Source organism: Sceloporus occidentalis, unplaced genomic scaffold, assembly GCF_023333645.1.
Source record: "Sceloporus occidentalis isolate IW3139 unplaced genomic scaffold, rSceOcc1.0.p SCAF_95, whole genome shotgun sequence".
NCBI lineage: Eukaryota > Metazoa > Chordata > Lepidosauria > Squamata > Phrynosomatidae > Sceloporus > Sceloporus occidentalis.
Genome location: NW_028317075.1, coordinates 1,690,770 through 1,834,948, shown reverse-complemented (window position 1 = coordinate 1,834,948; position 144,179 = coordinate 1,690,770). Strand labels below are relative to the sequence as shown.

The window sequence follows — 144,179 nt, the reverse complement described above, 5'->3', positions numbered from 1 at the left end:
CCAATAGAAAAGGAAAAAATCTGCCTGATGACAGTGATTGTAAAATGGCTCCTAGTGTTTGAAAGATACATTGCATCACCCATAGATCTTTGTAACAAAATCTCAATATACCTTATTAAATTGATCATGGCTTACTTGTAACTTATGGAATAGTTTTTCCTTAACATTGGTAGAATATATATTTCTATGAATAGCTATTTTATTATTCTTATTTTTATTAGACCTTTGTTTTATCTCTTGTAACATAGGGATCTACTAATCAAGGCACTGAAAATCCCTAAAGGGTTAAAGTTTAATGGAGACTTTTTTGCCCAAACAGCAGTGAATCTACCCTTCTAGTTAAAGGTGCAGTTTGACAAGAATTAATGCCTGTCGTCTGAAAGCATCCCTTAGGCAATAACAATTCCCATCATTTATCGCTCTAACTTAGTACAAGAATACCCGAAGGCTCATTGTCTACATAAATGGTATAAAGTGCTTTGTGTTATTCTGGTGACATTCCCTCTATAATATTGACGGCATAAATTTATGATGTTCCACAGGTTTTAAAATGACTTTTTCCCTTGACTATATAGCAGGCTGCATAATATTACTAATAATACATTTCTATTATAGTTAAGAGATAATATCAATATAAAATCATCAAAAATAATGTAATACAGTCATGTCTGGCTCCTTCTGGCCCAGGGGGCAAGTAAAGCCAAGTGGCACACATATGTACACACATTTACACAAACTTACACACTCATACGTACACTCATTCACAAAAGTGGTTACTAAAAGCAAAAAAAATCTAAAAATGTAAAAAACAATAAATACACATTCCTATTTACCCCCCCTACTTCTAAGCAGAATTAGGTTCATCCAAGCACCCCTTGGGTGCCACAAAGGTGGAAAGTAAATATTGCTGCCCACCCCTTGGCAAAGGTTAAAAACTTATAGGAAAAAATCTGTACCCATCCAGGGAGGTAAGAAAGCAATGGAGAATTATATTAATGCAACAAAGACATGTGAGGAAGTGTCTGTGGGTAGGCTCTCATTTTAACTCACACAAGTCATATATTGATGAACATATGAGCTGCTTTTGGAGTTAAAGTATTTGAGTGCAAGTCAAGTCAAGTCACATCGGTGACATAGCAATTAGCTTGGCTATCAACTTAACGTTTTAGTGACTACACCAAATTTTATTTTAATGGGGCCTTGGGCGAGACCACCACCTCAATCTCCATCATGCCCTGCACACCACCACAACCATTGTAGCCTTAGTTTATCCCAAAGAACAGCTGATCCCTTAAGGTGTGCCTCCTGCCTCTTTTGACATTGGCTAAATGTGTTTTAAACAAAAGTGTTTAACAGGGTTATGGTTCCGTGCAGGCCACTAAAGTTCCTCCACACCAAGCTCATCAAACCATGTCTATATGGGCTTTGCTTTGTGCCCATGGGCACACTCATGCTGGAACGGGAAACTGCCTTCTCCGAACTGGTGCCATACCAATTGTCTAAAATGTATTTGTATGCTGTAGCATTAACATTACCCTTCACTGGAACTATGGAGCCTATTCCAAATCCTGAAAAACAGCCCCAGACCATTATCCCTCATACACCAAGAAATTTCACCAACTGACTTGTTGCAAAGGTGGCATCCTATGACAAGTCATGTAAAGTCACTGAGCTCCTCAGTATGACCCATTCTACTGCCAATGTTTGTCTATCGAGATGGAATTTGCTTGATTTTATTTACCTGTTAGCAGTGGGTGTGGTTGGAATACCTTAACTCAATAATTAGGATTGGTGTCCACATACGTTGGTCATACAATGTTGGTATGTGTCTAATTTGCAGTACACAGAAGACTCTGAATCATGATCAATGTATGTAGTGCATACTAGTCTGTTCAGAAGTGGTGATTTATAATTGATTTCTGCACTACCTTTGCATGTTCTTTTGGCTGTTTTTTGTGATACTGATTACTATAGATTAGATACTGTTTACTGCCACAGCTGCTCACAATAGTAACAGCAAAATATTACTTGCAGGATGGGTTTGGTTTTTAAGGCTAAAATAATGTAAAGCAACCCTTTGCATTATCATATTGACTTGCCATAAGCATATTAATGATTTCTGTATTTTCTTGGTTAATTAAGTTTTGCTTGCCTCACCTAATAAATCACACTCCATCATAACTCAATGAGTAATCTTGTGAATGTACCACAAGAAACCAGTAAGAGATATCCATGTTCTGACAATATGACATATACTGTATGAAATCATTGCCAGAGTGAGCATGTTTTTTTTTTATTTGAAATACCCATATACAATCCCGTACACATCTCATCTGCCCATCCTCATACATTGCCAACAGCTGTAACGGAGCCTACAACCTACAACTGGGAAGTGTCACGAGCGAAAATTAGTGATTTCATTTGTGGGTTGAAAGCCTAAGGGTTTTTTTTGTCTCAAGTACTTGTTCAAGCAGTGTTAGAGCCATGCCCTTCATTTCAATGTTAAGGTTGTTGGTACAATTTCAATTGTCCTTTCATGCCATACTTCATATGTCCCTTTACAGTTTTCTAAAGGACATGATTATTCACCTTATGGTTAACCTGAGGTTTTTTAGAACTAGATCTGCTCTTTATGTGCTTTCTGGGTAGTATTGGTTTAAAAAAAGTTGGGTAAACGTGGAATTCCAGTCAAATCTATACAAAAAGCACAATGGCATGTGAAATATAAAGCATTTATTGAATTCAAAGGTTTTAAATCATTGATAAAAAGTGCATGAATATTCTCTAATGTTTCACGTTGTAAAAATGACCTACATTTGTAATTATATCGCACCTCTTTTTAAAAGACTGAGTTCCAAATTTACAGTGAGGGCTTTGCCTGAGGCAGATCTGTTAGTGGCAGTTCCATCTCTTACCACCTGCAGGACCACCACATGGAGCCAGTCGCTATTATTTAACTCTAAAATCATGCAGTTTTTTTGCGTGATTGGGTGGTGTGGTATCATAGATGTAGTCCTGAGCCTGGATATACATTTTTAGGAAAGAGTATCAGTTAGGATTGAATAATTGAATAATATTTCCATTAGTTTTGGTAGTGTGATTGCACAATACAAGCATACTAAATAGCTGATAATCTAGTAACAACTAGTACCATGGCTGTTCATATGCAGTAGCAAAAGGGGATAGAGCCCTGCGCAGGACTGCTTTTTTAATCCCGCTCCCGTCCGCCCCCTCACTCTGATTTTTTGCCCACTCCCGCAACATGTGTGCCCAATCCCGCCCGCTCCCGCCACATTTGTGGTCAATCCTGCCCGCTCCCGCCACAAGTCACGCCCACTTCCTTACCTGAACTGCAGATTTTTCCCGCGCAGTCCCGCAAGGCTGCCTTCACAGCGTCTCTTCTCTTGCTCCGCCCAGGAACACAGCGGAATCACGAGAAGTGACATCACATCACGTGACTCCGCTTTGTTCCTGAGCGGAGCAAGAGCAGATACACTGTAAGGGAGCAGCGTGAAGGCAGCCTTGCGGGACTGCGCAGGATTACCGGGACCCACAGGTACAGTGTTTGACCGCCCGCTCCCGCCCGCAACACCAGGAAGACCGCCCGCAAGTTTTTTGGCGGGACCTGCCTCCCAATGCAGTCCTCTAATAGGAGAGACCTGGCATCCTCTAGAACTTTGCCCACAATTGTGAACATTTTCATTTAATATTTTGGAGAAAGAATCAGGGTAAACTTAGATAGGGAAGCTGAACAAATGATGTGTTCAATAGGGATAGTGAACACATGTGTAATTAAATAAGAGAAAGACTTATTAACTAATTATTTCCTCCCTTCTAAAAGCATAACAATTATATAGCTGTACTCACAAAGGAGTCCTATTTTTGTGCCTAAAGTTTTGAAAAGCAACGTGCCAAAAAAGTAATTATTGTTAATTCAAAAGAACAAAAGGATATAGTAATAATCCAGCCCCTACACTTCACACCAACAGCACTGAATATCTGTGCGTTTTCCTCTTCTACACAAAAAACAACTGTGCAAAATATAAATAGTGTAACACTTAAAAAACACTAACCCCCCCCATTTTAGTGCTTCAAACCTGTATGGTATGAAATGTCATATATATTTTTAACTACTGATTTTCTTTTAAACTGGCTGATCGTTACATGCATCTGGACCATATTAGAGCCCACTTAATCACTTTGTGTATCGAGTCGTTATTATTAGATTTCTTTTGTTGAGCCATTCCCACATCTCCTTCTAAAGAATACACATAAACACAATTGTGTCCACTAAACACTGTCATATCAGTTGTATGGGATGTTCCCATACAAATCCCTCTGTCACATATGCATGATGAGTCTTTTGCAAACCAGATTGGGCAGTGGGTACACAGTGTGCACCCTGTTCTGGGGGGGGCTAGCCTCCAGGGTAGGGCTAACCACATATATGAATGGGCTGCCCCAAGATGCCTTACGTGCCCACTGTAGAGTACGTGGATATGGACAAAAGCCATGCCCCTGCACAGACACAGAGGAAAGTGACTCAGAGACCTGGGAAATAATTTATTCACCCAGAGACTCCGGGTCAAACTGATTTTAATTCACAAAAATTGTGGTAAACATTCCCCACAACACAGATTTATCACATTCAAATTTAATTTGAAGATAATTATTGAAAACCATTAATATGCCACTAAAAGAATATGCAGTTGCTGACTACTATAAAATAAAAAGTAACAAAAAAGATTTCTCATTAACCCTGCCACCCATGTAGTGTGAAAAACTCATTGCCCTTTGCAAGATCTACGGTCATGGTGTGTTTCTTCTCCTACATTTCTAAAATGAACAAAAATAACTCCAGCCTCCAAAATGAAATGTCCCAGACCCTGCTGGTTATGTCAGAGCAATCATGATGTGAAGAAACAAACATTTGCACTGTCGCCCAGGTCAGGGAAAATCTATTTGCATTTCAATCTTGTATAGTATAAAAAAAGATAGATGGCTATTATTTTGATATTCCGGTTTGTGGCACATTGGATTCACGTAAGCATATGGGGTCAGACAGCGTCTAATTGTGCGGTAGGTGAATTCTGCAAAGGTTCCATTATTTTAATATCGAGAAATGCCTCAGGGACCACTGGTTAATAGAGGCCACTTCCCTACTGGTATGTAACATTTCATTTTTATTTTTTTTTATTCACCATATGCAGACTGAGATTAAATGGTCACATTACATGTAACACTGTTGGAAATAAAATTGATTTTTTTATTTCAAATTATATTTCCTCAGTACAATTTTAATGTCCCTCCTAAGTGATGTTTTGAATGTCACCTGAGATTTGAAATGCCTACAAGCTTTTGACAGTTGACGGCTTGGAATTATCTTAAAGAACTCATATATTTTGATGGTGGATGAATATCGTTGTTAATAGCTATTAACCCCTTAACGACCTTTGCCGGTTCAGGACCGTCATGGAAAAACGGTCGCTTAACGACCTTTGACGGTCCTGAACCGTCAAAAAATTAAATAAGCTTAGAAAGTGATCAACGATCCCTTTCTTCGCTTAAACGGCGTTACTGTAATGCCTCAATGTCGAGGCATTCAGCAAGGCAGAGATCGGCATCGGGGGCCATGTCTGGCCCCTCCCCGGGGCGTCAACAGCCGCCATACATTGTATGGCGGCGGACGCCCGTTTTAAAAGCGTTTAGGAGGCGATCAACGATCGCCTCCTAAGCTTAAATGGTGTCGCTGGAATGCCTCGATCAGGAGGCATCCAGCGACACCAAACACTTACCTCTGGATGGGCTGTGACCGCTCCGGAGAGCGGTCACAGCCGCAGCTGCCGGTGATCTTCGCCATCAGCAAGATGGCCGTGGCCCGGGAAAAAAAACAATAAAGATGAAAGAGTTCGCTAGACGGTCTCCAGACCTTCTAGAGAACTCTGGCTCCACTTGCAGGTTGAATACAGGTACTGCACTCAACCATGCAAGTCAATGGAGCCTAGCTTTCTAATCACAATGTGATTAGTAAAATATTAAAAAAATAATTAAAAAAAAACAAAAAATGGGAAAAAAAAAATGTGCTAACTTTTAAAAATAATTATGCAGTGATGTCACTAGATGAACCATCCAGTACCAGCAAAATGTGTAAAAAAAATATAAAAAAAAGTATTAAAAAAATAAAATAAAATAAAAAAATAAAGTTTATTATTTTGAGCAAGTGCTAAGATTTCTCACAAATATCAACAAAGAGTTAAAATAAATGCACTTCAAATACCCAAGGGGTGTCTAATATAAAAAAAAATGGCTGATGGGGTAAATTGGAGTGGCCGAGCTCAAAGATAGGGCATAGGTACATAAAAACATTGGGTATTTCTAAACTCAGGACAAGTAGTAGAATCTATTTAGCTAGTTTTGTTACTTGCTTTTTTAGGTGAGTAAAAGATTTTTCAAATAAAAGTCATAAAATGTGTTTTTTTTTCAATTTTTCACCATGTTTTTTTTATTTTTTTTTATAGTAAATAAGATGATACGATCAAAATAATGGTATCTGAAGAAAGCCCATCTTGTCCTGAAAAAAACAATATATAACTTATGTGGGTACACTAAATGGGTGAGGAGAAAATTACAGCTGAACACAAGCACCACAAAAGTGTCAAAACAGCCTCGGTCCCACAGGGTACAAAAAGAAAAAACGAGCCCGGTCCTTAAGGGGTTAAAGACCCTTTTAGTGAATCTTTGACGGGCCTGATGAACTTAATTTGTTTGTGAGTTATATTCACATTACAAACCACTGAGTATCATTTAACAATATTGCGCTATTATTGTTTATTTTTTTCTCCCCCATGCACATGCTCCCCATCGATTGTTCACTGGCTTTTCCATACATCCTAAGGGGTGTTTTTTGGGCAGCCGCAGTGCCTCCGGGTGAAGTATTTTTGAATCATTTATTACACCTTTTCACATGAAAATTGGGTTTTCTTTCACCGTATATTCATATTTTAAATGAAATCCACTAAGATTACAATAATTTTAATACTAGTACCCTATAGTTACAGTTAAGCAATGAATACACATTATAAACTGTATAATAATGATTACTGGTAAAATAGCATATTTTAGAGAATGAGGTCTGTCAGCAATGGAATTTTTTATTCTAGTTTATGGTATAAAGAAACTTATTTTGTGTCAGGTGAATTTTTATTTTTTTGTCTCAAAATTAAGGTTGCTTATGAATACAAAGGAAAGCATGATGACCATATGAGAGGATGGAAAGAACAATATCCTCCCCTAGTGGCCAAGATGGTATGCTATTAGTATACCTAAATACCGGTAAAATATATTTTAAAAAGCTGGTATGCAACCACGCACATAATACATAGCCAAGTTAGACAAAACAGTGATACAAAATAGTGAACACAATATAATTCCAAGCACAAACTGCATCAGCTGTCATTATGCAAACAAATTATTTGTGAACAATTCATTTAAAATAAATATAATACTTCAATTGATTTGGGTGGTTTTTGCCATTGTTTGATGCAATTCGACTGCCTTGGGGCATATGAAAGCAAGGCATTGCGAGGAGGTTGCATGGATATTTTTGTGCCAGTTATCTTACTTTTAAACTGGGTTATTTCTCAAGATCATTTAATTATTACATTCTTTTATTTGCCTGCATGTTTTCTTTTACAACCAGGGGCAATTTCCTACAGTGACCTGCTTGAGGACAAGTTTCCAAATGACAAAACTATTTTTAAGAATAATGAATCATGTGAAAATATACAGCTGTGGCCAAAAGTTCTGAGAATGACACAGATCTTAATTTTCACAAAGTCTGCTGCCTCAGTTTAGATGATGGCAATTGCAAAGTCCCCATTTGCCATGAAAATTAGCTTAATCCCCCAAAACATCTCCACTGCATTTCAGCCCTGCCCCAAACGGACCAGCTGACACGATGTCAGTGGTTCTCTCGTTAACATGGACAAGGCTGGAGATCACTCTGTTATGCTGATTGAGTTAGAATAACCGACTAGAAACTTTAAAAGGAGGGGTGGTGCTTGAAATCATGATTAACAGAAGGACAACAATGGTTACCTGCGAGAAACACGTGCTCTCATCATTGCTTTTTACACAAAAAGGGCTTCACAGGCAAGGATATTGCTGCTAGTAAGATTGCACCAAAATCAACAGTTCATCGGATCATCAAGAACTTCAAGGAGAGAGGTTCATTTGTTGTGAAGAATGCGTCAGGGCGCCCAGGAAAGTCCAGCAAGCACCAGGACACTGCAAATATTGACTCTTTGCATAAACTTGGTCATGACTGTACAGTTAACAATAGGTAAAATATCAAAAAGTAACATATCACGTGTCCTTATTTGTATGCCCCTGCCTAAGATGCGTAAAGAGAGACTTAACACGTTTTGTATCCTATACCGGTGCTTAGTCATAAATATGATAAAACACCGGTGTAGGCGCAAAATGCGTTAAGTCTCTGAGCCATCTGTTCCTGTAAGCACATATTCTTTTAATTTAACACTGAGAAAAATAAGTGCAGAGTCTTTGGATTATTTATTTATTGTCTAACCCTTAACTCAACTGACTACGTCTTAGTAAATAGACCAAATTCTCTACTGCTGCTTCTTGTTTCTTATACATTACCTCTAGACTGAGTATAATGATTATGTGCATGCTCAAACAAATATACTAGGTACCTGAAGGTTTTGCTTTTACCTGAAGTATAACTTTCATACAACTACAGATAGAAAATTTCTTTCCATTAAACTACTTCCTCATTTCTCTTTTTCTAGTCCTCTCTTGAGTCTTGGGTCTTGATTGAACTTAACCTACCAGCAATGTTCCATCTAATTTTTCTTAGTTGGCGTGCGCAGAAAATATATCTTGTGCAAAAATTTTCACAGAGCAAAAATGTTACGCGCACAATATCCGCGCCGCATAAAGTTTAAAAAACAAATATATTATTTTTTTCTTTTTTGGGGAAAAATTGTTGTGCTGTAACGTACCTGGCTGCCGGTTCCTCCGGGTCCGCGGATCTTCAGCCGCCACGGAGAAGGGGGAGACCGCCGGCTTCACCACAGCGGCATCAGCCGCCACGGAGGAGAGGGAGACCCCCCCACCTTGCCGCAGCAGCCTCTACCGCCGCGGAGAAGGGGGAGACCCTGCGCCTTGCCACTACAGCCGCAGCCGCCGAGGAGAAGGGGGAGACCCCCCGCCCTGCCACAGCAGCTTCAACCGCTGCGGAGGAGAGGAAGACCCCCCTCCTCCGCGAGACAGCCTCTGCCGCCGCGAGGATGGGGAAGACCCCGCAACTCTACACTGCAGCCGCCGCCTACTGGAACCTGGTCCGGTCCTGCCGCGTGTACACGTTCCTGCCGGTACTACCGGTTCTTTTATGAATCTGAGATCTCGCCAATCCCAAGATCGGACCGGAAGTGATGTAACGGCAGTTTGGAAATTTTGGCGGGAAAATGCTGATTGATGTCTGCACTTCCTCTTCCTATTTAAGAGCCTCAGAAACCTTCCAGCTTTGCCTTCTGATGGTTGTACCTATCTTGCATAGTGTCTTCTCAGTACGCGTTCCTGTTGATTTCCCGTTACCGACCCGGCTTGTTCTTGTTACCGATTTCCTGGCGTTTGACTCTGGTTTTCCTCACGATGATTCTGACTTCCGGCTTCCTGACCTCAGCTTACCCTGCAACGATCCTGATTTCTGGCTTCCTGACCTTGGCTTGCTCATCGGCTATTCTGTACTGGACTCTGGTGTTCTGTCTATTGGACTTGCACACGCTGTTCTACCTGATTACAGGTTCTACCATACGCTGTGCGTGACATGTGCGCACAATTTTTGGATGTGTGTGCTCTATTAAAAAGCTATGTGCGCGCGCACAAGCGCACAGCTTAGAGGGTACACTGCCTACCAGGTATGCAATCCATACAGAATCAAGCCAAAACACATGAATGTAGTTAAGGGTACCTGGCTTATGCCTTTCTCTGAGAATATTCTTAAAGTGTTCTGGTTGAGCTCAGCAGTTTAATAGACATGTTCTGTTTTATACAAGTTCAATTAGCTGGGCCATATACTGTAAAATACACAATAATAGTTTATATTGACATACTATTTTATGAGCTATCTGTACCAAATGAGGATGTGACCCTTAAATGTAATCTTTGCAGCATTGACTTTACTTTTTTATGTGAACCTGCACTCCATCTGTGCCCTTAGTTGTATTTGCAGTATCATTAAGGCATAATGTTAGTAATGCATATAGATGAGATTGCTAATTGCAGTTCTTCAGCTTAAAATAGAGCATCCCCAGCTGTGCTGTAAATATTAATAAGCGCAAAGAATCTGCAGTAGCTTCCTCTGTATACATTAGTTTAATTCTTCATCTTTCCATAACACCAGCATCTAGTATGTTATCCACTCTTGCACAGAGGAGAGTCATCAGGACCCGCTCTATTGCTTTTTTAGCACTGTCATATTTCAGTTTTAATGTCTGCTGGAGCTGACAACAATCAGAGCAGTAGTGATATAAAGCTGCACACAGGTAAATAGGTGTCAGTAGTGACTGTGGTTCTCAATTTCCCTTCAGGCTAATGCAGCCAAGTGAACTAGTTGAAGAAGCTCTGCTTTACTTTATTTCCTCGAAACAATCTATAAAACACACCGCCTTTTTAATCTAACCCACAAAACATATGAATCTGCTATGGATATGCATACTGCATGCTGGAGTTCATGCTATAATTCTAATATGCTGCTTTTTGTCCAGTTGCTAAGGAGGGCAGGGCACGATGGGCACTGAAGCAAAGGTAAGCTAGGGCAGGTGCCCAGCAGGGTCACACAATGTGTATTACATGACCTTGTGGTAGTAGGGTAGCAGATCACATGAAGAATGCAAGCTGCAATGAGGCAGGGCTGAGTGCAAGGTAAGAGAGGCAGGTTGGAGAGCTGTGTGAGCTGCATTGGTGATGGGAAAGTGAGTATGTGTGTGTCTTAATTACCAAATTCAGGTGTTTCAATTAGACCCATTCCCACAGGTGTTTAAGATCAAGCACATAGTCATGCAGCCGGCATTTACAAACATTGGGTCATGCTGAAGGGCTCAGGGAATTCAAGCATGGTACTCTGATAGAATGTCACCTTTGCAATGTCAGTCCGGGAAAATGATTTAACCCCCCCCCTGCTGATTTTGTACATTTGCCTACTGACAAAGACTAAAGGTTTACTTGAACAGTGAGAGACAGAATAACAACAAAAAATCCAGAATAACGCATTTCAAATAAGTTATAAATTGGTTTGCATTTTACTCAGTGAAATAAGTATTTGACCCTTTTCAAAACATGACTTAGTACTTTGGTGGCAAAACCCTTGTTGGCAATCACAGAGGTCAGACGTTTCTTGTAGTTGGCCACCAGGTTTGCACACATCTCAGAAGGGATTTTGTCCCACTTCTCCTTGCAGATCCTCTCCAAGTGATGAAGGTTTCGAGGCTGACTTTCGAGGCACTTCGAACCGTCAGCTCCATCCACAGATTTTCTACTCCAGGACCTTAATGTGCTTCTTCTTGAGCCACTCCTTTGTTGCCTTGGTGGTGTGCTTTGGGTCATTGTCATGCTGGAATACCCATCCACAACCCATTTTCAATGCCCTGGCTGAAGGAAGGAGGTTCTCACCTATGGTACGTTGCCCCATCCATCGTTCCTTTTGATGCAGTGAAGTTGTCCTGTCCCCGTAGCAGAAAAAACACTCCCAAAGCATAATGTTTCCACCTCCATGTTTGACGGAGGGGATGGTGTTCTTGGGGTAATAGGCAGCAGGGGGACCTTGCGGGCGCTGCAGGTTTTCAGTCCTTCACGGCCTCCCGTGTAGTTCTGGGCTGATTCCTCACCGTTCTCATGATCATTGAAACTCTGCAAGGTGAGATCTTGCATGGAGCCCCAGATCGAGGGAGATTGACAGACATTCTATGTTTCTTCCATTTGCGAATAATCGCACCAACTGTTGTCACCTTCTAACCAAGCTGCTTGGCGATGGTCTTGCAGCCCATTCCAGCCTTGTGTAGGTCTACAATCTTGTCCATGACATCATTGGACAGCTTTTTTGCTCTTGGCCAAGGTGGAGAGTTTGTAATCTGATTGATTGCTTCTGTGGACAGGTGTCTTTTATCAAGGTAACAAACTGAGATTAGGAGCACTCCCTTTAAGAGAATACTCCTAATCTCAGCTCGTTACCTGTATAAAAGACACCTGGGAGCCAGACATCTTGCTGATTGATAGGGGATCAACTACTTATTTCAAATTAATTTATAATTTATTTAAATTGCGTTATGGTTTTTTTGGTTGTTATTCTGTCTCTCACTGTTCAAATAAACCTTCCACTAAAATTATAGACTGATCATGTTTTTGTCCATGGGCATATATACAAAATCAGCAGGGGATCAAAAAATGTTTTCCTTCACTGTACTTGTATGGTGTTAAAGTATATCTGTGTATGTGTAAGTGTGCGTGTCTATGTACTGTAGATCCCCTGCAAATCCCCTGTCCATCTGCAAATCCCAAGCGACTCAATAGCAGTTGAATTTGTTTCAGCTGAAGTTTCTTTGAACCCTTAACTCTAGCAAGAGGCAAAAAGCTGTCTCAATGTTCAATGAACACACCCCTGTTCAGTCATCCAAACCAGCTCAGTCAAAAGAGGTAACAAACCCTACTCTCCTCCTTATCAATAACAACCTACTCGGTAACACAGATAAGAAATAATCTATAATTTCCTGGAATTCTTTTTTGGAAGTAGCCCTGCATTGAGATCCTCTGGTTTTAAAGAGGTGAGGAATCAAATTGGCCAACTGTGGGGCAGCACACCACCTCCTACTTCAGCTAAGCCATGATTACCTCATAATTAGGGACACCAATTTCAAATTGTCTGTTCATCAGAATAAACAAATGAAATCCATAACCCTCTCCTGACCGGGTCCCATTATAATAAGTAAGTTAATGATGTCCATCCTTCCTGCCTGCCTAAGCTCCAGATGGTTTGTGCTTCTTGAAACACCTCTTCTAAACACTTTTCGTAAGACCTTAAAAAGGCTACTTGCACCAAATAGTATCCACCAAAGAGGGGGATACACAAAAGTAGAATATTAACTTCTTAGGAACAATAATCACCTATAACCTGTGAACATTATTTCCTCTATTATTAAGAAGCTCATATAAACTGTTACCTGGTACTTTGGAAATGTAGTCCATTATTAATGTTATCAGCAAACATATGAGACTACCCATGAAGAGGGAAAGACCACTAACTATTTATTATTTTGGTGTCAGGCCTAAAAATGTATAATCTTTTGCTGGAAATAAAAAAACATTAGTTTTTTTCTAATTGTAGTCTTTGTTTTTGTGGATTTACAATATATAGCAAATATGCATATGTACTTACAAATGCTAAGCAGAAAAAAACTATTACATCTGTATGCTGAAAATGTTAGTTGCCTGTTATACTTATCACATGCCAGTAGATGGCAACACCTCATAACACTAAGTTAGCTTTTCCCCTTTCCATCTATTTTGTTTTAATTCTGCAAAAAAAGCTGACAGGTGCTTTAAGATCTTATGTCCTCATTGTGTAGTTATTCATATGTCTTCTGTCACTCAAAGATAAATATTAAAAATGCCATTTTATGTTACAAACTCTTTTCAATTATTTTCATGTCCAAAGCATGAAATGATACAGTGAAAGGGCATGTTGTTTTTTATTTTAAAAAGAAAGCAGAGATAAAAATGCATAAATATTAACCCCTTAATGACAAAGCCCGTACATGTACGGGCACAAAATGCATTGTGTTCAATGGGTTTTGGGACCACCCATTGCCCTTAAGGGGTTAAAACAATGTAAACATTAGATAATACTATCTGAGAAATACAAATGTAATTAGCAAAACTATAGTATAATAAATACTCATCTATGTAAAAAAATAGTAATGAAAAGGAGAAAAATGGATATACTAGTGTTATCTTACTGATGATGCCCATTGATGCTGAAGCATTTTGGGTTATGGGTTCTCTTTTGAACAGTAAACTTGTATTGCATTTCAGGTCTTGTCTATACTTATGGGAAGTATTAGTCAGATATTATCATGAGGATGTTTTCCACTAAAATAGCATAATTAAACTAAAGAGTCAAGAGACATAGCTCTACAACTCTAGGTTAATCCCTTCCAGTAAAAAATGGAAAAATCCTCATTGATAATCGTAAAGATACGCGCACCCCTTTTTATTTTCTCAACATATCAGAGTGTTGGGTAAATAAAGCGACAACACCAACTAGCATAAGTAATTCAAATCATGACTGGTAAACATCCTATTACCCATCTGTAGATTATTTCCTCTAAACAGCATTTTTCATTGTTCTAATACAATGTTTTCTTCACCAGAAATCATTCCCTGCTTGAAATGAGTCATCCACAACCTATATAAAGAAAGTTGATCGCTGACAGATTGTATGCAGGATAATCTCAGATCAGATGCTACTCCTTTAGGTCACCAGGAAAGATATTCATATGATTCACTTAGGGACAAGAAAGAGGCTATTTAAGGTGATTCTAAGAATAGACACTGATTTGGACAGTTTGATGACCAAAAGTGTTGTATTTTCCCCGTCATTTTAGTTACAAATAACATTAAGTAAAGTTTTCCTTTTAGCGTTTTATGTATGTGCTCCTCTAAAATAGATTGAAGTTTAAATCTGATAGAAAAGACTGCTGATCCAAATCCCTTGTATTAAATGTGATGGGATAAAATACAGATTGAATTCCTAAAAACTGTAGATTTTCCAGTGATGTTAACTTCATTCATCGAACATTTCAAAATTTATAACAAGTTAAATAAAGAATATGAGTTGAAAAAGATAAGCATCTTTTTGCTGCATTCACATCAACATAGCTGTTTACTTCTAATTCCAATAGACAAGTGCAGTAGAGATTCACATTCATATTGTTTCATTAAAGATATATTGTTTAAGGTAGCCCATCTTGTGAAGTTTCTATGTATGTAAATTACATTGATTTGCTCCCTATGATTCTATTCACAAATCTAAATTTATATGGATACCTGATTTAATACAGTTAGAAACTAAGATACATATTTTCCAGTACAGTGCAATAAAAAATTCTAATCTCATTAATTAAAATTCACCCTTAATCTGCAACAAACCAAAACAATATTGGAGCTAACGGTACGCTTACATGGACACTTATTATTTCAATATTTTGTTGTACACTAGATCTCATGTACTAGTTGTTCATGTACCTTGATGGTAATGTGACTTGGGTGTAACATTTACAAAATCTTTTTGTAAGTCTCACTTCGGAATATATCAAAAAGTGTAATGTAATACTGTATAATACTTGTAGCAAAACTCTGTCAGTCAGCAGACTTATTAGTCAAGGGCTTTAAAGACGATCTGCTGAAAATGATACCCTTGTCCATGGCACAATATTACAGAATGGTGGGTGTTAGTTTAAGCACAATAAACCATGTCATCTTCAACCAAATCCCACTCTTGATTTATATAGTGCAGGTGTCTCAAAGTCTGACAAGTGCCTTTAGAGGAGATGGTTCACACACTTTTTCATCTTACAACTATAACATTTATTGTTGTATACTATGGCTGGGTAAAACGGAAGATCCTGGTTTTATCAAGTTTTTAGATATATTTTAGTCTTTATTCAATATAAGCATAGGTAATGTTTTTACATCATTATTAAAGGCATATTCCGGCCATTATATGCTCTTTAATGCAAATGTATACTGTAATTTTGATTAGGTCCTGACTGCAAATGCACGGCGCTCCAGTGCTGGCTCACGCAAGACTTTCGTGGAGTTTAACGAGACTTCAATAGAAGCACTTTTATGCTACTGATTGGCTGCTTCAAACAGCCAATGGTGACATGAAGAACAGGACCAAAGAGGGGGCAGTATACTGAAGATTTGTAGCTGCAGCCTGTGCTAAAGGTTGAATAGCATAAGTGCTGACAAAGTATCATTTATATCATAGTATAATCTTGCATGAATATACTATGACTGCAAGGTGAATCGCTATGACGCAGGCTTGGAACCAAAACCACTATATGCTGCATTCAAAGCAATGATACAATTCAGATGGTTTTGGTGACACAATACTTGGGCATTCCATCAATATTAATTTTCCAAAAAGTATTGGGATTATATTAAGACAATGTCAAGATGAAAAGAGATAATAAAGTTCTTTGTAAGGCATATGACAGCTGAGAGGTCCCTTTAAAAGATCTCCCTTTTTGCAAACTGACATGAACTTGTTGCATGCGAGCTGTCATAAGTTTTGTCTGTGAATTTGACAATTTGTTCATTGTACAACCTTTCTTGTAGCCTGCAAATATGGCCTCATAAATTCACCTTGGCCACCATACGCCACTGGCTTCCAGTCTTCTTGCTAGTAGGATCACCAGATCTGTTTACATACTTCACTGGGCTGCAATGACTCAATTCTTTAGCCAAAACGAAAAAATTTCTTAAAAAATAAAATTACATAATTTTTCATTTAAATAATAATTGTGTTGAATTAAAATTTGGGATTGACAATCCCTGCCAGTGCAGGTGATCTGGACCGAATGTACCAGCATTTCTTTATTTTTCTCCCCCTCTTTCTCTTTCTCTTTCTCTGTCTCTAATTCAACCAAAATATTGTTGCTTTCTTCAGTCTAGGTTGAACAAATTAGTTCATTTCATAAAATATAGTTTTCTTTATTGTTTTTTGTTCTATTTATCAAACTGATTTGATTTTTTTTGTCAAGTCACAATAGTCTTATGCTTATAATATATATATATATATATATATATATATATATATATATATATATATACACAAATAAAATAAATAACTCTATGAGAGAAAGTGCCTTGAAACCAACAAAAAACAGGATGCAGCCCAAAATGTTTGCACATATTTTTATTGTATCCGAAAGGTCGACCTCCAAGCTTCCTTCCTTACCCATAAAATTTCCTTTGCGTGTATTTTTTTCAATGGGAAATTGGATGTAAACTTCTAAAGATTAATTTATTAGTGAACATTTCCTTTTGTACAAATAAAGTAATGTGCTGTATGAGTAGAAGGACCAGAAAGCTTTGCCTTAAATGGTCATGGTGTTTGTACTGATTATGATCCACAACACATGTCTACGCAATTGATTTTTATCTGTCCCTGATTCAGGAAATCTAACATAATTTACTTTAGAAAACATAGAAATAAACATATTTTTTTCTAAGTTTAATGGATAGGGATTTTGATTTTGGCATGTGCAATATAATTGATATATATATATATATTTAGGTAAAGTCAATCTTCTACTGATGCTACATTTTAAATCAAACATACTATATTACTCAAATTTAAAAAAATGTTATAGATGAAAAATAAACACCCTTTGTGTAGTAGAAATCTATGTTGTGTGTATCTCACTGGGGGTTTGGATGATTTTCCCTTTTTACTTTTGTAAACCTGTTTTTAAGCACCATAGGTACACATAGGTACACTAGAGTACTAAGCATAATATAGTGACTGAAAAACACGCACTGGGCGGAAAATGAATACACAATGAATTACAGCAAATGACATTATGGAATTAAAGGGACACTCAAGTGTCCCTATGCAGCTGGGAGGTTGGGAAAGTGTGCAAATACATAAAGTGGGAATACGCTAAAACAAATATGAATAGTGTTGTAATACAAAATTGTTTTGCTGACTTTTAAGATATAATAAATGGAGCACTGCAATGAACCTTGCAATCATCAAAAGTTCTGTGTGGCATGAGCATTGCCTTGTCTATTCATCTCAGGCTAGTGGTAGTGCTGCCATTCTAAGGATAAATCTGACCTCTGGCATCCGTCTTCCTTGTTCCCCTTGGTTCTTATGGCTTTGTACCCAATGACCTGCTTCTAAAAAAGAAGGTAAGTATTGTCTTTTCCTATAACACTGAATAATGTGATAACATACCACATATAAAAAGTACATGCCACAAAAGGAAAGGCCCTTTTGCTATCAAATCTTGTCAATATTCACACATATGGTTTTCTTTATTTACTAAAACAAAATTGTATTTAATGGATTCGCTTTTATTTCTTTTTTACTATGTGCTAGAATTAATAAACACCATTAACAATCTCATCTTCCAAGACCAAAGTTGAAATCAATCCTCGGTATAATAAATTGTTGACAAACCCCCACATGTCGTGGAACTGAGCTCTGAGATATATCATTTCAGGGTAGACACTCCAGACACATTCCAGAACACCACACACATTGATCAAGAATTTGAAAGGTAAACTAATCCTCTCATCATTTTTAAATTTACAAGCGTGTCAGTCTGCATTTGTCTTTGAAGCAAGCTGTCTTGATATACTAACTTTTCCATGTACACTCATGACTAGAAGAATAAAAATAATGTCCTTAACTGTGGCTAACTAGTGCTCTAAACGAAGGACATAGGATTAAGGAGCAATGAACAACAAAAACATACATCTGTGTGTGAAATTATGACACACCTTACCTCTACTAAAATAATTTGACCATTACAGTAAAAATATAGAAATTTATCCATAAGCTGTAAGCTGCTGTTCCATCAAATGGGACCGTGAATTAGATGTAGACAGCCACAAAAACGTTGAACATATTTTAATTCAGTAAAGTACAATAAGCTAACTTTCTGAATGTTATTACTAACCCAATATATAATATGTAATAAGTATCTCCTCAAACGTTTCATGTGTGAAAAGGTAATGGCTCTCAAACCTATGTTACCATTTTGACCTACAGATGCATTGCATGTAATGTGTCTGGTAATTTATTTTACACTGTTTCCTTTGGTTCTTCATGAAAACCAATCGTGAAGGGCCTGAGGTAGGTAACTCAATTCTTCTCCCACACAAGCCCTGCTTTCAAAACTGTGTATTTATGCAAAAATTCTCTTAGAGAGCATAGACTGGACAAAAATGTTTTTGTTGAATGGAGCATATCAAACTATATATGTAGAGCTTATTTATCCTTCAAATATAAGCAGACTATGTTATAAGGGGGTTTGGGTACTACATTCTACCTTACTGGCCATCACGATTTGACCAACCTCCAAATCTGCACATTATGACCATAGCCTATGTTTGTGGTACGGTATAAAGAAAATATTATTGTCAGCTCTTATTGCAGTTCAAGTATATTAGTATATAAATAATTGCTGTTATTAGATACACTGTGATTTAACATTACACCCTGTATTTGTGCATCTAAGGTCCATTCATATTTTTGTTATGAGCATGTTTTAGCATGTAATCTTCATTTTCAGCAATTGTCTATATTTGTGAAATGTCATTAAATCAAGGTCCCTGTTTCCCCCTTGTAATCTCTATCATAATGTATATTTACAGCAAAATTATGAGTTAATTTACCATTTATTTTGGACCCTCTATACCACCCTATTGCTTACCACCACCCCAAACTTTACAATTTCTGGCCACTTGTTTTGCACACAAATGATCACATGATCTATAAATAAACCATCACAAAAATTCAAAATGCATACTTAAACATTTCCCATGATTGCAACAAATTTTACTGTCATCAAAAACAATTATGGTCCCAAAAGTCCATAAAATAATTTTGCCTTCTAATTGTAAAGCTCTGCAGAAAATGATGGAGCTTTGTAAATGAATACAAAAATAATTTATGTTGATGTCAAAGTCATTAAAATATCAAGAGGAATGTGTGTGTTTTATACAAAATATAGAATTTTAAACATTGTTGTTTTATATATGTCAGTTTCCAGACTCAAAGATGACAATACCATAATTCTTGATGGTAACCATTAGCATTTACTGAATAAACAATGATAATTTATTTAAATGGGTGGAAGTTAGCATCAAAGGTAAGTGTAGACATATATTATCTGGCTCAACATATTTTAATGCCCTACAATCTAAAAACATTTGCAATGAAGACATGGGGTAATTAACTACCCATCCTCTCATCTGTATTTATACATACATTGGGAAATTATTAGAATAGTGGTAGAGAACTTATTACTTTTTTAAATGCTTATTTATGTAAGGGGCAGTCTAATGTTAGTGGGTTCCTGGAGTGGGCTTTGCTTGCACTCCACTACCAGTTACCCCTTCATCCCAGACATCTACTGTCTATCAGCACTCCAAACCCCACCATTTCTGGCATGCTTCCCTTTGACCCTTCCACATTGTCTCCTCAATTCTTTGACATATATGGTTCTTCCTACATGGCAGAAAGCAGTGCTTCTGTCCCACATAACTGGAATTATAGATCCAGCTATTCTAATTATCAGTTGCATTGTTTTATTTCAAGAGGATACCACGCATGGCTGAGCATTAACATAAATATGGATAACGTATTACAAAAGGTAAAGTTTGCCTTTTTGCATATGATACAAAGGTCTGCATCAGTGTAGACACTTTCTGAAAAAAATGTTAAGCACAGAAAAAATCCATCTTAATATGCATAATTTGGATCGGAGAGAGGTGATGTAATAGAAACATTTAAACATGTAAGTGGAACAGTCGCCCTGCAGAAGTGGTAAAGGTTAATACAGTATGGGAATTTAGGGATTCATGTGCTAGGCATATGTTTGTTGTGATTATAAGACAAGACTAAGGAATGATTAATGCTTGAGTCTTTGGAGCAGAATAGAGAGACTTCTATGTGTTTCTGGGAGGATTTTACCAAAATATATCTCTCTTGTATCAAATGACATAAGACAGTTGAACAATTGGTTGTTCTGGTAAAAAGCACATGTCTGCAATTCAATTAAACATATTTCAATTGCAGCATCTGTTCACTTTCTATCATCAAAACAGACAAAAATCATATTTGTTTTGGGTATATCGGATATCAAAGTAACACAGACAATAATTTCCTTTGAAACTCATCAGCTGTGGTTCTCAAATCCAGGAAGAAAAAATACCCAAGAAAAAATGGCGTGAGAAAAAATTGTCCCACCCTGAAATGAGTGGTAGAAAGTGCTACTTTGACTATCACAGGAAGTCCCACCACAAGTTCTTGCTACAGTATACAGTACATAACAATAGTTTGGTTTTGGCACTGGAGTTCAATATCAAGGGGCAAAACAGTCAAGCAAGAGTTCAGGACGATTTTAAGTTCCAAGGAAATCAGTCAGTTCAGCAAGCAAGGAATGTTAAGTTTAACAGTGTAAGACTGACAACTAAGCAAAGAGGAAGGGTGGATTTTATAGGGAGAGGTCCTGTCAGCATTCATTACATTACATTTATTTATATAGCTCCAGCAGATTCCGTAGCACTGCTACAATCAGGGGAATAATTAAAAATCATACACAATAACAAACTGGTACAAAAGAGGAAAAATGGCCCTGCTCTTGCAATCTTACAATCTAGTCGGTGGTTGAGGGGGGAGGAAACAATAGATGAGGACCTCCTGGATGGGGAGGGGTTGATAGGGTCTGGTTGATCTGTAAAGGTTGTTGGTCATTCAGATGGCTTGATTAGGATGAAAGCAGAGAGTGTTAAGGAAAAATGGAACAGCCATAGTTGAAGCCTAGGGGAATTGAACTCAGAACCTCAAGTCACCAAGGCCAACACTTAAGCCATTAGGCTACAGAGACTAAACGTAAAGCCCATAATCAAACACAGGGGCAGAACATGCTAACACCTAACCCAATATGCTACAGAGAGAAGTGATTTCCAGTATCTCTGACTTGGAGTTGTGGTTAAGGTGTTGGACTTCTACCCCAAAACTCGGTAAGTTCAAATCCGGCTACTGCCGGCTTGTTCCCACCCCAGTAAGCTCAGGTGTGGCAAATGTGGTGGTAATTGTTAACAATGTTGTAATTACATTGTTGCCCGTAAATTCAAGTGGCAAAAAAACAGCCAATGTCATTATTAATGATTCATTTAACAAATTAATAATTAATAATAAAACCCACCAATCAGGAGGCTAGGGCTGAGGGGCAGCCCCCTGATTGGCTGAGCCTAGTCAGCTGACTCCAGCAACCAATCAGCAGCCTGCCCAGTTTCCCCTCTCTTTGATTGGTCAGCCCTGATCAGGTGACATCACCCACTAATCAGGAGGCTAGGGCTGAGGGGCACTCCCTGATTGGCCGAGCCTAGTCAGCTGACTCCAGCAACCAATCAGCAGCCTGCCCAGTTTCCCCTCTCTCTGATTGGTCAGCCCTGGTCAGGTGACACCACCCACCAATCAGGAGGCTAGGATTGAGGGGCAGTCCCTGATTGGCCGAGCCTAGTCAGCTGACTCCAGCAACCAATCAGCAGCCTGCCCAGTTTCCCCTCTCTCTGATTGGTCAGCCCTGATCAGGTGACATCACCCACCAATCAGGAGGCTAGGGCTGAGGGGCAGCCCCTGATTGGCCGAGCCTAGTCAGCTGACTCCAGCAACCAATCAGCAGCCTGCCCAGTTGCCCCTCTCTCTGATTGGTCAGCCCTGGTCAGGTGACACTACCCTAAGTGGCTTGCAGCTATCATACATATATACACACAAACTTAATCAAGCACATATTAATTACAAATATACATATGTGGTTTTTACCCCAACACTTCCCCACTTAAATAAGATCCATATAGGAACTTATTCATAAAGACACATAAGACCCAAAAACCCCAAAAATTTATGTGTACCAACTCAAACCCAAAACAGTATTACAAGAACTGACACACTGGCATTTTATATCCCTACAATTGATGACAGCTCTAATCGTTCCTGTTTGGTGTGTGTTTTTTTTCAGTTCTTTCCTCCAGAAGCAATATAGGATGAATAAGGAGCAAATTACTACAAATTGCAGGAACACAAATATTACAGAAGCAGGTCTTAATCCTGTGTGTGTGTATACATTATAGGGGATGCTCCACCAGGGCTCTTGAAAGCTGTGTGTAATTTCTAGACTTGGGCACCAGGGGGCTCTTCGTGTTTGTCTTCGTGCTCGTCTTCGGCAAAAAAAAAAATCTTCATATTCCACGAATATTCGCCCGTTCCTGTCTTCTCTTTGGGCGAATATTCGTGGACATTCTTCGTGTTCTTTTTTTCTTTGTTTTCTCCCGGTTGCCTAGCAGGGGTTAATACGGGGTTAAGAACACATCGGAGCAGCAGCAGATGCTTTGGCGCCATGAAGGGATGTGTGTGCGACTCTATTGGTTGCCGGCAGGGGGCTCGGCTGGCATCAACGAATGAACTGCAGAACTGCCGAATGCACTTCATTCGTTGATGGCAGGCGAACCCGCTGCCAAAACAACCAATACAGTAGCACACACGTACCTTCATGGTGCAATCCGAGGTGTACAATACATACATACACAGACATTGTCCTAAACTGAGGGCCAAGTTGCTCCGAGCAGTTGTCTTGTCTGAGACTTAGACAAACGCTCTGAGGAACTTGGCCTGGGAGAAACGGGGATTATTTATTTATTTATCATACACACACATCCATAAAAGAATAGGGATTTTACATTTTTTATTCGATTTTAGACAACGTTTAAATACATGCCTAACATTTGCTACCTATTTACAATGGCATACTTTCCAACAACCCAACTTTTACGTGACAGGACTGGGAAAAAGCAGGACTGTCCCTAAAAAAGTTGGGTCTGTTGGCAGGTATGCGGATGGAAAAATGTGGGACAAGAACTAAAAATAGCTTAGGGTTAATGTACAGTTATGTTTAAGAGTAGTAGCAGTGCACTGGTTTGGTTAAAGATGTATTATGTCTTAATAATAATTTAATTTTAATTTTAATAGGGGTTTAATTAATTTTATAATATTTTATTTTAAAGTTATATTTATTATTTACTTTAGTGCTACCAACCTAGCTATACCTACCTGCATTTACATACCTAGTTTAGCTAAATTTGATGGGACAGGACTGGAAAAAAGCAGGACTGTCCCTGAAAAAGTTGGGTCTGTTGGCAGGTATGTGAATGGAAAAATGTTATAGGGTGAAGTGTGAGTTATAGCGTTAATGCTAGTGAGTGTAGAAGTGAAGGCCAGGGCAAATAACAGGAGGAAAGGTCCTTGTGATTTGTGAATTGTACGTGTGTGTGTGTTATGTTTGGTTGGTTGTGTATCAGACGGAAAAAAATGAAATGAAAGATTTGCTGAGATAAAGTAGATGATTGAAAAATGGAAAAGGTGAATGAGTGGGCAATTGTCGACCCACTCACCTGTTTCACCCCAGGGCAAAGCATCCAAACACTGTCAGTCCTAGACATTTGGCTCTGGACTTCCAGAGCTCAGACACCAGGCCCTAGCGTAAGCTGCCTACTCCGGCGGAGGTAGCAGGCGTTGCCACACCGCAAACAGAGGCAGCCAGGGGGGAGAAACTACCCTTACCATTAGGGACATTTTGGGCATGACTCTAGCCTTGAAGCGAACTGGCAGAGAAGAGACGCTGGCACCACCACCGGCAGCAGCATTGGAAATGGAAAAGGCGAAAGAGTGGGCAATTGACGACCCACTAACCTGTTTCACCCCAGGGCAAAGCATCCAAGTACTGTCAGTCCTAGACGTTTGGCAGCAGACTTCCAGAGCTCAGAAACTAGGCCCTAGAGTAAGCTGGCTACTCCGGCGGAGGTAGCAGGCGTTGCCATACTGCAATCAGAGGCTGCCAGGGGGGAGAAACTGTCAGAGTCCAGGCTGCAGAGCTGCATATCTCTGTTTTTCCCTGCCTTGCCTCAGTTCCCATGTTTTGCTGTGGTCCATTCCTGGATTTCCGTATGCTCTGTCCTGAACCTCTGATTCCTTGATTCCAGTCTGCTCTTTGCTTCAGCGTCTGTTTCCTTTATAAGGTGTGTCCCACCCGGTTGTTCTGTTTGTCTCAGTCTTCAGTCTAAAGGTATGTCTTTCTCGGTTCTGTGGTTGGATTCAATGTTTAGTTTATCAGTACTTTTATAGGCAGGCTTTAGCGTTAGGACCCACTGTAATTGGAGTACTTTGGCGTAGTGGTGGGCTAAGCATACTATGGCCATATGATGTGACCAATCTCCAATTGTTATCACATAGTCCTAGGCTAGTTCCTGTATTCATGTTTGTCTGTCTCTTATGTACCTTTGCCCTTCTTCCCTGAATCATCTGAGGATTCCGGCTCCTCACTCCTTCCCCTGTGTTCCTTGCCTTGTTCCCCATCCTTTGTTGTGCCCTATATCATGCATGTCTTGTCTGGTTATGTTCCTTGCTCGGTCTCCCTGTTCCTTGCATTTTGAATGTTGTGTTTGTGTAGTGTAGTGTTTAAAACTAGGGGGACAGGGAAAATACATTTATTAAGAAAAATACGATTTAAAAAAAAAAGGAAAAAAAATGTAAAAAATGAAAGACAAAAAAATTAGAAGTTTCTCTTCAGTGCCACTGCTGAAAAAGTAAATCTATGCACAACTGCACTGCACTGTACTGTTGTGTGCAATCTGCCAAAGTGCTCAAGTTATTTAATTAACTCATGATTAACTATTAACTAGCAGTATTGAATTTTTATTTTAAATTGACACGGCCTAAGAGCCTACTACTATGCTAAAGCTATATTTCCTTACTATTCTAAGGATAAATCTGTAGGCAAACGCAGATGCTCTCAAGTAGAGCCCTGCGCGGGAATGCTTTTTTAATCCCGCTCCCGCTGTTTTTAATACCGCTCCCGCAATGTGGGTGTTCCGCTCCCGCCCGCTCCCGCCCGCTCCCGCCACATTTGTGGCCAATCCCGCCCGCTCCCGCCACATTTGTGGCCAATCCCGCCCGCTCCCGCCACATTTGTGGCCAATCACGCCCGCCTCCTTACCTGATTTCCCGCGCAGTCCCGCAAGTTGTTCCCTCACAGCGTCTCTTCTCGTGCTCCGCCCAGGAACAAGGCGGAGTCACAAGAAGTGACGTCACATCACGTGACTCCGCCTTGTTCCTGGGCGGAGCAAGATAGGAGACACTGTTATGGAGCAGCGAGAAGCCAGCCTTGCGGGACTGCGCGGGATTACCGGGACCCGTAGGTACAGTGCCTGACCGCCCGCAGCCCCAGCAAGACCGCCCGCGCCCGCAAGTTTTTTGACTTCCCAATGCAGTCCTCTACTCTCAAGTCCACTAAGCTAAAGTGAGTTTAGATTAGTATATGATTTATTAATTAATATTAAATTATATAATATTAATAGATTATAAATTAGAATTAATTATATTATAGATTCTAGATTCTAGATTATGAATTACAATTACTTATTATATTATATTATAGATTATAAATTAGAATTACTTATTAAATTATATTATGGGGCTAAACAACTTTTAGTTTAAATCAGATACAGAAGCAGACAGATATAGTTGTCCTACTTCTGTTTACTCTACAAAAATGTGCTAAATTATTTTGTTTTTTAATAGTACTACAGCTAGTACCTTGAAGCTTTGCTTAGTACAGTTGTCGTCACACAGTCAATCTTTCTTGAAAAGAAATTAGAAAATAAAATGTAACAGTTAGCTGCACTGCTTGCTGAACAAAAAAGAATACAGCACTTATGCGGCTGCACTCACTAGCCCAACAAGTTCACTTCACTGATGGACTGAGGTGAGCAAAACAAATGAAATGAAATTAAATATTAATGTCACGTACAAGTAGTAGGAGACACCGTAGTCAGGTAGGACTCCAGGACAGAACAAGTTCAGACAAGCTGAGGTCAGGATTCCGGAGAGCAGGATAACCGATAAACGTAGCCGAGGTCAGGATTCCGGAGATCAGGATAAACAGTAAACGAGCCGAGGTCAGGATTCAGGATAACAACGTAGTCAGGCAAGCCGAGGTCAAACACAGGAATCAGGAAGGTAAACGCTATCTGGGCACTAGCACAAGGCATAGACGACCATCAGAAGGCAAGGTGTAGCTGGTCTGAGAGGTTTAAATGGGGAACCGCGGAAGAAGTCCGAATCTCCCATCAACCCATCATGACATCACTTCCTGTGTCCGGGAATCGCGACCATTTTGATTGTGGTGTAATCTCCCTTCAAAAACACCTGCAGTTAGGGAGTTCGCCACTAGAGGGGAAGCAGAGCAGGACGCCGCTGAAGCAGGGCGCCATGTACCAGGAGGTCTGCCTCTCCTGCGCGGCACTTCAGAGGATGTTTCTTCTGAACGAACAAAAAACCATATTCTTCATGTTTGTTTTCATGTTCGCCCGAAGACGAATGCACAAGTCTAATAATTAGTAATCATAAAACACACAATATGGGAATTTTTCTAGTCAAGCCAAATGGTTATAAGGGTTCATGAACACTGTTCCCTCTAAGCTGTGCGTTTGTGCGCGCGCACATAAGTTTTGATCAGAGCGCACACGAAGAAAAATTGTGCGCACAACGCTTTTTACCCTGACAAAAAAAAAAAAATTAAATCCTTTACCGTTATTCGTACAGGCAGTCATCCATCCAACCGCAATCAGTGAGACAGACACGCGACGTCGTGACGTCACACGTCTGTCTTCTTAAAAGCTCGGGGGCAGTCCGTTGCAGAGGCAGAGGTGTGGAGAGAGCTGAAGGACGCAGACGCCGAGTGTTGCAGAGGGGCAGGCGATCCCGCGCTTTTTCCCGTCACAGTGCGCCTTCCTGCACCGCTTTCCTCGTGCACCTGGTGAATTTCTGTTTTGCAGGTAAATTCTTGGTGAGTATTCTATAGCTCTATTGTGCTCCTCTGGTCTCTTATCCGGGTGATTCCTCTCCCGCGCTCTGCATCACACACCGTTTTTTTTTTTTATTGTTTTTTTTTACTTACCGTGTAAGTGTATTCATGAAATAGTTCTCACCAAGAAACGGGACTTTGAGGGTGCTAATCTATTCAGCCCTTGCTTTTCCTTTCAAACTTCAATTTTGTATGCAGGCATGCTTTATAATAGTTTCGGGAAATATTTATATGTATCCCAGTTTTAGTAGTTGTACTTGGTTGAGATAAATTGTAAGTGCGTATGCTGACCGCCCCCCCCCCAAGTGCGTATACTGACCGCCCCCCCCAAGTGCGTATGCTGATCGTTTGGCGGGAATTCAGGGCGTTCTAGCTCAGGCCTCCTTTATTAACACCTCAATCCTCCCCCAGCACTCTAGCAGGTTTATAGGCGTCCATTTGCCTATAAAAATAATCATTAAGATGCCATAATTGTCATTACTTTTGTAGCCACTGTTCCAGACTTTCAGCCACAGAACAGAAGCCAGTGCCACCAGCATCTAAAGGAAATGTGTTTTCATGGGTGAGTCTAGTACTACTATTGGATAATTATATTTGTCTGCAGTGCTGAATTTTACTGTTTGTGCCTCCTGTGTAAAATAAATAAATAAAAAATAAAAAATATAAATCCCATTAGTAAGCTTTACTTTTAATGTTTGGAAACACTGCTTATTTATATATCACATTATTGGGTAAACTGCTGCACTATCGTTTGCTTTTGCCTCCATTGGACAGTTTGCAGATTTTCCATCATAATTTTTTTAATGTTTAAGGCTGTTTGCCTGATCTACTGCAACTCTGCACGGTAAGTAGTAAAGTCACCCAAGAGAACCTGTACACTTTTTTTCTTTATTTTCCTCCTATAGAAATCATTTTCTTTTTTTAATATATAAAAATACTGTCCTGCAGCCTGCCATGTGATGGGAAATGAAATAGCCCTCAATTGCCTGACCAAGAGACCAACCTGAACATTCAAGCCACACTGTCCAATGCTTCATTTGGCTGTCTGCCTGATCTACTGCAACTCTGCACGGTAAGTAGTAAAGTCACCCAAGAGACCCTGTACACTTTTTTTCCCCCTTTTTTTTCCTTTATTTCCTCCTATAGAAATCATTTTCCTTTTTTAATATATAAAAATACTGTCCTGCAGCCTGCCATGTGATGGGAAATGAAATAGCCCTTAATTGCCTGACCAAGAGACCAACCTGAACATTCAAGCCACCCTGTCTAGTGCATCATTTGCCTGTCTGCCTGATCTACTGCAACTTGGACAACTACAGGTTTTTCAGTATCTCCTAAATTGTCATAGGCTGGGTTTTGATATTAGCCTTGCATTGTTCATTCACTATTTCAGTTTACTTTGTCTAGTTCAAAATCTTTTTTTTTCATACATTAAAGTGACTCAGTCATGTCAAAGCGCAAAAGAACAGCAAGTTCTTTTAAAGTAGAATGGCTAAATGAAATTGTAGAAACAGCTACCCCAAAAGCCCATGAGGCTATGAACATACCGCTGCGAGAAGTTTTTTGTATGATTTAGAAAATGGACTTCGATGTCTGTATTGTCATGATGCAAAAGTTTCTGGTGATTTTGCTACTGGTAAGAAATGGGATGATAGTTGGAAGCTTGACTTTTTGAAACGTCATTTAGCAAGTAAATCACATATGGAGGGTGTATTGAAGCTTCGACAACAAAACCCGTCACTACCCGCTACAGGCGTGCTACGCATGCTACGTGAAAGTGCGGAAGACAAAGAGCGAAAACGAATAAACCCAGATAAAATCAAAGTTCTTATAGACAACGTGTTGTTGGCTGTTAAAATGAATAGCTCGTTAAATTCAGTTCAAAACATTAATGAACATATGGTAAAGTATGTGCAAATGACAGATAGCTGGCGAAGTAAAAACTATGCGTTTGAATTTCTTGAATCTATCAACTATGTTGTTCAGAAAGACATGTTAGAAGAAGTAGCATCAGCAGCTTTTCACACGTTAACAGTTGATGAAACCACTGACATATCTGTCACCAAATGTCTTATTCTTTATTTCAAATTCCGATCTAAACATTGTAATGTGTATAAAACTGTATTTGGTGGAATTATTCATTTGCATGCATGCGATGCTCCTTCTATTGTTTTGGCAATTAAGAAGTTTTATAAAGAAAAGAAACTTGACCTTCATAAAATGGTGATGTTTACATCCGATGGTGCCTCAGTAATGTTGGGAAAAGTTAATGGTGTAGCGGCGCGACTAAAAGAGAGCATTCCACACTTAGTTCAGTAACACTGTGTTGCTCATCGTGAAGATCTGGGCATTTGTGATGCATGGAAACAAGTACAATTAATAAGAGATGTTGATACTTTAATGAGAACGATTTATATAGTGTTTTCAAGATCATCTGTTAAAAGATGCAAATTTAAGCAAATCGCAGAGGCCACTGAAAATACTGCTGTTGCTTTCAAACCACTCAATGAAGTCAGATGGTTATCTAGACACTTTGCATTGCTGGCAATAATAAACAATTATGATGGACTTATCAAATACTTTTCAGAAGATAAGTCAAATGACCCGGTCACAAAATACTGTTACAAGAAACTGACAAACATGACATAAAATAGCTTTACATGTTTTAAGTGATGTCTTTGAAGAACTGGCTGCCCTGTGTAAAATTCTGCAAAAGACCAACCTGACACCAATTGACGCCCTTCATTTTGCACGCGGCAAAATAAACAAGATCAGAAAGCAGTATTTGGGAGATAATGTTTTATGGAGTGAAAAAGTTCAGTTTTTCTTAAGCCAAGTAGAAGAAAAAGTAGATACACGTCCCCTGACGAATTTTATAAATTCTCTTTGTGTTCATTTGGAAGAAAGGTTTCCTGAAGATGAGGTGCAAGAATGGTCAGTTTTTGAGACATCCTTAATTGCAAATTGTGACTTCATGTTTGGGAATGCAGAAGTTAGTGTCCTATGTAAAAAATACCATTCTTTTCTAACAGCTGATAATAAGGTAATAGTTCAACATTTCACTGATTTCAAGTTTTCCTTGCAAGAGAAAATATAATCCAAACAGATAACAAATTTCATTCAGATGGTGGACTTTTCACTAAAAAATGACCAGTTTTGTGACCTTGCAATATTGATGGACATTGGGGGAACCTTTCTTGCATCTAGTGCAGACTGTGAGAGAGGTTTTAGTTTAATGAATCGACTTAAAAATAAGATAAGAAATCGTTTAGGTGAATGCCATTTGGATATGCTAATGAGAATCAAAACCTACCAGTTGGATGGAAATTCTATCAGTCTAGATAGAGTGTACAAAGAATGGGTCAATGCCAAAGACAGGAGAGTGAAAAAATAATTCTGTGATTTATACAAGTAGCATTTTATTTTTATTTTATTTTTTACTTTTACTCATCAACATATAAGTAAAGGATTCTGTCAGACTAGCTTCCTAGTCAAAGACTGGGACTTAACTGCTTCACTTTGACTTCCTTTACTGGGACTGTGCCCTCATTGCTTCAATTTGGCTTCCTTTACAGGGATTGTGCCCTTACTGCTTCAATGTGGCTTCCTTTACAGGGACTGTGCCCTTACTGCTTCAATGTGGCTTCCTTTACAGGGACTGTGCCCTTACTGCTCAATTAGCTCAGCAATATAAGTTACCATCAACAGAAATATTCCCCTATTCAAGAATTTTTTAAAATCTTCACTTCTCAGAGACAACCCGGCTACCCAAATAAAATTGAGTTGCATATTGAATGGAAAAGAAATTAAGAAAATACTGACTAAAATATATGAAATATTAAAAAAGAAAGATGAAGTGGATCCTATTAATATTATCTCAAGATGGTCCAAAGCAATCCGAATACCGATCACAAAAAAGAAATGGCAAAATGCTATTTCCATAACCTATAGTATTATACATTCAATCTCTTTAAGAGAGAACTTTTTTAAAGTGATAAACTATTGGTATTTAACTCCTGCGAGATTATGTTCTATGTACCCAGGAGCTTCTGATAATTGCTGGAGATGTAATAGAGAAAAGGGCAATTACATACATATTTGGTGGTCATGCAGTAAGATTAGCCAGATATGGGATACGGTATTTGACTCATTTATCAAAATCTCCAAATGTAAGATAGATAAATCCCCAGAAATTGCCCTCTTACACTTACTTCCATCTAACCTCTCCAAAGATAATGAAATATTAATAATTCATTTGGTAACAGCCGCAAAAATTTTGATTGCTAGGCACCGGAGACAAGATTATATTTTTTCCTGGATACAATTTAAAAACCAACTATTATATCAATTACACATGGAAAAAGGTTTAGGATGGATTAACCAGACTCTCCATAAAAGAATATTAATTTATGAGGACTGGATCCTAAAATTAAATAACAGTTACTACACATCTTAAATATTAAAATACCCTCGACTCCAATATTTTTTTTTTCTTCTTCTTCTCTTTCTCTTGTAAATTGCAGAAAACATATGAAATTTAAATGAAAAATAAGTTAAATATACCCAATGAAATTCTTGCGTGTCTATGCAATTTATTGATACTGTTTTACTTTCTTCGTTATGTATATCTGACTATTGTTGAATGTATTGTATTTTTTGAGTTCTCTTTTGTCTTATATAAAATCAAATAAATAAAATTTTAAAATAAAAAAAAAAAAAAAAAAAACGTCCAATGAATGGTCTGCTTTTAGTTTTTTTTCACATTGCATTACATAAAAGTAACAAACTGTCACGAGCTGAGAACACAGGTTGATAAGGAGCCCAGGTGCAGGGGATACGAGGGGCTCTGTCTGTACCCCACGATGCATGATGGCCTGGGGGTTGTTACAGACAGGCGTAGGAATAATCCACAGATAGAAGATCAGGATTTAAGAGTTGTATTGTAATATGGTGATACAACAATATTTACAAAGAAAGTCACTCGACAGGAAGCCCACTTGCAGGGCACACGGCTGGAAGCCCACTTGCGGGGCACACGGCTGGAAGCCCACTTGCGGGGCACACGGCTGGAAGCCCACTTGCGGGGCACACGGCAGGAAGCCCACTTGCGGGGCACACGGCAGATTCTGGAACAAGGCAGGTTCTGGAACAAGGCAGGAACCAAACAGGTAGTCCTCAAACATTAATGTCAAGGCCCAGACTGCAGGGCTGGCCAGGTTTATAAAGCCTGACTTGATCAGGTAAGCCACTGCAGCTGGACCTGATAGTCTGAGAGGTCCTGAAATGTCAAGGGCGGCCACTAGTGGCAGGAAACGTGAAATGAATAAGGCAAAGTATAAACAAGTCCAGCCAGCGCATGGTGAAGCGTTACATACCCCCACCGCAAGGAGCAGCCTCCGGATGCTTACGGTACCATGGAACGGTGGTCTCACCGTCTGCGGTGAGACTTCTTTTTCTTCTTCTTCTTCTTCTTCTCCTCCTCCTCCTCCTCCTCTCTAGCACGTAGTGCTTTCTCATACGCTTCCTGATCTACACGACATATTACATTGCCGTTGGATGTCACTACACGATCTGATGGCAGAGGTTCTGTTATGCTGAGTTGGGCTGGAGAGGCCTCAGCTACTGGATACACAGATGTGATAGTCCCGGCATGTGCTTGTCTTGTCCTACTTCTACTCCTGTGAGTGGTAGGAGTGGTGCTTCTGACTGCACAAACAGCCGGGGGGTTGATCTCCATGGATGTGTCCATGACCTCTGCATCAGATGACGCACTGTCCATATAGGACCACTCGGGGGTGTCAGACAAGGCCTGGAGGTCTTCTGGCTTTGTGATGGAGGGCGTAGGAGTCACAGGTACCGAGGACTGGTTAACCCCTGCATCACCTGTCTGTGGATTAGACAGGGTATGCTCCTGCTTTGTGACGTTGCTGGCGTCATGTGCAGGTTCCGGGGCATGGGGTTTCTCCAGGTGGGTTGCAGACGGTTTGACTGGTTTGTGCGGACAATACGTTATCCTGTGGCCAGTCTCTCCGCAGTAAAAACATAAGTCGTCCTCTTGTCTTCGTTGTTTTTCTTTTTTGGTGAGCGGCTCTCGCTTACGGCTCTTTGTAGCAGTCTTCTTACTTATGGTCTGGGTCTTGGTCTTTATGTCCACGCAATCAGCTTCCAACACAGTCCTTACTGACTTGCATAGGTGGAGTACACATTCTGCCAACAATTCCAGTACTGCAGGTATCCCCGCGAACTCCTTGTATGGGCCTTGACATTCTGTCACGAGCTGAGAACACAGGTTGATAAGGAGCCCAGGTGCAGGGGATACGAGGGGCTCTGTCTGTACCCCACGATGCATGATGGCCTGGGGGTTGTTACAGACAGGCGTAGGAATAATCCACAGACAGAAGATCAGGATTTAAGAGTTGTATTGTAATATGGTGATACAACAATATTTACAAAGAAAGTCACTCGACAGGAAGCCCACTTGCGGGGCACACGGCTGGAAGCCCACTTGCGGGGCACACGGCTGGAAGCCCACTTGCGGGGCACACGGCTGGAAGCCCACTTGCGGGGCACACGGCTGGAAGCCCACTTGCGGGGCACACGGCTGGAAGCCCACTTGCGGGGCACACGGCAGGAAGCCCACTTGCGGGGCACACGGCAGGAAGCCCACTTGCGGGGCACACGGCAGGAAGCCCACTTGCGGGGCACACGGCAGGTACTGGAACAAGGCAGGTACTGGAACAAGGCAGGTACTGGAACAAGGCAGGTACTGGAACAAGGCAGGTACTGGAACAAGGCAGGTACTGGAACAAGGCAGGTACTGGAACAAGGCAGGTACTGGAACAAGGCAGGTACTGGAACAAGGCAGGAACCAAACAGGTAGTCCTCAAACATTAATGTCAAGGCCCAGACTGCAGGGCTGGCCAGGTTTATAAAGCCTGACTTGATCAGGTAAGCCACTGCAGCTGGACCTGATAATTAGTCTGAGAGGTCCTGAAATGTCAAGGGCGGCCACTAGTGGCAGGAAACGTGAAATGAATAAGGCAAAGTATAAACAAGTCCAGCCAGCGCATGGTGAAGCGTTACACAAATACACATTCATGTGTGACTTAATGGAACAACAGATTGAACAAAGTACATATGCATAGTTGGTGTATTTACTTATCAATGATACTTTGGCCATAATGATGGCAATTGAACAATTTGACATGACGTACAGTGAGAATTTCACCTTTAAAATAGACCATGGAAGTGGAGTCAAAAGGGGTGGAAATATATTGCTCCATCCCCTTGCAATGTGAATTTTTTCAGCTCCACCAACTTAGCTTTATATGGACTGTGACAGAGCAAAATGGACATTAGGAGAGAGGCTTGTCTGTCAGACAGGATGACATTACAGTAAGTAATACTGTTGTGTAACTTATACTATATTATCACACTATAATGTAGTGTTATTAACCATGAGCGAGCTGTACCAAAAATATAGAATAACAATTTAAATTTAACATTTGCAGAAGCATATTGTGCGCACAAAATTTTGGCTCCGGGAAAATTTTTGCACAAGAGAAATTTTGTGCGCACACCACCTAAGAAAAATTAGAGGGAACATAGTTCATGAATAATGGTCTTCTAGTCTATAATACCATATGAATGTAAGCCCATGTAAGTATCACAATAAAATACTGGTGCACTTCATCATTAAGTCAGAGCTGATGACAAGCTGTTTTGAATCAATCACAGAGGCAGTAAACAACTAAGAGTTGGTAAGGGTGAACGCCTTGCATTGCTAATGGGTTGATTTGTCTTCTTTACAGCTTTGCCATCACCTTTGACACAAGATCTGGTGACATCAAAGTAGTGTTTGGAATAATGAATTGCAGCTGGCCTCTTGGCTGTCTGTAGTACCCCTGATGAAGGGCACATTTCTGATATTTAACTTTTAAGTTCTACTGAGGTGGAGAAATTGATTCTCTAATTACCATGAAGATTAATGGAAAGACACAACAATAATGCACTGGGTTGTAATGTCCCTGGTTGCTGGGACTGTCATTCTCTTGGATAGGCAGAAGGCATGTGAAAACATGGACATCTCAAATAACTGATTACTTATTCTTATGGTAACTGACCTATTGCCAGTGGCGTCGCTACAGGGGGGCAAGGGGGGGAAATTGCCCCCCCTGTTGCCCCCCCCACCGAATTTGGAGCCACCCAGGATAGTCCCGCAATGGGACTTTAAACCCTTGACTGCTAATGACGGCTAATTACCTTGATGGAGGTCTGTGGACCTCCATCACCACCTACCCCGCCGATCTGCCCCTCAAACTGAAGGGCATCACCGGGGCCACCCGATCAGGGGTGTGCAACCTGTGATCTATGCCTGTAATTTAGGGGGTTTTAAATATACTTTTAATGCTGTGTTTTTATGTGAATTCCAATTGATCTACACCTGCAAAGCTGGGTTTGTGTGTTATTCTGTAGATCCATATCTGGTATGCTATGTTTCCATACATTATTTATGTATACCTGCAAATACAGGGTTTGTATGTCTTGTTCAGTTGATTAATACCTGCAATGCTGCTTCCATGTATTTATTTGATCTATACCTGCGATACTACGTTTCATATATTATTATTATTGTATACCTGCAAATACAGGATTTGTATGTCTGATTCTGTTTATTTGATATACACCTTCAGTGCTGAGATCACAAGTGAATTTCAATTGATCTATACATGCAAAGCTGGGTTTGTGTGTTAATGTGTTGATCTATACCTGCTATCGGCAGCAGGGTCTAATATTTATGTATATATTTATATATATAGTCAGCAGGGACTAATATTAATATATATATCAGCAACTGGGGCTAATATTAATATATATGGGCAGCAGGGGCTAATATATATATATATATATATATATATATATATATATGTTTTTTCAGTAGTATGATTAAATGGTGGAAATTATTAATGCCCCCCCAGTTTGACTGTGGTATCTTGTGTGCCCCCCCTATATATTGTTTCTAGAGTCGCCACTGCCTATTGCCCATACTAAAACTGTTAATTAATCCCCACAGAGAATGTAATAGTGTACATGTGCAAAAGTTACACTGAAAATGTGTGACTAAAAAGGGCCCTTGAGCCCTGGGTGGTGTAAAGTATTTGTAAGGTATGTAGCATGCTTTTTGTACAATTAGAATCCCTAGGCCAAAAAAGGTGGGATGCGGCAACTCCATGGCATACAAGTAAGGGAGATGTGAAATGAGTTAAGTGTGTGCTTTTATGTTTCCCATACTTTTTTGTGTTGGCAGGAACCCCCCTTGCATGCGTGCAACAACCTAAAATTGAGTAGGTGAAGACTTTGGGAATGTCTGCACGATCAAATATCAGTAACTTGCTGTTTTTTTCTAGCAATGCAAGATTTCTGAATCTACTCAGTGGAGCAAAATGGGATGTAGATAGGGTCCTGTTTCTTCCTTTCAATTCTTTTTAATCCCTGGGTTATCCTTTAATATTAGACTTCCTAAATGGCTTGAAACTATACTCCATTTTTATTCTTATGCGGAGTCATCAACAACTAATTATTTAAACAATCATGGGGGTACAATTACGTTTTGGTCTTGCTGTCTTTATAAGTTCATCCTGCACTTTTTTTCTTCCTGTGAAACAAAATGAAATTAACAGCTATACCACATGTGCTGTTAAAGTCTCATAAGCATTCAAGATATTCCTGCTATTCCAAATGTTAGTCAACTGAGCTTGGTTAGTATAACTGCCATGTAAATCAATACTATTGAATTTTGGAATGTTGTTATAATAATAATGTACATAACTGAGACGACATAGCACATAGACTATACAATATATATATAGAGTAGAGGTTGTAGCCGTATTATGAACACCCAGGACTACATAAAAGAGGGAGACAGACAATTGTCAGATGGCATATATTACAAAAAATTGTGCGCTGACCCCACCAAAGAATACACCTTGCAACTCAAGGAGCTCATCAAATCCTTCCCTAAGGGGCTACAGCCAGAACTGGAGTTACTTATACCAACCAATCCCTGCATGGGTACATTCTACATGCTTCCCAAAATCCACAAAGCAGGTAATCCAGGCAGACCTATAATTACAGGTATGGGCACACTCACAGAACAGCTCTCGGGACTGGTCGAAAACACGCTAAAACCGTTTGTCATTAACACAAACAGCTTCATAAAAGACACCACTGACTTCCTCAACAAACTCAACCAAATCGCCAACCTCCCTGCTAACACCATCCTAGTAACCATGGACGTGGAATCCCTGTACAGCAACATTCCACATACAGATGGCATTAACGCCTGTTCACATTTTCTCTCAGGCACTGACAACCAAAAATACAACCCCCGAATCATCACAGAACTGGTAAAATTCATCCTCACACACAACTATTTTGCTTTCAACAATGAGATCTACCTACAAATCATGGGGACGGCTATGGGGACGAAGATGGCACCTCAATATGCCAACCTTTTCATGGCTGACTTAGAACAGAGATTCCTTGAAACACAAGACACCAAACCACACAAATATTACAGGTACATCGATGACATCTTCATCATTTGGACGGAAAGCGAGGAAAAACTGAAACAATTCCATGCCTCTTTCAACTCATTCCACCCGTCAATTAAACTAAAAATGGAGTACTCCACAAAATCCGTAAACTTTCTGGACACTACAGTAAGATGTACCAATGGTACAACCCACACCTCTCTTTACAGAAAACCCACAGACAGATGCAGCTATCTCCACAAATCCAGCTTTCACCCCTCCCATACTAAGCGGGGCATCATCTACAGCCAAGCAACCAGGTACCATCGAATATGCTCTGACCCCAACGACCGCAACCTGCATCTAAACGACCTCTCCAAATCTATGAAACAGAAAGGCTACCAATCAAAAACTATCAACCAACAAATCAACTCTGCTCTCAAAGTTCCACGCACACACCTGCTACAATATAGAGAAAAAAGAATCTCTACACGTGTACCACTTGTAGTCACCTATAACCCAGCGCTTGAAGAAATCCGGAAAGTCATCAAAGACCTACAGCCTATGCTAGCAGAAGATGAGACACTAAAAAACATCTTCCCTGAAACCCCCATTTTGGCCTTCAGACAAACCCCAAACCTGCAACAAAAATTAATTAACCGGAAACTACCCACTGACAGAATGAATAAAGAAAAAGGGACCACACCGTGCAAAAGGCCCCCCTGCAAACTGTGCCAACATATATGCACAGACAACATAGCCACCCACAACAGCAAGACCTACAGTATTAAAGGATCATATACCTGCACATCCAGCAATGTAGTGTATATGATACAATGCACGAAATGTGACCTAGGATGCTACATTGGAGAAACCAGCCAGCAACTAAATGGCAGAATGAACATGCACAGACATTCCATTAAACATCACAAGGAAAATTCCTACTGCACCCCTGTGGGACACCACTTCACCCAAAATGACCATTCTATCAAGTACCTAAAAATCAAAGTACTGAAAGGGGACTTCAGTAATACCAAAGAAAGACAAACATTTGAAGTCAGAATGATTCAACTATTCAACAGCAAGAATAGAGGACTCAATGTCGATTTGGGTCTCCTATCCCACTACACAGGTTTTACATAACCCCCCACCTGCTATATGTACTGTACTTTTAGTGCACCATGTTCATCTATATGTACCTGTATATATGACAACATGTGTAGACATATACATTCCCATCCCTATATTCATCACTGCACTCCTATTCCCTGTATGTGAGCACTAGCATCTTATGGTATTTTTTTTTTTTGGTCAATTTATCTTCAGCAGTGCTTAACCCCCCCTTCAAAATTCCCCACTCAGAACATTTATGACCCTCTGGAGGGACACATACTTTTACAACATCTCACCCTCTCTTACCAGATCTGGGTAGTAAGCCCCCCTCCCCTGCCACACAACATTGAATTCTATGTGTCGTTTTGCTCAGAAATGTTTTAGACTTGAGAAAGGGAGAAGAGCTCCCGAAAGCTTGTCATTCCAAAATTCTGTTAGTCCAAATAAAAAAGGTATTATCACAAGATACTTATTCCATCTGTTTTTTGATATCAATATATATATATATATATATATATATATATATATATATATATATATAGTATAGTCTATGTGCTATGTCGTCTCAGTTATGTACATTGTTACGGCCTTCACCATTTCCATTTTGGATGTACCTCGTGTGTGTGTGTATATATATATATATATATATATATATATATATATATATATATATTAGTCCAAAGTACACAATTGCACACCAACCGTGATTACTCTGCCGGTGCCTGGTAACTGAAGCAGTAATGCATATAGATTCCAAAAATAGTTACCGGCACTCCTGGGACTTGGTTTCAATAAATCTCTCAAAGCTCTGTGTTACAAGTCAACGTTTCAGTCTTTTATTTTCAGACTTTCATCAGGACATTACAGAGACATAGCGTGTCTAACACTTATACTATGTATAATTACAATAATTAGGAACAGAACTTACCGCACCTGAAGTGTTCACAATCACCAAGCTCGGCGTGTATCTCAACAATGTGTGCATGCGCGTGACGTCATGGCAACGTTTACTAGGATTAACTAGATAATTAGTCTAATATAAATCTGTGCCGATAGGGAGATCTAAGTGAGATGCCCGTGTATTATTAGTGTCTAGTGATATGATGCCTTATCAAAAAAACTAGGCTCATATATATATATTAGGTACTGTGAAGTTTTAACCTCGGGGCAAAACATAAAATTAATTGATAATATTGAATATATTAAAATACGTAGCTACTCCACATAGAGGTAGATATAACCTGTATAATATCAAATCATGGTAGTATTGTATATTTGCATTGAGAAATATCCACTTCGTAACTATTTGCTGCATGAACATTCCTGTGGACCCTGTGTAACTAATTGAGAGAGATGGAAGATTTTATGCAACAGGCTGGTGCGCTTGCCACACAAGCTGATACACTGTGTTTCACAGAAGATGAAGCACAAGAAATATTATGGGATATTACGAGTTTGGAACTACCGATTGACACCAGTAGTAAAGGTGTGGGGACACAACTATTACGGCTAAAGAACAAAGAAATAGACTTGGATTTACATGGACTGTTCCTTTCAGATTACTATAAATCTAAACAAATCCCCAGAGGATTTCGAATAAGTAATATACCCACTATTGGGAGAATGAAAGCCCAAGTAGGTAACGATTGGACTGCTGTACTTAACAAGTGTTCCCTGGAAACATCCGTTGTCTTCTCTTTGCTTCATAGCGATTGACCATGTCCCCGAGTCCCGAAGAGGGGGTGACAGAGGTAAAACCTTATTACAGCGAGAGACATCTTGTATTGTACAATCGAAAACTATGGCCCCAGCAGGGCTGAATGACAAATTGACATTTTCCTCATTTATTTGATATGTGATTTTTAAATACATGTAAAGTGAAACTACAGTTCAGTCAAGTGTGTGAAGTGAATAACTACTTGAATACTTTGAGAAGTGGTATTGATAGCTAGAATGCTAAGATATCAGATTGGCTTAAGGCTATGGTAAATAGGAGGGTCCCAGATAAGACTACTGCCCCTTTAAAGGGGTTAGTGATTTACTGTTTACATCCCTTTATGATCCACAAAGAGTATATGTTTGGTGGATATAATTAGGCTCACCCGCCACTTCAAGGCACACTCTCAATCGGGTGAGAACCTCTCATTTATATTATGTTTATATATTTGTTACCAACTTTATTAGGGTAAGAAGCGCAGACAGTTTTTGTTTTTTGTATACACTGTACAGGCAATGCACTGTATTTGCTGCATGCTTACAACTGTTTGGTAGGCCTCGTATTACACATTTGTATTATTTGAGCCTGAGACTAGCTTAGCACACGGACATTTTTTCTTTTCCCTGTTTGCACATATTTGAGGTTGTTGGCTCCTCATCAGTCTGGTTGCAGCTTGCTGTCCAGGGGTTAATGGGGAGGAGGTTTAATTGCCCCTCCCCCAACACATTAATAAGGTTTGTGTAGTGGTATAAACTGCTTTGTGTGTCCACTATGTAGGAGGTGAGAGTAGGTTCTCACCCTATTGAGAGTGTGCCTTGACGTGGCGGGTGAGCCTAATTATGCTTTGGCCAATTCATATAACCAAAACCTCTCATTTATATTATGTTTATATATTTGTTGCCAACTTTATTAGGGTAAGAAGCGCAGACTGTTTTTGTTTTTTGTATACATTGTACAGCCAATACACTGTATTTGCAGCATGCTTACACCTGTTTGGTAGGCCTTGTATTACACATTTGTATTATTTGAGCCTGAGACTAGCTTAGTGCACCGACATTTTTTCTTTTCCCTTGGTGGATATAATCACTGCAACTATACACTATGCCAGTGAGTGCATAATTTTAATTGGGGATGGTTATTGGGTATATTATTAAAACGTGAATGTCTATAGACATAAGCTAGTAGAATTTATGTTTGCTCAGGTTTGCACATTTTTTTCACATCATTATAAATTATAGATTCATAGAATCACTTTTTATGTTATTATTATTATTTGTTCTTACACCATTTATACAAGAAAAGAAAACACACACCACTAGTGTAAATGAATAAGTAATACTTTCCCTAATTAGGCAGCAGCACCCAAATAAGCGTTCCTCCAACACTTAATGATCTATACAATTCTTCCAAACGCGTTTCACCGGACAACCGGCTTCCTCAAATCCAGAGTGGTTCCACTCTGGATTTGTTGAGTTATAAGGAAGGTGGTCTATGTTTGATTTTCGGGCAAGCTGCAAAGGAAAATCCTGATGGAAGCCGGTTGTCCGGTGAAACGCGTTGAGAGAGAGAGGGATATATTGTGAAAGTTCTTGCTGCTGGACGGTGGACTTTCCTGTGCCTGGTTTAAAAGCTGATTACCTTGTGCATGCTTTTGTACATTTCGTCTGTTCCACAAAGAACTAAAGAATATTTTATGATGAGCGCATTTATGTCCTTGGAAATGTGAGTGCACTACTTACTTGCAGTATTGCTAAGCCTTATTTGCATACAGAGTCAGACTATATTTTTTTCAAAAATCTTTTTTCCCCTATGTGGATGTACACCCCATTTGGAAGAATTGCTTACACCATTTATACCTACCTGTTACTACCATGGTTTGATATTATTCAGGTTATATCTACCCCTATGTGGAGTAGCTACGTATTTTAATATATTCAATATTGTCAATTAATTTTATGTTTTGCCCCGAGGTTAAAACTTCACAGTACCTAATATATATATATATGAGCCTAGTTTTTTTGATAAGGCATCATATCACTAGACACTAATAATACACGGGCATCTCACTTAGATCTCCTTATCGGCACAGATTTATATTAGACTAATTATCTAGTTAATCCTAGTAAACGTTACCATGACTTCACACGCATGCACACATTGTTGAGATACACGCCGAGCTTGGTGATTGTGAACACTTCAGGTGCGGTAAGTTCTGTTCCTAATTATTGTAATTACACATAGTATAAATGTTAGACACGCTATGTCTCTGTTATGGCCTGATGAAAGTCTGAAAATAAAAGACTGAAACATTGACTTGTAACACAGAGCTTTGAGAGATTTATTGAAACCAAGTCCCAGGAGTGCCGGTAACTATTTTTGGAATATATTTATATATAATATATAAAATCCAAAGTACACAATTGCACACCAACCTTAATTATTCTGCCCGGTGCCTGGTAACTGAAGCAGTAATGCATATAGATTCCAAAAATAGTTGCCGGCGCACATGGGACTTGGTTTCAATAAATCTGTCAAAGCTCTGTGTAACATGAGATATATATATATATATATATATATATATATATATATATATATATATACCGTATTGGCTCGAATATAGGCCGCACTTTTTCCCCCCACTTTAAGTCTTTAAAGTGGGGGTGCGGCCTATATTCGGGGTCTAGCGCCCGACGCCCGGGACATGCAGTCCCGGGCGCCGGGCAGGGTTAGGATACAGATCCAGGGGACCTGCATCCTACTCCCCGATACGCTTAGACAGCCTCCCCTGCCAGCACTTTCCACGGGGGGGTGCCGGCACGGGAGGTTGTCTAAGCGCATTGTGCGGATGGTCACCGGCTGCGGAGGTTGTTTACCCGCATCACCGCAGCCGGTGACCGTCCGCACGAAGCGTTTTACCTCTGCCCCCAAGACTTAGCAGAGGAGACTCCCGGGTGTCTTGCGGGGCCGGCGGGGGACATCTACGCAATGCGCGTATACAACTTCCAGTGCCGGCACATCAGCTGAGTGCCGGCAACGGAAGTTGTATACGAGTATTGCGTAGATGTCCCCCGCAAGACACCTGGGAGTCTCCTCTGGTAAGTCGGGGGGGGCAGAGTGGCAGCATATCTCGGGGGGGGGGGGGGGACAGTGGCAGCATATCTCGGGGGGAGAGACAGAGTGGCAGCATATCTCGGAGGGGGGGAGACAGAGTGGCAGCATGTTTTTTTGGTGCTTTTTTATATACGGGGGCGGCCTATATCCAAGCCAATACGGTATATATATATATATATATATATATATATATATATATATATATATATATATATATATATACGAGGGACATTCAAAATGGAAACGGTGAAGGCGGGAGGAGTTGTAATTGGTCGTTTATTAGCATGTCATGTGACTAGTTCTGTCTGTCAAGCTGGCTGCCCTTGCAGTTTAGTATAAGTGTTTTCACCCGAAAAGCAACAGCATTCTGTCATACGCTTTTTGTGGGCAGAAGGTGTGCCGGGAGCCAGTGGCGGAACTACCGGGGTCGCAGGGGTCACAACTGTGACTGGGCCCTGGAGTTCTGCCAGTTAGGGGGGCCCAAGGGGTGCCGAGCGGTCATTTTCAGCAACCGCCTGCCTGCCTCAGCGCTGCCCCGAGTGCAGTGGTGGGTGCGTGAGTCCTCTGTCTCGGGTGCCGGCATATGACAGAGGCCTCGCGCTCCCACCACAGGACTGCACGGTAAGTGACCTACAAAGGGGGGGAGGGAGAGGGTAGATAGTGAGAAGGGGGGTATGGAGAGGGAAGGTAGTGAGAAGGGGGTAGGGAGAGGGTAGATAGTGAGAAGGGGGTATGGAGAGGGAAGGTAGTAAGAAGGGGGTAAGGAGAGGGTAGATAGTGAGAATGGGGGGGTAGGGAGAGGGTAAATAGTGAGAATGGGGGGTAGGGAGAGGGGGGAGATATCCTGAGAAGGGGGGAAAGGGGTAGATAGTGTGAGAAGGGGGGAAAGGGGTAGATAGTGTGAGAAGGGGGGCCTTAACAGATTCTCGCACCGGGGCCCTGAGGCTTCTAGTTACGCCGGGAGCACTAATTCATCTTCGCATTTGTGCTCAGTATGGAGATAAAGTTCTCTCTCGTAGAGTCGTCTGAGTGGATTGAAAAGTTTGAAAATGGCCGTGCTAGTGTGACGGATGCAGAGCACTCCAGACGTCCAGCTAAAGCCACAACCACGAGGAATGAAGATAGAACCCTGTAACTGATTCGCATAGACGTTTCTTCCCGACACATGGCCCGGTATTGTGAAAAAGGTAATGATCAGTGGTCACAGGAAAGATGATGTTGACCGTCTTCAGGGGAAAAGTCGGTACGACGTAGGGATAATTGCACCGCAAAGAAAGATGTATATGTCGAAAAGTGATGTAATTTGTTTTTTATGTTATTTGTTTTCAAATAAATACAGTTAAAAAACTTTTCGAACACCCCCCATGTATTTATATATCAGCAACAATCTCTAAAAAAACACTTTCTGTCTCCATCATTCCTGTGTCAGTATTGTCTTTTCCATATCAAATCATAGTCTTTTATGTACTGAATCTCCCACACACCATTACAGCATATTTAGATTTTTTCATGTGGCTAAGAAAATAATACGCATTCCATCTGATTACATAATATGTAATGCAAATTCTAGAAAGGCAATTAAATATTTGTACCCCATGTATGATATTGCCTTTTTAAAATTTGCATTACAGCCATGCTTGAGGTATGATGTTACAGTATTGCTGAATGTTAGGAAGCACGGCTTCCCTGACACCAGTTTATATTACGCTGTAGTTTCACAACTGGAAGAGACTGCAATCATACCAAATGCTTTAACTAAATGGAGATGACAACAAAGGGTTTCCAAGGAGGAAACTTGGCCAAAAGGCCCGATGCGTCATCCAATAAATACATTTGTCCAGACAGACTTATTATAACAATCAAATGACACCTGCCATCTCTATCCCATATGAAAGGATTTATCGAACAACATTGTTGGCATGCCAGTTTATTTTATGTGCCTGGAATTGACTATAAACTATAATGTAGCTCACATTTTAGGGAACCTATATGCCAATGCACATGAAGTCAACCACACCTAACACAATTTGAATTCTGGTGAGCATTCAAACTGACCTGTTGTGTCAAGTTAGCCATTTAACTTGGTAATGGAATGACCCTGAAAACAAATCTACATGAAACAAAATACAATGCACTATTAATTAGAACTAAAGTAACATATACATTCGCTTAAAAGAGGGTTTCTTAATAAAACCTCAATGTGATTAACACAAATTTCTACCATCTTTGCATTTTAACACAAAACATGGAAATAAAGTGTTTATGGTATGCTATATCTAATCTCTTAGGTGTAGGAAAACCTTTTATTCTGTCTACTCTGCTGAATTGAACACTAAATGTAGTAATCTTTAATGATGTAAAATGTTGCCCCATTCCTACTTTTAGGAATGCTTAATTGTCATGTAGTATGAAAATTGAAATGCCTTCTTGTGAAAGTTGTACTTTTTTTTTTTTTTTTTTTAAAGAAATTAAACCATCAAGTGTTAAGAAATGGATCTTTAAGGTTTTTTTTTTTACTTAACATGCTAGAAACCTCAAGTAATGTTTTTTCTTAGTGGAAAAGCAGCACCTAAAAAAAATAAAGTTGAAGTAATCCACAGCTAACCATTTTATGCTGATAATCTAATTCTGCACTAGTACAGAATGCATATGCAAAGTATCATTTAGGTATTCAGCCAAACACTTCAACTGAACTGTGCCAGCAAAATCAGATCGGATACATTTACTTTAAGCATTTAAATGGAATTCCTCACATGCAGATCCAGACTGGCCATCTGACACACTGGGCAAATGCCGACAGTGCCCTAGACTCACGTGATCTGCCACATGAGCATAAAAACATAATGCATGGCCGAGCATATTCAGCTGTCGGCCACATTAACATCATCATATGGCTGCTGGCCTTTAAGTGCCAGGGACACTTCGTTATCACCAGTCTGGCACTGCTCACATATATGTATTAGTGAGTACAACATTTCACCAGTATTCTAGTATAGCCCTTATGTTATTAGACCATAATGGTTGTTTGCAAGCACATTATTGTTAAACAATGAATGTTATGTACCTGAAGGTAAATATTCATAATTAATTTTTTTCAACTAAAAATATAATCAGATTAATTTGCAATTGAAAACATATTTGCAAGATGCTCTATGGAGTCTGAGAAAGCAGTCTGCATTGATAATGTAACATAAAACTTGGAAGAGTTGATTCCTCTCCACACGCATAAGAAGGATCTAAATCCTTTCTATTAATGAAGGCTATTTATGATTAATGAACAGTTTTGGGCTACACTGAAATTATTACAAACAGAATAGGGATATAGGTTACACATTTTATTCATGTATTTTATATATATGCAAATTATTAATTATTTTGTATCTGTATCTTCATTCCCAAATGTGGGCAGAATAGCTTTAGTAACCCAGTGAAACCATAAAGCTGCTGTACCTATAACACCAAAGCTAACTGTTGGGAACCCAACATAAAGTTCTAATTCAAATATGGATGCAAAAACAGAATTTGTGTCCAGTGTGCTGGCAATTAAATACTTTCCTTCACATTTGTTATTCTGTTTATTGGTCTTTGTTGACACGCTTCCTTTGAAGTTAAGTATTTGAATAACTTAGTTGCATCCTGAATTACCAATCCCTATATTAGCATTTGCTATGGTAATTAAATGGTACTTTACTCCAATTATCTTGTTAAGCACAGCTGGATATTGGAATAACTATTGATTGGTATTGCTGTGTTGTAGACTGGCTTCGGTTATGTTTTTTTAACCTAATTCAAGATTTACATGTCATAAATACTTGAAGAATGCTGATTTATAAAATAAAAAGATTTTCACATTATTTTACGTCGTCTGCATTTTCTATAACAACATTTAGCATATTTTCTGTGTTGACCTCTGTCAGCTCTAACAAGGAGAATCTTATTGTAGAATGCATGAGGGATATTAATTAAAAGCCACCACTTAGGGCAATGGTTTTAAGCCTGTCCATTCTTATACTATATCTTCTATACAAGTTTCAGTTCAGATCTGGTCGCCCTGCATGGGAATGGACCAAACAACAGAACATGATGCAAAGAGATGGAGGTTCCAAGTGGCGTACAATGCTGGTGCTAACAAATTCCAAAGCAGAACATATACGATACGCATGTTTTTATTTATATTTACTTATTTGGTTTGCTTTTGTTATAGATTGTAAGTAGTCAGTACTTCTACTTTAATCTTCTTTAGTTGACTTTTATGCTGCTTTTCCAGTACTATTTACAAATATGAATATTAAACCAAAATTAGCATCTGACCTGATAGCTAATTAGATATGTACCTTCAATGTTGACATTCCATTGACTAATTATCAGCGAGTGAGTTCACAGCCAAGCTTTGTTGACACAGTTCCTTTGAAGTAAAATGTTTGATTGAATAACATAATTACATTTAGTATAACTCAAATCGTCTGTAATACGCACAAGATCAAAATTGCGTTGACAGCGCTGATCCAGGGTGTTAAAATATTGTTCACAGTTAAATCATTGACAATTAAAAACAAACTTTGTAGGAGGAATGTCTCAAAATAAATTTAAAGAACACCATAGTCGTTTGTTATATGAATTTTGCACTTAAGTGAATTTTTTGCAAGCAAATTGGTGCAGCCATTCTTTATCATTCTGTCTTTACTGATGTATTGCTAGCGTACATGCTTATTGTGCTGCAGAGCATGTACAGGAAATATGGTTCTTACTTACACTTCCTGGTCTCAGTATAGCCAGTATTAGAGACATAAGTCTCATTTCCTCCACACCTTTTTGGCTGCTGCCTTTACCACTGATTTCTGTGGGGGTTCATATCCCATTGACATCAAGGGGAATGCTGCAGAACATGTGCCTAAAGTATGCTTCCTCTTTACACGGTTTTAGTAGTGGCAGCACTATAAGCACCTATAAATATCTGAAGACTATCGCCTCAACCAGGACCAATCGTGATTGAGGAATAACACGGATGCATGGCCTTATAGCACATATCTGAATGTGCTCAGCATCTCGTAAGTGCAATTTATTACCATCTCTATACATTTGGGCAACTTACTGCGCAATTGTTTTTTTTTTTATCTTCATATATCATTCTAGATATAAAGAGATTGAGAAAAGCCTGAATATCAGAAGAATATCGTAAGTACAAGCAAAATTGATTATTAAGAATAGTTGTGAACATAGAGACACTCTGCTCCAATAGTCTTTTGAATCAGCTGGTCCTTTAAATAACAGTAATCATAAGGCTGCGCATTCGTTTTCGGACGAATGTGTTTTCGTGCCGAATGTTACCGTCCGTTCATCCAAAAAACGTACAAGCAAATGCAACATCAGATGAAAGAAATGAAAAACGAATGTGCGCAATATGAAAATCTTCATTCATTCATTCTGTTGCTGCAGCCGCCATTTTTGCCTGAACTAAGAAGAGGGACATGGAGTGAGTTGATCTTCATTTGTCAAATCAGCTCACTCCAGTCACATCATGCTGAGGGCTTGTCCAATGGCTGTGCTGCATCTTTCAAAGAAAGAATAAAGCAGACTAATAATGAAGAGAGCCTTTATAAGAGCAGGCAGAGAAATATGTTTAAAGTCTAACAATTTGATTTAATTAAATTAATTATTGACTAACTTAATCATTGACTAATTTCATTAATATAATTTAATTAAGTTAATTTAACCACTCCGCTACTATGCTTAACTTTAACCCTACAACTTTTGACCCTCATTCTTCAATCCATTGGTCTCATATTCCCTTTTGAACTTTTTCTACGTTTTTTTTTTTTCTTGTTTCCATGGCAACTGGCCGAAGGAATGGGATTTCCGAAAACAAAAATGTTGGAGACATTTTCGTGAAATACGAAGACAGACGAATTGTGTTGAATACGAGGAAAATTTTCCCCCCAGAAAACGAACATGAACTTTCCGCCAGAGCCCAAGTTTAATAATCATTTCAAAAAGTTGTATAACTTGCAAACTAGAAAAAGCTAATTTTAGAAGGTGTAAAGACTGAAATGCAGAGAGCTAAGACTCATATACAGTAAATAAGGAGGACAATAAAGCTTATTATTCTTTAAACATTAATTATAGTATCTACTAGAAAATAGAATATGGAGAATAGTAGTATTAGGGAATAGCGTACAAATTAACATGTATACACAAGCATAAATACATAAAGTATTACTTGAATTTCTTCTATTTATATATCTATTGTCACTAGGAAACTAGCTGTTTGAGAATTTGTCTTCCATATTTGTGATAAAAGACCGTTTGTTTAAGATGCCAGGAGTTTTAGTTTAAGAAACAGACTGAACTGCTGAGAATTAAGTTATTTCATGCACTGTTCCACATCATCTGTATATACAATATACAGGACAACTAAGACATCATCATTTCATTCAAGGTATTCTGACATTTTAAAAAAATAATGATATGATGTAACAGTTTATCTCAGTTGTACTTTTAGGTAAAAAATATTAGTCCAGTAGAACAGGACTGAAAGAATATAACATGTCTACTTTGCAAAGACTTAAAAAACAGTCTATACTATACCTCCCACATTTTTAAATTGCCAAAGAGGGACCATTTTATTTTAGGTGTTGAAGTAAGATTTGGATAGAGGAAGGACGTTATAGAGCATTTTTATGTGACTAGTGTTCTGTTTAAGCAATTGAGCAATGTATTTGGAATGTATTTTATTACACAGCTTTTCCAAAATTAATTCATACATTCATTTCCCACTGTTTTCACACACATTATTGTGACTTCTAGGACTGGAGAGAACTATAATACACTCATGTCAAATGTTCTCAGCTTCTATGATAAGGGGCCATCACAGGAGGAGCTCCCAAGTTCCCCTCTTTAAAAAGTTTGGACTAGGGATAACGAGGTGGCCCAGGTACTTTTAGGCCGGCACATGCCAAATGACTTGGGTGTTATGCTGAACATAGCACATGGCAAGGCGTATCCAGATGTTGGTCGCTCACTTCAGCACCAGATCTGCTGCAATCAGGTCCGTATGGATCAATGTCGGCCAGCGGCCCAAACAGCCAGTCCAGCCCTGCTTGGACGGTATGCTGTACAAGATAATTGTATAAATATACAGTGTATATAAAAAATAAATCGAAGTACATTTATTTTACTACTGTAGTGCTTACTTGCCTTACATCAGTGAGAGCACAGGAACAATAAATTGTTCCTCAAATTTCAAAGTCACAAATTAAACAAAGATATATACGTAGCACAATGTGGCAGTGTATAAAATTCCTTGCCCAGCTGCACCATTTATATAATATAAAGCAAAGAAAAAAACATCCACAGTAACTTATTAGAGTTGGTAAGGAAGGGTGTAATTTAATTATACCATACAGATTTGCACTGTTTACAGTAACATTAAAAAGGTTGCATTATTTTCACAACCAAATAATACAATGGGATGTTTATCATTTTAATAATATAAATGTAATAACAAGTAACAGTGTATATTGATGTTGGCCAAACGTCTGTGTCTTTATAGTGAATGCCAATGTTATTTTTATATTAAATATTACAAAATTGGCTTTCATCCAACAACAGAGTGTGTTTTTTTGGTATTATAAAGAACTGGGTACATCACAGCTTTATACAGATTTTTCACTTTTCCCAAATCCTATATTTAGCAGTACCGTGCTCTATATAAAGCTATTTAATATGTCTACACATTAAAATGAGCAATATATGTGCATTGGAAAATCATATTATGTGTATTTAGTAATCTTAACCTCCATTTTGCCCCACCCTGGATCAAATAAGGAGGGAGAGAGCGCTGACCCCCTCCCATTCCCGCTGAGTGACGCTGCCAACGGAGGCAGTGGACGGCCGTGCTGCGACTCCACCCCTGGAGTGTGTACTCGTTGAGGTAAGCGTCACAGAGTGTGAGTGAAAGGGCCCAATGATTTAGGACAAAAATTTTGAGCTTTTTACTTCGTTTTCATCCACTTCATAAGAATCACCGAATTTACTAAATATCGATAAGCTTGAAATTCAGACAAATCCAAATGCACAAGTCTATCAGAAATTACATACTGAGACAATGAAGGTAATTTTGAAACATACCTCAAGTGTATGATAGGAGTAACATGTAAAATAACATTGGTGTCCTAATAATACATGAAATATACACATAACAAAAGTTATGGTGGGTAAAGGTGATGGAAAACCCTTCCACTTAAAATTAAGACGATAGCAGAAGCATTATTAAACACTAATCTACACACACCAGACAAGCCAGTGGTGCCGCCACAATCACAAAGGTTTAATAATACATATAAATGGATATAACTTTATATGTCTGATGCAAATGCTGTACCATCCCATCAGATGTGGGGATGTCTTTTGCAACAAATATTGATTTACTTATCAGGATATTTAGTTGTTGGTGTTATTACATTCAGTAAAGCATTGTCATAAAGCCTATAATACACAAAAATTGTTGCAATTATTATGTTATTGGCATACCATATATAAAATTGGATTCATGCTGGATACATATTAGTTTTTAAATCTAATAGTTTTGACAACTACCCAGAGTAGCGTGCCTTGCACATTTCTAAAATACATGCACACCTCCAAAGCCAGTAAAAAGTTAACATTTAGCATAATAATAATAATAAAAATCAAATTGTACAGATTAATGGAATTAACTTTAACAATGACAAAGCTATACACATGTATTTGACTAAAGTAGATATCATATTACATAAGTTTGCTTTGTACAAAGAATAAAACAATATGCTTGTTCTTTTATCCCAATGCCAAAGGCAATGTCTTCGAAGTCTGACATTTGAAAGGCTAATTTGAGTGTCCCTCAGGCAACAGAGGAATGATAACCTTTTTCTCTAAGAGTTGTCACAGTATCACAGGTCTCTTTGTTCTTTAATTTCAAATCCATTTAATATAACATTTACTACAGATGCAATAGATAGCTTTATAATTACCGATTGCTTAAATTGGTTATTGTTGCTGTCCTTCAAAATAGTCTTTTAATAGCCATGCTAATTTTAAGCCTAGGTTCACTCTTGCACAATGATGCTACCATGACCGCCAGATATTTTCATTATTAAACTTTGGAAGATTGTGTTTTACTTTACATGATAAAAGATAAAAATTAAAGGTTTAGAGGACTTTGTCATCTTTGACCCGTTTCTTTCATTAAATATATTTTCTGGAAATTACTATATTCTGTGTCTATATTCTATTTTAAACAAGTATTATTTTTTTGAAAATAGGGTTACTTGTTAAGAAAGGCTGTAAGAAATATTAGAATAGTGCACTTAGAGGAGTTACTGCAAAAAAACAGGCTTTTTCATGCTTCTGTGGTATCCCTACCAAAAGCATTGATGAGCAAGAAAGAGCTAGAAAATGAGTGGGAATAGTGAAAATCCACCAACATCACGTTGTACTTGACATTTCTAAAATGCACATTGCGACGATGTGAGCAGTTATGCTGCAAACCAGGTTTTTGCCCCAACATCTTTCCCAGGGCAGAGTTTTTCGTTTTTTCATCCAGCTTCAGAAAGTCTCCCAGTTACACAGTGAAAATGTATTAATTGGTTACCATGATTGTAGAGTATGAGGTAATCGCACATTTAAAAGCACTGCCCAACAGAAGCATGAACAGGCTCAGGGGTTTATTCACTAAAGGAAGATCTGGCTGAAGAGTTGTGCTTTTTACTCTCTCACCTAGTCTCTGTGAGTTCTGCTTGGCTTTTGCAGTTGCATTTAGCTTGGACACACAAGCGAATCCTGAGCTGGGGCGAATCTCCTAAGTGACATCTCTAAGTGAGGAGTTACAAGCAAAGAAGGAGTTAAAAAGCAAGAAGGAGGGTAAAGTATAAATCCTTGTGATTCCATATATTTATATATTTATATATATATATATATATATATATATATATTGCACCTTACTGTCTGTTTTTGCCAGTTATTTGAGCTATCCCCATTGCCAAGATGTCCTCCATGTTTGACAATGCGGTCAGGTGTACATCTTGCTCAATGTATGCAATCCTTGATCAGTGCTTCGAGGGTGCATATTGCTGTGCGAGATGTGTGCAGGTTGCTCATTTGGAAGCACAAATCCTGAGTCTAGAGGAGCAACTGGCAACACTGAGATCTATTGACAACTTGGAGAGGAGTCTGCTGCTCACTGAGCAAGCTCTCTCGGGGGTAGAGGTGGGGGAGGATAGCGGGATGGAGGTACAGGACAGTCAGGCAGCTAGCTGGGTTACAGTTAGAAGGCGGGGTAGGGGGAAAAGCGCCAGGGAGGCTAGTCCTGATCTAGCACACCCCAACAAGTTTGCCCGGTTGGCAGATGAGGGGGATGTTAGTTCAGAGTTAGCAGTACTGCAGCAAGTCACTGCCTCTGACCACCAGAGGGGTGTCTGCTCCAGTAAGGAGGGAAGGAGGAGCGCAGGGCAGGCCAGACAGGTGCTGGTTGTGGGGGACTCAATTATTAGGGGGACAGACAGGGCGATCTGTCACAAAGACCGGGATCGCCGAACAGTGTGTTGTCTGCCTGGCGCTCGCGTTCGGCACATCGCGGATCGGGTTGACAGATTACTGGGGGGGGCTGGAGAAGACCCAGCAGTCATGGTGCACATTGGCACCAATGACAAAGTCAGGGACTTAGGTAGCAAGCTTAAGGCAAGGACCTCCAAGGTAGTATTTTCTGAAATATTACCTGTACCACGTGCCACACCAGAGAGGCAGCGGGAGATTAGGGAGCTAAACAAGTGGCTCAGAAGCTGGTGTAGGAAGGAGGGGTTTGGGTTCATGGAGAACTGGGCCGACTTCTCTGTCGGATACAGGCTCTACGGTAGGGACGGGCTGCACCTCAATGGGGAGGGTGCAGCTGTGCTCGGGGAGAAGATGGCCAGAAGGGTGGAGGAGTGTTTAAACTAGGTAAAGGGGGGGAGGGAAACTACAATATAGAAGGGGAAGATGGTGTAGATAGAAAGCTGGGGCTTATAAATGTACCTGGGGGTGGAGCGGAGGGAGGGGTTAGAATAGTCAATAGGGATAGGCTTCATAGGGAAAAAAACCATACACCTCTAAATTGTATGCTTACTAATGCCAGAAGTCTGACCAATAAAACTGACGAACTGGAGTTAATAATGTCTGAAGAAAACTATGACATAGTGGGTATAACAGAGACATGGTTGGATGATAGCTATGACTGGGCGGTTAACATACAGGGTTATAGTCTATTCAGGAAGGATCGAAAAAAACGAAAAGGGGGAGGAGTTTGCCTTTATGTAAAGTCCAGCCTAAAGGCCACACTGCGGGAGAATATATGTGAGGGAAATGATAATGTGGAGTCATTATGGGTAGAAATATATGGAAAGAAAAATAATAAAATACTGATCGGGGTTTGCTATAAGCCACCAAATATAATGGAAGCAGCAGAAGATCAATTATTAAAGCAAATAAACAAGGCAGCAAATCACAATGAGGTGGTTATTATGGGGGACTTTAACTATCCCGACATAAACTGGGAAACAGAGACCTGTGAATCTCATAAAGGAAACCGGTTTCTGACTATAAGTAAGGATAATTATCTGTCCCAAATGGTACAGGACCCGACCAGAGGGGGCGCCCTACTGGACTTAATATTGACCAACAGACCTGACAGAGTAACTAATGTGCAGGTCAGGGGGCATCTAGGAAATAGTGATCACAATATGATACATTATAACTTGTCCTTCAATATGGGAACTCTTAGAGGAGCCACAAGAACCATGAACCTTAGGAAGGCAAAGTTTGATCAACTAAGAGAAGCCCTTAACACTGTAAATTGGGAAAATGGTCCTCAAAAACAAGAGTACAGACACTCAATGGGAGATTTTTAAGGATATCTTAAATTCTCAATGTGAAAGGTACATACCGTATGGGAATAAAAGAGTCAGGAACAAGAGAAAACCAATGTGGATAAATAAAAATGTAAAGGGGGTAATAAATGGCAAAAAAAGGCATTTAAGCTACTAAAACAGGAAGGCAGTGAGGAAGCACTAAAAAGCTATCGGGAAAAAAATAAAATATGTAAAAATCAGATAAAAGCAGCAAAAGTGGAGACAGAAAGACTCATTGCCAAAGAGAGTAAGACAAACCCCAAAATGTTCTTTAACTATATAAATAGTAAAAAGGTTAAAAATGAAAGCGTTGGCCCCTTAAAAAGTAATGAGGGAGAAGTTATAGACGGGGATCAGGAAAAAGCTAATCTATTAAATATATTCTTCTCTGCTGTATTCACAGAGGAAAATGAAATGCCAGGTAATATACAGCAGGATGAGATAACTGCCCCAGTACATGTCGCCTGTCTAACCCAGGAAGAAGTGCAGTGCCGCCTAAAAAAAATCAAAATAGACAAATCACCAGGTCCAGATGGCATTCACCCCCGCGTTCTAAGGGAGTTAAGTAATGTAATAGACAGACCCCTATTTCTAATATTCAAGGACTCTATAGTGACAGGGTCTGTTCCCCAGGACTGGCGCATAGCAAATGTTGTGCCAATATTCAAAAAGGGGACAAAAAGTGACCCGGGGAATTATAGGCCTGTTAGTTTAACTTCTGTTGTGTGTAAACTGTTTGAGGGGTTCCTAAGAGATGCTATTTTGGAGTATCTCAATGAAAATAAGTGTATGACTCCATATCAGCATGGGTTTACAAGGGATCGGTCCTGTCAAACTAACCTGATCAGCTTTTATGAGGAGGTGAGCTCAAGACTGGATCGGGGTGAATCGCTGGATGTCGTATATCTTGATTTTTCCAAAGCATTTGATACGGTGCCACATAAAAGGCTGGTACATAAAATGAGAATGCTTGGGCTGGGGGAGAATGTGTGTATGTGGGTAAGTAACTGGCTCAGTGATAGGAAACAGAGGGTGGTTATTAATGGTACATACTCTGAGTGGGTTACTGTTGCTAGTGGGGTACCACAGGGGTCAGTTTTGGGTCCTATTCTTTTTAATATATTTATTAATGACCTTGTAGAGGGATTGTATAGTAAAGTATCAATCTTTGCAGACGATACTAAGCTCTGTAACGTGGTTAACACAATAGAGGACAGTGCACGATTACAAATGGATCTGCATAGGTTGGAGGCTTGGGCTGGGATGTGGCAGATGAGGTTCAACACAGATAAATGTAAGGTTATGCACATAGGGGAAGAAAAATCCAGGCTGGGAATATGTATTAAATGGGAAAACACTGGGGACGACTGACATGGAAAAGGACTTAGGAGTTTTAGTTAACAGTAAATTTACCTGTAGCGACCAGTGTCAGGCAGCTGCTGCTAAGGCAAATAAAATCATGGGGTGCATCAAAAGGGGCATAGATGCCCACGACAAGGAAATAATTCTACCACTGTACAAGTCACTAGTCAGACCACACATGGAATACTGTGTACAGTACTGGGCACCAGTGTACAAGAAAGATATAGTGGAGCTGGAGAGGGTTCAAAGACGGGCAACCAGAGTAATAAGGGGAATGGGAGGACTACAGTACCCAGAAAGATTATCAGAATTAGGGTTATTTAGTTTGGGAAAAAAGACAGTTTAGGGGGGGCTTAATAACTATGTATAAATATATAAGGGGGCAGTACAGAGATCACTCCCAGGACCTATTTATACCCAGGACTGTATCTATAACAAGGGGACATCCTCTACGGCTATACACCAGCACAGACGGGGGTTCTTTACAGTAAGAGCGGTGAGATTATGGAACTCTCTGCCAGAGGAAGTGGTGATGGTAAACTCAATAAAAGAGTTCAAAAGGAGCCTGGACGTGTTTCTTGAAAGCAATAATATTACAAGTTATGGATATTAGATTAATAGGGACAGAACGTTGATCCAGGGATTTATTCTGATTGCCATATTTGGAGTCGGGAAGGAATTTTCCCCCTGGTATGGGGCAATTGGCATCTGCTTCATAAGGGTTTTTTGCCTTCCTCTGGATCAACACAGTAGGGACACAATATGTATATAGGTTGAACTTGATGGACTTTGGTCTTTTTTCAACCTTATGAACTATGTTACTATGTTACTATGTTACCTCACTATTTATCATGAAGGCACAGAACCAATATAGGCCGAGTAGGCATTGCGTAATAATTCAATGGGTAAGATAACTTGAAGAGATCTCACTGGAATTTTACAGGACCAGCAAGCCCTTTCTGCAGCAGAAGCTCACTGTGCTCTTCAAAATGTATATTCAGGTAATGAAGTTTAAACAAATCTGGTGAATAAACCCCTCTGTTTTGTATACGCACAGTGTTTTTCGTTTTTGAAACAAAAAGGCATTCACCTGATGTGTCTTGCACATTTAGCCATTATCAAAGGTAATAGACATCTCCAGGGCTGGCTAGTGCACAAAGTCAACCTAGATAACAGTCTAGTATAAAAATATCCATGGCGCAATAAATGTTATAAGTAGTTTCCAGGAGAGGAACTTAAAGCGCAACACTAAGCCTCAACTGAAGTTACAAGATGCAGATATAGCTTTACAAGGATACATGCTGTCAGCACAGCCATTTTATAGTTGTGTTAATAATGAATACAAATTCAACTTAACTACATTACCTTGTGGACTATGTTCATATAGAATAACTATATAGAAAACATAGGCCCCCCCTTAGATCCACCTTGATTCTCTAACAAATGCTTTTCTACACATATATAATAATACCCTATTTACATTCAAGTCGCTTTTAAGGGGTTTTATTCCTTGAATCACAACTTTGTCTTCGTGGCAGCTGCTTGTACAAAGAAAGGATTTTCATTCACACTCTTGTTTATCGCATTCTTCAAACCTAGCACTTCAGCTGTGCGATGAAGCAAAGTAGTCTGTTTTCTTGTTTTGATTTAAGAATTCTGTTATTGCCGCTGTTTACTGGCACAATTAAATGGTAAGGCAGCAAACATTTAATTCAGCACCATTTTGTCTTGTCTTCTTTAACTCATTCTTTACCCTTTTTTCAGTGTATGTGGGGTATTCCAATATATCGGCTGAGAGAACACATTAAGTACCAGGCATTCTTGAACCATAACCCGGGCTTTATTGAACAATGTAATGCAGTGCCCCTGTCTTCACAAATGCTCTATTGGCTCAATAGGCACAAATCTCTTCACACATTCTTCAAAACTTGTGCAAAGCCATCCCAGAAGAGTGGAGCATGTTATGGGGCAGATGGGGTCCCAACTCCATATTAAAATCCATGGTTTTGGAATGGGATGTCCAACAAGCTCATATAGGTGTGATGGGCAGGTGTCTACAAATCTTTGGTCAAATAGTGTACATTTAAAACCCAAGTAAGTGACAAATCCTATAAAGTACCAGAAATAAACAGCAAAGTGCATGCTCTCCTTAAATCAGCACGGTTGTATATATACATGTAAGTGACAATCCATAAAATATCTCAGGGTACAATAAATAAAATGTTGTTAGATCCCATAATTATACTAAATAAACCAAAGTCTTGCTTGTAAGTTTAACCTTTTCAGTGTCAACATACCAAGGCTCTGTAAAATGGCCCAGGATGCCAACCACAAACCACTTGCATAGCGGCACTTAGATGATTCTTTTTAGTGCAGTGGTGGTAGTGCAGTGCAGTGCTGGCAGCAATCTTCCCCTCTCCCAGCTGAACTCTCTTGTTTAACCGTACCAAGACTTCCATTAGGTGCTGTTCCACCTAGGAAGCCTCAAAAATAATTACGTAGAGAGAAGGAAGGTAAGCAGAAATGGCATTTCATTTTTCTGTCCACTATCCCTCTCCCAGAAAAACAGCATTGGAAACCATGCACAAGCACACTTCTGTGATGTCAGAAATGGGCAGACTATGTCCCCATATGAAATTTTTGCACAGCAAATTACAGAAAAACATGAGCATCAAGAGTAGGTGGGACAGCACCTTTAAAGAAGAACAGCATTTGTTCATCTTACAAACACGCAAGATCCTTCCTAAACTAAAGGGTAGGCTGCTAATTGTCACAGGCTCAACAATAAATAACAAAGTAAAAATAAAAGCCTTCAGTGAGAAAATGATTCATGGAGCAGAAAGCCAAATAAAATGAGAGCCTGCTAAAAGCTAACCATTTGGGAGATGAGCTGACTAACATTCTGGAAAAAGCATGATTATAGAATTTAACCACTCCTTATATGTGCCCACCTTCCAATATTTTGTGTACTGTCCCCTTTGTAGGCTTCATGTAAAACGTACATGTATGTACAACTTACACTTAAATGTAGTTTTTACGTTTTCTGTTTAGTTTTGCAAGACACAAAGTGCAGGAATATGATATCAGATCCAGACACTCTGTGTCTTAAATGCATCCTTTAAGGCAGTGCAGACTCCAACGAGGAGGGCTCGGCTTGGGGCACTGCGATAGGTCAGGCCTAGTCAATGCAGAAGGTATATGCATCGCTGGTTCAATAAGAAGCTGATCTAAGTATGACACTGATATATCACATGTATAATTAACTACAATAAACTTTTTGGTCTGCTTATTAATAAATCATAAGCATTTGATTAGAATTCCTCAAATAATTTCCTTTTTTGCTTCATTTTACTTTTTGTGTTGCAAGGTCACTTTCTGTCCACCATATTTTTCACTTAATACCCCATTCTGTGTCCTCTCTTTATACCCTCGGGCTAGAACATCTATCTAACAATACCCTTTATGAACTGAGAACCATCTGTTTTGGATTCATCTGATACACCTTACATTGATTTTATAAGTTATTTTCTTCTTTTTGTGTTGAATTGATTTATATTTTACTCCTAACATTTTCAAGAAACTATTGTTGAAATCCAGCTACCAGATAAATAAGTATACATATCTATTAACAGACAGGGATGTGTCACAATTCCATCCTTTTACTGTCTGACTTTCATAGTAGTTAATTACTAAGGGGGCAAAAGTCAGAAAGTAAAGCTCCTATGTTATTTTGTGCAGATTCAAGATGAATAATTGGTTCCGCAGATGTGAGGTTCAATTAGAGGTTTTCACCAACTTTTCCTCTTTTGGAATCTCAGCCCTTTGTATTTGATTACAAAATATCCCAAGTAAAAAGTTACTTGTCAGAGAAAAGGAAGCTTATCCAAAAAAACATTATGCTTATCGGGAACAGATTATACTAAAATGGACTATATCTCCATCTCTGCCACTTCAATTAGACACGGAGCAGTCATTTATAGGCTGTGTATACTTCAAAGGGGTTAATTCATCTGGAGTTTGTACAGTCTCTGCTAATCTTAGGCACTATGAAATAACAAAGGGGTCTATTCAAGAATTCTTGCTTTTCTTTCTTTTTTAATTTCCATGCCATTGGCAAACTTCCCTATACTATGTATCAGTGGAAGATTAAAACTGCTTTGAGTTAGATGTATTGTTAGCATTGTGTCCTTTTGGTTTGGCAATAATCCTTCCATACATTTCCTATAGGGCTAGTTGAATAATGTACTTGTATTATATATCGGGATATCTAACATCACAGTTAAAGTTCATACAGAATTTTAAGTTACTAATAATTATATCTGTTATTTAGTAAGATGGGGGAAACAGAGAGTCAGAGTTTGTCCTTAGCCTAACACCACTGCTGTTCCCCTAGAAAAAAACTCTAGAAAAAATAGGTAGAACTGACAAAAGTCCTTGTAACTCAATTTTGAATTCTGGCATAAGCTGACTAGGCCTAGGTCCGGAGGGTCACCACACAACCCCCACAAAACAGGGGCAGGTCACCCTTTTGAGTGATCAGTTGGAATGGATTCAGACAGTTGCAAAAAGGTGAAAGGCCGCAAAGCAAACTTCCATTGGTCATAGAAACAAAATGAAGGCCAAGTCCAAAGGTGACAAATCAGAAAAAGCACCACAAATTTAAGACCAGATGGTTCAGGGTCAGGTTAGGCAACAAAGATTCATAAAGCAGTTAGAGAAGCTGAGTCACAAAGCTGAGGGTATACATCGGAGCGGGGTCAATCTGAGAATAACTTTTAAAGTAAGTAAGTAAGCACAGGCTACAATGCTGAGCACAGCTGGTATCTATCGCCTTCAAGTTATATCACTTTCATGTGTCAAAGTCACAGCTTGCGTGCCTTGCATGTAGACAAATTATGTCTTAACGTGGGCCTGGCCACAGAATGCAGGGTTCATAATGACATGGTGCGTCTTCTTCCCTGGACTCGAAAAAGATGGTTTGGGGTTTACGTTATCCTGACATCAGGCTCTGATCTGCCCAACCAGCCCATCTATACTTTATGGGATTGTGCCTAGCGGATACAGCCACCATAGCCCACGTTACCCAGTACCGCACATTCGTCTGAGGATAAGCAACAAGTTATGATGACATATCCCGGTGTTCAGCAGGTAGGACAACAGTCACAGAGGTGAGTAAGTTAAATACATTACTGTTTCCATTGGCACTTTGCCTATCCCTTGTGCACAGTTATAATTGCGTACAATACTATGCTTTTAAGGTCATGAATAATCCAGTGGCTTCAATTAAATGAAATGCTAAATTCTTTCTCAATATATAAAATATTAATGGTGTAGAGCTACAGACACCATAAAGCTCAGTGAAGCATTTGCATGCTTCTTACCATTTAGGAAATGGGGAAATGCTTCCTGTTAGCTACCACTGATGTTATTGTTACCCAGCCAGTCTATCATCAATGTAATCAAATGCATTCTTTGCATACATGGTATATTTAAAAGTCAGTATTATCTGATAATACACAGTCTATTAACAGACTCCTATTCTTTATCATAACGACCGGCAAGGAATCAATAATTGGTGGTACGTGTTTTTCAGCTAGTGATAGTGATCATCACTAATCTAGCAAAACCAGTTTAAAATCAGTAATGGAGCTGAGGTCTTGAGAGTGAAAATTGCCCTCAAGCTGTCTCTGCCCTCTAAGACACCCTCATTAAATTAATATGAGCAGGTGCAACCAAAGATCTTTTTAATGTGACCTGCTCAAATAACACAGAGGAGTCCTGTGTGGTTAATTAATAATGTCTTAAGTGTGCCCTGTCCAAGACTGGTGTTGAGTGTATAACGTACTTGTTTATTTTAATTTTATGTGAGGGCATTCAAACACCTTGCAATCACTATAAGAATATGTGGCATACATTTTTACTGGTTGTGTGTTAATAATTTACTTATTTTATGAACCAGCTCTGACAGTAAAAGTAAAGTTTATGATGAAGCCCCTATAACAGAGTTTTGTTTTTATTAATTGCCTTTAAATGGCTCAAGTCAAAAAACCAGCATATAGAATCAAAAAAATATTGTGTGAGTTTTTGATGCAGTCTTTTTTTGGCACAATATATAAAAAAGATGCAAAAGTGCAGCAGATTCTAGGTCACCTCATTTATGAAACTGCAATTATTGTATTATTACTATTGTGTTATTTGGAAATTACCTAATGCCTCCCAAGTGTCCCTTTTTAGGATGTATAGTCCATTTTAAGATGTCACCAAAACCTCAAATGTCCCTCACCAAGGACACAGGACATATTCCATAAGGGTCCCACAGCTGCATGCTCTACCTATCTTAACCTTACATCCCAGTTACCTAATGTATAGGTAATGGGATTACATATATTACAGTTATAGCAATACTCCCCAATGCTTGGTGGCAGCGGTCTACTTATTTGTATCACTAAACCCATGCAACAGACAGTGGCATATGCCATCTGCTGTGATATGGCCAGTCTAAAATACTTTCTTTTTTAGTAAACACACGTTATTATACTAATCAATATCTTTGGTTGCCTTTTATTTTCTGGCGGCTACTACTAGGGGTAACAAAACAAATATTTATACTAACTAATACAGATAATGGCTAATGGCGTCTGCAGTGGTACTTTAAAGACTAATTCTGGTTGGGAATTTTAGAAGCACATGACCATGCATTTGTTTTCTTTGCATGCATTTTAAACCTGCACACTCGCAACTCTTCCATTTAAAGTTTGATCAATTTCACTGTAAGAAAAAGCATGAAGTCTTGTCCACTATCTTCCTAACGCAATAAATACAGAGTTGGTGAGGACGGGGCCCTCTTCTTCATAACAAGTTGTCAACAGGTAAAACTGTATGTTGGTTATTTTCTTTCAGTTGAGTTTTTGTCCTCAGGAACACTTGCTTATCAGACACATTTAAAACAATACACTTTGAAAGGGAAGGGGTGAGTCTATGAGTAAATTGACATGAACCCTTTGACAAAGGACAGAGTAACATAAACACACAAGATGCACCAGGAAGTACCATATGGCCAGTGGAAGGTCTACTCGCCATTTAAAGCGATGAAATGTGCATTTGTTGAGCGCTTTATTGATTTATGTGCTCGGAGGCTTACTGTAAGAGCATTTTAATCACAATCTGTTAACATATTATATAACATTATCTTGAATTATTAAGGAAACTAGTGGTTTGGTTACTATAAATGCCTTTTAATGCAACGTTTAAAGAAAAAAGTAGGGGAAGAGTAAAGTGCATTGGATACCATGCAAAATGGACTTCAATATGCACTTAACATTAAAGCAGGGCTGTAGTGCTTCTTTCATTTCACATACCAGCACTATGCAATCACTATGTGTATGTGACCAACATATTTTGATTGTCATAGCAATCCTAACACCATGTCAATGTAAAGTTGTTATGCTTATAGCATGTAAAGGGGTTAACACACTAAAACCTACACTGCCCGCCATATAAGCATCACCTGGTTTTGAGACCAGCATAAATAACATAATGAACCAAATGAAAAGGCAGGACCATTAATCGCATCATAAAAGACTTTCAATCAGCTGCAGGCTTTCTCCACTTATAATACAAATCCATCTGCTTGTTACAATGGGTTTTAATATAAAAGTTTAACACACACATAGCAGGTGCGTTATACAGCTCCCAAGTAGCGGATTAAGTAACAGGAGCTGTGTTTGGAATGCATGTTACTCAGGCATTGGATTACATCAAAGAAAGGGGTTCTTTAGATGTAAAAGTGAAATGTGTAGTGAACAAGTTGCTGGTCAATGTATATATTCAAATCTCATTGCATAATTGTAATCAGCCTTTTTTTCAAATCAAGTAAATGTGGCTCTTAACTCCCCAAAAGATCCCCATTATATAATAACCTTTGTGTTAAATCTACTTTAGGATGCAGGATTAAACCTGATTGGAAACGGAGATAACAGAGGGTGTACAAGAATTAGGTGGGACATGAGAAGTGTTTTTTTTAGGGTAAAGGGGTTAGTGTGCTGTTTGGTGCGACAAGGATACAATAGCACATCCAAAGCAAAAAAAAAAACCTGTAAAATGGCAAGGGGTGTCAGATTTATTAGATTACATTTTCCCCCCTTGAGTTTATAGGGGGCTCTTTTTATTTTCATTTAAACATTTTGTATTAACCTGTGTGTAGGGGTATATAAATATGAGAGAGCGACTTACATGAACACATTTTGAATCTGCTTGCACTTTATTTACTTGCATATTAATGAATCTATCAGTGTGTGTGCGTATGAGACATACATCAAGTAATATGACTTTTTAGGGAAATAACCCCATGTTGGCATATCTTTGTATTTTATTTTTTGACAATCATATAACTTTTAGGTCCATAATTCATTAAAATTAGTGGTACATACAGACTTCGCTAAACCAAATCATTTCATTTTTATAGAACTGTTGCTGCACTACAAGGTCATTTAAATTCCATTTAAATGGTGTCTGAGTTCAATATTATGTTTAAATACGCATATAAAGAGTAATCACCCTCTACATATTTATAATTTATGCGCATATTAAATTCAAAGGCAATTACTCATTTTACTAACTTACACATGGAATCATTTAAACTTGGGGTTTTACCATTTTTCCTCTCATAAAAAGGGATTTTGTTTTAAATGCATAATCTTAGAGGAAAAAAAGAAAACATTAATTTTGAACAGTCATCAATCAAGCATAGCCAGAACCAATATCCCTTTTTAAAAATCCCATTTGGTGATCACATTTTTCACAAGTAAAGCCATTCTGAATCACTTATATAGGTGTCTAGTACAGGAGTTTTCATTAGAAACAAAAGTCTTCTTGGAAAATGCTTCTTTATATTTCAGTCATTGCATTATGATCATAGTAATAGCTGGGATGAAACATGTTCCTCTGCAGAAGGGATTACAAGGATTTTTGGGATTGACTCACAAAGCACTACAAAAATGTACATTAAATGCAACTCCCGGGTGCAGGGTCGCCATGGCGACTAGAAATCATTTTCTGGTGCCTGGTAGGTTTGCCTGTCTGCGGCTCAGCTCCTCCAGCTCTCGAGCTCCCTGGCTGCTCTCAGTGTGACTCGGCCTCCCAGTTAGACTGAGACATACTGTACAATAAAGAACGTTTCAAATGCAATGCTCTACTTTGAAAAATGCAAAGTTGTACTTTAGCGCATGAACACAGAACTAGAACATATCAGCAGATGCAACAAAAACATAGAGAATATTACTGCATACATTAACCCCCCTCTCCCTCTTACTTCCTCAGACCTGTCTGTACTGCGTGCAAACTGTTCACCACTGCCTCTCGGGCCAGGTAATGTGGGCGTCTGAGTGCCGTGCTCCAGCAACACCTGCTTGCTCAGGCAAGACAACTTGAGTAAACACAAAATGCATTCTTTAAATGATAATTTCATTATTGAAGGTTAATCAAAACCTATATCACCCCAGACCATCACACTACTACCACCATATTTGACTGTTGCTATGATGTTCTTATTGTGGAATACTGTGTTTACACCAGATTGAACAGTACCCATGTGTTCCAAAAAGTTCAATTTATGACTTATGATGATGGTCATCAAGATGCTTTTTGGCAAATGTGAGACAAGCCTTTGTCGGTTTTTTTGGTCAGCAGTGGTGTTCCCCTTGAACTCTCCCATGCATGGCCAGCCCAAGACACTGTGCTGCCTGGGTCCAAGAATGAAACGCTGCCCCCTACCCATAAAAGCCATACCCACATTAATGCACACAGAAACACAACCAGACACATGCTCACAAACACACATTCCCACCCAGACATTTGCACAATTACAACCAGACAAATTAACACTAACACAACTAAACACACTTACATACACTAAGACAGTCACCCACACTAACAAACACACAGACACACACATACTCACCACACTAACATACCCAGACACACACACACAGGGTCACCACATTAACATACCCAGATCCACACACAGTCACCACACTAACATCCCCAGACACACACACAATCAACACACCAATGTCCCCAGACACATACAGTCACCTTACTAAAGGCCCCAGACACACACAGTCACTACACTAACATCCCCAGACACACACACAGTCACCACCAGGCCCGGACTGGGACAAAAAATAGGCCCGGGCATTTAAGCCCGAGCAGCCCATATTTATTTATTTATTTATTGTTAAAGCCCACCCTTCATGTACCATCTTTGCATTTACTAATTCACACAAATCATTAACACATTCATTAATGCAGTCTCACAAATCATTCAAGCAATTCATCCACGCATGAATTCATTGTCATACGCATTCACACAATTCATCCACACATTTATTTATTCATTCTCATACGCATTCACACTACCCCCTCTCCCCATCTTATCTGCCCCTTCTCACTATGTTCCCCCTTTTCACTATGTACCCCCTGTCACTATCTATCCCCTCTCCCCATTTCTCACTATCTAACCCCCCTCTGCACCTTCTCACTGCACCCCCCTCCCTCACCCTACTTAACTTGTTGCCGGAGCAAGCAGCAACTGCGGCCGGGCCCGCGGCAGGACCGGACTGACTGGGCCTATGCGGCCTCTACGGCCGCATTAACGCAGAGCATAAGGGGCACCTGCCCCTTAAGCCCGCCGCAACTGCGACCGGGTCCGCCACTCTAAGGGGCCGGGAAGCCCCCACCAGGGGTCTCCGGCCGCACAGGGCTTACATTAAAACATTGGGGGTTTTTTTTTACTTTATTTAACATCCTCCATGTTAAATAACGTTAACAAAAACTTTATTTAACATGGAGGATGTTAAATAAAGTAAAAAAAAACAAACCCCGATGTTTAAATTTAAACCCTGTGAGGCCACACACCCATAAGGCCGGCCCTGGTGGGGGCTTCCCGACCCCTTAGAGTGGCGGACCTGGTCGCAGTTGCGGCAGGCTTAAGGGGCAGGTGCCCTTATGCCCTGCGTTAATGCGGCCGCATAGGCCCAGTCAGTTCGGTCCTGACTGGGCCTTTTTTAAGGTAGGGGCCTGGAGCTGCAGCTCCATCAGCCCCTAAGTCAATCCAGCCCGGCCAGGTTTGCCCGATGGCCAGTCCGGGCCTGGTCACCACACTAACATCCCCAGACACACACACAATCACCACCCTAACATCCTCAGACACACACATTCACTACACTAACATCCCCAGACACACACACACAGTGACCACACTAACATCCCCAGACACACACAGTCACCACACTAACATCCCCAGACACACACAGTCATCACACTTACATCTCACATTGTGAATGAATGCACCAATCAATTATATTTTTGGGTGGAAGAGCGAGACATGGAAAACTTTTGTCATTTTGTTTCTAAGTTACAGTGTTGAACGTCTATTTTGACCATACAATGTGTTCATCCTTCCGAAAAGTCTGATTAGCACATTTTATCCTCTAGATCCTTGTGGCTCACACAGCTTCTTTGTTCTGTTGCTAAGTGCTATTCTCATTTAAACTGCAGCTAATTTTCATCCTTACATACAGTATTTGTTTTCAGAGATAGTTTGCCCCAGTCAAAAATTCCTACAGACCATTGGTACAACAGACAGTCTGTTTGGTAACCCCATCCTTCCGAACAGATGCAGGATGTCCTAATGGCTTGTCATTATAAACCAGTAAGCAATAAATAATGAATTATAATCTAGAATATTATAAAGGGGGATACATACCTGAAATAATATACCATACTTAAAATAGTAAAAATATCAACACATCAAAAAAACAAAATCAGAAATATATTAACATATTTGTAATCCTTAAAGGAACAGTTTAATGTCCTTGACACTCCCTCAAAAGAATAATACATATCAAAGTACTCTGTGAGTACGTTAGTATGTATTCTTCAAAATGAAAGCTGCAGCTACCCTCTTCCGCTGTGGCCTGACATTTGTTGCCACTGATTGGCTGCTTGAAGCCACTGAAATCATTGGGAGCGCTTTCTTTGCCAGCACTGGAGCTGACAAGAGGTAAGTAAACATCCGCCAAACACATCTTCTGCACGTCAGCTAGCAAGAAGGGTGTGAAAAGGGCTAAATGTATACGAGGGATTTGGTAGAATCCTCCAATGCATTTCAAAAAGGACAACACAAACATATAAAGGGACCACAGAGCTATCACATCCATTGACGTGCATATGATGGCTGGAGTGTCCCTTTAACTGCGTGACACTGTAGATACAAAAGACCCCAGCAAATTTTATTAAAGAAAAGCAGCTGAATGCAAGCTGGTCATTTATACTGTATAGTTAATGCTGCAATATGAAATCATTTTGTGATCTGTTCCTTTAAATGTATCATAGTGTCACTGTTAAAGGGATAGTCTGTTGACCCAAAGAGTATCAATGAACAGCAATTTTTAGGATAGGACCCCATGAAACCTAACACGTTACACTGTAACCCTATTTCTCTTTTCTAAATTGTGGGATCAGTCATTTGCAGCTTGGTTACATGTTGCTACTACAGCTATGTCAGCAAATTTCCATTCAAAACTCAAAATACAAATCACAATTTCAGATGGAAATATAAATTAAAAATGTTTTTTCTTGTAATCACAAAAAAATAACACAGGACAGCTTTTCTACTATCCGTCTCATGTGTTTATTGAAAATACGTATCTGACAAGTATTCATTATAGGTCTCGATGAAAAATAACAAAGTAGTGGTGTGCAATCTACAACCAGATAAGATAAATGTCTATATGCCAATTACTCCAAGAGAAGATTGAGTCTTTAGTTTAAGTTGATGATCTTCTTTATTGGGCCAACATAGAAAAGATGGAATCACATCTGAAGGAATATGAACAACACTGTATATAACAAAGTTAATGCATGCCCAAGGTCAATGTAGATTGAACATAGACATGTAAATTTCCCTCTTGCTGTTCTTTCAGGCATCGTTTTCTGAGAAGATGTCATCACTTCCATCAACAGTCACTAGGTCTATATCACAGACTAAAACATCTGTCTGCTGTCAACTGTAAGATTAAAGCATATGTGATATGTTATAGACAGACACCAAATTAGAGCTTTGAAAAACAAGTGACAAAAATTATTTTGAAGTCTGATAAGAAAGTTATATTACCTTATCTGCAATTTAACATTTTACATATATAGATGCTCTTGTCACTGCTCAGAAACCAAAAATAGGGATCCTGAGCTGTTATTCTCTCACTGTTCATTGAGTAAACTATGTCCATATTATTTTTTTTTGCCTTTTTGCAGGTTTGTTTTTTTACATTTTCTTCTCAATATAAAGTCATCATTTGAACAACATTAACATGCCATTGCCCTGTAAAACAAATCAGACACATTAGGTATAAGCCAGCAGAATTCAGTGATTCAGAAAAGGATAAATATAACAGCAAAAAAATAGTTTGGGAAATCGGAAACATGCCTAGATAGTTTGTACAAGTATTGAAACACTTTTTACATGTCTAGAAAAATCCACCGTAAACACTGAAATAACATAGCTGATAATGAATAGAAAAATTAAAATAATGGTAACAGTTTCTCTAAAAATATACTGCTTTTTACCACAGATCACATGCAGGTCTGAAATGAGGATTTAAATTAACTTTTAAATAACTGCATGTTATGCGTTTGCAGTTGCGCAGCATGCGGCCACATGTATCCAGCTGGTCGCCACAAATTTAAGGACCAAAATTGCGACATGAGCAGCAGTAAAGTGAGTAGCTCTATGTACACTGAAAGGGGTTGTAACTATTAACCAAGTCTAGAGAAGGCTAGGGTAATAAAACCCACATAAGTCCTGAAAATTAAGGAAGAAGCCTATCCAATGGTATGAATTAAAATGTAGCCTTTACTACATTTGCATTAAAAACACATCAGGAGGGATTTTAAAACTAAACAACAATAGATAGCAATCATAGATCAGACTTTGTTGAAGGCAAGTGTAATGTTTTCAGGGAATTACAGTTTTGAAATTGCGTGGAGATTTGGAAGATTTATGAAAGACTTGTAGGTGAGAGTAACCTAACTTCAATATCTGTAAAGATTTGGAGGTATTAATTAGTAGTAACATATTCCAAGAGAAGGCTATGGAGGAGAGATTTGAGGATTTGTCAAAGATAACAAATTATTATTTGCATGTAGCTCAATTTTAGTGGAAGTTACTCCCACTGAAAAACCATATTTGGTTAGGACCAGAAATATTTGTACACTGACACAATTTTTGTTATTTCGGCTGCTTACCAAAATAAATTCAAGATACAGTTAAAAAATGATTATGTGCTTAAAGTGCAGTCTCTCAGCTTTAATTTAAGTGTATTTTGGACAACTGACTCAAAAGCTGTTTCATGGACAGATGTATGCTATTCCTTCATTATTTCTTCATCAATTAAGCAGAAAAAAAGGTCTGGAGTTTATTCGAGGTGTAACAATTGCATTCGGAAGCTGTTGCTATGAACCCGCAACATGCGGTAAAAGGAGTTCTCAATGCAAATGAAACAGACCATCCTTAGGCAGCAAAAAACGGGTGGATGCAGAGCCGTAGCTAGCTCCTTTTGTCCCCCAGCTATTTTTTTTTACAGAGGTTGTTTTATTTACACTGCTCTTACATACTGCCTTTACACACACCTTTCCATTAACACACAAACACACATACACTGCCCTTACACACAACTGCCCTTACACACACACACCTGCCCATTAATACGAATACACTGCCCTTAGACATGACTGTATTTACACACATTTACACACACCAGCTTACAAACATACAAATACCTACACTGCCCTTACACACACACACACTGCCCATATACACACCAACTTACAAACACACACATATATAAACATACACTGCCCTTTTACACAACTGTCCTTACACATAAGACATATTTGTCCCATAAACACCCTGCCTGTGCCATCTTTGTGCCATGAACACCCTGCCCGTGTCATCTTGATTCCCAAACCTCAAACACCATGCTTGTCCATCTTTGCCTTTCCCCAAATCACTTATACATCTATGATACACACAATACACTCATTTACACAATTCCTTCACATAATTATTAATTCTCTCACTCATTCACACAAATCATTTACACATATTCATTAATGCATTCTCACAATTCATTCACGCATTAATTCATTAATTGTCTAATTTATTCACACAATTCATCCACACATTAATTCATTAATTCTCTAACGCATTCATACAATATATCCACACATTAATTTATACTCACTCATTCACACAGTTCATCCACACATCAGTTCATTCATTATCTCACTCATTATTATGTTAATCCACACATTTATTATCTCATTCATTCACAAAATTAATCCACACATTTATTCATTCATTCTCTCATGCATTCACATAATTCATCCACACATTAACCCATTTACACAATTCACATTACTTTATTCAATATCTTACTCATTCTCACTCTTTATTTTTTTCAAGATTCTTACTACCCCCCTTTCTCATGATCTCTTTCCCCTTCCCACTATCTCCCCCTTTTTACTATCAACTCTCTCTATCTACCCCCTCTCCTCCCCCTACTCACTATCTACCCCCCCATTCTTACTATCTATCCCCCCTTTGCAGTTCACTTACCCTGGTGACGTCGTGTGGAGGGAGCGCAAGGCTTCAGTTTCGATGTCCTGCCGCGGCGTGCACAGCTTTACTGCTGAGTGTTGGGATATGATGTCATATTCTGACACTCATCATGAAGCGCCACACCATGAACAAGGCCTCGCGCTCCTGCCACCGCAGTCAGGGCAGTGGTAGAGAGCAGAGGAGACACAGGGGGCCGAGCAGTTGCTGAAAACTTTTTCATATGCGACCACTCGGCGCCCCTCTCTCTCCACCTCTCCCTGCTGCCTGGGGGCTGTGTACCCCGTTCACCCGGCTCGACGTGGCCCTGGCCTTGGTGATGGGACGGCCACACACCCTATGTGGTCACACAGCTTGAACACCCCAAAGGCCAGCCCTGGCTGGGCTGCAGTAACAATACACTAACTCTAAGTGGTGGTGAAATAAATAATGAGAACATAACTCGCGGATATACCTCTTCTTGGACGGATCAACAGCGGGGCCCAAGGGCAATATTGATCCAAGAGCTCCTCTCCAATTTAGTATGTACAGTCATGTGAAAAAGAAAGTACACCCTCTTTGAATTCTATGGTTTTACATATCAGGACATAACATAACAGTCATCTGTTCCTTATCAGGTCTAAATATTAGGTAAATACACCCTCAGATGAACAACACATGACACATGCCTTGATTTATTCAACAAAAAATAGTGAAGCCATATGTGAAAAACTAAGTACACCTTATGATTCAATAGGCTAGGAACTAAGGAAAGTATTAAAGGCTGGGCAGACTGGATGGGCCAAATGGTTCTTATCTGCCGTCACTTTCTCTGTTTCTATGTAACAGCAAGTAAGCAGCAAAGTGCCATAATAATTAAAAATATCAGAGATTTGGAGGATTTTTCTTGCAGTGATAAATATAAGCAAAGTGATATAACTAAAAAAACTAAAGTCGTTTTGTATGAACGATCACACAGTATATCAGCTCTGCTTTGTGACTCATGTAGCTCCTACAGGTCATGGTTTCACTTTCCCACGGTAAACAAAACACTGTCTAAGGGAATTTGCTGGCTACTTGGCTGCATTGAGATGGTATATTTATCATAATTATCTTTAGAAAGAGATAGCTTTCTTCTAATTAATGTAATAACTAACTTTTAGATTGATTTTACCCTCATTGAATTACATATTTGTAAGTCATTACCATCCTATGATGGCTAGTTCACTTGATGCATTGTCAAAGTAGAATGTTAGTACATTAATCTTGTTTTGTTGCTTAAATGATCATGCTGGTAACACTGTAGGATATAATCTGTAGTTAAAAAATAGTGAAGCTACAATTTATTAAGACATGCTTTTGTGACTATAATATTATATTTATGCCACATGTGACACTGACCCAGATTCAGACACAGCTGATAACACACATGGCAAAACATGGTACTCTTTTGCTTGTGTTCATCAGTAAGGATGGCAGCCATGGAGGGAGGAAGCTGGGGGAGCTGGCCTAGGTCAGACTTAGGGCGAGGTTGAAGCATGAAAACATGTCGCTGTTAGGCACCTTGGTGAATATATTTAAAATTGCATGTAGAATATAAATGAAGCCCAAAAATGTTAAATCAGAGAAGCACAAGGGACAGTTGCCCCCTGTAACCCCTTACCAGCCATCCATTGATTAGACTGCAAACCATGCATTACTACATGATGTTAATAAACAACGACATACTTTTATGAATATTTGACATTTCCATTTTTTATTATTAGAAATGTGAACCCTTTGCAAGCACGGTGATGTAAGGTCATGGTTTTCATATATATACCAATCAGCCATAACATTTTGACTACTCACAGGTGAAGGGAATAACACTGATAATATTGTTATCATGGCACCCATGTCAGTGGGTGGCACATAGGCAGCAAGTGAACATTTCATCAAATTCAAAGTTGATGTGTTAGAATCAGGAGAAATGGGCAAGCGTAAGGATCTGAGCGACTTTGACAATGGCCAAATTGTGGTGGCTAGACCACTGGGTCAGAGCATCTCCAAAATTGCAGCTCTTGTGGAGTGTTCCCGGTCTGCAAAGGTCAGTACATATGAAAACTGGTCCAAGGAAGGAAAAGCAGTGAACTGGTGACAGGGTCATGAGCAGCGTGATGGAGGTGTCGGGGGGGGGCTCCATTATTATATCAATCTGGGCAAAGCTGACCAACTATAGCCATGGAACATAGCCAGCGACTGGTAACCCACATCCAAAGGGATTGATGAGTCCTAGCAGAGTTCACCTTTACAGGAGAGTGAATTCACTGCTTTTTTGTCTTCTCAAATAGAAATGTTTTACCAAATATGAATTCACAAACTATTTTAAACATGAATGTTTACCTTAAAACCTACCGAAGAAGAACAGTACATTGGCTTGGCCAATGTTTTGGCCTACAACTTACAGAAGCAGCAAAGACTTTGCTATGACTGTTGGAACTTGCACTACTTAGCAGGTAGTTTTTAACTGACCTTATCCACCATTATTTATTATCTTACTGATGAGCATGTGAAAATTACATAGAGAGAATATGCATACCATAACAGTTCACATTTTTTCAATCAGATTGTGAAATCCGATATTTGTACAAACCTGTTTTCATTTAGATTTTTTCCTTACTATTCATGATCTGTAAAAATATTGCAGTGTAAGCTTCCTACGATGTCTGAAGTTGATAAAAGACACACAAAGCATTCTTGTCAAGTTTTAACCTGCATGTTCCGATTTACTTCTGTGGTTGTGGGTGTAACTTTGAAAAAAAATACTAGCAATCAATCACTGAAAGAATAATCATATTTAAGGCATAAATGATATCATGCTAACGGGAACAAGATATTTCACACAAAAACCATATAATCAGCAATGAAACATTTAAAGAATTAATTTATGCTACCCTAACCTTCACCTCTCACATCCAATAACCCACCAAATCCCACCACTTTCACCTGCAAATTATCTCTTATAGTTCTCATTTCCTCACACAAGACAAAACTAAAATACTAATTAATTTCCTTGTGATATGCCACCTTGAGTATTGCAACTTCACAAACTTTCCCCCTCCCACTCCAATCTATTCTGAAGACCTGCTGTCTCACTATGTTAGTCCCTTGGCTGGTCCCCCTCCAGGGAAAAAATGTAAACTCCTGACCCTTGCTTAGTGAGGCTTTAAAAACACTGACCTCCTACCCATGTTTCTGCACTTATCTCCAAATACTTCACTAACTGGCCCCTTCAGTCTGCTTCTCACCACAACATTTATCACTTCTTCCGATTCATTAGAAGTTCACCTGCTCTGCACCTGTCTCTGGAACTTCTTACCACATTCTGGCAGACTCTCCCCTACTTATTCTGACTTAACACATATTAAAAAAACTGCAGAGATGCAATACCCCCAACCTGTATTCTAAAAAGACCTCCAAGGTCCCCAAAACATTTGCAACTTTTCTCTCTGTTGATCCAGTAAAAGGTATTAGCTCCATGTTCTCTTGAGCTCATACGTCTATATCAGGCCCGGACTGGGACAAAAAATAGGCCCGGGCATTTAAGCCTGAGCAGCCCATATTTATTTATTTATTTATTGTTAAAGCCCACCCTTCATGTACCATCTTTGCATTTAATCATTCACACAAATCATTAACACATTCATTAATGCAGTCTCACAAATCATTCAAGCAATTCATCCACACATGAATTCATTAATTGTCATACGCATTCACACAATTCATCCACACATTTATTCATTCATTCTCATACGCATTCACACTACCCCCTCTCATCATCTTATCTGCCCCTTCTCACTATGTTCCCCCTTTTCACTATGTAACCCCCTTCCCCACTTCTCAATATGTACCGCCTCTATCTATCCCCTCTCCCCCTTTCTCACTACCTAACCCCCCTCTGCCCCTTCTCACTGCAGCCCCTTCCCTCACCCTATTTACCTTGTTGCCAGAGCAAGCAGCAACTGCGACCGCGCCTGTGGCAGGTCAGGATTGACTTAGGGGCTGATGGAGCTGCAGCTCCAGGCTCCTACCTTAAAATAGGCCCAGTCAGGACCGGACTGACTGGGCCTATATGGCCGCATTAAGGCAGAGCCCCTTAAGCCCGCCGCAACTGCAACCGGGTCCGCCACTCTAAGGCAGAGCCGGCCTTAGGTGTTCTGGCGCCCTGTGTGGACTACTCCTCTGGTGCCCCCCCATCCCAAAAAAAGAAAGGAATAAAAACTTGTAACAAAACTCCCCTTTCTCACTATCTATCCCCCTGTATCACTATCTACCACCTCTGCCTCTTCTCACTGTTATCATTATATACTGAGGCAGACATTGACGGTGGTACAGCATAATACTTATCACTATATACTGAGGCAGAAATTGACGGTGGTACAGCATAACACCTACCACTATATACTGAGGCAGACAATGACGGTGGTACAGCATAACACCTATCACTATATACTGAGGCACACATTGACAGTGGTACAGCGTAATCCCTATCACTATACATTGAGCCAGACATTGACAATAGTGCAGCATAACCCCAATCACTATATACTACGCCAAACATTGTTGTGGTGTAGGCCTACCACTTCATTGTCTGGCTTAGTAGTAGGGATGCACCGAAACGAATTCTGGACTGAAACCGAAAATGCAGCATTTACCTGTCCGAAACCGAATATGACCTCCCCACACCATAAAAAAACCCTTTTATTTTAAGTAAGTAACACACCAAAATAGGACAAAACAATTAAAAAACAATATTATATGTATATATATATGATTGTTAACAGCAATCACATTCCTATCATGCCCAGGCATACCCAGATTCCAGGATGTACTCGCAGACTTGGCATGATAGGAGTATGATTGCCCCGTCTACCCCTTCTCACTTCCTTCTCCCCCATCTACCCCTTCTCACTCCCTTCTCCCCTATCTACCCCCTTTCCCCCGTCTCACGCCCTTCTCCCTATCTACCCCCTCCTAACTATCTACCCTCTCCCTCTTTGAAGTTCACTTACCTTTCAGGAGTCCTGCGGTGAGGGTGCAAGGCCTCTGCCTCCCAGCCCTGCCACTGTATGGAACAGTATAGAGTGATGGGAGTTATGATGTACTTTTAGAGCATAATTAGATCATGAAAAAGACATTGGAAATGGTACAGCATAACACCCATCACTCTCACACACTTACCAATCCACACATATATACCAATCCACACATATATACCAATCCACACCTATACCAATCCACACCTATATACCAATCCACACGTAACCACAAGTTGGTGAGCGGCACCCGTGATGAGCGGCACCCGGTGCGGACCGCCCCCTAGAGTGTGACGCCCTGTGCGGTCGCACACCCCAAAGGCCGGTCCTGCTCTAAGGAGCCGGGAAGCCCCCACCAGGGCCGGCCTTAGGGGTTTGCGGCCGCACAGGGTTTAAATTAAAACATCGGGGGTTTTTTTCAACTTTATTTAACATCCTCCATGTTAAATAAAGTTAAAAAAAAACTTTATTTAACATGGAGGATGTTAAATAAAGTTAAAAAAAACCCCGATGTTTTTGACAGCCCCTAAGTCAATGCGGCCCTGCCGTGGCCCGGCCAACCGGGCAAACGCCCGGTGTGCCCGATGGCCAGTCCGGGCCTGGTCTATATCATTTTTTCTTATCTGGAAAGAAACAATCTTTACATCTTGAAGATTACAAGACCATTGACTTCTGCACATGACCATTAATACAATCAAACCATAATCACCCAAGCAGTTCCTAAACCTCAATATGTTGAATTACCTCTTAGCTTCCTAATAAACTGTAAGCTTGCAAGTGCAGGGCTCTCCCCTCATCCTATACCAGTAAGTCTAACACTTGTAACATTTTAATGTTACCTTTTATTTATATTCTCCCTCACTTTAATAGTACCACATAACTTGCCAGTGTTTTATAAAGAAAATGTAATCATAATAGGACAAACATATTGCATTGTGCGCATGTACCCCACTGCAGGTGTATGCTCTCAATAAGTGTGCCCGATACCCAAATAGCAGTACAGTATGTGCCATGGATCCCTCCCAGTCTCTCTGTCTCTCCTAAATGTGACATGTATGTGATGGCTGGGGAATTAGCTTGCAGACCTGCTAAATCACTGGTTTGTAGGAAAGAGCCTTAACTCTGGTGTGTGAGAGCTCCTGTCCTTTCACAGGTCCGATCATGCCCCTCCCTGCCTCTTGCAACATTTTTGCAACACCCCCAACAACACATGTGTGACATCTGAATTGCTGGAGGGATGAAAAGGTACATGCTCCTGGAATAATTATATTATAACATATCAATAATATAGATTTAGCTTATCATTCTTTAACGCAAGCATAGGGACTAAATACATATTTTCACATTTGATAAGACGCATTCAGCAACAAAACATTAGGATATGTCTGTATGATATTTGCATTAATCTATTTATTAATCATGGACTGATGCCGTAGAGAAGCATGCTCAGGTATGTACTAAGACAGGTGCGACAGGCACCCTGGTAACCGAGGTGCCTACAGGGCTCACGTAACGAACACGAGAGCTGCACCAAAGACAACGGCTCTGCGTGAAATGGTAAGGGGAGAGATGAGGACAGAGAGTTGTACTGTAGATGGGAAAGAATTAGAGAATGAGAGAGTGTGTATATGTATCTGTATGGTGTTAGAGTTTGTTAGAGTATGTGTATGGCATTAGAGTGAGTATGTGTAGGATTGAATGGTGTTAGTGTGTGTATATTAGTGTATGTGTGTTGGGGTGTGTGTTAGCAGTAATTTATTTATCTTTTGTGTGCCCCCTCTGAGGTCAGCCTCCTTTCTAAAAGGCATATAGCGCATATAGCGCTTTTAAGATATGGTGTTCTGTAATATGATGCCATTGTCCGGCACAGTCTGTGGATGTTGTGCTGAGCCATCATAGCCTCCCAGGGGCAACATGTCCAACAGTGCTATCTGTGGCCCCAAACAGCTTGTGAGTACCGCCTTTGCCACCAAGCAGCCTATCAGTGTCATCCTAATTCCCATACAGCATGCTTGTGCCATTTTGTTAGTCCCCCAAAACAGCTTATCTGTGCCATCTTTGACCCAAAAGAGCTTGCCTGTGTCATTATTGCCCCTTGCCACTTACACATACATGCTAACACACAACCACTTACACATCCTTTGGTTATAGTGCATTTTATTGCTTGGTTTTTCGGCATGCCTTAAACATTTCAGTTCCACAGCAATTAGTTTCAAGCAATTGAGCCCTAACAGCCTTAACTATCCTTGTCAGAAATCAGCCTGTTATAAGAGAACAATGGCAAATTATAGTATTGCTTTGCCTTATCTAAACTAGCACTATAGACTATTATTAAATAAAATTTTATAGAATTGTACAGAGCTCCAGCTTATGATGGGGCTATATAAACAATTAAATAAAGTTTATACCCCTTTATTCTTCAAAGTGTTTAATTATTTAAGCTTCTATTCTCTTACATATTAATTGCTAGCAAGGACGTTTTTATATAAAGCAATTTGTTTCAATCTATATTGATAGCAATTAAGTTTCATTATGTCTGATCTAGGACTCTGGACGTTAGACTGCAAACTCCATAACGGATTGAGGAAAGATGCTTAAGGTCAAAATGATGATTTGTATGGAATTTGTTTCACCAAAAAAGTAATGTGGTTCACATAAGTCAATGGCTAAAAAAAAGTCTAAATATATCCCTTCTACAAGGATGTTCTACATTCAACAACCTGATGAAATTTTCCTTTAATGATATAATTGCTATAGACAAACCCCCTGCACACACAATTTTATTCTGCCTGCCTCATACTGCTTTTTAACAGAGGGTAGTGTCATATATTGAATTGACTCATGGCCAAAATAAAGGCCCTTTCTTTACCAAGATGTCAAACAAGACTAATAAAGCAGATCCCAACAATAGAAACCAGTCTATTTTAGTAACAGAAGAAGCAAGTAAAAGAAACCTATTGTTAGACTGTGAGCATGATCCACATCACTTTAAAATATAGTAAGCACTATACACTGACAGTTTTCTACCAACAGAAAAATAGATTTTGCAATAAATGGCTTGCACTTCTCTTTCTTTCTTTCTTTTTTTCTCTCACTATCCACCTTTCTTCTTTCTTTTCATACCTCACCCCACTCTTTCTGTGTCTCTCTACCGTCTTTCCCACTCTCTCCCTTTTTCTTTCCCTCTCTAACTTTTTTGTTTCTCACTCATTTTTCTTTTCTTCTCTCTTAACCTTTTCTTTTCTCACTCCATATTTGTCTCTTCTCTCTTTCCTCCCCCTTATTTCTTTCTATTCCCTTGTTATTACCTCCACTATGTTCTTTCTTTCCCCTCCACTTTCATTCTCTCTCTTGCACAAAGTGGGGACAGATGGGGAGGATGGGAGGGGGCTTGACAACGCAGAGGGAAGTCGTGGGCAACAGAGGGAGCACCAGGCATCAATGGGCAGCAGACTGACATGGAGGGCAACAGAGGTCATAGCTAGGAAGAGAGGAATAATTGGAAATAACTTGTCACTGTGGGAGTTGAAATGCTGGTACAGGGTCCAATCATGTACACGCTGACTGGTCCTTACTTTAAGACCCATGACAATTACCACAAAGCTACATTTTCTGTATACCTTGCAGTAAAAGTTTAGCTTCTGGATATTGACAGCTTTGTTTGAAACACCTTCATTTGCCATTTTCTCAAAGGAAGAAAGAGTGTTAGGGCCATTTTTACACCAAGCCTAAAAGGCTGGAGCTAACGACAGATAAAAATAACAAGTGCTTGCAAGGGTGCTAAGGTGTAAGGCCCTCTAATCAGCAGCATCAGGAAAAAACAAAAGGTGCACACTATTATACCAGTGGTCACATGGGCCCAGATCTGAGACCCTTTCTAGGGGATCCAAGCAACATGGGGCCTTCAAGCTATCTCAGTCTTAGGGCCAGAGGACCAGGTTTCTCTCTGACAGGTACTCAACTATTCAATTGTCTGACACACTAGGCAACAGCATGGTTGTATATATATATATATATATATATATATATATATATATATTGTTTAAAAGCTCAGGAATCTGACATTAATCACTGTATTACAAGATCAATTTCCTATCTTGAAGTTCCCTCTCTTGCCTTTATCAATTGCCCTCAGGGCTGTGCTAATTTTGGGATACCACCTAATGTTTTTTTCTTTAGCAATTCCTTATATAACAGGATGTCTACAGTGTGGCATTTCTATGGTGACTTGGTCCTTTTTCTGCACGATTTTCATTGGCTTTGTGTGTATTTGGGCTGCCTTATTAATGGGCCCCATTGCTGTATTTGGCCCCTGTCTCATGCTCTCAGACCTACTATGGAAGGAGTAATCAACTGGATTCTGAGAAGAGGAGGTTAAGATACCTTCCCCCATAGTATACAGATAATGTGTTTTTTAATATGTGAATTACAAGTGTTTAGTGTATAGAACTATAAAATGTAGAATATGGGAAAAGTGACCTTTTCACTTGTTATGTGTTAATATAACAAAGAACATGATATTCTAGATCCACAGAAGTCCAGGACTATCAGAAAAGAAGCAGACGCCTATGCAGTTTACAAGGCATGACACTAATATGGCATTATATAAGGAAGTGATTAGTCCTTAAATGTATATTTTAAAATAGTAATTCAATATACATTTTTATTACCAGTATTGTTTAACTAGTTAAATGGCTGACAATGCCTTTTGCTAATGAGGCAGTCAAAACTTAACAAGCAAAAAGGTTTTTGCTCTTACGAGGGAAAGCAGCCATATAACTGGCCTCTTGAGTGTAAACTCTGCGCAACACAGCTCTGCTCCCTGTGTGGTTTGTAGCTGTCAGATTACATAATTTAACCACTATTCTATTAAACAGTGCTTTGTTCTCTTTGGGTTTTTTTTTGTTTTTTTTTTTACATCAGATGAATTGTTAACTGTTCTGGGTTACACTTAATGCATCAGCCCAACTGCTTTATTATAGTCACTTACTGGAACTGTTGATTTAACAGAACAGGCTACACTTAACTAGCATTAAAACAGCAAACCGTAGCTTCTTACATCTAAATAACAACTATGTTTAATAGCTGGTGTAAAATGGTATTGCCCTTGTTAACTTTAAATTGCATTCAATAGTAAGAAATATTTGGGGATATGGTCTCCTTGGATCACCTATGCACACTCTATAGTGTATTTAAGGTTGAATCAGTGAACAGAGGTATCATGCGTTAGCATCACTAGTTTTTATTCACTAATGTAGCCAGGCAAGTTAATAGTCAAGGTTTTGTAGACAGTTGAGTTTGTCTGATTTATTAAAAGTTTGAATTGTTCTCTTGAGGAGAACAATTCTTGAGGAGTCCATTTTGTGGAGTTGGAGCCATTTTTCCACTCTACTTCCACTCTAATTTTTTTCTACTGAATAGATCAGTCGCTATGCCTTTCATTCCAATTAGAAGTGAGATTGTAGTATAGTTAAGATGTCTTGAAATTCAGTGGAGTGGAGAGGTGATACTCAATTTAAGCCAACTCTATAATTTGTGAACAAATTCCATAGTGGAATGGAAGATGGCAGTAGCCATCAAACAAGTCTCATTCTAAACATTACTAGATTTTTTGTTTCTCTTTGTTTGACTTTAGCAAATAAAGTTTGTCATTTTTTAACAAAGTAACCCATGTCTGAAAATAAAAACTAGTTTGTGAAAGCCCCCTTTTACTATCCTCTAAGCTAACCTTTATATTTTTTTACTTTGTTTTGATTTTTTTTATTGTGAAGATTTTCATGGGGACTACAAATTTTTTGCCTTTTCAAATGAGATCACTTGTACATTTGTATCAGTGAAACACCCCAACAGCTACCATGAAAGAAGCAGAATGCATTGGTTATATTGGAGAGATGTGGAAATCGGCTTCTTTGTCAGAAAGATTCCCCTATTCCATAACTAAGAAAAAGCCTTTTCAAACACCATGGTTTAAGAAAGGGTTAAACACAGCATCTGTTTCAGTTCTGAAGTATGGCTCTCCTATGTAAAAAGTGCTAACCATTTATAACTGTTCGATCTCAAAATAGAAATAGGCACCTCAGACAATTAGCAGTTTGACAGCATCTATTATGTGGTTATTGGCGGCAGCCATTTTGCACATGGCTGTTAAATCTTCATACACGGAGCCTGAGCCCAAACTCATCTGTTCAACTATTCATCTATAAAAAAGTAACTTTACCATAAAGCAGCAGCTGGGAATATCTCTTGTTTGTATAACAGTAAAACATCCCTGCACACATTTATTAAATGTGTGTGTTAGAATGAATGTGTACGTGTGTGTTAGTGAGTATGAGTAAGTATGTGTAATTTGTGTAAGTGTGTTTACATATATGTGCCAGAGTGTATGTTGGAAGGGGCCAAGGGGCAAAGAAGGCATAGACAAGTTGTTTGGGGGCAATGATGGCACAGACGAGCTGTTGAAGTTGGGGGGGCCCCAGGGCAATTTTCGCACCAGGGCCCTGTGCTTATGCCCCTAGTTATTCCTCTGCCTGGGAACTATCAAGGTTTGACCCTAACTCTCAGGGTTTCTGCTTCATGGAGAAGATACATATTACAAATATACACCGCTCTGTTGGTAACTTTGTTACCATTATGATATTTATATCTCTGGTTGAATGCAATTTACATTGTTCTTTTTCTTTTTTTCAACTATAAAATTACAAATATTACAAACATAAATAAATAAATACATATAACAATAGTTCATAGTAATATAGTTAATTTTATTGTTAATTATTGTTATTAACATTAAACTTAGATTTACTATATATAAGTTTATTTTGCTTATATTATATCTATATATATATATATATATATATAATGATAATGTTACAAGAAAATATCTTACAGACTCAACAGTATATTTCATGATAGTTAGTTTTAACTCTCATTATCGCATATTGCCATAACCATTATAATAAATGATATTCCTATCACAAAAAAAAAAGAGAAAATATGTATTTAATAAATATCATAACTTATTCTGATGATGTTTCTATGTGTAGACACCTGACAATTACACTTATATAAGCTTTTTGGACATCCCATTCCAAATGGGTATTATTATTATTGAATTGCCCTCCCCCTACCAAACTCCACTCTTCTGGGAAGGCTTTCCACAAGATTTTGGAGTGTATCTGTGGGATTTTGATGTTGGAATGATGTTGGACAAGGTGGGGCTAAGGCCAGGGCTCTGTGCATGCCACTAAAGTTCCTCCATACCAACCTCATCAAACCATGTTTTAGAGGCAAAGGGGCACTGTCATGCTGGAACAGTAAAAGCCAGTCCCCAAACTGGTGCCACAATCTTGAAAGTATACAATTTTCAGAAATGTCTTTGTATCCTGTAAGGGTCCTAGCTCAAACCCTTAAAAAACAGCCCCAGACTATTAGCCTTCTTCCATCAAACTTCACAGTAGGCACTACACATTCAGGTAGGTAGCGTTCTCCTGGCTTCTGCAAAACCTAGATTCCTTCATCAGACTTCCAGATAGTCAAGTGCGATTCATCACCCATTTTTCACTGCTCCAGATTCCCGTGGTGGGGTCCTTTAAACCACTCCAGTCGACCATTGGTGTTGCACATAGTAATCTTCAGCTTGTGTGAAGTTGCTCAGGCATGGAAACCCATTTCCTGAAGTTCCAGATGCAGATTCTAGTGCTTGTGCTGCTTCCGGATACAGTTTGGAACTCTGTAGTAAGTGATGCTACAAAGGACAGGCGATTTTTATGTGCTATGACTTCAGTATTTGTCAGCCCCACTTTTTTAGTGTGCTTTGTGGGTGAGTTGTTGTTACTTCTAGAAGCTTCCACCTCACAATAGCAGCACTCTCAGTGAATCGAGGCAAATCTAGCAGGGTAGAAATTTCATGTACTGACTTGCGACAAATCTGGCATCCTATGACAGTGACTGAGCTTTTCAGTACGACCCATTCTACAGCCAGTGTTTGCCTCTGGAGATTGCATTCCTATGTTCTTGATTTTATACACCTCTTTGCAATGGAGGCGGTGAAACACCTTAATTCAATAATTAGAAGAGGTGTCCATATACTTTTGGCCATATAGTATCTTTGGCATAGAGACAAGACAAATATTATTTGACAAATACCACAACATTTTTCAGATTGAAAAGGAAATTATATTTGTAAATCTAAAGTACAATGATTACATTTAGTATGCTTTATTTTTGGTTGCAATGTGTTTGTGTTTTTGGAAGCAATATCTTTTTATCTAATTGTCATCCTTTCAAACTGTTTTCAACACATCTTTGAATATCTTAATTTTTTTATATTTATAAAAAAAAATTATTAGAAATGTAACTGTGTTCTCACACGTTTCTCTGCTAACCTTAAAACAGATGCCGAAGACAAGTTTAGCCAGAGGCGATCCTGATGTAATCACAGGAAAGTGGTTCTTTTGGCTCACGTTATTGTAGAGTGAGTAGGGACTTGAACTGAGCTTAAACATATTCTCTCGAAAGTCATATCTGATGTGATCATAGCAGATAACTGAACTGCTCATAGTGATAACATCAAAGGTTGATCAAGTAAGGAAGGTATATACGTACATATATTTCTGGGAAAATTCACACAAAAAATGCACATTGTTTCTTCTGGAATGGAGTGTTTGTAGGAAAAGTGTGTGCATAGCAACTACTAACATTGTATTAAAAGGAAACGTGTAAAAAACTGTTTTATAAATTGTTCTGGGGATCTGTGTGTTTACAATACTTTGGGGACTAGATATAATACTGGAACATAAACCAAATTACTTCTTAATAAATAGAAAATATCTAGTTCTCTTATGATTTGCACCATTCAAATTATCATAGGGAATGCTTGCTTGGAGCCTGTAGTTATTTCACACATTGAGACATCAAGTTTACTTTTGAAATTGTTGTTGTCATAGCAGCTTCAAACATTTTCTTATTGTTTATATATGTTTATAGAACATCTGTCATCTTCCCAAAGCCTACATTTTACAGATCTGTAAAGTAGAGTTAGGGCTTTGAAAACTTATTATTTAGCCATTTGATTTATTTTGCTGGAAAACATATTAATCAGTTTTTTTGCGTGTTGTCTAATTTCTAGTGCTCTAGGAAAACTACCGTATTTGCTCGATTATAAGACGACCCTGATTATAAGACGACCCCCCAAAATCTGAATATTAACTTAGGAAAAAAAGAAAAAGCCTGAATATAAGACGACCCTAAAGGAAAAAAGTTTTACCAGTAAATGTTAATTCATGTAAACTATTTTTTTAAATAAAAGCTATGATTGAGAAAAATATTTTTTTTGTTTTTATTTCCTTGTATTTTTCAACCTGTCCCCCAGTTACGCACATCTGCCCCCAGGCTTGCCACACCAATGTGGCACTGTGGCCCATGATATGCCTTTTAACCCTCTATATGCCACTGTGCCCCATGGTATGCCTTTTGACCCCCTATGTGCCACTCTGTCTCCAGAAATGCCTTATACCCCTATATCCCATTCTGGCATTTAGGGGGTTAAAATGCATATTATGGGGCAGAGTGGCATATAGGGAGGTATAAGGCATTCCAGGAGGCAGAGTGGCATTAAGGGAGTTAAAAGGCATTGTATAGAGCACTCTGCCTCCAGAAATGCCTTATACCCCTATATGCCACTCTGGCATTTAGGGGGTTAAAAGGCATATTATGGGGCAGAGTGGCATATAGGGAGGTATAAGGCATTTCAGGAGGCAGAGTGCCCCCTTAACGCCACTCTGCCTCCTGAAATGCCTTATACCTCCCTATATGCCACTCTGCCCCATAATATGCCTTTTAACCCCCTAAGTGCCAGAGTGGCATATAGGAGTATAAGGCATTTCAGAAATGCCCTATGCCCCCATTTAACACACACACGCACACACACGCACACACACACACACTTACCGGTGCTTCCAATTTCCTGCTGTATTGCCGGGGCAGCGGGTCGACATCTCCTTCCGCTGCAGCCGGAAGGAGGTGGAGTTGGCAGCGGGGGTTTGTCTGCGTCCGTCGCGCATACCTTCCCCGGCTGTCAGAGATCAGAGTTCCCCGCACCGGTGCGGGGAACTCTGATCTCTGACAGTCGGGGAAGGTATGTGCGACGGACGCAGACAACCCCCGCTGCTAGCCACACCTCCTTCCGGCTGCAGCGGACGTTGTCTACGCGGATCGCGTAGACGTCAACCCGCTGCCCCGGCAATACAGCAGGAAGCACCGGTAAGTGTATGTGGGGGGGTGTTAAATGGGAGGGGGGGGGGGAGACAGGAGGATCCAGGTCCCCTGCAGCGGTGCGGGGGATCTGGATCTTAGTCTCATAATCAGACCTCTATTTGAGGTCTGATTAGAAGACGACCCCGATTAGAAGACGAGGGGTATTTTTCAGAGCATTTGCTCTGAAAAAAACCTCGTCTTATAATCGAGCAAATACAGTATGTTTCCAGTGCCCCCTCCTGCATCCATTTCAGTGCTAACATGCTAGCATACCTGGAAACTCTCTGGGTTTGACCTGTAGTCTCCAGGTGAAGTCCTGCTTCACCAAGTCTCCAGGTCAGTTGCTTCCTTCTCTGGGCAGGGGTACAACATTTGGCCATTCCCACCCCCACTCTCTTTCTGCCTACACCCCACGTATTAAAGGTTGTCTGAGGTTAATCCCATCCATTTGCACGGCTAGCAGTTATAAATACAGCTAGCCCCATTTCTTCATAAAGTCATTCCTGTGGAAGAGGGAGAAGTTCCCATGCATGTGTTTACTTATATGGTAGGCCCAGCTTGATTATTCTATTGTATCCTATTGCAATCTAGGTGACATTTCGCTGTCCAACTGATTGCGCTCTACATTACAGTGTATTCACATGACCTATCATGTCTGTAAGTTTTAGTTCAACAATAAATATACCACAATTGCACATTTACTTAAGAGTTATTTTAGTGGTTAGTAAATACTATCATTCAAACGCTTAGGGCCCTCTTTACCTAATGTATCAGTTTGTCTTAGTCTGTCAATTCTAGTCTTGTCATATCATTTGAATATATGTATTGTAAGAAGCTCTGCATAAATTGTTGGAACTATATACCGTAAATAAAATAAATAATAATAATTCAAATAAATAGATGGGTGAGGATCCAGATCGCCCGTAGCGCTGCAGGGGACTTGGATCCTCCTCTCCGGCAGCTCTCCTCCACCCCGCTGCTGCCGGCACTTCCGCCGGGAATTCTATGAAGGAGCACCAGTGTTACATGACCTTCCGGTGCTCAACTATAGAAGCCCCAGCAGTACAGACTTCCCCCGGCTGCCGGATCTGAAGATCCCCCTGCAAAGGACCTGTATCTTCCTCTCTGGCAGCCGGGGAAGGTCTGCACGATGCGCGCAGACAACCTCCGCTGCTGCCAGCACTTCCGCCTGGGCTTCTATGCTCCCACTAGGCACCAGGGAGTCTGGGGGTGCATTGGTAAGTCGGGGGGATCAGAGTGGCTTATCTAGTGGGGCATAAAGCATATCAGGGGAGCAGCGTGGCATATCTAGGGGGCATAAAGCATATCAGGGGGCAGAGTGGCATATCAGGGGGGCAGTGTGGCATATCAAGAGGCAGAGTGGCATATCTAGGGGGGCAAGGGCATAAAGCATATCAGGGGAGCAGAGTGACATATCAGGGGAGCATAGTGTCATATTTGGAGGCATAAAGCATATCAGGGGGGCAGAGTGGCACAATTTTATGTGCTTTATATGGATAGAAAGACAACCAGGGAAGTTGCAAATATATTTCATTATATTTTAAATTTTATAATAATAGAAGTAAAAAGTGCAATAACTGTAATGCACTTGAATCAAACTGAAAACACCCAGCCCGCGGTCCCTGGAAAAATTGTCTTCCACAAAACCGGTCCCTGGTGCCAAAAGGTTGGGGACCGCTGTTTTAGGCACCAGAGGAAGCAGGAGGTTGGGAGTTAACTGTAGGAAAACCCATCCAAGCTATATCATTACCCTCTATTTATTTTCACCCATTATGGATAGTCCATAAAAGACTACTATATATTGGTCCACCCATGCTTGCGCATTTCCCATCCAGAACTGGCCCTGTCTACAAAGCCTTTGGTTTCAGAATATTCTTTTGTGCCGGGAGCCTGATATGTAAATCCAGCCCTGAGGTGCATGCTTTCTAAGCTTTCATGCAAGCACCTTGATCTTATAGAACTACTCACTATTGTGTCCATCCAATCTGGGTTCAGTTGCTCATCTAAAGCCAAATACTATGCACTGAACACTGCAAAGTATTGAATGCAACATGATGGATCTCGTGATCGGATAAAGCGACACCTGTCTAAACCAAAGGGTATAATTTTCTTTTCTTGCTATTATATAGATGGTCATATTGAATTTGGTCTGTATTCTATGTGAAATACCGCTTTAAAACAACAGGACACCTGACCATCTCCAGACGTTGTGTATCACACAAACCTGCCACTGGTGCTTACAAGTTCATTTTTGATGAACCTAACTCCCAGTGCCCTTCCCCCAATGGTGAGTCCATGACATTCCTGAATGTTCAATGCATTGAATTAAATGTTCTGCATCAACAGGAATCAATGCCAGATCCTGCTGTTGTAAGTCAGCAGACTCAATCTGCCTGTTGTTCTCTGCAATGTCACAGTATTATGTAAAACCACATGGAAGATTCTTTTTTGACAAAATTCCCTCTAAGCGTTCCTTTATTGTAATCTTAAAAATAGTCTGCTGCAAAAATACTCTCTGATGACTCTTATGCTTTGTTCTTCCTTATCTTTTGCCATGCTAAAATATAGATTTTTGTTGGAAGTGATATCTTAAACATTGTTTATATTACTAAGTGTTATATCAACCAATACATTAAAAATAACAGTATTTGACTAAGACTGATGCTGTTAAACTGTGATTTTAATCTACCTGTATATCTCAGAAACTCACTGATATGAGTACATCCATCTCATTAGTGCTGCACTCAAAAACGCTTAATTTTTCAAAGTCGTTGGAGTACATTAAGTGATTGGCACTTAAATATATGATGTCTAAGATCCTTTGTCCCATAGTTGCCAACAATCTTAATTTTATTAGAGACACTCCTGACAACTAGACATTTATTGATTGACCTGAGGAAGCTGGGTGGTGATCCCAGCGAAATATGTTGTCTTGTAAGTTCATTCTACTTCTATTTCTGCACCTAAGAAGATCAAAGTGCATGCTGTTGGAGCCGAGTAGTACCATTTATAAACAGATGTGCTTTGTTTCTTAATTTTATCTTATGAGTGTCTGCCTTCCTTTGCATAAAGAAAACACACTTTTCTACATACTTCACTATTGCTGCATTTGTGTGTTTCTCCACTAGGAACAGAATAGCCATATGCTTGATAGTCAAGCCTGATGAATTACTGCAAGTTTGTGAGTTGTTATCTTACTATTGCATAGAAGATATCCACGTGTACAAAATACTGCACTATATTTACACAAATCATAAGATTCTGACAGGTGGCGTGAATAACACTGATAATCTTGTTATCATGGCACCTGTCAGCACGTGGGATAAATTAGGCAGCAAGTGAACATTTTGTCCTCAAAGTTGACATGTGAGAAGCAGGAAAAATGGGCAAGCGTAAGGATATGGGCAACTTTGACAAGGGCCAAATTGCAATGAGTCAGAGCATCTCCAAAACTGTAGCTCTTGTGGAATGTTGCAGTGGTCAGTATCAAAAGTGGTCCAAAGTAGGAAAAGCGATGAACCGGTGACAGGGTCATGGGCAGCCAAGGCTCATTGATGCATGGGGGGGGGCATAGACTGGCCCATGTCATCAAATCCTACAGGTGAGCTTCTGTATCGCAGTTTGTTGCATATGGGACTGTGTAGCCACAGACGAATCAGGGTGCCCATACTGACCCCTGTCCACTGATGAAAGCGCCTACATTGGGCACGTGAGCAAAAACCAGACCACAGAGCGAAGGAAGAAGATGGTCTGGTCTAATGAATCACGTTTTCTTTGACATCATTTGTGGCCATTATGTTATGGCTGATTGGTGTATATATTAAATAATATGGGCAGCAATTGAAAAATACAACAATATTGTGCAAGTAATCTTAAATACATAAATATAAACATTCAGAAATTCACTCTGAAAAACATAAAAGTAAATATATTTACTATCATTTTAAGCAAGAATTAAAACTACAAAGTACAAAGACTTATTGAAAGCATATGAAGAATTATTTTTTCTCTCTCACATGCTATGCTGTGTCTTATAAGTCCCTTGCTCCCTTGGGTAGAATATCAACCAGGCATTTACCCTGGCCAGTGTCCAGGCAATGTAACACATGAAATGCCTAATTAAGCTCCGCATATCCATAAAGACGAAGAGACACGGCATTTGATGCATAAACAGGGGAGGGCTGGCAGCCTAAGGCCTGGGGGGCAAGTCTAGTCAACTGGTCCATTGCGCCATCAAAGCGGCTGCGAACGACATTGAAAGCGGCCGCCGTGCGGCAGTCACTCCACCAGCGCCTAATGAAATTAAAGCGGCCGGCGTGCACGTACCGCGCCGCCCAATGGCCGTGCCTCAGCTCTTCATCCCACCCCTTTTAAGACGTCTGACTGCCCCACGATGCAGGGGCGTACCTAGAGTATTTGGCACCTGTGGCAGATCCTGTATGTGGCACCCACACACACACACACTTCAAAACTGCATAGTTTCTATGGTTAGGCAAACATTGACAGGGGTACAGCATAATTGTTATCATTATATACTTAGGGATTATGCTGTACCACTGTCAATGTGTGCCTATACATTGTGCCAGACACTGACAATACTGCAGTACAACCCCTATCACTATATACTAAGCCAAACATTGATGTGGTGTAGGCTTACCACTTAAGTGACTGGCATAGTATATAGCAGGGATGCACCGAAATGAAAATTCTGGACTGAAACTGAAAATTCAGCACTCACTTGGCCAAAACCAAAAAAAAAACTTTAAAATACTTTATTAAAAGTAACACCAAAATTAGACAAAAAAATAAATAACAATATTAATATATATATATATATATATATATATATATATATATATACCATATATATAACAACAATCACAATCCTATCATGCTCAGATTCTAGGATGTGCTGGCTGACTTAGCATGATAGGAGTGTGATTGCTGTTTGCAATTATATATATATATATATATATATATATATTAATACTGTTATTGAATTATAAATTATTATAATTTATTGTCCAATAAATGTACCAACACACCAAAGTTGGACCAAAAAAATAATTGATGACAGCAATCACACTCCTATCATGCCTAAGCATCCACTACATGCTGGAATCTGGGCATGAAAGGAATGTGATTACAGCCTCCCTATGTCATGCTATCCCCCCACACTTACACATCCATGCTATCTGAAACCCTCATTCACAAACATTCAGCATAACACCCATCACTCTCACACACTCACTAATTCACTCTCCCTGAATCTTGTCCTACATGTCACTTTTCCTCCTCCTCTTCGTTCTTCTTCTTCTTCTGTGTCCCGTCCTTCCGGTGCACTGAGCGCGGTAGACGGTGGGTGTGGCTTCAGTGTTGTGTGCCGGGATTTGACATCAAGTCCCGATGCACAGCCACAGTTGCCGGGCGTTTCTGGAGGCGTGCCGGCGTGGTGGCACCCTCAGATGAGCGGCAGCCGGGGCGGACCCCCCCCCCAGCAGGTACGCTACTGGCACGACGGCCGCATTCAATCCCGCTCGCAGCCGCTTAGTTTTAAACTTTGCGGCTGCGTTGAATGCTCGTCTGCCGGCCGTCCATCCGGCCCACCGGCCCGGATTTAGGGTGGCCTGGGGGGCAATTGCCCCCCTGCCCAGCCCGCCCCTGTGCATAAAGCCTACAATGTCACACCATCACCCATATAACTTGGGCAGAATTTACACATGACATTGTAAGCTCTTGGTAGTCCTGAGCAAGAGACCAAAAATATTGGTAAGGAAGTTGTCATCTATATTGTAAGTTCATTTGTGCAGGGCCTCCTCACTTGTTTCTGTATTTCATCTTGTTATGTTGTATATATGTCCCTAACAGTCACACCAAAAAGGAATGCATATTAAATTACTTAACTATGCACTGTAAAAATAATAATAATAAGGTACTTAAGATACAGCACTTAGTGGCAGGAAAGTGTTCGCATAGAAATCTATGCATGCTCTTTCCCCATACAAATCAGCATCAGAAGAATCTGCAAGCTGTTAATAAGTGCGTTCCTATGAAATAAAATCAGGAAGCGCTAGAAGGATCTGCTGTTGTTTGTCTAATCTAACTCACGTGCAAAGGATGCCCACATGTTCGATAAGATGAAAAGAAACAGGTGGAAAGCGTGAATAACCAATGGTATTTTTTTCTTCTACATTACAGGAAGCCAGTAGCTGCTAGAAATGAGATAGCACAAACAATGTAACCATTAGCATTATTATAACTCATCCATCACTAATCAAGTAATCAGCTCTGTGCTTACACATGCTATTATATAGCGTATTACTACTTCCTCCTTTAAAACCTTTCTATAGTTTTTACAGCACAATAACTCCTTTGTACCCCTTCTAAGTTTCTGTTAGGCTTCCGATTAGTTTTCATTTTATTGTTATTTATCCTTTGTATAACATTCCCACAATTATTTATCAGAATGTACACAGGGCACATGAAAATATTGTATAAAGCATTGTTGTTCAACTTTCAAGCCAGATGTTGACCCTAAAAAGTTTCTTAATGCCTTTCTTTTTTTTATATAATGGTACCAGGCCACGTAAGTCAGTTACATGAAAGGGCTGGTAATCTTCAGCCATGGGAACCTGCCCAGATAAATAACCCAATAATACATCATGTCAGACAGCTTCTCCTTTCACGATATGGGCATTCAAGGGGCTACATAGAAAGCCAATAAAAGGAGGACAGAAAGGATCCAGTCATGGCGTAAACATTGCAGTGGTGGGCTGGCACCTTTTGGCTCAGAGGCAAGTACAGATGCCCCCTGCTTCACCATTGTATATTAGTTCCCCCCTCATCTAACATGTTTTCTTTGATCACACACATGCTTAATTACCGCTTAATGTACCACATGGATGTCTTTCTTCTGCTCGCACACTATGACTGTGTAACAACGTTTTTTTGTGACCCTGGTGAGCACCTGTCTCCGAGAGCAAGTTCACCTACTGTTAAGGATCACATTGACCATCTGCCCCCGCCAAGTGACTATATTTACAACACAATAACAAAAAATAAAGTTCTGATAAAACCTTGGTTAAGGTTGTGTGACTTTTTTACAGAGGGAGAGAAATGGACACAGGGGCCCATGACTGGGGCTGCCACAAGGATGGCCGTGTGCGTCGCTTACCTGAAGAACACATGGTACCAGGATGCATCCATGGAGGTCCCACCTTGCAACTTACAGGACTTAAGGGATCTGTTGCTAACGTCTTGGTGCCAGATACCACAGAACACCTTCAGAGGTCTAGTGGAGTCCATTCCTCGACTGGTCAGGGCTGTTTTGGCGACAAAAGGGGGACCTACACAATATGAGGCAAGTGGTCATAACTGTATATACAAACACATATACATACATCCCACCTTCGCTTACCTCTCACCTCTCCAGTAGCTTCCTGCCCTGCGTAACATGACCCCGATACGTTCCTGTCTCCCCTGCTAGTTCAAAATAATTTAGAAACGGCCCCCACTGGGAATTGCTGTTACCAAGTCTCGTAAATCTGCTTTTGCTAATCTGGGCGTAGTGTCGGCGAAGCCTCATTTACAACTTGTAATTTCCTAAAGGCAGTTCAGTTAATGATGGTATTGGTCCCAAGACATGTGAGGTACTTGTGCCTACTTTGACAAGGCGGCCCATTGGGTGAGGCCTTTTGGAAGAGGGGCCCTGATGGCCAAAACCGATATTGAGGCAGCCTTTCAGCTCTTGCCAGTTCATGGGGGCTGTTCGTCCCTCTGGACGGCAGCTCAAGTTTCATCTGGATAGAGTGGTGATTCGGTAGCTCTGCTTCTGAGGTATCCATTGGAATCGAGTCAGCAGGGATCTGTCTCACCCCAGGTCCTGATGCTCCACGTAGAAGAGCTTGAAGTGAAAATGAAAATCGTTGGCCGAAAATGGGCCAAAAATTAACCAAAACATTTTCCTGCATTGTTTTTAGCCCATTTTTACATGTCTAGTATACAGTATTTGTAAATAATAACATTCATTATATTTTTTCAATACAAGTAAATCAAAATAACGTAAAGTATGAGTTAATTTCTAACTTTGACAGGCTCAAGAGATTTTTACATGGAAGGGATTTGGATTGTTGTCTGGCACCAGAGAATCTTCTCTCATGTCACACAGCAAAAACAAACAGCTATCTGATTTATTGTCAGCTCCATAAGGACAGAGAAGGGTATCCCTTAAACAAAACAATGCTTCACTAGCAAACAGTTCCCAGCTCAGACATCCTGGAGAAATTCAACCTGTAACCAGTTTCAGTGGAACTGAGATGAAAGTGAAGTAAAGGTGATACTTTTGTTTATTAAAAAAGTTACCAAAAGTGGAAGCAATTTAAACCTGTTATGTGTTTCTGCAGTTATTTTGCTAATAATGAAAGCCACAATTAGTCTGTTTATATCTCTCCAGGACAAATTCCACTTAGATAACATTCTTTAGGGAAGTCTTTTTTTTTTGTATTTACCACTTCTTTTGGTTATTGTTTTAGTGTTTTTAAGTATTACATTACATTTTATTTATAGCGCACCTACAGATACCATAGCAATGTTAGTAAAGTGACGTTAAAATTGACAATATTTTCACATAACACAAAAGATGGCCTTGCCCTAGCGAGCTTACAATCTATTAAATTCACTTTAGATATTATACAGATAACAAAAACAGCTAAAAATATTTAAGCGCATGATCCGGAAGTGACTCTAAATAATTAGCCTGTGGGCTGCTTGGAATTAAAGAAATAATAAAGCTGCTATCACCCTCCATATTTGAGCATAAGTATTTGCTGGTTAAAGGGACCAAACATTACTTTTTTCTGCGCATAAGCTACGAAACAGTGTATACAGTATACTGTAGATCTTTAGAGAATAAACTTTTTCATGCATTTACTTTGTCTTTTTTTTTTTTGCTTTGTGCTTCATTAAGAGTAGAGGGCCTCTATGCATTCATGCACTTCCCAGAATATGCTGTAGTGGTTACAATACACAGCCCCTTTAAATGCCTACCCCCACATCAATAAAATCTGCTGTTCTGTCTTGTTTAGAACCAAAATTATGCTGATGTTTCCTTAGGGGCGATGCTAGGAATGCAAGTGAACATTTTGAGCATTCGAAAGATGGTATGAGATATCATTTTAGACATGTTCTAGTTATATCATGAAACGCTCAACCAAGAACGAACAACCTCTTCATAGCCTGTCTTATGTAGTGTCCCCGCTTCGGGGGATCACATTGTAGCTGGTGGACAAAGAACCAATTTATTTAACAAAATTTTAGCCTGGCAGCATCAGTGGCATGCCTAAAAGGGGGTGGTCCACCACGAGTGGCACTCATCAGGGGAGTGACCGCTGTGGAGCTCGCACACTGTTCCTGCTTCCCCTGAGTGAAAAAGAGAGTTTCCGCAAACAGTGTGCAGGTGCCACAGCATAGACATCTGAGCAGCCCCAGTGCTACTCGACCACCCCCTGGACCAGAGAAATCTGCAGGTTAGGAAACAGGGTCTGGGATGCTGAATGAATGAATTAGTGAGTGAATGAGTCAGTGAGTAAGTGAGTAAGTGAATTAATGTTATAAGTGTTTAGAGGCAGAAATTGGACAGGCAGGCTGTTAAGGGGGCAGAAGTGGCACAGGCAGGCTACTTCAGGGGCAGAGGTGGCACAGGCAGGCTGTTTCAGGGGCATAGGTGGCACAGGTAGGCTGCTTCAGGGGCAGATGTAGCACAGACAGGCTGCTGCAGGGGCAGAGGTGGCACAGGCAGGCTGCTTCAGGAGCATGGGTGGCACAGGTAGGTTGCTTCAGGGGCATAGGTGGCACGGTTCGGCCGCTTCAGAGGCAGATGTGCACAGACAGGCTGCTGCAGGGGCAGAGGTGGCACAAGCAGGCTGCTTCAGGGGCATAGGTGGCACAGGTAGGCTGCTTCAGGGGCAGATGTATCACAGACAGGCTGCTGCACGGGCAGAGGTGGCACAGGTAGGCTGCTTCAGGGGCAGATGTAGCACAGACAGGCTGCTGCATGGGCAGAGGTGGCACAGGCAGGCTGCTTCAGGGGCAGAGGTGGGACAGGCAAGCTGTTTCAGGGGCAGAGGTGTCACAGGCAGGCTGCTTCAGGGGCAGAGGTGGCACAGGCAGGCTGCTTCAGGTTCAGAGGTGGCACAGACAGGCTGCTTCATGGACAGAGGGCGGCACAGGCAGGCTGCTTAAGGGGACACAGATGGGCTGTTTTGGGGACAAAGGTGGCACAGACAGGGTGCTTCAGGGGCAGAAGTGGCACAGAGAGGCTGTTCTAGGGATGGAGGAGGCACATGCAAGCAGTTTCAAGGAAAGAATGAGCACAGGTAAGCTGTTTCAGGGGCAGAGGTAGCACAGGCAGGCTGCTTTAGCAGCATCATGTGGCAAAGGCAGGTTGCTTCATGACCAGAAGTGGCACTGGCAGGCTGCTTCATGGTCAGAGGTGGCACAGGCAGGCTGCTTTATGGGCAGAGGCTTACCCCATCAGTGTCTGGCTTGGCATATTGTGATGGGGGTTATGCTACACTACTGTCAATGCATGGCTCAGTATATAGTGAAAGGAATTAGGCTGTACCATATCTGTTCAGTAAATGTTATTTATGTTAAATGTTATTTTATTTAACACCATATTCTATCTTTTAAGCTCCATAATGGCTATATAATAAAATTATTTCCCCCCCCAAAAAAAAATGAAGGTCCCACCGAGATTTGAACTCGGATCGCTGGATTCAGAGTCCAGAGTGCTAACCATTACACCATGGAACCACATGATCAAAGCTTCCCTTTCTCTTGTTTTGGAAGTCAAAGCTAACTCGGAGCAAATTGAAAACTCAGTTAAGGGTGCTTCACACAGTGTCTTAACATTTTTTAATTATTAATTTGATAAACAATTATGTATAAATTATTTACTTGGTTTTTTTTTTTTGGTAAATGTATACTAGATAGCTTATAAACTATTTTTCATATGGTAATCCATACACAGTTCTATTTTACTACACCGACTACAAGAAATGTATTATAGTTTTCACTTCTCCCTGCCATATGTTCTCAGTAAAGCTTTGAAAACACAGGTAACGATTAATAATTCATATTTTCATAACCATCAAAATGATTGTAGCAACAAAATGGAAATATCCTAGATCTCCATCCTGTGAATAATTCTTTTTATTGATGTATATGCTTCTATATGCTTACTTAAGATTATGCAAGTGTGAGGATCACCCAGAAGAGATCGCTTTTAGGGGGGTGGGAAGCAGATGGTAGTGGGCAGGAAGTAGGTAGAACATGGTCAGGAACCAAATGCAACATTCTGGAAACCGGGTTTCCCACCCCCATACTAATATAAGCTATCCTCTCTCACATGGCTAGTCCCTTACACATGCAGATAGCCCACTCCTCATTAGCCCCCAAGTGGGAGAGCAGAGAGTAGGAATGCCTAAACGCTGTTCCCAGGTATGCTTATTAGTAAATAATTCCTTTATGCAATTTTAGCCATGACTAAACCACATCATTAAAAATCACATCTTCTCATGAAAATTTTAAAAAAATCAATAAAGAATATTTTTTATATTGTTTCAAATGACCAAGATGGACACATTTGTTAAGGGGGCATGGTTAAAGATGTGGCTAGGGACAAGGCTTTTAATGTGCCACCGATTAAATAGCCATTTGGAATAAAAATATACATTATTTACACAAATGCCTTTATAAGTTAGATTTTCTGGAGTTTATATACATATGATTATGGCCTTATAGCACTGTGATTCATACCCAGCAAACATTCTGAGCTCCTAGATAAGAGGCAATCATGGGAGAGACTGTTCCACCTAAAAAAGGATACTGTGTTCTCTTGCTTTACTTGATCAAGTCATATTGACCGTATTTTTAGGTTTTTATTTTATATTGTATCTTTTCAAATTATATAACATGCCTATATGCAACTGTGCTTTGCTGCAAAACACATTTAACCCCTCCCGTACTAATCATTGGGTGTAAAATAAACACATTATCAATAAAATGTTTCTAGATACCGCTAACACTTGATCAATAAAAAGTATTTTCATGTGACATTTAGACTAAAGGGGGGAAATTATAGTTGACTTTCTTTTGTGGGACTTCTACAAGAAACCGTCACAGCAATTCTGCTGTAATTCCATGGCTTAGAAGGCATCGTTAAGTATTGTTTATTTGTTACGCTTGTTTTATCCACCATAAAAAGCCCTGGAGGTAACACAACAACATTTTTGCTGGGAAAAATCTCTTTTACTGTTTCTCAGCATTTTGAACTTAATCAACATGCTGGAAGCGTTGATGTATCAACACTGTCCTAACACGCCTTTATCTGTCAGACGGGCCTTAAACTCACTGTCAACAAGATGGCTACCGCACTGCTCCTTCTCATGTAAACAGTCCTGTACAAAACACCTGCTCAACAGAGCATTAAGCAAATCGCAAGTGAACTTGCTGGTCTCAGTCTGTGAACATGAATATGGTGCCATGCAAGATTAGGCTGCATGACTGCCTCTTTTAAACAATCTCAGGATTATGGAGTTTAAGGAATGGCGCCCATCACAGAAGAAGACTTTCTCATTTATTCAGTTCCTGAAGACCATGACGTTAAGATACACGGTACACCTGCCCTGGAAAATTATATCAATATACTTTAAACAAAGTGAAAAAAAAATCACATGAGCATTCTGCTAGCAACTGCAAGGACTTAGATGATTGCTCCTTATTAGTAAATTAAGCAGCTGACTTAAGTCCACAAAGCCCCTGGAGGGATGGCAATACAGCCAAGTACAAAATAGATTTATCATATTGTTTCATCACTATAGTCTGTAACAAAAACATGAACATGTATGCAATTCGATTTATTGAACATATGTGTACAATTAAAGGGAACTGTCACACTAAGTTCTATACAACGCATTACTCATACAGCCAAGTACAAAATAGATTTATCATATTGTTTCATCACTATAGTCTGTAACAAAAACATGAACATGTATGCAATTCGATTTATTGAACATATGTGTACAATTAAAGGGAACTGTCACACTAAGTTCTATACAACGCATTACTCATGTTTTCCTCACCCTTTTCACTATGCTGTTTCATCACATTGCCTTTAACTAATTGTGATAGTATCTTTACGGAGGAACTAAGCTGTTGTTAAAGGGTCATGCCCATCTGATAAACCACTGGAGGCAGAACACAACTTCCTACTGTGGCTGACAGTAAGATTTCTGTTTATTCTAAATTGAGGTGTCATATGGAATGAAAAAACATTCATAATTGATAGATTTGTTAAATTGTTGAATTCTAAAAATATAGTGAAATATACATAAAAATAATTCATTTAACTGGACTGTGCTGTTAAGGGTAAATTACATGTCCATTTAGATTTTTTTTTTACAAAAAATACTCATGTTTAAGAAGGTAAATAATTGTAAGTATCCTGGTCGTCACTGACCAGACACAGATAAAATGGTTTCCTATGATATAATTTTTGTCAGCTCTACCCTAGGCATCAATTAACTATCCTGTGACACCTTTAATTTTGACTGCTATGATAATTTCTTAAATATTTTATTTCTATCGACAATTTTACAACTTAGTTGTGCCAATGTAAACAATACTATACGTATTGTCCTTAAACCTACCCTCATTGGTTTCATTATTCTTAGCAATTATTATTTGTTGTGATTTTATATCATTTTATGTATATGTGATTCCATCATAAATCTTCAAAGAAAACTTGTATTCTATTTATTTTCACTCGGTGTATGCAAAGCTTTCAAATCAGCCAAAAGGGATGATCATGTGCACGCTGTTGATGTACTGGCCAACAACAATTCGAATCAGGGTTCGAAACGATTAAAAAGAAAATGCCCCAAGGTTTTTGTCTGTCCAAAATTTGTGATTTTATTGGCCACCACTATATTTTTCATTTCTATATTCACCCCAAATATACACAAAAATAGATTTCTGTATAAAACTATTACCCAAGTTAGTTTCAAACGTACAGTTTTAATGCATAATTCAAGCTGTCATGAAAACAGGTGTGGGCTACAGAAAGTTCGTCAACAAGTTGTAGGTTCCAGGTGTCACGTATTTAGATGAAATTGCATTTAATTTGAGCCTAATTAGATTTTACCACATATTACCAAATTGATAGTGGTGTTATAATCCAAAGGCTTTTGTCATGCTACAGTTAATTGATCTCTGAACAAATAAGATTTTTCAGGTGTTACCATTGTTTGTGGTTTGGCTTATTTAATATGCTTCCTTTAATTATTTAAGGATATACAGTCCAAGTTTTGATTAAATAATTTAGATAATATCAATTTTAAACACAAATGGATATTTGTTGGATAATTTAGTAACCCATAGTGAGGACAAATAATAAAATAGTAAGCTTGCAAGCAGTGCCCTCTACCATATATCGGTTTGCTTTGTCTGTCAATTCTAGCTTTGTTATACTGCCATTTCACCATCAGTAAAATCAGCATCATCTTCTGGAAATACAACACACTATTTTAAAGTGTTCAAAGCGTACCTTTGTTTAGCAGGAGGAACAAGAAGTGATCCAACACATGCTAGCCTAATTGTTAAAACATGCTGAGGCTAGAAGAGCAACTCTTTCACCAACTCAGGGTATTATTATTACATTTTATTTTATATGTCAGCAGATTCCGTATTATAATAAGGGGATATTTTTCTTCTGTCTCCCCTATTTTGTAAGTAAAGGCATAATATACCCCTCAAGAGTCCTAAAAAATATCCACTGGCTAACGCTTTTCTTGTAGGACTTTTGCAATGGTAATTTCAACTATAAATAGCCAGTGAAGCATTTGGGGACCACCACTCTCATCCCTTATCTTGCCATGTTGGTCTACTATTTTGGGGTTGTTCCTGCTGCACAAACACATTAGGGTATGTTTTAAAGCTGTTAAGTCACTGGAAGGACAATACAGGAACCAGTTTGAATCAGATTAACAATCTTGGTCAGGTCCTTGAAAAGCGAGCAGTCAGAGAAGAGCGGTGGCCCTGGTAAATGTCAACATTAATCAAATTCAATTTCAGATTCAACGTCATTAAATTAATTAACCAGGTTAAACTCTCTGACAGGAGCATTGATCTTCTACATCTTCAATGGGTAATGATAACCTCAAATAAAAATTCTTGGGCAGGATAGTTTTATGCCAATTTCAGATATACAGTTGTAACAATTAATGTTAGCCTGGATTTATTTAGGTCTATTGTGGAAAACATTTTGGGGAATCAACAAGAAAAGGGTTATTTGCTTCTGTGAAAGCAGTACATAGAAATATTCATAACACCTGCAACTTTCAGCACTTCAACCATTACCAATGCGCAACTACAAGAGAAAGTCATTGTCCTTTTTTGGCACACTAATGATTTCCCTATAATCAAGACATCATTATTATTAAACTGGATCTATATGTACACTTTTATGTAACAGCCAAGGTTGGTGGTGAATCTGCAGTACCTTCTTAATCCCAAATTCTTAATACAGAATTGACCTGCTTTAGCTCCCTAGTTAGCACTTCTGTTGTGTAAGCACCAGGACTTTTCTGCAAAAATGGTCAATGTATACCTGTCACTTTTTGTTCTGTATGTACATTAATTTCTTTAACGTTATATGTAAGCAATAGACTTATTCCAAAATCTTTATCCTGAGGACAATGTAATTGTAATTAATCTATAGAGGGCGATTCTCTCAGAACTCAAAATATCCAAGGTTACCTACCTCCAAAGAGTCTTTGTTTAGAACAACTCCTCTTTTCTCTTCTAAACGTTGTTGGCAATTGCTGCCCTAGGCCTGGCCTAAGGGCACCGAGACATCATCATCCTTAAGTAGGATCTCTAAATCTTGCCATGGGCCCTCTTTGCTGAGCACAATGGCATTGAATCATATCCCAATGCTCTCATAAGCATATGTGTGTGGGAAGAGATACTATAGAGGCTATGCTGGGTAGGCACCTTCTAATACTAATGACTTAAAATATAAAATGACATAACCAGGAGATTCACTAGCTCACATTTAAGAATGAGATTGCTTCTGTTTCTGTACTGTCATAGTATCCCAGATACTATGTTAGAAGAAGAATATATGTTTTACATGGCTGGTTAAGACCGTGTGTGTTTCTATTCCAGTCTTTGTTTGGAATGTTCAGATAACAGACCACCCGGAATCTGATAACAATGTTATCAAAGCACCTTTACCCAGTTAAAAAAAGAAACAAAAACCTGAAAAGTATTTAAATGCATTGTATAAAAATGTCAGGAATTCTAAAAAAAATATATATAGGATATTGTTTGAGATTTACTGAAGGTGTTTTATTACGGTACTAAGTACGACTGATCTCAACTTCTAGCCTTACTTCCACATTATCCACTTTATATATATAGAATGATAGTGAGATATTTAATAGTATATTTATGTATCTATTTCTAGATCTTCAATAGAAATGTTCTTTATTTATTTAGTTTTACATGACTGTTCCTTATAGTGAACTTTATCAACCTGTCCATGCTTTAGAGGGATGACTAACGCAATTCCTACTGGTGTTTCCTGCACTGACTGTCAGCTGTCTTGATCTTACAGGCCAAGATCCAGGGTATAACCCACAGGCGGATGTTCTCCCACCCCTGGATGAAAAGACACATCCTGTGTGGACACACTCTAAGTTGCACATTATTAACAGACTTAGTACAACATTTATGAAGCTACTCCCAGCCAGTATATTCCTGAATTGTTTGTCACCCTTTGTCCATTCTATGAGTCAGTCCACGGTTTTATTGTATTGTATATTTGTTTTATTGTATTGTATATTTGTTTTGGATACCAGACCCCCAGATTGCCTGCCAAACCTTTTGGCTAGTGTTAGTATGAGTTTGTCTTGAACTTCAGCAACTTACCTTAGTACGGAAGTCCCTGCGGCCACAGAGTACCCAGGGGCTCATCCTCTAGGAAAAAAGAGTGAAGAGCGAGGTCTAGTGTGAAGCTGCATCTCTCCATGCTGAGGAGCTACATTTTGACTACCCATTTGCTTGCCCTTCCGCACTTCAATCGTTTAACAGGTTGAAACGCTAAACAATTAAGTGTACCATTTGTTTAGTGACACAACAAAAGTGTGTCTACTGGAGTTAATGCCACAAACACACACGCACACAGAGACATGCAAACTATAACCTGTTTATCGCAAACAAGCACAAACATGATCCCAAAGCTGTGTATTTATCAAAACACAAACACACGTAAATAAATACAAAAAAAATAAATCTGTGGCAAAAACAACATGACATGAGTAAGAGAATTAGGCCACATGACAGGGTTGGAGGGAATTTGCTGTGATGTTTTTTCTTCTGCTCTCTGTATGCGTTTAATCACACTGAGTTGAAAGGGAGGAGAAGGCAAAAAATGTTTCAAATAATTGTCCGCATTTGTAAGAGCACACCCCAGGTGTTTGGTAAATAGGGGATTTTTGCAATTCAGAATATGGATCCCCCAGCTAAATAAACTTTAGATGGGGAGGGGAGGAAGGAACAGCAGGGGGTCTGTGTCGCTGCTTAATCTAATACTAGCCATATAAAGACTATGTAAATGCTAGATTGTAAGCTTGCGAGCAGGGCTCTCTCCACCAAATGTATCGGTTTGTCTTAGTCTGTCAATTCTTGTCTTGTCATATCCCTTGAATTTATGTATTGTATTAAGCGCTGCGTAAACTGTTGGCGCTATATAAATAAAGGATAATAATAATAAAATGCTAGTTCTGTTTATTTTAAATGCTTTTCATTCAGTTTTGCATATTCCAAGAAGATGTGATAATTTCATTTCTCTTTCTGGAAGAAGGGTCTATGCGTTGATAAGAAGATCTTGTGATCTCGTCTACTGAACAGATTGTAGCTCTGGCTGTGGAATGTTCACAGTGGCAGACATTGGGCCTACCCTGGTGAATAAAAATTCCTGTCTCCTTGATCCTCAATAGGAATGACATACTTCACATGCCAGTCTGTATGTGTAGAAAAGATAAAAAGCCAGCGAGAAAAAAAGAATATATATATGTATAAAAAATATAGATAGATAGATAAATATATATTTATTCATTTATATTTTCTTTTTTTGTTTTACCTGGGAATTCTACATTTTTCTACTTTATCCTTTACATTGCTATATATAAAAAAAAAAAAACCTGCTTTGGTGCTAAGCCTTCTTTACAATCCAAAGTCCTGTTTTAATTACAGTGCTAATTTACTGCTAATTACAGTGAGCCCCTACTTTGTGGCAGCAAAAATGCCTTTTACATCTTCCCCTTGCAGGGGGATTCCTTTTCTTTACATACCATAGTGATGTCTCGCTTAGGAATTCATGTGCGCCACCTTTAAATATTTTCAAGTAACTTATTTTTTTTTCATATAAATGTTTTAACTCCACAACCTGGAAGGGTGGAAATCAATTGTGTGGAAGTTGCGTTTTTCGTTGAGAGACAGACGGCCTTGAGACCCATACAGCCGTTGGAATAACCGTTGACTGTTTATTTCTGCAAATCCTGTGAAACAGGCAGCAGGTGCAGAATGGAATGTACTGCCGATTGCATCTGCTTTGTGCTTTCTGTAACCACCTTTTTAAACTTTGTGATTCACATATTTAAACATTATCATTTATCAGGACTTCACAGTACACGAGTCCTCCAGAAAGATTTTATTTTAAACACATCCTAACTTTTTAAATGACTAAAGTGGGGAACTTTTCAAGGTGATGGGACTGGCTGGGTGGACACAGCTTTACATAGACTTTGTATGCGACATAAACTACTAATCATAGTTCATGCAAGACATGAAATCAGGAGAACAAGGAGGAACAAAGGGAATTGGGACGCAGGCAGGGACTGTCCCTCCTAAGGACATGCTTAAATCAGTGAACATTTCTAGAGCTTGGAAATTATTGAAAACAACTTACACCATAGAAAAACCCACCCATTATTCACCATTTCTGGCACCCTCACGACAGACTTTTGTGACACCACTTTGCAACTTCAGAGACTCTTGTGTTTAAATGTCATCTTAAACCAAACAGAAAGCTCTTGTAGGATACCTAACCTTCACAATGTATGTCCTGTTCAGTGAATACAAGGCATGGACCTTTTTAAAGATATTGCTCAGGTGTCAGCAAAAATGTTCCTAACAGAGTCCAGGGCACTCCTGGACCCTGTGGATACATAAGGGTCAGACACCTATGAAAAGTTTGTTTTATTACCAAAGATAATAGTAGCAGATGGTACAATACAGAATGTATTCAGTGATATGTATATAATGTATGAAAATGAAATTACATGCGCACATCTTCTTCAATTCTTACTCTATATTATGTAAAATTCAATTGGTGATGCTATCATTACACCTGAACATTACACCTCCTTTAACTTGACCTACCTATTAGGTTGGAGCAATAGTAGTTAACTAATTCAAGGTAGCCTTGATCACCATTTTTGTCACAAATACAGTCTGTCATGTCTTATTACATGACTTCATGCTGCGTTACAAGGTTGTTAAAGAATACAATCGTAGACAATGGTGAAATGATAGAGCAGTACAGGTCCCAAGGGTTGCAGCCCTCTTCTCCTGTTCCTGATGACCTAGTGAATGGGGACAGGTTGGAGATCTGTGCATCTAATGAAATATACATTTTCTGCACATTTTTGATGGTACTGAGGTAAGATATGACTTCATTTCCCATCATCTTTACCCTCTGAAAAGATTAAGCAGTTTAGGACATACTATATGTCCTAGAATAAGGGGATATCAGGGGACAACCTACAATGTTCAACTTAAGCACCATGTTTGGACCTCCCCAGCCTACGAGACACCGTTATAAAACAGAGGTTTACAGGGAAAAAAACTAAACTAGTTCCTTTGGAAAACAGTCTTTTATGGCACTGCTTGCTCATTAGGAGCACTACCTGGAGTGCTTGGATATCTACAGGAGGCATGAGAGGAGGAGGTTTACTTAAGCATTAATCTTTTCGTTAAGAACAATACGACAGTTTTACCTGATTAGGCAGAAAGAAAGCTATAAAATTAGGTCTTAAGGAAAGCAATGTAATCACCAGACACTTTGTTATTTCTATTGTGTGCAAATGTTTTGTTAACACAATGGAAGGTAACCCAAATTACCCCATTAATTAGGCCGCAATATCTTTAACAATTCTCAATGAATAAGTCAATATTTCTGTGGTTGTAGAATTGCCCAAATGAAGCAGCTATAACAGTTAAATATGTAGTATAATTAATTACCTTGTATGCATATTATTGTAAAAGTCTATCTTTGTTTACTTGTTCCTGTTTTTTTTGCTGTCAGAGTGGTAAGTAGAAATGAGGATGTGAAGAACGTGGCTCTGATGCAAAGTTTGAAAAGTGGTCTTGGTCCAAAAAAATGGAATGGTCCAATCAGCAGGAACATTCCATTGGTTGTTATGGGATAAGAGCACTTGTCTCAAGAATCCAATTTTATACATAACTTTAAAGTGTTTACACATATGTCTGTCCATATAATGATGGAATGTTTCTGGCACCATGTGAACGGCTATGGTGCAGTGTTCTTGAGGATAGGATTGAAGATTTGACGCATACCTTCCACAAAAAAAAGCTCAAGAAAAAATAAGTGAATTGTATTTTTTTTAATGGTTCAGAAACTTCTTAAATTTATTTTATTAATAGTACTTAATATTTACCAACATGCACCTCATGTCCTAATGTCTCTGTAGGCACATGTCTGAATCTGAGTTTCTGTGAATGCCTTTCGTAACCGAGTCAAAAATAATGAAGACGTTTCCACTTTCCAAAGCCAGAGTCTTACAGTAACATTTAAACTAATGTCAAGTGATATGAGGAGAATGTGGCCTTGAACAGTTAGGAAACGGAAAAAGAACAAACAGTAAAAGGAAGGGTTAGTAAATATGCAAAAATGACTGTTATTCCCTGAGGAAATGCTGACACTATTTCCTCTTCAGAAAATAAATTTCACAGGTTATTACACGTACTAAGTTCTTGTGTCCACTGCACATTATTTCTGTGGGTAAATTGAATGACACACAGTGGGTGGATTAATGACTGGGAGAAAAAAGGACAATTACTCCCTGGTGCCTTGATGAGAGGCGTCCAGTTTGGCCCACCTGCTGGTTAACAGTTAAGCCAGGCAGAGTTCCTACATATATAAGTAAAAAAAGGATTTGGTTCTCCTGGTTTAATTCATCAACGACTAATTCTTCATAATCGAACCACTCCAAATCTAATTCTGTAGTAAAGGAATCATCAACTGAATAGTTCCATCACTTTACCAAACTATTGGAAACTCTTGAATTGTACAACAGCAAGCATTCTAATATTTAAGGCACCCTTCATCCACTGGACGCCCACCTTAAGATTCTTCTGATGATAACGTATCCTATCTATAGTATTTATAACATAATTTAACGGTAGAACAAACACCCTAAACAATGTTAGTGTATCATACAAACTACACTGGCCTGTCACTATGAATAATACCATGCATTCTGTACATGAATAAACACACCTAAGGATTAAATTATGCAACCTTCTGATAATGAGATGATTTGGGTTATTTTTGTTAATCCCTAATTACAAGATGAGTTGTGTTTGCTGTAGTGCTAATGTCCATTTCAAGGATTGTTTTGTAGTGACTTGCAACCACGTACGTAAAGACATTCTGAATTAAACAGGGATCTCCACTGTGGTGAACCAGTGATGAACCGGTGAGAAAAGCACCAACTGGCGTGCTCTGGGAGCATAATATGAAGGAGTTATCTCCAGACTATATGACTCTATCCAATTAGCTCTGAGACCATGAGATTGTTGTTAAACCCTGAGACTCAAGAGTTCCCATGTATGAACATAAACATCTTGGATATTTAGGACAGCCATTCATATATGGTCTCTCATCCTATGATAAGAACTACTGTATCTGTCTTGTCTCATGTTTTGTTTAGATAGGACCACTGTCATATTCCTAAACTTCATCTGCCTAGGAATAATCCCATTTGGTCATACAGACTGTCCTCCTGTACAGTAATACAATAATATGGCATAAATATATTGCACGCGCATTGAATTAAAGATATGTTTGCCAGACCAACACATCTTGAGAGTTGAGAGTTCTGTAGATGGCAATCCAATGCTAGTACAAAAAAGTACAAAAAGAACACATACTCCTAAATGTGAACAAAATTCCTCTTTTTCCCAAAAAGACCATTATTAATGCATGCAGAGAGGCCATGCATGATTTATCAGTGGCAAAGCTTAGGCTTATAACAAGTATTTCTAGAACTAGAGAATTTGATGAATTAAAGCCAAACAATGATCAAAAATGTATATTATGGCTGTAAAGTAAGGTAGTATTAGATTTTTTAATTCAGGGAATATGTCTACTGTTGCTAAATCTGAGCAAAAGCTAAGTCTTATCTCCTTGTCTCACTCCAATACAGTTGTATCTGCATTTCAAGACAAAGGAGATAGGGGTATGAACCTGGTGTTTGAGATTTCCTTATTCGTTTGATTTCTTCCTAATGAGAGGCCCACCAGACAAACTTGGTATGATTTACGCCACCACGAGCCTTTCCAAAATGAATGGTGGCTCCACAGCTAGTTTGGAAGTTGCTACTTTTCTCAGGAATAAGTGTGTAATTGAGTGTAATTGAGTAGCAACCAGTTAGATGAGTACACCTAAACCACATGTGTCCTTCTTGGGAGTGGGGACAAGGTAAGAAGACTACAGCACTTTTAAACCGCATTCGCATAATACCCTGTCAATTCAGTGTATTGTTTTTAAATCAAACATATTAACATATGTACTGTTATACTTAGCTTGCCACCTTAAATCAGAATTAGTGGCCACTGACAAAATCTACGCTCAGTCAGTTATAAGCGTTGTGCTGTTTACATTAGATCGCAAGCTTCTGAGACTACTTAGGTCTCTTCTGAAGGCACATTATACATCTATAAAAAATGCAATCTATGAAGCCTTAAATATTTTAATTAATTGAAGCATCCTCGGTATTTTGCCACCACAAAGAGAGACCGGGGTCTATATAACCAATACAAATACACCTATAGGTTTTCTACCCAAAAAATAAACTGAATCAAAGAAAACCGAATTGAATTACCTTTTATTCTAAGTACTACAATATTTGTATTAATGCATTCCACAATCTATGCTTATTATATATCATTAAAAACTGAGTAATACAATGTTTGCTTGCTTTCTCTATGTGTGTGTGTCTGTATATGTATATCTATATATATATACATCCATACACACAGTAGTACAGAAATCAGGCATAGTACTTAGATGTCAGATACTGGAAGCTTTGCTAAACCTAATGTGAATAATGCCTGTCTTATTGCAGAAGCTCTAGCTTTATTGCAACCTTCAGACATTGATGTTACTTCCTGTTTTAAGTGCCCATGCTAGATTGCAAGCTCTTCTGAGTAAACCAAAAATCAGGGCAGCAATCCCTTTCCTATTGGCTTGCTCTCTTCAGTTTTGGGAGCAGGTTTGGGGCATCATCTCCCATCAGTAATCGGGAAACTTCTGCTTTTATGTCTAAATGTCTTTTTTTTTTTTTTTTTAATATAATGAATGTAATTGCCCTAAAACAAACCAGTTTCAGCAGACAAAAGCGTGTCCTGTGGGTGGAGATATTTGACTAATGCTGATCCTGAGCATTGGATAAGGGAAGTTCTCAGCCCCTCCTCTCATTCTGTGCACGGTCTGTATTATAGTAGCCCAGGGTTTTACTGTCAGCTCCCATTCCAGAGTTAACTTGGATCTGTGCTCTAAGGGGCATCGAGGGTGCTTGTGCATTCCTAGTATCGATCGCATTCTTGGATTATTTACCCCGATCTACACCGAGGATCACAGCACCCACTTCTGAACAGGTAACGAACCTATTACTATTATTATTCTTGTTATAGCACATATCAGCAGTCGGCAGTCATTGTGGATCACTAGTGCATGCTATGTACAGAAGCTTGCAATGTAAGATGTTATAATGCATTTATTTATTTTTTTATTGTTATATAGCCCCATAACCCACCTTTGAGAAAAGCACTAAAAACTTGCCCAGGCAAAATCTAACTCACTTTCCCCACTCCACCCCTTCCCCTGACTTCTTTTAGGCAGTGAAATGGTCACATTCCATGTATTTTTTTCTCTCTCTCTCTCTCTCTCTCTCAATTGCTTATCCCAAGGGAATGGAGCATTGAGAGGTTGGGGTTTCATTTCAACCCAAAACAGACTTTGCTTTTCCTTTTGTTAATGAAGACACTGAGGCACTATTTGTTAAAAGGACCTGAGGATGCATTGAGTAGAAGTGTGTGGCTAAAAAAATATTATTCAACCTATTAAAAGACTAGTTAGGGGAGAGAATACCATGACCCTGGCAGAAAAAGGGTTAACTATCAAACACCCCCCCCATTGACCCTGGCCAATTAGCCACTGTGCATACCTTACATACAAAGATAAGTGAGGGCTTATCTTCATTGTGGCCAAAGTACTTGTGCCTCTGCAGCAGTTTAATGTGGGCTCATATTGTGCTTTATCTAGTATTTACTTTGTATTAAGATACTGCCTGGGCTTCATAAGAGATGTTCCAATTGATTATTTAAGTGTTATAGCTAATCTTTTTGCTCATTTGTGTACCACCAACATATGCTGTGGCCATGGATTATTCATGTGTGTCATATGTACAGAACACGCATAGTCTGCCTGATTACAGCCTTGGATATCGTGACTCAAACATGACAAGTATATGGCAAATTGATTGCTGTTCGATCACAGGCAGCATGTCTTGTAATACATACAAACACACACAACATTGTGTCTTGTGTGACATCATCACTGGGTATTTTGGCAGCAAATGCTCAATTCAGCATCTACCTTTTTATGTAATTGGGCTTACTGTCCAGAAAAAGTTTTTTAAGAGAGCACTTGTTACTCCCAGGGGTAGGCAAAGTGTCTCTACCCAGACACCAGTGTCCACGAGACAGCTTGTGGAAGTCATTGTTGGTTATTGTATGTTATTTTCAGAGTTTAATAAACAAACAAAGTGTGACCTTATGGAGGACATGCCCATGCAGATGTTCTCTATGACCCTGGGAGAGTGACCGCAAGTGGCACTTGTATATAGCACTGCCTATCAGCACAGGTGTACGCATGTTTTATATTAGACTAATAAGAAAAAGTGGAAAGCAAATGTTGGTTGAGTTTCGCTATCTATTACCTTTGTACTTTGAGCTCTCCCTTCTGTGTTACACTCATCAGCTGCAGAATGTGTGACTCACTTCTAGTTATGTCCATTCCACAGAGTAGAAGTTAACACATTTCATACCTACTAAACTAGTAACAGCGATTTTTTTTTTTTTTTTTTTTTTTTTTTTTTTTTTTTTTTTTTTTTTTTTTTTTAATTATTTATTTATTTATTTATTCATTTTTTTTTTTATGTCCATCGCTAATTTTTTCCAGAAATATATTGATTGTGGTCTGGGTGATTTGTATTAGGTTTACTGCATTTGGGGATGTTTGGTTTTTCAATAGCTTACATGGAAGGTTTCCCTTTAGAAAAAGGAATTTCCCCGGCAATGTAAAACAAAGACAGGGGTGTCGCGTGTAAATGACAGGAATGCAAAGCAATCAGATAGGGCTCCAAAGGAATTCCCGTTTGGTAATTTTTACAGCAAGTTGGTATCTCAAAATAACTTTGTCTTTATACAAGAAGTAATTTGCAAGTTTGACATGGGACATTGTGGAATCAGAGAAGTTAGTCATCATAAAGGTTCTTAGACTTGCCAAAATGTTTCTTCTATTTTATAGGCTCTGCAACATATTGTATGTGTAATATTTTCACTTTCATTGATTATTTTTATGAGGAAAAAATTCTATTTTTGGCACCGAAGGGGTCTGTGGGCTAAATATCCCAACTTCCTCAGCCATAGGGTGGATGACAAAAGTGTGTTGCCATTTCAGTTATGGCACCTTTGTCTTACAAAACGTTTAAAGGCAGGTGATCCAGGCGAATTCCATTTCGATAACATGCATTCTTCTGTAGCACTGTTTGGAAGTGTACACCAAACATACAGTTTTTTAACAAATCAGTCCTTTTACTTATTGTGTAATACAGTACACATTACTTGAGATGTTTGCATAGCAGGTAAGGTCAAATTGAGGAAAAGAACATATATTATTACATTCCAAGTGAGGATTTGATTAGCTTTGTGGTGAATATGGAAACGGCTTCTGACTGATATATTGGGTGAGTCATGTTGCCTTCTTCCTGCACAGTCATGACAGGTAGGGAGTTTGCTTTGAATGGATTAGCTGCTTACCCTAGGGATCTGGAACGCCAAACGGTCGTAGTAGAGAATGACCCTTTCGCATATAGCTTTACCCAAGTGCAGCGCAAATCATATATGTTACGTTTACACAGTGCCAGCTGATTCCGTAGCGCTGTTACAAGACAAACCATGACAGACTGGTACAAAAGGAGAAGAGGGCCCTGCTCTTGTAAGGTTACAATCAAGTCGGTGGTTGAGGGGGAAGTGAAGCAGTAGGAGAAGACTGCTTGGATGGGTAAGAGTTGGTCGAGTCTGGATGATCTGTAGAGGTTGTTGGTCATTCAGATGGCTTCATTAGGATTCTGGCTGAGAGTGTTAGAGAGGAAGTTTGTATGCCTCTTGAAAAAGGTGGGCTTTTAGAGAGCTTTTGAAAGTTTTTTGTATGAGCCATCTAGAATTAATTCAGTCTTTGCTTACTTAATGAATTTGGGTAACACATTGCATGTTTTGTATAGGTATTTACCATCGTTCAAGCAAGCAATGTTCTATGGAGCATACGCAATTCTCATCAATACTTTTTACAACAAGCTATTGAATGAAACAATGAGCTGGCTGAATGGCAGGATATTTTATGAAGAAATTAGATAGCACAGAGCAGGATATTGTACTGTTCTTTGGTTTGAGGGTGTGAGGTTGCATTCCTGGGACTGATTAGATTAGGATTTGGCAGATGAAGTCAATTTTACCTGCTTCAGTTAACCACATGAACCCCAGACACACCTGTATGATATTTATCTTTACGGAAGCAACTATTTAAAACTAATCGTGGAATTCTTTAAGCAAAAATGTGTTTTCTAGCTACAGGAAATGTTACATTTGTGAACAGTTTTATAGTTGCTAATTATGTGTTGAGAGAAACATCTGTTTCTGAATGTCATGAGTACAAATAACATTGTAGAAAGGATAATACCCTTTCTACTTTTATGAGGTGGAAAGCATTGTTAACATGTTATGTACCATGGTACACTGTTAACTAGTTAGATGCCTCGTGGAGCATTGTTCAGTCCCCGATATCATTGCTGTAATAGTCAGCTGTGTTTGTCAGAGAAGGAAGGGTGCGTTGTAAACTGAACAAGAACGCATTGTGCGTACATTCTTTTGACAAAAGCCTCTCCTTAGGGCAGCCATACCTCACATTTTACGGTAGGGCTGCTAAGTATCCATATAATCATACTTTCCTAAACAGGCTATAAGGTCACAATACCTATAGTTCATAGCTGATCACTGAAATGGTCGTAAAGCTAAATAGACGCTTGCCAAGAGCACTGCTTTTTAAGTGAAGGCAGTGAGGGTGGCTTAAGTGTATTCCCTGTCACCTTCCTTAATGCAATCGTTACAAACTGTGTGCAGTCATGTAAGGAACATAAGTAGGCAACATTACATATATAATACAAAGGCCATGGCAGATTTATTTGGAAACACGTGTAGTTTTAATTCCAAGAGAAATGAGGAATAGGGATCAAGAATCAGACTACAACTTGCATTAGTACTCAGACACGTGTGGTAAGGCTTGGTCCATTTATATTTTGAATAGAGTGCCAACTAATGAGTTGTTACATGGTGCACAGCTATCATTATCGTATGAGTGATAATAATGAACACCAATTGGCCGTGGCTTCCTCGTTTTGAAGCGTGTAATTACAAAATCAATCAGTTTGTTGAAACTGTGAAATGGGAAATAACACTGTGATATGGTAAATGTTCAAGGTGTCAGTTCTAATTGTCATTAAGCTGAGAAAGGAAATGCATGAGAAGGCAATTGTTTGGAAGTCTGGTCTTGGGGGTTAGGTGTACTAAAGAGGAAGAAAGGTTTTCAGTGTTCTGAAATTAGTATTATAGTCCGTGTTTTGTGTGAATGAGGATGTGATCGTAAGGAGGTTCCACGCTGATAGAACTTGCCAAAAATCAACTAATCTCTGATGACTGATGCACATACAGGGTAATGGTTATATGGAAATGGGTTTCCATTATGGAGATAATTACTATTGATCCACACAGGAATTATGATTCTAATGTGCTGGTCTTTTAAAACAACTTCAAGTGCTGGCTGGCGCTAGAGTCGCTCTGAAAAAATAATTCGATTTTACAACCACATCTCTTGTCATTCATCATCGCCTATTTTCCCATTTAACTGGCTTACACTGTGATTCCTTAAATGGGTATAACAGAATAGATTTGCACGCAGGAAATTATTTTACGTAATATTCCAAAAATTATCTTGAGGGCAGTCAAAGGTCATAGTAGGGAAATGCTAACATAAAGTTGACAGGGCAGGCCTTCCATCTCTAACATTGTGTGATAAAGTATCTGTGTCCCTCATATACTTATACTGCACATATCGACAATTGGTTGTAATCTTATTTTGTTAAGTTATAACTCTCTAATAACGGAGACTTCTTCCTTTTTGCTTTAGGTCAGAGTGTTTCTACTCTTTCTGCAAAACATTGTGCGCAAGATGAGAGTAGGAGTTCCACTCCTAGTATGCAGAAAACCATCACACTGAACGGTCTGGGTCTGAAAATGTCTGTCTGCAGTGAGTTTGTGGAACATATCTGGAAACCTGGATCCTGTAAAAATTGCTTTCACCCTCGAAGTGACCATCAAAAACCTCAGGCCCCTGCTGATGGGAAAGCAGGCGACGTGGCTGTGCATAACCTTAGTGGGATTAGAATCAAGTCTGAGAACACCCAGCATGATGATGACGTTGTAATTGCTGCCCTGTATTCAAAGCCCACCATAGCGGTAAAACCAACCATGATTACCTCAGATGCTGCTGAGGTGTGGACAGAAATGAACAGCACAGAGACCCTCACTCAGGTAGGTGATTTTTGGTACACAATTAGCTCCTTATTTAAATTGTCTATCAGTATAGAAGTTGGCTACTTTTCATGTTTAGGTCACCGGACCTTTGTCTTAAGGTGTTGAGCTAATACTCTTGGGTCTCAAGCTTATGACGTCTAAACCGGTGTCTGTCGTAAGACAACATATTCAAAGGTTCAGTCTTTGTAAACAAATCCCCATATAAAGAATCAACATTTATGAAACTAATGTATGCCTAAGAAATAAGAGAGGAACTGTTTTAGTATTTAATGTTTTAGATTTTTGTGTGTTTTATATAATGCATTTTTGTTCACTTTCTTAACTGTACTTCTCTGGAAGAGAAATAAAGCATTACAATAAGAGAAAAAGATGGAATCACAATATAGTGTGGGTTACTTTTGAAGAATTCTACATTTTAATTGTAAACTTGTATTGATAGAAAATAGATATTATTTCTTTTCCCTTATTTTTAGAAGATCAATGGGAATGATCTTGAATAATTTAAATAATAACTATAGAAGGAGCATTTATTTGGTTTCCAAACTTTGCACCATAATCATATTTTATTAATAAACCCCATGTATCATACATGTAGCACACTCACTCATGAGTTGACTGATTTTCATTTTAGTTCTACATACACATAGGTCAGATAGCCTCACGTTTCTAACATAATGGCTTATACATGAGTGATATATTCAATTAACTGCATGTGCCAATAGATCTACCGTATACCACACATGTTAACTTTTTGTTTCACCTCTTGCACTTTTAGGTTAGTTGGAAATTATCCTCATCAAGCAATTCTGTTCTGAAATCTGGTGATATTTCCAAGGTTATCTTTGAGAATTTCAACAAGCCCTTTGGTCATAATTTCAATTCTGGTGAAAATACAGCCAAATGTATGTTAAATGGGCCCCAGAGCCCTGATAACGTAGGAATAAATGCTGTGAATAATTTGACGTATGTGAGTCACTTTGGTGGACAAGCAGACAAGGCAACTTTTATTAAAGAAAAGTTACCCTTGGCTTATGAGGACTCTAATTCTGTGAATAGCTCAGGAAGCCGACCTAATACAGACAGAGCATCTCATCATGGAACTTTAGTTTCGAGAGATAATACAGGGTATCCATGCTCTCCCAAGTCAGAATCTGAATCCAGCAAGAACCTACATTTCAGTAAAATTAAAGTATCTGTTCACTCTGAGTCAGATACCTTGTCAGACGCTTTGTCATATATTAGTGTTAAAGATATCCCAGTTTCATCGCCTACAAATGTGGGTTCCCACACTTCAGAGTTTCATTCATCTAAAGAATACAGACCTAATCTGACAAAGCACTCTCAACAATTAACACACACAAAGTCACAACTGCAATGCCAAGCTGAAGGAAACCAAAGTGAGCCTATTTATGCAGAAAGCACTAAGAGAAAAGGTGTTTCAGGCAGAGTAATTACAAGGACTGAAGGGCACACTGAGAAAAACATTGTGAGACAACAAAATGCCGTGGAGGAAACACTTCAGCTGGTGAACAGTGACAGAATGTACCAAGAGTCTATGACACAAGTTTCAGCTAAAATAACTGTCATGGCTGCCCACACAGAAGAAGATAACAGAACAATTTACCTAAGCAGTCCAGACTCAGCAGTTGGGGTTCAGTGGACATGTACCAGTCCGTCTTCAAGCATAGAAACTGCGACTCTGTCCCCAACTTTCCTTTGGGGAGAAGGAAGCCAAGGAAAACTAGATATTAAATCTGAGGTAAACAAAACTTACAAAACTCATGTATCATCCAAAATCCAAGGTAATTCCAGTCTGTTTGCAACACCCAAGATTACCAAACCCAGTGAGTGTACCACTAAAATAATTTCCTCACCAACTCGTACTGCTGGGATCCTGCCATCTGTTTCCCATAAGAAAGAATCATTGGAGGCCCATGACAGATGTTTGCCACCTGGTGACCGAAGAAGGTTCTATCAGGCCATGAGGAGTAAGCAGAACAGGATTGATGAGGAGGAAGAGGAAGAAATGTCTAACTCCCAGCACTCAAGGGCAACTGTTGTAGGCAATGGACCACTTGTTAAGTCCAGCACTGTTGTTTTCACTCACGAAGAAAGAATCAGAGCGGAGGAGAAGGAGTCTAGAAAAGGAATTAGTAAATCTTCATCATGCCCAGTTGAGCTTTCCAAAGTTGATAATGATACCGAGGAAGGCATTCAACCACCACCTCCCCCACCAAAGAAGCAATTGAGGTAAGTGCCAATTAAATTAAATCTTGTGCTAATGGACTATGAGAAGTAATGAATGCTTATAATACATTATTTATTTAAACTTACATTTGAAAACAAAACAGCACAAGCTGATCAAGGCTTGTCTAAGCATGTTTTATATGTATACTTATACATTCATTTGATCTGTAACTGGCATGCTAGTCATTTCTTTAATCACCCTTACAGGTTATATTATAAACCTTTTATACAAGTGAAATACATATATACCAAATCATACTGGATGGTTTTTTGTTTGTTTATTTTGGGGGGTTTTGCGTAGGTATCTTAGTATTACCACTTTTTTAGTATTTCACAGGCGATTTAATAAACGTGTAATCCAGGGCCAAAACTAATTATGTATGTACCACACATTCCACACTCTTCGTAACACCACTGGAACTTAAGTAATTCATTCAAAATAGATACTGTTTTGACATGTGGAATTGAATTGACATGGTCTTAGTGTGGTCATCTGAGAAGACCCTTCAGAAGCTCCAGAGTGCTATATTAACTTTCCACAATGGGCTTCTTAACCCTCTTCGGGTAATTCTATTACAAATGCAAAGGTCATTTCATCTTAATGATCTGTGTGACTTTAGTCTGATAGCAATTATCATCACCCTCTTCCAAGCAATCATCACAGCATTCCTTGAAGGCATTGTGCAGCAAGATGACATTCCCAAACAACACACCATACTACAAGTGTATAGCTTGATAGCTCCTGTCACTGACCTGTGTCAAGATGAATGGGATAATTGACTCGGGATACACAAAAGGTTGTCTGTCTCTTCCCTTCTCCTATCTCTGACAGATGGACATATTTGTCAAGATATGTACACACATAATAAAATCATTTAGGTTCTTCTTACTCTTATTGCAATAGTATATATTCAAATCAAAATGTTTTGTTTTCCTGGGGAATATTTAATGGAATACCTATGATGGTCTGAAAGCTATTCTAGCCAGTACTTGGCTTACAAAGGTTAATTTTAAACATAAATCAGTAGTTGTGCGTACAATTAATAATTTGTAGTGTATGACAACAATTTAACGTGTCATAATTATAAATATTCAGTTATATTAGGGCTTTGTTGAGACTGTAGAAGATCTCGAAGTTTAGCTACGGTTGGCTGCCGTGGCAACAGAATAATTGTTATGCACTTCAGCTGTCATTTCCCAAACTTTGAGTGTACAAGGGTTGTCAAACACAAGAACTATTTAAGTTCAAGGGTCCGGCCTGTACTTTTTAAACAAGGTGACTTCAAAGCCTTAAATGGCTTTGTTTTATATTTCTCAGTGAACAGCTCTGTGTTACTAGGGGGGGTTGAGCTATGCTAAGAATTTGTTGTGTCCCGCCATCCAACAATTGATTTACACAATGACCTGCTGCCTTCCGTGCGGACTCTATCTCTCTGCTACCCTTTCCCACAACTTCCAATCGCAAAAATCATGGCATATGGCCTAGCCACATTCCATTCTGTAGTCCTGGGCCCTCCAGCATTGACTTTAATTCGGTGACAGAGCTCTAGCTCATAAAAGACATTGTCTGTACAGTCCAAAACTCAAGCTGCACAGATTAATGAGTACACAAGAAAAAGAGCATTAACACAAACGAGAGCAGGCAAATTCACCAGCTTTTTTTCCCTTTCTTGGCCTTCATTTCTTTGCAAAAAATGTAAATACGTCAGAGAGAGGAGAGGTTAATGATTGTTAACGCTCCAAGGAGAACAAACATTCACCACCACCACAATGTCTTCTTTCAGTAACTTTCTTGCTAATTATGCCAGGACTAGGCTGTTTTTCCACATATTTCGGAGAGATTCTAGCTTTTATCTTTTATATTTTGTACCTGCTCCAACTATAATCACCCAGAAGTATGAGTGTTGTTAGCCAAGTACACCGTAAGTTGGTGCCGGATTTGCACAACACATGAAAGGCTTCTTCTTTTTGTTAATTTTCCTCTTAAAGTAGCACGCCTCTAACAATAAGCTTCAGTAGCAGAGTACTGATTGAATTACTGTTTTTTCAGGGGACGTGTTCTAGGTACTTTAATTTTCATTATAGCCCACATGTCTATGTCTAGCTATGTATCCTTTTACATTCACTTGATTCGTACCGCTTTTCTAACACGTTGCGTGTCTCTTTCTGCATGAAAGCATTTTTGATGCTGGAAGAAGAACCTATTTTACTACTGCCTGAATTGACAGCAGGACATAAAACCAGACGTCTGTGTTTTTAGCATCTGGTTTGGGTTTTGCCCGAGTCCTTTGTTTGATAGTATCAGGGCTTTCAAGGGCACCAAGCTAGAAGGGTTCTCGCCAAATTCTAACATGCAGGTGAAGAGAAGATAGTATGATAACAGGTGATATATTACTAGAGATTACACCAGTGAGCTGTCCGCTACTTAAAATTCATACAACAGATGAAGGCCTGAGTAGCAATCGTATTTTCATAGCTGATGGAGTGAATTCACTATCAAATATTAACATAACGTAATGTGAAACATAACATAATGTGAAACTCCCATATAAAGTTGCTACAAAAAAATGTTTGCTTTTTTATATGTTGTACATTTATGGTGTGTGTGTGTATGTATATATGTATGTATATATATATATATATATATATATATGTGTGTGTTTAGTAAAACTAATTTTTTATCCTTTTTGTTCTTTCTAAGGAGTCCTCTGAACCCAAACAAGAATAGCTCTGAGTTGGAAAATTTCAACCTTGGCTCAGTAGAGAGCCTTGAAGAGTCATTCAAGGCAACGAATGTCAGCAATTCTAACGTGAACATCAATGTCAGCTTCAGTACCGGGTCTATGGACAGCCTAGATTCCAGAACATGCAGCGAAGGAGGTAATCTTACAAGTATGGTTTTAGAGCACACACATCATGTCTTCTCCTTTAAATGGACAGTCATACCCTTTTTAATTAAAAATCAAGGAAGCAAATTGTCGCATATTCTGTTAGAAAAATTTAATTTTACTATACATCAGCATTAACTTTTACTAAATAACTTAATAATAAAAGAAATAATTCCCCCTACTTCTAATGCAATAATTTCTGTATTGATCGTTTTGCTACTGTCTGATCATAGTTTTGTAAACCATTCATTTCTGTGCAATGAGCAGAGTAGACACCATTGATTTATTATTTATTATTATTATTTACGCAGTGCTTCTTAGAATACATATACTCAAGGGGTGTAACAGGACCAGAATTGACAGACTAAGACAAACCGATACATTAGGTGGAGATGTCAAGGAGCAGTAGCACTTCTCTTTAAGGTCATTTCAATCCAGTCAAGTGTCCTTTTAGGAAATGCACATCTGCTAAGTCTTGGCCGAAGCTGTTGCAACATCTGCACCCTTAGCAAATTAGGTGCTGGGTATAAAGTAGAGCAGCAAGATCACTCTGTGAAACACGCTACCACTCCTAGTCTCTATTTATAATCACAAACCTAGGAATGCTTTTTTACACTCCCTTCCCAGATACGCAAACACTTCATAACTGCTCTGTTGGCAAAAGGTTGCTTCAGTGGGTCCAGGGGTTATCAAGCAGTTAAGGTTTACTCTGGCTCTTTTTATTACAGAGCAATTGTGTGGTTTATTTTTTTTTTCACATCATTGTAATGTTAACAAGAACGGTCAAGGTTATACTATAAATAGTTTGGAGGGGTTGATGGAATTCAGACGTGAGCAGGGCTAGACTGGCAATTTGGCACACGGTGGGCCATTGTCATTTGTATCTACCCCTATCCATAAGAATTGCACCTGCAATAGAAAGCTTTGTGTGGCCAGCTGTTGGATATAAGGTTAGCTTGCTCCCCTATAAAATTGTCGATAAACATAGAAATTGAGCTCTGATACATTATCATTAATTTCTAATTTGTCTTTCAAGCATTCTCTTTACCTCGCCAAGACACTTTAATTTAAATTGATTATTGAGATTTGTAGTTGACATGGCTATAGATATATAAAGTGCCAGTGAGCATGTAAATGAATAGATTATTGCAGCCTAGACTGGTTTGTATTTGCTCTTTGGTACGGTAGAGTTATCAGTTTTTTCCCTAGCTGTTAATCACTTGTATGCTGTATAGACAGATGGAACCAACTGACAAACATTTTTGTACAGTGTCAACAAAGACTGGAGACAGAAGTCGATTCCTTAAATACAGCTTTTCCAGTCTCCTTCCTCAATGACAACAGACAGAAAAGTGGTTCCTTGTTACCAATTGTCATTGTTATATTAGCAATGAAATAGTTACTATATCCGAAGCAGGACCCCATAATTCACACCAACATTAAATTTCAGTCATTTCTAAATTGAAAATAAACGTACGTTATACTGACTATAATGCTTCATTACAACAGGATCATTTGAGACACTATTTTAACCTTCCTGTTTTCTGCAACAATCATAAAAACACATTATACTTAACACATGCACAATGGTCGTTTGTCAAGAAAGTGGCTGTTTAGGTGTATGATTTAAAAACCTGGTTAGATATACGCGCCATACTGATTTAAACAATAGAAGAAATTCTGTGTTGTGTGTTAATATTAATATTCCATATTTCTTTTTCCCCCCTAGGTCAATCTCTTGAAGCCATACATTCACCTACTCTGTCTTCTGTGGGTGAGAAGACGCATTTTGCACAAGTAACCTTATCTGTGGATCCTGGCGAGGAAGCTCAGAGTGGCTCTCTGCAACCTCCACCATTGCCCATAAAGAAATCCATAAATAGAGCTTGTTCTGCACCTGACAACTCGGCTTGGGGTCGATCTTTCCCAATAAGAAACGGTGTTGGTCAAAATATTCCCAGGCTTAACCCTAGTCACTCTGAAGGAAACATGTGTGGAGATGAGACACCACTAGCAGGCTGTCCCTTGAGTCCAGCAGACAAACACATAATGTTTTCTTCTTCTGAATCCTTAGAGAAATGTTGCAGGGGGAGCAGTCACCGAAATGAGGTCAGGAATAGGAACCAAATCAGGGTAAATCAGACTCTCTCTACCTCCCAGCTGAGTGTTTCCAGCCACACATCTTCTGGATCAAGCCTGCAGCTCCACCACCTTCTTAGCAACATAGATAGCAAGGAAGGGATGTATGCCAAGCTTAGCGGGCTTTATGCACAGTCCACGCGGCGCTTAATGAACAAATGTGAGGACTACTTCATGCGGGATCAAAGAAAGGAACTTCGCTTTAATGAGAACAACTGGTCACTGTTTAAGCTGACCAGTAACAAACCATGTTGCAATGCAGGAGATGCCATTTATTACTGTGCAACATGTGCCAAAGATCCTCTTAATAACTATGCGGTAAAGGTAAGCATTCTTTTACTTCTATCCTGTCCTTGACAAAAGTTTATTTTTTCAGTTTGAAAATGAGAACGAGGTGGCTGAACAATAACACATCTATTGTCAATAAGTATTTCCTAGTTTGCCCTAACTGCTTTTGGTGTTTTAGTTGAGATCTTTTCATCTTTTGTGGCTGTGATGCATACCTCCTTAAAGAGTTTTTTTTGCTGTTGTTTTCATCTCTAGTGGTCACAGTTATATTGTTTTGGTTTTTTTTTTCTACAAAAAAACAGTACATTTTATTTTGATTTTAGAAGACAACCAGATAAATCCATAATAGGCCCAAGATAAGTGTTTGCGATACCTGTTTTGGTCTAGTGTAGAAAGAGATGTAGACACAAAAGTTTTCAGCACTTAAGTCTCCTTTTAACTCTGGTTATATGTAGAATTTAGTTTTCATGGTGCCACGATATTTTTTTCTGCTAAGGGACACATCACTTACAATTTTATACAAATTGTATATATTTGTTTAGGATTATTTCCATTTATTAACCCCTTAAGGACAATGGGCGGTCCCTAAACCCATTGAAAACAATGCATTTTGAGCCCATACATGTACTGGCTTTGTCATTAAGGGGTTAATTTTTTGTATGCACCATTTTTCAGTAGGTGTTATATCTTCCATTAGCAAATAGAGACATTGTAGGTCTGGGCCTGGGAGATCATGGTGTATTTACTCATGTAAGCACACATGCATTTACTAGTGATCATGTGTATTGTAAAGAGTGGCTGCGTTCCAGGGACACATTTCATTAGCTCTTTCGACAGTTAATGCAATTACTTGCTAACAAAAGTTCACTTGCAAATTATTGTTTACCTTTCCATAAGAACAAGAAGTAAATTAGAATAACAGTAGCAGAATCAACCACTTGATAATGGGTTATCCAGAGTTATCCACAAAATATGAAAATGGGTTTGTGTGTTTTGTTTTTGTTTAAGTCTGGTATCTCACGGAGATGAACACAGTTTTGTATTTCTGTGTGTGTGCCTGAGTGCTTGGGTTTCATATGTAATTCTCTACTGAAAACTAAATCCAACAGCTATAGTGAGTGAACAAATCTTTAACAACTTGTGCCACTAAAATTTGCTTATGCAAACTTATAACAAAAAAATGCACATCTCATATGTTCCTATATTTTGTTTTTGCAGATGTGTAGAACAGAAGACACAAAAACCTCGTACTGCAGTCTCTCTCTCCCAGTCCACTTCAACATTCAACAGGACTGTGGCCATTTTGTAGCCACTGTGCCTTCAAGCATGCTTCACCCATCGGAAACATCCAAGAGTTGTCCAACCGATGAGAGCGCTCAGACAGTTTCTTCTAGTGAACAGGAGTGCGTGGTGGTTATCACACGAGAAGTTCCATACCGAACCACTGCAGACTTTGTTAGGGGGTCTGTCTTCACACATAAATCCCAGCCCGAGGTTTATGAACGTCATGTTTGCCTTCTTCTACTACAACTCTGCAATGGATTGGAACATTTAAAAGAACACGGTATCATCCATAGAGACCTCTGTTTGGAAAACCTGTTGCTCGTCCACTGTCAGTCCTCCCCCGACAAGCTCAAAGACAGAAAATATGTTCCAAGGTTGATTGTAAGCAACTTTTCCAAAGCCAAACAGAGACCTGGATCAGATGACTTTAAGCCCAAAAGAGATAAGACCAGGCTAGCTCCTGAAATAATGGCTGCTTCCCAGTATAAGAAGTTTGATGAGTTTCAGACCGGCATTCTCATTTATGAACTTCTCCATCTATCCAATCCGTTTGAGGACAGCACCAGCCTTCAAGAGCAGGAGTACAGTCAAAAGGATTTGCCTTCTCTTCCAAACCTATCTGTTTACTCTCGGGGACTGCAGCACCTGTCCCACTTACTGTTGGAGGCTGATCCCATTAAGCGCATCCGTATATCTGAAGCCAAGCGTATTCTGCAATGCTTGTTGTGGGGTCCGCGAAAAGACTTAACAGACCAACCCTTCAGTCATGAGGAGGCTCTTCATTGTGCCTTACAAAACTGGATCGACATGAAGAGGTCCCTTCTAATGATGAAGTTTGCTGAGAAGGCTCTAGAGACTGAGCAGAACATTTCACTAGAGGACTGGCTCTGCTGTCAGTACTTAGCATCAGCAGATCCGTGCTACCTGTACAAAACACTGAAACTCATAAAGTTGATATGAACATTATAGCAAGGACATAGAAGAAAGTAAATAGTGAGATCAGAAAGTGTAGCCCTTTTGCATATGACCAGTATTGGATTGTGGAGCGATCCATTCAAGGCTTTGTGAAAGAAAAAGGGTTGCCAAGTTCCTTGCAATAGATCTTTGATGGCCTTATGTATGCTGTTTATTCCTTTTCATTTTTGTCTGAATTTTCTTGGTCAGAGCAGGTGTAAAACTGTCTTATGCCCAGGCAACTCCGTTTACAATTTCTATTTAATGCTTTAATTCATATTACTTTGCATGATTTATCTAATATTTATCAGCTTTATATCTACTTGGACCAACGAAATCTGAAAAAGAAAAAGCATTAGTTGTGCCTTACACATATCATTTGTTTATTTGTTATAAAGGGCTTGGTCTTAAATTGGGCTAATGTAGTCTAGATTTAGCCAAAGGTTGACTCACAAAAATGTTTAGCCATGCATTTCATAGTACTTTGAGTACCAAAAGGAGCTTGCAATTGCAGCACTTTGTACTGCTCACCTCTCTGGCACTCGGTGTTAGTCGTTCAAAAAAGCCACCTTGTGTTATATGTAAATATACAGACTTTAAAGAAGAAAAAAAATCTATAGACCCTATTCTTTGCCCTACATGACATAGAGAACTATAATGGAGAATGACCAAAGCACACTAATAATTGTTTTCACACGTAATACAGCATGAACTCATGTATAATAGCTGTACATAGGAATGTGTGTGTATATATATATATATATATATATATATATATATATATAATATAAAAATGTGTTATTCTCTGTTCTATCTTCTGGACCTAAGAAACATTGCAGTGCAATGATTTGTTGTCCTTAAGACGATGAAGATTTAAAATTATAAATAATACTGTTTACAAGTTAGTTATACTTTTCAGTCCAGCTGAGTATTACACCTCCTCCCAGGTCACCTGTATGGTTTCTAGAATGGTTAAGGAGGAGCTGGCTAGCACTTTTAGTTCCTGCCCCTGACAAAGTACAGTTAGGCATGCATTGAACTACCTGTACAGAGTACAGAGATTGCCTATATGTACCCGACTCAGTTAAAGCAGAAAATGAGCCCTGTGCCTTTAAGAGTTTTTTATTTCTTTCACCCTAAAGCCCTTTAGCACCCCTTTATCCTCCAATTTCATTAGCTTATTACACCTTTGCATTGATCACCCAAATCTGGCACTCATTGAAGCCAGGGCTTTATGTACATTCCAGGAACCACAAAAAAGAGCAGATCTGGTTTTTTTCCAGGAACCAGTGACAAGTTATATATATTGTGTTAATGGAACATAATTTGCTTTCGCTAATCTGACATATACGGGGGATCTTTGCAGGAGTTTAATATACTATATTTTTCACCCTGATCTACATTTTAATTTAGCTTTTCCTGTTTTGTACTTTACATTGAATTTTGAATTCTAAATAAAATCTGTAAAAAAAAAACAATAATTGATACAGTTTTCATTGAGGTTTTTTCATGTAAGCAAAAAAAAATAGCAGAAATAAATGGGACCAGCTCTGGAACAGATTATTCCACTAGGGCCAAACAGCAGTTTAGAACAAATAGCTCCTGGTAGTAAATGGGCTTGAATTGTCTCCTTTGGAAATGAATGCCTTATAAAATTCAAACTGTTTGTTCGCAAAATGTTCTGCTGTTCATGAGACGACCGGAGTCAGCAGATTTACAATGCTTGATTTCTGTACGCTATGCCATTAACAAAGATTTCCCTTGTAAATGGTAATACCTTTTTGCTGCTTTAACAACTGTTTTATGGCATTGAATGCTTTAAAAAAAAACAACAATGTTTGTAATTAACCTGCTGAATTCTATATTTAAAGACTATGGAATGCCTATTTTTTTCCCTGTGTGATGATTAGTGCTTGTAAAAAAAAAAATTACAAATTCAAAAGGATCTAGACATATTTGTTCACTGGAAATTGTTTAAAACTAATCTAGATTTATTTATGAAACTATGGTAAATTCACACAGTAACAATAGAAAAGAAGGCAACTACAACCTTACATATATGCAGAATACACACAATAAGAATGTTTTTAATTAGTGACCTCTAACTTTGATAGGTTATTTGTAATTGTCTAGTTGGATACTCACTCTTATAATTTCCACCACATGCTTATTACATACCAGTGACAAATGTGAAAGAGGGTGTGCTCAATAAAATGAACTTGGCCTGGCACTCTAATTACCCAAGCTCAAGGGAGCAGTAGCTATTTTGAGTGCTGATTGTAGGGAAATTAACATAGCTTCCACGTTCATTTCATATATAATCCATAGTACAGAATTGAATGAAGAGAAAATAATTTTGAATCCCAATCCCCACAAGAAACATGATGTAACTGAGATCACAAAATTATGGATACCTCATGACAGCCCAACATATGTTTTCACTGCTCCAGAGTCCGGTAGCAGTGTGCTTCATACAACTCCAGCCGACACTTAGCATTGTGCGTAGTAATCTTCCATTTGTGTGCAGATGGAAACTCATTTCATGGAGCCCCCGATGCACAGTGCTTTTGCTGATTTTGCTTCTAGAGGCAGTTTGTTACTCTAGTGGAGCTACAGAGGACAGGTGATTTTTATGCACTACACACTTCAACACTTGGAAGCATCACTCACTGTGAATTGGGTTTAGCAGGGCACAAACTTCACAAACTGACTTATTGCAATGGTGACTACCACATTTAAAGTCACTGAGCTCTTAGAGTACAACCCATTCTACTGCCAGTGGTTGCCTATGTGCTTGATTTTTTTACACCTTTTAGCAATGGGTGTGGCTGAAACACCTAAACACAATCATTAGGAGGGATGTCAACATACTTTTTGGTCATCTAGAGCAGTGGTTCTCAACTCATGGGTCGCGACCCTGTCTTCAGTGGGTCGCGGAGGGTCAGGGCTGGACTGGAGGCATTCCTGGGGCTGCCTTATACATTCTAGCGGCAATCGGCGAGCCGCAGGCTGTCAGGACCGCGGCCGCAACAATCGGGGCCATCAGGCAGCCTCCGGTTCGGCATGTACCTTAGTATTACTTTTTGCTTTGCGGTCGCTGTCTGCTCCTAATGGGAGCTGAATAAAGTTTTTCTCTGATTGCTCCTCCCCTCTTCCTGCTGCAGCCTGCGGACAGCCTTTCCACTCCCTCATCTTTTCTGAGGTGAGTATATAATATAATTATGTGTGTGTGTGTATATATTTATATAATATAATGCTCTGCTGCCCCTATTGCTTCTGTCCCCCACTAGGACACAGCCCCTGTTACCCCACCAAATCCCATATTACCCTCACTACAGCCCCAGTTACCCCCACCACAGCCCCTATCCACCATCACAGTCCCTGTCCCCTACTCCCCACCACAGCCCCTATGTACCATCTCAGCCCCAGTTATCCAGACACCACAACCCCTGTCCCCCCACCACATCCCCTCACCCCCTTCTCCCCACCACAGCCCCTTTCCCCCCACTGCAGCCCTTATGCACCATCTCAGCCTTATTCCCCACCACAGTCCCTGTTCCCCCATTACAGCCCCTATCCCCCCATAGCCCCCAATACAGCCCCTATCCCCACCATAGTCCCTGTTCCCCCCCCATTACAGCCACTAAACCCTATTAAAGCCCCTAATCTCCATCACAACCACTATCCCCACCACAGCTCCTGTCCAGCATCGCAGCCACTGTTTCCCTCACTAGAGCCTTTGTTTCCATCACCACAGCCACTGTTCCCCACCATTGCCCATATTCTCCAATACTGCCCATATCCCCTCACCATAAATGTTATTCCCATTACAGCCCATATACCACACCACTGCCCTCACCACTTCCCCTATCCCCTCACTGTCACTGGAGCCTTCCCATTACATTCAGGAATTCGAACTCTACGGAGAATACACCATCATCTCTGGAGGAGTAAATTGGATATCCTTCACTGGAACCTTCCAGAATTTTATCTAAGTTTGCTGAAGTACACCCAAAGCAGCGCTCCTCAGTCAACATGGCCTCAAAACCTAAATATGATACAAATTCTATTACATTTGGCTTTTCATATACTGAAGATAGACGTGATGGACAGAAACCACAGTGTGTTTTGTGTAGCGAAATATTGGCTAACGAAAGCATGAAGCCATCAAAGCTAAAGCGCCATTTAGACACAAAACACCTGGCCTTTGAAGAAAAACCTGTTGAGTATTTTCAACGAAAGCTACAAGAGCTGAGGCCATCACAAAAGTGTTTAACATCTTCTTGTTCAAAGCAAGAGCAGGCACTCCGAGCATCTTACCACGTAGCTCATCGTATTGCAAAATCCAAGAAAGCCCACACTATTGCAGCAGACCTTATCTTACCTGCCACCATTGATATGGCCAGAGAGGTCCTGGATCAATCTGCTGCAGATACATTGAAGACATTTCCACTATCCAATGACACAATAGCCAGGAGGGTATGTCAGGTGACATAAAACAACAGACCACAGCTCGCATCAACACTAACAAATACTATTCATTACAATTGGATGAATCCACGGATGTTGTGAACCATGCCATTTTACTGGTTTATGTGAGGCATGTGTGGGAAGGACACTTTCAGGAGCAGTTTCTCTGCAGTAGAGAGCTTCCCACCACTACTACTGCAGAGGACATTTTCAGTACTTTGGATTCATACTTGGGTTCAGTGTGCCTGATATGGGATATGTGTGTCGGAATCATAACCGATGGTGCAGCCTGCACGACTGGAAAACACTCAGGGGTGGTGAAGAGAATTCTTGAAAAGGCACCAAATGCGGTTTGGAACCACTGTTTTTTGCACAGGTAGGCATTAGTAGCCAAGGATATGGTGCCAGTGCTTCACAAAACTTTGAAAGATACTGTCAAAGTGGTGAAATACATTAAACGGAGTGCCAAGCATGCCATGAACATGTACAAGTGCTGTATCATGCGGAGGTGAGCTGGCTTTCCAGGGGCCTTCCTCTCAGAGTGCAACTCGACTCTTGACGATCTGTTTATTAGCTTGCAGATGTGTTTGAGCAGCTGAACACATTAAATGTGTCTATGCAAGGGAAGGGACACAATATTTTTGCACAAACTGAAAAAAATCGAGGCTTTCAAAAAGAAAATGGCATTGTGGACAAGTCATGTTTTCAAAGAGAGATTTGATATGACAATGCTAGTCATGAGCTTACACACCTGGACTCAATAGGCATAAATGAACTGAAGAACACTATAGTAGCACATTTCACAAAGCTGTAGGAACGTTTTAAAGATTACTTCCCAGAGAAGCACAGGGATGAAGGCTGGATACGCAATCCCTTTGGAATTGATTTGGAAAGCGTCATGTTGCCAAGCAACGAAGAGAGTCAGCTTGTAGAGCTTTCATGCGATCAGATGCTAAATTTTTTTTTTACCGAGCTAACCCTCTCCCAGTTTTGGTGTAATGTTACGGCTGAATATCATTTCATCTCATGCCATCCCATGCCATCAAAGTTTTACTACCATTCAGCACAACTTATCTTTGTGAGAGTGGCTTCTCAACTCTGGTTCAGTTAAAGATAAAGCATAGAAACAAAATGGACATTGAACATCCCTTACGAAAAAATTACTGCAGATTTTCTGAAGTAATACTGCAGTTTTTTGGACATGAAAAAACTGCAATACTGCACTTTTACTGCAGTATTACTGCACATTTACTGCAGTTTTACTGCATTTGTACTTCACTGTACTGCAGTTTTACTGCAGTTATTTTTGTACGGAAGTACAAATGCAATAAAGCTGCAGTACATTGAAGTACAACTGCAGGTTTGCAATATAAAAAAAAAAGTGCGGTAAATGTGCAGTAATACTGCAGTACAGTGAAGTACAAGTGCAGTAAAACTGCAGTAAATGTGCAGTAATACTGCAGTAAAAGTGCAGTATTGCAGTTTTTTCATGTCCAAAAAACTGCAGTATTACTTCAGAAAAACTGCAGTCATTTTTCGTAAGGGATGACCTCAGAGTTGCTTTGTCTACCATCACCCCAGACTTTGAGACACTCCTCAAAAGCAAAAAGCATCCCCAGTTTTCCCATTAGTTCTACCTCATATGTTTTAATGACTGTTTATTTATTTATTGGGTTTTTGCCTCAATGGCACTCTCATTTCACTAGCGCTGTGATTATTGCACAATTAATTTTCACTAGCGCTGTGGTTACTGCATTATTCATTGTGCAAAGTATCCGTTTGTTTACTGTTTGTTTACTGTTTAAAAAGTGCATATCTATATATATATATATATATATATATATATATATATATATGTGGAATACTGCACAAGTTGTTTTATGGAATAAAATGTTTCCGAAATGAAATTATTTTTGGGTCGCGACTTAATGACCAAAGACAAATGTGGGTCCTGAGGATACACGGGTTGAGAACCACTGATCTAGAGAATACATTCTTGGAATAAATTATATATACTGTATGAACAACAAGTAGCTAAAAATATTAAACTATAATTTGAAACAAGCATGCATAGCAGATGATTATATAGCCATGCCTATATCTTTTAGAACAGTATAGCTTTTCTGCCATAGTTGTGCGGTACCCTCAATGGGGCAGGTCTTCAGGATCCTCTCGGGCGAGAAGAGGTGCATTAACAGCCAGGTGCATTATATAGCCATACAGCATGTACTCAAATATAGGGAAACACCAGGTTTGCATGAGATTGTTGTTGAGAGTATTTCTATGTACCTTAATTTGCAATGCTGGGCACCACACATTCCATGGTCTTTGGTTAAATATTTGTTATGAAAGGATTATTATCCATGTTTCTGGTGGCATACAAATCACAGTACTTTATTGAGCAGGGAAGGAAAAGTTACTACGGAGTGTCAGAAGCTGGGTGGAAGAATGAGAATTGTTAAGTGGGAGAGTAAACGTTTAAAACAATACGCAGAGTGGGTGGAAAAAGGGGTACAGAGGTGCAGTTATTCTTAATGCAGCATGTATTGTTGGATGTGGGCGCTACACTGTGGCTGACTGTGGCCAATCCTAATGAACTGTCTGGGCTTTGGTAAAACTGAAAACTATCATGCAAATGTATCTGAATAGATGGTCCTGTGACCTATCACAGCAGCAGTTAAAATGTTCACACGGGATAACTACATTGACCATATGTTTACGGAGGTATTTTCCCCATCAATCAATACAGCTCACACGTTTTAGTCTCACAAAGTTTAAGCTATATTCTGTGACCACCACTAGATCTAGAGAGTTACATTACTAAAATCAATGGCTATTCAGATGGCTAAACTTGCGTTAAGCCGTCCTAGTTGTTCTTGATCACAACACTTTATTTTGAGTTACATTAAAGAGAAATTTCCTTTCCAGTATGTGACATGTTTAAATTGTCCATAGAGAACTCAGTAATGTGTGCTAAGTAGGTTTTTGTTACTTAAGGTTCCTTTGTTCCTGTTTTCATATCACGAGATCATGCGAAGAGGCTTCACAAACTGCAGAGAATCAAGGGTAAGTGAGTACCCATGTTAAAAATAGAAATAAATGAAAGTTACTGCTTATGGGACTTTTTGTAACAAATATTACATAGATACTGTACATGCATTATAACACTAGGACAATAACTAAAGGATATAAAAGTATAGCAGGTGCCCCATGGATTGGGGATACCACAGTTTTTCCGCTTATGGTTGAGTTGTATATACAGTAGAAAGCCAGTCTGAAAGTGAATAAACACTTGGACAAATACTAGCAACCCTTCTGCTGTTTTCTATATGTTTGTACTTGTTCGTACTGACATCTATTCCGTAACTCTGGTATGTGACAGAATGTTTGTCCAGCTCCTGTGGGAAATATGTATTTTGAATGACACTGTAGTATGCCAAGACAGAAAGTTCTAGAATGGAGATTCTCATGGGTGTAATAGTTTATAGACACTGAAGAATGCGTTTCCTTCCAGTACATTGTACATGTACACATTCATTTGAAGTGCAGAAAGACAAGTGAAATTCTTCAGTATTCTTTAATTTCAATACATTATCCTATACACTACCGGTTTTATGAGTCGCTTTTTTTTTTTTTAACCTTTTCACCTCTCCCATCCCCTGTGCCTTCCTACACACATTCCTAAGTGAATCACTTCTGAGAACTAAGGGTATGTTTTCACAGTCCCCAATGCTGTCTAAAAGAGTGGTTATCAGTATTTTATTTAACTTTATATTGATCTCAGATTCTCCTTTTATATATGTAAGAGAACTTGAAGTGGAAATAATCATTCAATTTATAGAATGTTATCAATAAGAATTCACATTCTATTTATCTATTTTTCAATCCATGCTATTATGTAAAAATACATGAAATTATCGAGTTTTTTTATATCCCCCAATCATATTGCATAAAAGAGAAGTAAGTTCAACATAATAGCGAACATTTGCCCCCCCACAGATCAAATATTTTTAATAGTGAATTATTAACATACAGCATATTGAAACTTTATAAATGGGCTGACCTTGAGATATTTAACCTTTTAATGGCGTAGTGTTGAAATGATATGGAGTGATCACCACAGCAATGTAGAACAGGAAGTTGTCGGCTCCAGACTATGTAACACTCAGTATACGCTTCATACTGAAATTGGGAAAAAAAACTTGAGACTCATTGTCAAATCCTTAGTGTTCTCAGGTACGGCCATGAAGAACATATTAACTTTGCCAGCTTCTGCATGTATACAGAGTTTGAGATGCAGGCTCAGGAAAGAAAAAAAAATATATCAATCTACAAAAATTCCCTTATCTTACTGTTTAGAATAGTCAATTGCTAATGGACGCATAGCAATTGGTTGGGGTATTTGCACTGTACAGGTGTGAGACTACACACCTGTAACTTCAGAGCAGAATATGCACTTAGGTCCTGCATAACTGAGATATGAATCACTTTTGATATGACGCAGGTAATTTAGTCTGGAAAGGAAAAAATGACAAACATGTTCGTAAGATAAAACTCAGATCAATAGCTAGTATAATATGACAGGTACAACAAATCTTAGGAAAATATAAAATCAGAAAACCAAACACTTTTAACATGTTACAGAACCTGGAAGGTTCATGATCTGTTGTGTGGGTGATCTAGATCTGGAACATATGACAGACAGGCAGATTTCTGCACTTAAAGATCAGTATTTGCCTAAAGGCCACAAATATTAAAACACGTTTGTGTGTTTCCAACTGAAAATTGTACTCTGCATACTTAATGTGACTTCTAGTCAATTAATTCATTAAAAATGAAAGAATTTTGTGAGTTATTAGGAAAAAATGTGTTGGGTATTTTTATGGAATTCAACTTCACACATAAGGATGACTAAGCGGTTTAACAGGCATTCAGGGGAGGGTTGGCGACATTCAGTCATGGGATAAAAAACCCAAGCTAGAGACACAATAATCAGGGCCGCCATCAGGGCGGTACAACCCAGCTGGCAAGGGTGCCCGGCAGAGAAGCGTCCAGCCGGGTCAAGTAACATGTTTTATGTGACCCTGTGGTAGTAGAGATGCTGGTGTCAAGAAGGCTCCTAGCACCAGCTCCACCAAACTCAATTCCCCCCCAAAGACATACCTCTAGGCTGAGCTTGTTCAGGCCCAAAACGCTGTGTCAGCACCGGACTATGACAGACCTTGACGGAGCAGAAGGGCTAGCACTGTATGTGTAAATAAATGTTAGTGGTTTGGTATGTTGCTGTATGGGGTTATGCTAATATGAGTAAGGAGTGTATGTAAGTAAGGATGTTAGTCTGTATAAGTATGTTACTGTGTATGTGTAGTTTATAGGTATGCTACTGTAGGAGGAGCTTGGGGGTCCAATCCATATGGCCCTGGCCACTGAGCAGAGAGGCAGTGGTGTGTGTATATGTGTATGTCTGTGTACTGTTGTGTTAGAGTCAGTATGGTAAAGTCAGTGTGTGGATTATATATACCAGTATATAATATACACACTAACTCTAACACTATATATACTGTATATATAGATATAGTATACACACACACACACATATATATGTGTGAGAGTGGGTGTGAGTGTATGTTGTTCGATATTGTGTGTATGTATATAAAAGTGTGTTGTTGGCATGTGTTGTTTCTTACTGTATGGTATTATCATGAGTGTGTATATCTGCATGTAGCGTTAGAACGTGTATGTTGTTAACATGTGGATGTTTTTGTTACTGTAAGGTGTTAATGTTTATGAGTGTATGGTGTTAGCATGTGTGTCTGTTACGGTATCGTGTTAGAGTGCATGTGTGTTAGTGTTTGGTGTTAGCATGTGTGAGTGGATGTCAGTGTATGATCTTATCGTGAATTTCTGTGTCAGGGTATGATGTTGTAGTGTCAGGGGTGAGCCTAGGGTTAGTGATCCCTGGGAGCAGGAGAAAGAATATGTGTATCTAAGTATACAGTGGTAGGGTGGATGTTAGTATGCATGTTAGTTATAGGGTGGGGACTGCATAAAGACACCACTAACCCTAGGCTTCACCCTGTTCTAATAGGGTATGCTTATGGGAAAGACCTTAAGGAGGAGTGATGGGTGGGGCAGGCTGACGGAAGGTGCATGGGTGCCTAGGCGTTAAGCATGTACCAGTCCCCAAGACTGATGGCAGTGCTGATGGCAGCCCTGGCAATAATATAATAATATTTACTTATTGATATGAAGGTGCAAAACTTCCACCCGAAGCAGGTAACATGGCTGCCCTTGCAAAGGATTGATAGCTTCTCACAATACAGAAATATTTTCTCTGCACTGATGGAGAGAGGGCCCCAACTATGTACCTTGCATGCAAAGGAGTCCCACCAAGATGAGCAGCAGTCTGCTTTTGATTTCTCAGTGTCTTATAATGTTAGTCAAATTACTGTAATACAGCATAATTTTTATTTTTGTGATAAACATTTATTTTTACATCTAAATTGGGCACTTTTTGAGAGGTTGTTTACTGGTGAAAGCTAAAATGCTTGATTCATGAGAGAGAAAGTAGACGGGGTACAAGCAGGAATCAGAGACATAAGAGAACATTGAGAAGAAAGTGTAGCGAAAGGAGAGAAGAGAAAGAAATGAGAAAGGACAAAAGAGAAGTGGGGGAATAAAGCCATAAAAAAAATAAAGAAGGGAAAATAGAGAAATAAAAAAATAACTGGCTTAACCCCTTAATGACAAAGCCTGTACATGTACGGGATCAAAATGCATTGTTTTCAATGGGTTTAGGGACCGCCCATTGTCCTTAAGGAGTTAAAAAAGAAGCAAAATCTGATTACAGTTGTAGTACCACAAACAGTGTCAGTTACCCACTTATTTCCACAGAACACTGTCCCTCCACATACAGTCCATCCTGTTTCAGGGCTCTGCTATGAGTAGCAACCAGCAGCATTCGCTTGTCCAAAAGTAATGAGTCCACATGCAAGGATTCCCGGCGTATAAAGAGGTAAATCCAGGACCTGGGTCTTACCTCTTTATTTCGGGAATGTCCAGGGACAACCTGGACAGATGGCAATGCCAGTCCTACAGAAGCTGACAGAGGACACTGCTTTAACAACTGGTCCTTTCAACAGAATCAACATTTACCTAGGCACAATGCCCATCACTACTATGGTAACCACAGCCAGTTTTAAAGGAGAACTGCCATCACAGCTTGTAGCATAACTAAATTAAAACTAATTTGCTTTACACTACCCAATAGCTTGTGCTTTTAAATAGCTTACACTTTACTACCTGACCCATATTTTTTTTCAGGACAAATTAATTTTTATTCACCTACTAAGTGGATCACATAAAATAAGGGTAAGATATATATATATATATATATATATATATATGTAATTTTATAAATATATGTAATTTTATAAATATATATAAATTATTGCTCATATGTCAGGGTTATGGTTTTAATTGGTATAACTAAAATGTAGAAAGGAGAGGAGAAAAGGGAGGGAGAACATAAGAGCCAAAAGAAAGACAGTAGATAAAGGATAGGGGAGAGAGGGGAAAATAAGAGAAAGGATAAAGGGGGAAGAGAGATAATGGAAAGAGAACAGAGAAAAAAAAGAGACAAGAAAAAGGCCAGAAGAGAAAACCACAAGAAGAGAAAATAAGAGCGAAAGAGAAGAAAGTGGAAAAAAGGAGAGAGAGAAAACACCTTTAACTGGCTGAGAGTGATTTTGACCCCTCTATAGCTACATCAGAAAATAGAAAATATGATTTCTTCCAGGGCCCTGGTAAGAGTGTAGATCTGCCCTTTCAATTGTCCAAAGGCTACCCATTCCCCCTCACCATCTGAACGATTTTCATTATCGATTAGTCGAATCCATTTTTATCGATTTTATCCTTGTATAATCCGACCTCAAACAGAGATCGGATTATAACACTAGAATCGAGATCCCCCGCAACGCTGCAGGGGACCTGGATTCCCCTCACTGTCGGCCGGTCTCTCACTTCCGGCTCTCTCCCCCCTCCCATACACCCCTCTGACACCTCCCCCCTCTCATACACTGCTCTGCCTCTCTCCCGACAGGCACTTTCACTGCAGCTTCGTTGAAGCCTCAGCGTAAGTGAAGGTGAGTAACTGAGGCTGTCTGTGCGCATCGTGCAGACCCCACCGGCTGACAGAGAATAGAGGTCTCCTGCAGAGGATCATCCTCTCTGTCAGCCGGTGGGGGTCTGCATCGCACAGACAGCCTCCGTTACTGCCCTTCACTTACACCGCAGCTTCATAGAAGCCTCAGTGTAAGTGCATGTCGGCAAATGAGGTTCACAAAATACCAGGGAGTCGGGAGAGAGGCAGAGTGGTGTATGGGAGGGGGGAGGAGTCAGAGGGGTGTATGGGAGCCATCCTCCCCATACACCACTCTGGCTCCTCCCCCTCCCATACGCCACCCGGCTCCCTTGTGTCTTGTGAACCTCCGTTGCTGACAGGAGGCAGAGTGGAGTATGGGAGGGGGGAGGAGGCAGAGTGGTGTATGGGAGGGGGGAGGAGCCAGAGTGGTGTATCGGAGGGGGAGGAGGCAAAGTGGTGTATGGGAGGGGGGAGGAGGCAAAGTGGAGTATGGGAGGGGGGAGGAGGCAGAGTGGAGTATGGGAGGTGGGGAGGAGGCAGAGTGGTGTATGGGGGAGTTATAGTGGTGTATAGGGGAGGTAGAGTGGTGTATGGGGGTATAATGAATTTCAGAGTGGCATATCTAGGGGAGGCAGAGTGTGAATTTCAGGGTGGTGCAGGGCATTTATGGGGAGCGGAGTGGCATATCAGGGTGCACAGTGGCATATAGGGAGGTATAAGGCATAAATGGGGGCGAGTGGCATATTGGAAGTTATAAGGCATATCAGGGGGGCATAAGACATATCTGGGGGTAAAAGGTATATCAGGGGGCTCAGTTGGATATCACTGGCATATAAGAGGTATAAGGCATATATGGGGTACAGTGGCAAGCTGGGGGTCAGATGTGCATAACTGGGGGCAGTTTGGTAAATAAAAGAAAATATAAACAAGGCTTTTTTCTCAGTTTTTATTAAATATGAAAAATAGTTAACATATGAATTAAAATTTACTAATAACTTTGTACGCTGTGTTTGGGTTCTTGTAGCTTTTATTATGTCAGGAAAATAAGAAGGTGAATAGCGAGAGGCCATTGCAATAAAGAGATGAAAGTGTAAATTGTACGTTTTTTTATTACATTATTTTAAATTAAAAAAAATTGCATTTTTTATCCGATTAATCGAAAAAATAATCGGCCAACTAATCGATTATTAAAATAATCATTAGTTGCAGCCCTAGTGTTAACACACAGCTGCATGTTCCAGACTAGCAAACTGCATTTGATTAGCAGCACCTGTCTGCTAGTTAGCATCTGAATACAGTAAGGGTGTACTTAGTTTTTCACACAATTTTGGCTTTATGTTTGTTAAATAAATCATGACATAGTGTAATATGTCATATGTTGTTGTTCATCTAAGTTTGTATTTGCTAAGGAACAGATGATTGTTATTTTGTCCTGATATGCAAAACCATAGAATTCAGAGAGGGTGTTCTTTCTTTTTCACAAGACTGTATTGCCATACATATACACATACACACACATTTGCAAAACATTTATAAATTTACAACCTCTGTGAAATATGCAACCAAGTCTATTTGCTTTAGACATCCCATTTTATCTATATACATATGGACTTGCTCCAGCACCCAGATGGCACCCATAAGACTTGCCTCAGCATCCAGGTTAAACCTATACAATACTTGCCCCAGCACCCAGATTACACACATACACAGCATTTACCCAGATTACATCCACAATCACATCCCAGAGTCTCAGTGCTCCTCTCATTCTGACTTACATGTACCCAGTAATAGCTAGACTGTCTTAATACACACATATACCCTACGCTAAGAAATGCCTGCCCATAAACACACATACCTGCCTATTCACACATACATACACATGCACATTCACACTTGCCCTTACACATAAACATTCTAGTTTACACTTGCCTTTGCATCCACGCACTTGCTTCCCCTTAGACATTCTTGCTCTAACATACATCCCCTTTCAAAACATAATACACATTATGTCTCCCCTTTCTGCTCATCTCTCCTGTTTCAAGTTATCCCACTGAATCTCTCCCTTGTCTCTTTATTTCTCCTAATTTCTCTTTATCTCTCCCCTTTTTCTTTATCTCTATTCTTTCTCTTTATTTCTCCCTCTTCTCTTTGATCCCCTTTCCAACTACTCCCCTCCTCTTTGTTTTTTTTTTCCTTTCTATCTCTTAGCTTTCTCTTTATATCTGTTTCTTTTTATTTCTTTTTGTTCTCTTCTCTTTATCTCACCCTTTTCCCTTATATCTCCCCTTTCGGTTTATCTCCTCTCATCATTGATTTTATCTCTCCCTTTTTCCCTCCCAATACTTTTTATCCCATCTCTTCCTTTTCACTTCATCTCTCTTCCTTTCTCTTTGTCTGTCCCCTTTTTCTCTATCCCTACCACTTTCTTTATCTCTCCTACTTTCTCTTTATCTCTCCTATTTCTCTTTGATCCCTCTTCTCATTATCTCTTCTCCTCTTTCTCTTTATTTCTACTTTCTATATCTCCTTTTTTCTTTATTGTTCCTCTCTTTTTATCTCTCTTTATTCTCTTCCCACCTTTTCTCCTTATCTCTCCCCCAATTTCTCTTTACCTCAACTTTTTTCCCCTATCTCTCCCCCTTTTTGTTTGTATCCCCTCATCTTTCTATTTTGCTCTCCCCCTTTTTATAACCTTATCTCCCTAGCTCCATTTTAGTTTATTTTTCCCCCTTTTCTCTTTCATCTCTTCCCCTTTTCTCTTTTCTCTCCCCCATTTTCTTTGATTCCTCTTTTTCTCAATTCTGGAACTAACAATCTAGGCTCAAAGCCTACATGGTCTAGAATTTGTTTATAGTATTTAAAAATATGAATACTAAACAGTAGACATTAAAAATAATGTCTCTTTCATAAATAATTTGGCTAAAAGTAACTTCACTTGGAAGGGAGATGCATGCTTTAGCTCTCATATTTTCATCTCACCCAGATGTTAAATGTGATGAAATATAACTACTGTTTCATGTGAGTGTCCGTTATAGGCAAGTCAGACTCATCGCAGCGGAAATGCTTAATGATACTGGCTTATCTAAGGATAGTCACACCTATGCTACAGGCAACTTATAAATCTTAGTAGGTGAGAGTGCCTTCAATTATTAGTTTAATGTCTGCTATTAAGAGATATTAGTCACAGGGTGATGAAATGAAAGACTAGTTTATATAAATGTATATATATATATTATAAATTATATATATATATATATATATTGTATGCATAGAATTTTATGGTACAACTTATACTTGGGATTTTCATGCAATGGCGTGCTATACTTCATCTTCATATACACCTCTATGCTCTTCTCTCTCGCTCCCCCTCTCTATATTTCTCTCTCACAAAACACTATCCAGTAACCTTTCCCACATCATGCAATACTATTTGGTGGCAAATCCCCTCACATACAATACTATTGGGCAGCCCCTCCACATCACCCCTTTTCCATCCAGTAGCTCAAACCTGGGGCACCTGTCCCTCTTGCCCCATGGAAGTAAGTGCTCTGGATTTTTTTTATGCCATGGTTTGTTGGGAGAAATAACTAGTACAATATCACAATAATTTTGTGCATAATCTCCCATGTTCATTTTATATGCATACTCGTGTTTGTCTAAAAATGGAAACATATTTGATTATTCCTGTGGGGCTTGTTACTCCAAGACTTTGTAACAATGGTATTTCCTTGTCCTCATCCTGTTCTCCCCTTTTTAACAAAAAGGAAAGTAGCTAAGATTGAATTCTTTTTACATCACATAAACACCATTTTAGCCACTTTAGATTTACTTAGACTCTCAAACACATGGCCGTAGCCAAGAGGAAGATGTGACAACAGGATACTGACAGCCACTGCTATATTGCATGTAGAAGAACAAGAAATATCTTGTTTAGTAATTAGAAAGTTTAACTGTGAGGAGCATGTTT

At 39.4% G+C, this 144,179-nt stretch overlaps 1 protein-coding gene and 1 non-coding gene across 2 annotated transcripts; one reads left to right on the top strand and one right to left on the bottom strand.

Annotated features, from left to right (window-relative positions):
* The first annotated feature begins 37,876 nt into the window (after positions 1 to 37,876).
* LOC149284315 (inactive tyrosine-protein kinase PRAG1-like) lies at positions 37,877 to 127,605 on the top strand. The gene is made up of 7 exons (XM_089496895.1): positions 37,877 to 38,890; positions 40,760 to 41,024; positions 117,393 to 117,796; positions 118,575 to 120,049; positions 122,748 to 122,926; positions 124,664 to 125,397; positions 126,580 to 127,605. Exons 1-7 carry the CDS (start codon positions 37,877 to 37,879, stop codon positions 127,603 to 127,605), a joined length of 5,097 nt encoding a protein of 1,698 aa, XP_089353021.1.
* On the bottom strand, positions 99,239 to 99,310 carry TRNAQ-CUG (transfer RNA glutamine (anticodon CUG)). Its single transcript has one exon. It is a non-coding gene; the product is annotated as a tRNA-Gln (tRNA).
* Positions 127,606 to 144,179: the final 16,574 nt, after the last annotated feature.

Bases quoted from the DNA above. Each gene is read 5' to 3' on its own strand.
- LOC149284315 (XM_089496895.1), top strand. From the start codon at position 37,877: ATGGGCACACTCACAGAACAGCTCTCGGGACTGGTCGAAAACACGCTA. The intron at 117,797-118,574 runs GTAGGTGATTTT...TTGCACTTTTAG, and splicing joins GCACAGAGACCCTCACTCAG to GTTAGTTGGAAATTATCCTC. The intron at 120,050-122,747 runs GTAAGTGCCAAT...GTTCTTTCTAAG, and splicing joins CCACCAAAGAAGCAATTGAG to GAGTCCTCTGAACCCAAACA.